The following is a 121896-nucleotide window of genomic DNA, read 5'->3' on the forward strand; positions in this document are numbered from 1 at the left end:
TGGTGTGTGGTGTGATGTGTGTTGTGGTGTGTGGTGTGGTGTGTGTTGTGGTGTGGTGTGTGTGGAGTGTGGAGTGTGATTGTGTTGCAGCTGTGTGGTGTGTGATGTGTGATGTGTGATGTGTGATGTGTGGTGTGTGGTGTGTGGTGTGTGGTGTGGTGTGTGGTGTGTGGTGTGTGGTGTGGTGTGGTGTGTGGTGTGTGGTGTGTGATGTGTGGTGTGTGGTGTGGTGTGTGGTGTGTGGAGTGTGGAGTGTGATTGTGTTGCTGCTGTGTGGTGTGTGGTCCTGTGGACTGAGCTGGACCCTGGGCCACATGGGCGCCTGGCTGGCTGGGTGACCTTGGGCACTTGGCCTGGCCTCTCAACCCGGTGGCCATCGGGTCCCCGAGGGCCTCAGCCTGCTGGACCCCGGGGGAGGCCACCGTCCTCTGCCCCGCCGGCCCCTGCAGCCGCTGCGAGCCTGATGCCTGGTGGGTGCTTATCCGTCCCCGTCCCCGTCGCCTGGTGACCAACCTGCCGTCCTGAGAGGTCTAGCCGTGCCTGGGTGACAAGTCCCTGGAGGCTTCCAGGGCAGAGCTGCTGAGGCCCAGGCTCCACTTGTCCCCTTTGCAGGTTCGCTCGGGGCCCTCCCCCTCGGCTGTCCCCTGTCCCCCTGGCCGTCAGTCATGGGTCATGGCTGCTCCCACTCAGCCGTGTCCCTCGCTGTCCCCCCGGTTCCTCCTGGTGCCTTTCTCTCGGCTCTTGCCTTCTGTCTGCGGCTTCTCTCTTCCTCTGTCCTCTCCGTCCCTCGTCCCTCGCCTCTGTCCACCGTTGCAGGTGACCTCACCCTTGCCTCTGGCACCCTCAGAGCCTTTAATCCTGTTGACCTTCAGCTGTCCTGCCGCACCCACTGGACAGGCCAGGGTCAGAGTTCAGCGTTGTCGCTGGGCCACTTGGAGCAGGGGAAAGCCACCAAGGTGAGGTCTCGCAGTCTCACAGAGCCACCTGGGGGGCGAGAGTGGGGATAGCCCCTCCCGGCAGCTGCGGCCTTCTCGGCCTTCCTTGGGGCAGAGGCTGGCTCTGAAGAAGAGCCCGCAGGTCTGGGAGCACCTCAGTCTGCAGGAGGCCACGGGGACAGTGAGGGCCAAGGGAGGGAAGGGACTTGCCCAGGGCCACATGGCCAGGAGCCTGAGGACGGCTGGCTCCTGCCCTCCTCCCTCTATCCCTGGGGAGCCAGGGAGGCCACAAACACTCCCCAGGTGGCTCCTGGTTGTGCCAGAGAGCGGAGGGGGCTGCGCCCAGGGACCCGTGCTGGGAGGGCAGGAAGGCTCCGGAAAGGGAGAGGCCGCGAGCAGATGGTGGAAGCGGCTGCCGGGAAGTGCACCCGTGAGTGCCGTGAGTGCCGAGGGAGGTGGCGTGGGCTCTGCCTTCAGGGGGTGCCAACCTGCCTGCCTCCCACGGAGCCGAGCTCTGGCTGAGGCAAGTCTGTGGGGGGCCCAGCCTCCGGCACGTCCCCGGGCCTCAGGAGCAATACTCCGGTTGTCTCAAACCCAGGTGGGGCTGGGCAGGGCAGGTGGAGGTGCACCTCAGGGCTGGGGCACTGAGAGGGAGCCTGGAGTAGAGAGGAGCTCGCGTCAGATGGTTTGGGTTCAAATCCCCACTCTGCTCACCAAGGCTGTGGGGCCTCAGCAAAGGTGCCTTGACCTCTCTGGGCCTCCGTTTTCTTCTGGAGAAAACGGAGCAACTTTTATCTGCATTCAGCGGTCCTTTGGGAGAAATGAGCATCGTGTCACATGTTGCATGTGCCTGGCCTGGTGTCCTCCTGCTAAATAGATGGCCACCAACACCATTGCCCTTCTAAAGTTTCTAAACACCATGACACACCATTGTCGAAATATCAGATTGGCAAAGCTCGTGCAGTTTGGAACACACTGGTCGGCAAGGCCGTGGGGAAGAGGCCGGTGGAGCAGAGCCCGAGGCCACGTCTGGGGAGGGCAGTCATCCTCGGGGTCCCTTCCCGATGTGGCCCCATCTCCCCTAGCCGCTGTGCCAGCTCCAGGTTCCCCGGCCCACACGAAGGTCATTTATCACAACATTTAATGTAGCTGCCCAAGACTGGACACAAGCTGAATGGGCATCACTAAGGGATCAGCCAAATAATGTGTGGTCCCTCCATATAAGGAAGGAATGTCCAGCCATAAAATCAAGACGAGGAAGCTGTTTTCAAATGACATTGAACAGTAACTAAGACAAATCTTTAGGCGAGGGAAGCCAGGTAGGCAGAAGGGTGTGCACGCACTTTAAATAAAGAACAAATGACCAGGGTGTGGTGGCCCACGCCTGTAATCCCAGCAACTTGGGAGGCTGAGAGAGGAGGACCACAAGTTGGAGGCTAGCCTCAGCCACTTAGTGGGGACCAGGTGAGCGCTCGCTGACGGAGCCAGGTCCCGGGCTGAGGTCAGCGGCGCCTCCCTTGTGGAGAAGGGCTGAACGTCCCCCTCCTCCCAGTGGCCACGGCAGAAGCGTCCTGCCCCATCACCGACACATGCCACTCCCCTGTGCCCCGTGCTTTCCCCCTCACTGTGGAACAGGAGCTTGGGGCGGCCGGGACTGCCCTCTCCTGCCCACAGTCCAGGGGCGGGGACACCAAACCAGCAGTGCCCCCTGGCGAGTGGGCACCTCCGCTGCAGCCTCGCAGGCCAGGTCCCCCTTCCCACTGCAGGGTCTCCTCAGGCCTGCTGCCAGCCAGCCTGCGGCCCCGGGTGGGCACGGCAGCGTCACGGACTCCCGCGCTGGGCGGCGGAGCTCGGCTGCCAGGAGACGGTCTCCCTGGATTCTGACTCTCAGAGGCAGCAGCGACAAGGAGGAGGCGGGTGCCAGCCACCCACTCCCAGCCCGGGGACGGGTGGGGACGCGCTCCTGGAGGTGGGTGAGGGCCGTCCGCCTGGACCGGTCACTAGGGGCCGCCTGGTGTAGAGACCCTTTCTCAGCCTGCGGTCAGTGGTGACACACCAGAGCACAGAGGCACTGGGGGTAGGTGGCTCCGTAGGGACAGCAGTGCCAGCACCCGAGGCGATGACTTGGTGGCCTGAGTGGAGGTGTGTCTCCTGCTCGCCCCCGACGGTTACAGGTCCACTGCCACTGGGCGCCGGCCCTTAGGACACGTCCTCGTTACCCCCAGCGGAGGCTGGGGCCAGTGTCCCCATTGCAGATTCTGACTGTGGCTCGTGGGTTCCCGCACCTCCCGGGCCAGCTCAGGCGGACAGGCAGGGACAAGGGAAGAGCTCTTCAGGCAGAGGGCACGATGAGGCGGGACGAGAACGTGGGGACTGAGGCAAGGGGCAGCGGAGGGGGCCTGGGGGGTGGCCAGGCTGGATGGCACCAAATGCCAGGAGGAAACCTCTCAGGGAGCGCTGGGCACCGTGGGCGGTTTCCCATTGGAAATGAACTTGATGGAAGGTGGGGACAACACAGGGGACCAACTCAGGCAGAGAGACCCTGGTGGTGGCCGAAAGAGAGGCTTCTGGGAGGAAGGATGCTTGGCTGGAAGCCCAGCCATGCTGCTTACCTGCTGGGTGGCCTGGAGCAAGTTACTTCACCCCTCTGGGCCTAAGTTGTCTATAGAATGGGGATGATGACATCGCAGCCACCTATAGATCTGCTATGAAGACAAGAGTTGGAACATGCCCAGCATTCAGGCCGGCGCCTTAGGAGGCAGCAGCACTAAGCCAGTCTTGGATGCTTGTCACTTGTTATTGTCCCCACTGCCCTGGTCCTCAGCCCCGTGTCCCCGCCCTGGGGCCACTTGGACACATGGTTCTGTTCCTGCTCTGAGAGGGAACACAGGCAGGCCTGCTGGCCACTGGGGAGGGAGGTGTCCCTAGCCCAGATCTAGATGTCCCCCCACCCTGTTTTCACTCCCCTGGGAGATGACCAGAGAGACAAAGCCTGGTCTGGTGGCCCTGTCCTTGGCCCACTTCCAGGTGGGCAGAGGGACTTTACACCTGTCACCCTGACCAGAGATCACTAACCCTGCTTATCAAGGCCCCAAGTCAGGCTCCGAGTCCCCCCCCCCCCCCCCGCCAAGCCCTGGAAGGGGAGCAGGGGGCCTGGGCCGTGTGCCTGCGCCCCCCCCCTCCCCCGCCACCCAGGCAGCTCTAATGAGGCGTGTGGCGGTCAATGGGGAGGCAGGGCCCGCGGGCCTGGTGAGATCAGCCCTGCCGGCGGTTGCTCGGGTGAGCGAGTGCACTCCCAGTCATCAGAGTCACAGCCCTAATCCCCTCATTACCACTCCTGCAGCTGACGGTGACTCAGGCCTGAGTGGCCAAGGGTCCCTGCCTCCAGCACCCCGTCCACCCTTCCCCCTGCACATCTGTGCAACAGCTGGACTCCAGGGTAGCCAGTTCCTGGGTGGCTCTGGCACCATCTGCCTGCCCCGGGGGAGTCGGGCTCTGCAGAGGGTGTCTCAGGCAGCCTGACCCCCGGGAAGGACAGCGGTGGGGCTCGGGTACACTTGACCTTGGATTGGGGCACTAAGCCTTATTCTGTTCCCTAAAAATAGGGCAGGGGGCCAGGCTGAGGGCTCAGGAGGTCTGGGGTCTCTCTTTTGGCTGGTTTCCTTGACACCCGGGCCCCGGTTTCTCCATCTGTGATGGGAGGACTGTCCACTGTCCTTCCTCCTTCTCTGGCCAACCCGACTCAGTGCAGGAAGGAGACTTGCCGGCACAAGGCCTGGGGCTTCTGCGTGCGCAGGTTGAGGTGAGAGGGTGTCCTCGAAGGACAGTTGTGGGGCTGGGCACGTAGCTCCGTGGCACGGCGCTTGCTGAGTGCCACCAATTTACAAAACAGACGACTGCACTGCTGGTTTGGTGGGCGTGGGTGGGGGGATGGAAAGGGGGACTTGCAGACGCACTGCCTCCCACCACCTTGGGCTCTGCTCAGCCCCAGGCTGCCCACAAATTTTGGAGTCCTCGATCCCCTTTCTCTCTCTCCTAGGGGATTTTTTCCTCCATGGTCACCCCTTTCTGGAACTTAGCGGGGGGTTCCTTGGCAATGATAATAAGTAAAGCTAATCACGCACCCATCTTGCCCCCTTGGAAGCCCTGAGCTCAGATTGGTGATGGCTTCCCTCAAGAAGGAGAAGCTCACTGAGACTGGAGAAGCTGGCTGCTCCCTGGCGTCACCCCCACCTGGCACGCAGCAGGCACGCAGCCATCGCTCAGTGCGGGAAGGAGCAGCAGACGGGCCGCGCAGGCGGAACTGCCCCGGAGGAAGCAAAGACGGGGTCCCATCGTTGGCAAATGGCTAACGTAGTCCCTCCCGACTTCTCGTTTCAGAGAGTAAACTGAAGAGGACAGAGGGAAGGGATGGGTCCAGGGCCATCCGTCAAGTTGGGGCAGAGCCAAGACAGAACCTGTGTGGAGCTTCCGCAGGAGGGTGAAGCAGGAGGCCCCTGGAGCTGTCTCCCCCCACCCCGGGAGCCACACCCCTGTCCCCTTCTTCAAGCTGAGGCTAAGGATGAGGGCTGGGGACACAGCCTAATGGGTGCATTGGCTCCAGGGGTCCTGCCTGCCAGCGCCCTGCATGGCTTGCTCGGGGACAGCCATGTGTGCAGTGCCGGGCCACCTCATTCCCCACTGTTGACACACCCGACTCCCTAATTCCATCAGCAAACACTGGGCCTGGAGAGAGAGCCTCATTGGCTGGCAGTGTCCTGCTCCTGGCTCCCTCCTTGCCTAAATAGACAGCCCTGTTTGTCCTGCCTGCCCTGCCACAAGGAGCCACCTCACCGTCACCCAGGTCCCTGCCTGCCAGCACCTGGCCCTTTCTCATTCCCCCAGAATCCCCCTGTGAGAGCTGGGGAGACCACGAAAACTTTGAGGACAACCTGTTACCCGCTGCCAAGTACCCACCTCGGCTGTGTCAAACCAGAGGGGGAAACAGTTCCCAGGTGGGGGAGGGGGCAAGACCACAGGGAACAGAGGACAGGGCCGGCGGCGGCGGTCACTTGCTGGCCGCAGATCTCTGAAGCTTGGCATGGTCCAGAAGAGCCCCTCCTTGGTGGAACCTGAGCCCACCAAATGAATGGCCCCCTCGACTGTCCCCCCACCTCACCCCCTAACCCACTACCTTCTCCATCTCCCCGAGAGCTCCAGAGGCCAAGACCTGGGCTGAGTCATCTCAGGGTCCCCTGCTCCCAGGTCACGGTGCCCAAGAGGCTGGGGGTGAATGAAGCTGTGGACCCGAGACAGCACCGAGCCTGTCCATCCTGCCCCTGTTTTGGCCTCACCAATCCCCATCCTGCCTCCCTAGGCCCAGGCTGGGCGGCCTCTGGGGCCTCCATTCCAGAAGCCCGGTGGGTTCTGAAGACGACCCCCTCGCTCTCCCGGGTCGGGGCCCAGGCCGGGCAGTCTCCCCGGGCTGTGGTGGTGAGTCAGTCACTGGCAGGCTGTGAACACTCCCAGGAGCACCGGCTGTACCACCAGGGCCCTGGCACCCGTCCTAGCCGTGCCGGGGGGATCTAAAAGAAGACAGGCACCCACGCACCCACCATGGAAAGGAGAAGGTGGAATAGAAACAGGGGGGAGGCTTCTAGAATTGCCTACCGGCACGTGCACAGGAGTCTGTGCGGCCGAGCCCGGAGGGGCCCAGCCGAGCCTGGGGGGTGGGAGGGGGCTGAACTGGGAAGTTGACCAAGAGGAGGGGACCTGCAGGGAAGAGAGGGGGCGGCCACTGCAAGTGTCACAACCACCGATATTTTCTGAACACCTACTGTGCAATAGGCACTGCTTCAAGTCTGGGGCACTGAAGTGGCAGAACAAAGACCCTGGGCCTCAGAGAACAGAAAAGCACTCCCAGGTCACAGGGTGTGGGGTGACGGCCTCATCGGTCATGTGTAAGATACTCTACAAGGACAGGACATCCAGCCACTTGACAGGTGGGGGACATTGGGGCCCAGAGAAGTCCAAGGGTTTGCCTGAAGTCACCTGGGGACACAGGGCAGAGGTGGGTCCCAAAGCCCTGCATGGGGCCAGGTGACCCCTCTGGCTTTCAGAAAGGTAGGGCTTTGACATTCAGAAAGCCCTGAGCTGGGGCCTCCCTCAGCACGGCCCTAGCAGGGGCTCATTCCACGGTCCTGGGTGGGAAGGCACAGGCCAAGGGCAGGATCCGCCCTGTGCCTCTTAGGGGCCAACTCTCAGGGCCCTCAAAAAAGCCGCAGAGGCTCATGGGTAAAGCCAGGCTCTATAGCCACGCAGCAGAGGGTTCCCACGGCTGAGCCGCCCCTGTCCCTGTCTGCGCAAGGGCCACTGTGACTGTGCTCCCCAATGACCTTGCCAAGACTGAACATGAGGGTTGCTCCCCGGGGGTGGTCCAGCCTCTGAAGGCTCCCGCTTCCTCCAGCGCAGCGCCCCCACCCACACGGGGCTCCAGGCTGGCGACCGGAGGGACTCCGTTTCCCTGGGTTCCGCAGCTCCGCGGCCGCGGGCGCTGACATTTCAGAAGCTCGCACTCTGCTAAGTGAACGGTACTTAGACACAGAGTACTTGGCCGCTGAAATTTGCGGCTGCCTCCTACATGCCATTTGATAGGCTTTTATCGTCACCTCCCCCTGATGCTGCATCCCCAGAGCCCGTGGCAGGAGGCTGCCAGGGCGGAGGAGCAGGTCTGGGGCAACTGCCCAGCTGTGCTACCTTGAGCATGAGGCGTGGCTCTCTGGTCCCACTGGAGAAGGTCTCCATGTGTGTCTCAGCGTCCCTCTCCAGAACCCGTCACCACACTCCACTGGTCCACTCCTGGGCGCAGTCCTGTGCTCAGGACAAAGAAGCCTATTCTTAGGTCACTCAGTAGCCCCACCACGCCCAGCCCTGCTCCTGCTCCAAAGGCTCAGTCATTCGAGGCCTCTGCACCTCTCCAGAGCTTCCCAACATCCCCACGGCAATGCCATCCCTCCCTCCTCTGAGCTCCCGCCCTGCCTTCCCCCGGCTCACCCTGGCTATTGTCCTGGGCCACCAGGCATGTGGGTGTTCCCTGGGGCTGGGCCGGGTCTCATTTGTCACTGGGCCCCCCTGCTTGGGCCTGGTATGTTATTGAGCTATAGAGATGTCTGTTCCATCATTCATCCGCTCAGTGAACAGCTCTTGGGGCAAACTATGTACCCAGCTCCGTGCTGGGCCATCCTGGGGTGAGGGGAGACCAGGTGGCAGCAGGAACACACAAAAAAGCTGGGCTCCGCAGTTCTGGCTGAAGAGGCCAGAGAACTCCCAGGAGGCTCCTTATTTGGCCCATGCTCCATAATCAGCCAGTCACTCCTCTGCCCTGAGCCTCAGTTGCCTCATCTGTGAAGTGGGGTGAGGCACCCCCACCCCCACCCCCACATGTTAGGGTGAGGAGAGACCTGGAGGAAGCAGAGAAGGCCCCATCCGTCCTCTACCCAGTGAGGGGGTGACCTTGGTGGGGCCTGGGTCTGCCAGGGGATGGGACAGGGGAAGACCCTGAATGCTTGTGCCCACCCACCTGAGCCTAGGCCATGAATCCCTGGCTCATCCCCTTCTCCGGAGTCCTTCTCCCCGGGCCCCCTCACTCCCATCCACGCTGGATAGTGATAAAAAAAGAAAAGAAAGAAATGGTCCTCCCACCACCTGGCAGGCGAGCCCACGATGAGAAAGGCCTCTCCAGCGGAGCGTGGTCTCGCGGAGCCTCGTCACCACCAGCCCTCCGGACCCCGATGCTCCAGCTGCCCACCCCCGGTCCTCTCCATGCCCCCGGCTCCTCCTGACCCCTTCCCATGGGGCTGAGGACTCAGAGCCTAGGCACAGGGCAGGGGACAAGACAGATGGGAGGGGAACCCCAGGACCCCGGGGGACAGGTCCTTGTTCCCTCCCTGATCTGCAGGGGGGCGGAGATCAAGGCAGGGGAGGAGCCTCAGGGCCAGCAGACACGCCCAGCCTGACTCAGTTCCCCGAAGAGCTCGCCGCCGTGCTTTTGCAAACTGATGCGCAGAGCCAGGGGACCTCGGGGATGATCTCATGGTGTAAATTCAAAAACCGAGGCCCAGAGAGGGGCCAGGGCTTCCCCAGTCGCATGGCAGGTTAGCCGAGACAGAGTCCGCACTAGAATCGGGGCCTCTGAGCCCAGCCCAGGGCCAGGACCGGTGGTGAAAATGAAATGCAGAGTCACCTAGAGGACAGTGGCCAGGCCAGGCCAGGCCAGGCTGCTCCGGGAGCCCAAGCGTGACCACAGCTCTGTTCCCTGCTACGCCGCCAAGGCCAGGTTCCTGTCCCACCAAGTTAGGTGCAGCCACAGGCAGAGGAGAGGTTTTCGCCTGGAACTTCCTGGAAGCCGGACCTCCAGGTCTGTAGACCTTCCAGAATTGCTGGATGAAGAGGCAGCTGAGGGCCACAGGGAGGAAAGCTGTCCCCAACCCCAGCCCCCAGTGAGTGGCCAATGCATGTTTTCTGATTCCTGTTGCATCCCCGTGGCTCAAGGCCAGGCTGGGATGAAGCCTGACACGGCTGGGTAGGAACCCCTGCTCTGCCACTCACTGGCTGTGGGACCTGACTGTGTTCTCTAGTCATTTACATTCTCTGAACTTCCGTTTCCCCATCTGTAACCTGGGGACAGCAGCGTTAACCATGTGGGGTGTTGTAAGATTTTTTTTTTTACTGGGGAGAACCCAAGGGTGCTTTACGGAGCTACATCCCCCTCCTCCTTTTGAAAAATTGCTTGAATTTTTATTTTGAGACAGGGTCTCGCTAAGTTGCTTAGGGCCTCACTGAGTTGCAGTGGCTGGTTTTGAAGTTGTGATCTTCCTGCTTCAGCCTCCCGAGTGGCTAGGATTACAGGTGTGTACCACCACACCAGCGTGTTACAGGAATTTAATTCAACAAGGTGAGCCCCATGGGGCAGACTTTGTCTGCCACAGTGCTCCTGGTACCTAGAATACCCCTGACACATAGTGGGTCCTCAGGAAAAGGGAATAGGGATTATCACTCGGTCCTTTGCTACTTCTGGCTTGACCTCACTAATGGGGGCAGAGAGAGGTAACTTCTTTTACCCCGTTGCTCCCCAAGAGGAGGGAGCTGCTCTTGCAGAGGGAGACAGCAGCCTAGCCTAAAAACAAGAGCCGCACGTTCCCAGGAAGTCCCTTGCCCTTTCTGTTTGGTTTCCCCATGGGACAGGTAGAGCACTGCTAAGTCATGACTGAAGTCCCCCAGCTTGAGTATTGCTCCTGGACCCTGTACCATGGCCCTGCCAGAGGGCATTGACCCTTCCCCTCTGAGGGGCCAGAGGACAGGACTGGACACACAAAGGACAGAGCCTGCACTCTGTCGGGCTGGCTGCTTGCAGGACATGGTGAGAGGGGCACCAGCCTCCACCAGGCCCTGGGGAGGAAGCTTCTGGTGGAGGCTGGCTTTTCCTTAGGAGGCTGAGAAGCAGGGCTGAGCCTTTGCCGAGCACTCTGCCGGCCCCCACCTCCACCCAGCCTCAGCACCACCTGGCACTTAGCAGCTCCCTCCCCAGCCCGCCCCGCAGGCATTTGGGAATGGGCAGGAACACTGTGGCTCTCATAATAGACGGTGGAGCCCATTCTGGCCCATTAGCCCTTGCTCCTGGCCGTCCCCTGTGAGGGAGTTTTCGGGGTAGAGACTGAAGTTCCAGGAGCCGGCCCCCCCCAGGCTGCTAGCTCTGCTCCTGTGGTCTCCATGGTCTGTTGCCAGCCAGGCCCCTCCTCCCTCTCTCTCTCTCTCTCTCTCTCTCTCTCTCTCTCTCTCTCACACACACACACACACACACACCAGACACGCCCTCAGCAGGTCCACCCCCTCACATCGCAGCCCCTAGAGCTCACTTGTAGAGCTTCATGAGTCCAGAAAGTTCTGGGCTCTGGAGAGAGACAGCAATACCTGCCATGACCCCAGGGAGGAAGTGGCTTCCATGGGCCAGGGAAGAAAAACAGGAAGGGCCAGGCTGGGAGGAAGTCCTGAGGGTGGGCCCAGGGAGAGAGGCCTGTCCCTGTCCGGGGTATGCTGCTGAGAGTGACCAGTGTAGCCAAGAGAGTGGCCATAGTCCTGGGCTGTGCCAAGGACTATCCTGGGCTCTCTGGTCGCTCTGTCCCCAGGTGGTCGCTGCCCACCTGAGAGCCCTTACGTGGGACTCAGTTCACAGAGTGGAGGTGAGCACTGGGGATGGGGGGCCTCCCTCTGTCAGGGCAGAGATGTGACATCGCCCTCTTCACCCTGCTCTTTGGTAGGCAGGGGCCAGAGCAAAGTCCCCTCCTCTCCCTCACCCTTCCCCTTCATTTACTGAGCCCCTCTGGAAGCCTGGCCAAGTACAAAACAGCAACTGGCACAGGCATACCCCTGCCCTCGCTCCTGTTTCACAGAGGAGATCACAGGCACGGGGACACTTGGAAAACAAACAACAGAAAAACGTGTCCCACATTACACAGCAAGTAAATAGTGCAGGAGAATCAGAGGCTGGTTGCCTGGCTGCACGGGCTTCGCCGGTCACTGGAATACTAACCAAAGAAAGGACCCTGTCCTGGAGGAGCCAAACCTTAAAATTCAGTGCATTCAGGGGGTCCTAGGAGCACAGAGGTGAGCAGCTGACTCGTGCTGGGGGAGCGGGGGCAGGAAGGCTCTGGGCTGCAGATCCCTGCTCCCAGTCCCCGACCCCACACCCTGAAGCCTCCTCCCCTCCCCACTCTCAGCTGTTGACCTTCTTTCCCACTCCCCGAAGACAATCCCTCTCTCAGAAGCACTTCCAGACGCACACGGGCACATCCACCCCCAGCAGCCTGTGTACCCACACTCTGCCTCCCGAGCCCTGGGAGAGATGACTACCCACGCTCCTCCCCATTCACACACGGGAGCTCAGCCCTCTGATCTGCTCAAGGACATCATTCCAGAAACTTCTCACCCCACCCCCACCTCTCTGGCGTCATCAGTTCCTACTGGGTCTCTCAGGCAGGCTGAGTTTCCTCCCATCTCATGCAAATCCTTCTGGATCCTGGCTCGTCCCAGGCCAGCTATTGCCCATTTCCTTGGCCCCCTCTGCAGCAAAACTCTTCCCAGATCCTCTCCTCCTGTTCGCTCTTAAACCCACTCCAATCTGCCTTCTGTCCCCACCACTCCATCAAATATGTTCCTGGAGCCAGGCAAAGTGGTGCATGCTTATAACCCCAGCTATTCAGGAGGCTGAGGCAGGAGGATCACAAGTTTGAGGCCAGCCTGGGCAAGACTCCATCTTAAAAATCAATCATCAATCAATCAATCAAAAAAGGGGGATGGGGGTTTTATTGAGTGGTAGAGCACTTGCCTAGCATGCATGAGCTCTGGGTTCAATCCCCGATGCCAGAAATAAAAAGATGTTCCTTCCAGAATTTCCAGTGGCCTCCTGCTGATTCCTCTCCTGTCAGTTCCCAGACTTGCTGCTTCTTTTGGGGGCAGGGTTGGGTCTGGGGATTGAACTCAGGAGCACTCAACCACTGGGCCCCATCCCCAGCCCTATTTTGTATTTTATTGAGAGACAGGGTCTCCCTGAGTGGCTTAGCACCTCGCATTTTCTGAGGCTGGCTTTGAACTCGCCATCTTCCTGTCTCAACCTCCCCAGCCCCTGGGATCACAGGTGTGAGCAACCAAGCCCCACTGTTCTTGCTCTCCCTGAAGCAAGTGTGGCCTTCCTTCTCCCTGAAACATTGTTCCCTCTGGGCTTTCAGGTCCTTTGCAGTGCTTAGGGTGGTTTTTTTTTTTTTTTCCTACCTCTATGACACCTCTGGCTTATTTTCTGGTCTTTTTCTCTTCTTCTAAACCTCTTGAGAACATGGAGTACCCCAAGCTCCGTCTTTGCTCTTGGTGCCTCTCTACACACTCCCCTGGCACGCTCACCCAGTCTCATGTCTTTAAACAGCACCCGCGTGCCTGCTGACGACTCCCGAATCCACACCTCCAGCGGGGACCTCAAAGGCCCACCTGTCTACACCTTGCCTCCTGCATCGGAGGGCTCAGCTCCAACTCTGGCAAAGCCGACTCTGCTCTCCGTTTACAACTTGCACTAACACACACAACTCCACGGGATGCTAGCTCCCCAAAGAGGCAAAAATTGAATCTTGGGGGACAAAAAAACATCATAGATATTACGGTGGTTTGTGACTCTCCAAAGAGCCCAAGTGCATCAACATGTGCCCATGAAAACTGCTGCATGAAAATTCCATGAGGAGGGGGTGACTGGAGGGAAAGGTCTGAAAAGGCGCCTGGGGTGGGTGGTAATGTAAAGTGATCGGGGAACTGCGTGGCGCTGACAGAGACTCCCCGCTGCAGCCATCGCAAGCCCACCTGGCCACTGCGCAGGCCAAAACCTTGGCGGCGATGTCACCTCCTCCTTTTTTCGTCACAACCCACATCTAATCCATCAGGAAATCCTGTCGGTTCTGCCTTTAAAATAGATCCCGAATCCAGTCCCTCCCCACCACCCCCACGGCATCCGACCACCATGTTGCTTCTCGCCTGGATTATTACGACAGACAGCCTCCGTTTGGTCTCTCCGCACCCAGCACCCAGCAGAGTAAGTCAGCTCTCCTCCTCCCTCTTCAAAACCACGCCAGGAGCTTTCCAGCCCCTGAAGCCCTTACACTGGCTGGCCCTCCCGCTCCCTGTCCTGATCCCTGTCCTCCTCCATCAGGGCACCCCAGCCCCACACGCCCCCAACACACAAGGCACAGCCTCACCTCGGAGCCTTCCCACGGCTGCTCCTCGTCTCTGGCACGATGCTACCCACAGGTCTGCAGGCCAATCCCTCCCGTCCCTCAAGTCCTTGCTCAGATGTCACTTTCTCAAGGAAGCCTGCCTGTCCACCCCGTCTCACTGCTGCCAACCACCCTCAGCATCCACGAAGCCCTCACACCTCCCCACTCGCCTCTCACTCCACAAACTCAGCATCTGAGATACAATACATGTGCTGCTGATGGCCTGTCTCCCCTGCTGGAACGCCGCCGGCTTCCAAGGGCAGGGGTCTTCGTTTTAGTCCCTGATGCATCCCCAGCAGGAGAACAGTATCTGACACACAGTAGGTGTGCCTGATCCACAGGGACACTCAGCCCAAGCTCCTGCCCTAGCAGATGTCCCCCCTTTTCCCACCATGGGTGCCATGACATCTCCCCAGCTTTGGACCTGCTGTTCCCTCTGTCGGACAGGTGCCCTCCAGAACCACCCTGTGGCAAGCTCTCTCTTGCCTTCACAACCCTCTCAAAGATCATTTCACTGTTCTGGAAGGTCAGGAAGGGACCTTCCTGCCAGACTGGGAGTCCCGGATTTTCCCAAAGAGCAGTGGAGATCCGTGGAAGGGCTTGGCGCTGAGGGGCAGCGTGGTCACCCTCGTGCTGTAAGGAGAGGGGGTGAGAGGGAAGCCGGGCTGGAGGATGAAAGGGGGCCTGGGAGAAAGCCCAAGAGAGACGGGAGGACTGGGCTAGGGCAGGGTGGGGCTGAGAAGAACTGCAGGACAGCCAGGAGTCGGGAAGGCCAGGACCTGCCCCAGTTAAATGTGCTGGGGAGGGAAAAGAGGGAGACAGGGACATGGCCGAGGTCTCTGCATTACAAAAGTGGGAGATGGTGACATTAGCCAAGGGAAGGGAACAGGGGCCCACAACAGAGGGTAAGGAAGGCCTATGGGGAAGCTTCTCCCTGACTGCCGCCCCACCCACTTTCACCAACAGCATCTAGTGCCCCCACACCCCTGGCCATAAAGGACAAGGCCTATGGAGATTTGGGTGCTCAGGGGAACCCAGATCTTGGGCCTGGGAGGTAGGGAAGGGGCCCACCCAAGGGGTGATTTTAGAAAATCAAGCCTGAAGCCTGTAGGGACACTCATCCCAAGCTCCTGCCCTAGCAGATGTCCCACTTTTCCCACCACAGGTGCCATGCATGACATGTCCCCAGCTTTGGACGCACTGTTCTGAGATTTATATGGGAACTTCCAACAGAAAAGTCTACACTTCCTCCCTTTCTGCATGACCTTGTTTGAACAGAAAGACAAACATGACAGTGAGTGGCCTCTGTGACTCCATGAAGACTCTCCAGCTCAGCCCAGGGTGTGGCAGGAGGACAGATGGCTGTCCCATGGGGCATCTCACTGGTGAAGCCAGAAATTCTCAGGACCATCTCCTCCCACATCTTCACATTGTGGATGGGAACTAAGACCCAAAGAGGCCTGGTTTTTCCAGAGAAGAAATGAAGGTTTCATGGGTAAAGACTGACCTGGTCTGCCGGGGACAGACGAATAATATCATCTTTGTGTGTGTGTGTGTGTTTACTATCCTTCTCCCCAAGAGTTCATTGCATACCCACGATCTCATTTGTCCATAAGACATCTCTCTGGGGTAGGTGACAGGGCCACTCTGTGCAGCTGTTGTGAAAATTACTCCCCTCATAACCTTCTTTTCCCTCTCCAGTCTCCATTATGTCCCCTTTCTTCCTCCAAACAATTTAATTCGGCAAAGATTTATGAGACTCATGCTTGATGCACAGCTCTGGGCACTTGGAAGGCTTGTGCATTTCCCCAGGGGTAAGACCACTGTTGCATCTTCTATGATCCCAGAGCATGTGATTCACACCTGATTTGTGCATCCCTCATTGTTCGGTCCTGGAGGGCAAGGCTCCGTCTTACTTTAGCTTGCATTCCCCCCTCTGCCCAGACCCGGGCTTGGCATTCAGAGGCCTGGGGGAATGGAAATCCTTGCCCAGGGCAGCGTTTCCCCTGAATGCACCCCGAGCATCCCTCATTAGCGCTCTGTTTCTGGCACATGTCTATCACCCAGAAGTAACCCACAGTACCCAGTAGGATTCTGTATATTTGGTGCCCAGAACATAGTAACTACTCAATGTTTGCTGAACAGATCAATAAAAATGTGGGGGAAGGAAGATGAGGATGGATAGTAATTGAGTGACTCTTGCCTTTAAAGAGCTCCCAGTCCATTGCAGGGTTAGAGAGGAGCATAAACACCATTAGACAATTCCAAAGTGCTGAGGAAGCATGATGAGGCTACCAAAGAGGACAGGGCACTGGGTCTCAGGGACTGAAGGAGGCAGACAACGGGTCAGGAGCCACTGCTGAGGCAGAGAATGTGCATGTGTCTTAGGGAAGTGCCTTAGGGACACCTAAGGTATGAGAAGCTCTGCAGGGGAAAGGGTCTGATGAGCTGGAGGAAGAGCATCAGGACTACGGGGAACTGATCTGGGGCTGGGGACAGTAATGAGGCTGGTGTGATCCAGGGAGGCACTGTTTCCCTAGGAAGGTAATGAGTTCACTCCACTTGGGTGACACCTATGTCTTCATTAAGACATAGATGCTGGGCCTGGGAGAGAGGTCAGGCCCCAGAGGCAGGGCTGGGAGTTGGGCTGAAGCAAAATCCTAGGCTGCGGGAGTGGATGAGATTGAGGGGATGCAATTGCAAATAGTGTGGGGAGGGAAGGAAGCTAAAGATAGGACAGAGCCTTGGGGAGGGGTGGGAGCAGGAACCGAAGGACCCAGGAGGAATGGAGCGGCCCCCAGAGGTGGTGGGTGATCCTTCTTCTGTTCCATCCTTTCTAAGCTACCCGGGCCTCTGTTCCCCCTCACTTCCATGAGCAGGGCCACATCCCACTGAGGAGCTGACCCTGCTGCCTGCTCAAACCTTCCAAGTGCATTTGGTCAGGTCCAGGAGTGGTTCCTGGCTGACCCATGCCCGCGCCCTCCTGCTGGCTGTGACTTCAGACAGGCCACATCGACACTGATCCTCCGCTTCGTCGCCTTCCTAAGGGGATCACAACGGGACTTCTTCATCGAGTTGCTGTGACTATTAAGTGGGATAATGCGTGTTATGCATTTGGCACTCGGGTCTGGCAAGCCCTCAGAGCTCAATAAATGGTGGCTGCTGCTATTATGATCATTACAGAGCGGGGATTGAATTCTGGCGCTGGGTCTGGCAGGGCCAAGCAACCCAGAGCCCCCAGAGGCCTCGGTGAGGGAGGGGGCCTGGCGATCTGAACACTTCCCCGCGTGCTGGGGCCCCCTCGAAGAGCCCAGAGGCAGGGATCGGGGATCAGAGAACTGGGACAGTGGTAGTAGCTGTCCCTGTGCTCCTAGGGCTTCCACCTGCGGAGGGTTAGGACCCCACCCCCACTGCGGTCCTCAACTCCAGCTGGGAAGGGGCGAAGGCTGGACCTCCTTCCCGGGGTCGGGGATCCTTCGGGGGTGCCGCGTCCCTCTACTCTGTGTCCTGGCCCCCTCCTCTTCCTGCGCGCGACCGTGTCCTCTCCGGTCTGCGGGAATTTGCCTGCTCACGCGGACTCCGCGGCGCCCCCTCCGCGCACGCGCATCCCTGTCCCGGGCCCCCGCCTGGGCCGGGACAGTACGGAGTCGCAGGGTGGGTTGATCCAAGTTGGGTAGAAGGACGTCAGTGCGGAGGTCGCCCGTCGCGGGAGGTGGCCATCCCGGGCAGGAACGGTTGCCAACTCCACTATTAAAAACCAAGGCGCCTCCCCCCCCCCCAATTCTGCAGCTGGAGCCCACCCCAGGAGCGCCTTCCGCGGGCACTAGAGATCCCAAGCCCAGGCTGCTGGAGCACACCAGGACTTGGGTCCGTGTGTTCAGGTTCCTGTCCCCTCACACATACCGAGCTCCGAACCCGGGACTTCTGAGAGCCTCAGTTTCCCCATCCCAGCCCGAGGCTAAGATCTAATTTACTGGAAACAGGTCAAGGGATCCGCGGCCCGCCTGCCCATCTATGCATCCTCTCGTGGGTGGGAAACAGAGGCGTAGTCCAGTCCCCTGAGGTCTGCGGACACTGAACTCTACCCGATCCTACTACCCCGACCTGGCTGGGGCTCCCTGGGAGGAGCAGCACTTGACCCTCTCTACCAGCTAGAATGGGTCTGAGGTCCCAACCAGTTGAGGAGGAGTGGACAGGCACTGGGAGGCCCCCATTAACTAGGCCATAGCTGGGGATGGGCCTGGAGGCTGGAGCTGACCGGCTTGGGTCTCCTGGGGTGGGGGGTGGCAAGGATAGGGCTTTGAACAAACCACAGAAGGTTTCTGCAATATCAAAAGAGCTCTTAGAGACTAATCATGTGGGGGGAAGGGGAGCAGTTGGTGAAAGAGCCTCTGCTTGGTTCCCATCAGTGGAGATCAAAAAGCATTTGGTCAAAGAACCTTTAAATACCTTGAAAGGCAGGTGAAGCCGGTTCAATGGGTTCTGAGAGGGATTAAAACAACAGTCTGAGCTGCAGACAGGCTGGCTCCAGCCACAGCAAGTGCTGGGGGAGAGAGAAATGAGAGAGGCAGCCCACCAGCCCACCTCCCCTAAACCCAGAGCCACTGTGGGGGAGGCTGGGGAGGGCAGGGAACCGGGCTTCCACTGTCAAGCGCTAGAAGCCACCTGAGGCCTCCGGGTTAGGGATTTTTATCTGGAACCTGTAGAAACACACACCCAAGGACAGGCACAATGTTGTGTCTGTGTTTGTGCGTGCATTTTTCCAGGGAGGAAAGATCTGTTGGGTTTATGAGATTCTGAAAGGAGTCTGAGACATAATCAAGATGCAAAAGCAATGTCCTCATGGTACACACTACAGGTACATTGACAAGGATTGAGTGACTTACCCCAGGTCACTTAGCTTGGAATGGGCAAGAAGAGGTGCTCCCACAGGATCTTTAGTCTCAGGGGTCCCAGAGGTGCCCCTGAGCAAGAGCAGAGGCTAAGGACAACATTCTGGCAGAGAATCTCGTTAGCAGGGGTTGGTTAGATGAAGGGACGCTGGATTTCATCTTTCAGGAGTGGTGAGGTGTGACGGGGCTGATCCCAGCCCAGGGGTGTCAAGGTGGTCATGGAGAAAAGAAAGTCTCAGAGAAGGAATCTAGATGGGGAGGAGGTTGTAGGAAGAAATGAAAGGGAGGACTTATACGGTGGGGGTGGGGTTTCTGGCAAAAGATTGTTTCTGGCCCTGCAACATGGCCTGAGAGACCCTTGAGGGCCTGTAACTATAGAAGGTCAGCCTGGGTCAGGATCCTTGGTGCCTGGAGTTAACCCCCGGATGCCAGGACAGACACCCAGTCCTTGCCATATCCTCAGTATAATTTTACATCTCTCTGTAGGGCAATTATTTCTATTATATGGATGAGAATACTGAGGCCCCTAGTTGTCAAGTAAGCAATGAAAACCAAACAACTAGAAGAACAGTCAGAGGCAGGAGCAGGGCTCAAGTCTAGGATTCTTCTTCTTCCTCCTCCTCTTCCTCTTCTTCCCCGTCTCCCTCTTTTTGCTGTAGTGGAGATTGAACCCAGGACTTCACACGTACTATGCAAGCACTGAGCTACATCCCCAACCCTTTTTAAAAATTTATTTTGAGACAGGGTCTCACTAAGTTGCCCAGGCTGGCCTCAAATTAAAGATCCTCCTATCTCAGCCTCCCAAGTGGCTTATAGGCATGTGCCACAGTGCCTAGCTTCGTGTTCTTATTCTGATGCTGTGGGGACAGACCCTGACTCTTCAGGACCAGACCTCCAAAGCAAAGCCCGGCAGAAGTATGACAAGCCTGGGCCCTGGGTAGGCCACGAGATTTGGTGGTTACTGGGTCTGGAGACAGGAGGTAATTAATCAGCAAGTATTGATCCAGTCTCTATTATGCTGAGGTGGGCAAGGGGACGGCTGGAGCTGCCGTCTAGGGGTTTGCCATCATGTCCTTGCTGGGAGGATGACATCTGTTAAATCTATGCTTTTGCCCTCTGCAGACTCTTGGCCTCTGCAGAGGAGGAAGGGGGAGCCCGGGGGCTAGCTGCAGGGACAGGGTTGCAGAACAAGTGTTTGCTCCTGGCCAGGCACAATCGGCAGGCACCCGGGTTGCCTTTCTGGCTGGTCTCAGGCCATCCTTCCTGGATCAGGCCAATGCTCGGCCTGAGTCTCTCGCCACACGGATGGTGGCAAGGAGAGAGGTGTGTTTGTTCTGTCACGTGAGCTGCACAAACAGCTTCCTCAGCATTTTTATTAATAATTCATCCTGTAGCCAGGGGGTGGGGGGTGAGGGGACAGGAGCTGTGGGTAGACAGCAGCAGCGGAGACCATGCCAGGTAGAGGCCAGAGGGGAACCCAGGAGCCGTGCCTCCCAGCCGTGACCTAGCAACACAGCCAGGTGGCCTCAGGGGCCCTGTTTGGGAAAGTGGAGGCCTGGCATCTGCTCCGGAGGGACAGAATGTCCCTCCCTGCTTCCAGTCACTCCCTGAAGCCGACCCAGGACACCTGGCCCTGATGACGAAGCCAGATCGGAAACAGGCCTGAGGGGTCCACTGCATGCAGCAAGCCAGTCCCTGGGGAACCAGGTGCTGCCAGCATTTCCTGCCACGTCATGGAACCCAGGACACAGGGGCCAGCAGCATCAGGGAGTGAGAAGGGCTCTCTGGGCCTCCTCCAAGGGGCCAGAGAGAAACAGCAGAACAGCAGAGGCCCAGCCTCCCTGACAAGAGGCAGGACCTGAAGGCAAGGCAGGAGTGATGCCCAGCCTCCCATCTCCTTTCTCTGAGGACCTGCTCGCCTAGGCAGACTCCATTTCCTCCTCTCTCCAGTCTTCTGTGAGTGCTCAGAAGGCAGGAACTCACAATTGGCTTGGATCTCATGATACTCCAGGAGCAGAGAGTAGCCTTGATATGCTACTATGATTCTAGGTTAGACATCTGAAAGGACTTCCTTGACAGGCAAAAACATGGGAATGGGGAGTATGTGGTATCTCTGTTAAGGATAAACAAATAACAATAATAATGGTGCTCGGTATCTATCTAGAATAAAGTATGTGGGCTAAGCATTATTTTAAGTGCTTTAATCACATCATTACATTTAATCTTACAAAAGTCAAAGGAAATAGGTATTGTTGTTCCCATTATATGGAATGAGGAAACTAAGGCTCAGAGATGTCTGCCCAGGGTAAAAACAGCTATGAATGGCAAAGCCACAGAAATCTGTATTCTTTTCTCTTTCTGATAACTCTGTACCCTTAACAAAGTGACTAAGGCCCAGAAAAAGGGTGTGTCCAAAGTTTTTCATGAAGCAGGCAAGAAATAAAATAGTGCCAAGATTCCGAATGCCTGGGAGGCTCAGTTTGCACAATATTTTACAGGGTTCATCTAGTATGCTTGAGGACTACCCAGCTCCTACATTCCGGAACAATCGTTGTCTAATGCCTCCTGGGAGTGAATGAGACCTTTTTATATTTTGTTAATGAACAGGCTGAATGCTATGAGGTAGGAGCAGGCACTGGGTCTTCTCGCCAATCCCACAATGGTTGGTAAAGAGTTCCTCCTCCAGGTTCTCTCACCAGCTCCCTGGGCTGTTAGCTCTCTGAATCAGTTCTTTCTCCTCTAAAGGCCTTGGCTTCACCCTCTGTCACCTGAGGAGGAGTGCCAGGATCATCTCTCAGATGTCTTCTCCATTAACTCTGAGAAAGCAGGTGTTTCCAGATGTCCAGCAAAGACCTGTTGCATTGCAATGATGAGGGGTTCTGTTGTCCCTCTCCAGGCTTGAAGGCTGGTGACAGGGAGGGCTCTGGGGTGGGGAGAGTCCTGAATGGGGACCTCTGTGTGTGCAGTGATGGCCTGGTAGAGTGGGTGTGTATCATGGTGCATTATTGCTCTTAATAAGAGCGATGAGAGACGCAGTTGGGGGTGGGAGCAGGAAGCTGAGGCAAGGGACCTTGGAATCCCTGCCTGTGGCTTGGTTTTCTGGAGCTTTCTAGGCCCAAAAGAGAGTTGTGGACAGCTCCTGGATTCTCGGCTGCCTGCGGATGAGGACGGCTACAGAGTATATGGAAAAGAGGGAGGGACGGAGATAACACTCGATCAGAAGGAAAGGGCTGAAATTTCTGGCTATTGGGGAATCGCAGGCCTTAACCTACTGATGCCTTTTTTTCCTTCCATTTTTAATTAGAACATTCAATCCCAGGAAATCTGTTCTTCACCGGAACAGTCTTTGAGAAGGTTTTCTGGGGGAATTTCCTTATCTGTTTCTCAACCGGAAAAGCTGTGGGTGGAGGTGAATGTATGTGTGTGTGTTGGTGGGGGGGGGGGGTGAGGTTCCCTGTGAGTTCTAGGGGATGGTGTGTGTGTGTGTGTGTGTGTGTGTGTGTGTTAAGGGAAACTTGGGACAGAGATTTGTCCCTTGGGTCCTAGCTACCTACTGGCTGTGGGAAGGTGGGGTGCGGCTGGGCATGAGCTGCCTGGGATTAAGGCAGTTAGGTGGATTTCTGGGATGGAAATAGGAATCTTGAACTTGGGAAAGCCTGGCTCACCTGTGAACTGCATTCTCAGAAGAGGGGAAGGCAGGATTCTGCCAGAAACCTGGGATTTTGCCCACTTAAGTGCAAGGTAGGGGCAAGACCTGTACTATGGAAGTGTCTGTGTCTCTGTGTGCTAGGCCTGTCTGTGTGCTTGTGTGTAGCAGCCCATTAGTTCTGTAGGTGTGTGCAAGGAGGTGTCCATACCTGCTACCACCAGTGGTTCAGTTACAGGCCTTTAAAATTCTTGGGAGATGGGTTTCTCTTCCCTCTCCCCAAATCAAATCATTCCCATTCTGTGAGGAAGGAGAAGTAAGAGAAATAGGGTTTACCCGAACTTGGACTGTGTTGAGAAGGCACAGAGGCAGAGAGGATCAAGAGAGCCCGAGTGTTGTCAGTGAAAGGGGGTGTTTCTTTCCTACCAAGGAGGTGCTGGGTCAAGGAAAAGAGGGAAGGGACAGAGGAAGAACAGCCAGGAGAAGGATGGGCAGAAGCTGAAAGATACGCTTTCTTCTTATGTGGGTTTGGGTCGGTAGACCCAGTGCCCCATAGAGGGCAGAGATCCTAGCCCTTTGGGCTCCCGCTGCGTGCAAGCTCTGGGAACCATCAGAGTGAGCGGGCGCGGGCGCAGGCCCTGTGCTGGCAAAACTCCATTCCTGGTTTTTGCACACACCATCTCGTCTTCCCGGTACGGCTGCGGTGTCGAGTCCGGAGCTGACGCCCTCGAGCGGCCACCCAGCGGAAAACCCGGAGTGGAGCTCCACGCCTTTCGGGACGGAGCCAAAGGGCACCTCGGAGGAGGTGGCCGGCTCCGCCGCCCTGCCCCGTGCGAGGCGCGATCATCTGGGGTGCACGGACGGAGTTGGTCGCGCAGTGCGGAGGGACCCACATGCTCAAAGAGTCCCGCCGTGGGGCTCTGCAACCCTCCCCGCGGGGGCCACGGGCGGGCGGGGCGCGCGGGGCGGCGGCCGTGCCCTCGGGGCGGCTCCGGGCGGCGGCGGGCGAGGGCTGCAGTGCGGCGCGCGGCCGGCAGCGGGCGGCAGCGGGCACAGGCGGTGGCGGTGGTAGCGGCGCTCGGCGTTAGGCGGGCGGCGCCGGCGGTGCCCCGGGCGCGCTCACACACGCGCTAACACACACACACACACACATACACACGGCCTCGTACACACTTACATACGCTCCGGCGCGCACACGCGGCGCGCAGCCCGGAGGGAGGAGGCTCGGTGCGGTTCGGCAGCGGCGGCAGCGTGCTCCGCGGGCGGGCGGGAGGGCTGGCGGGCGGCCCCCGCTCCCCGGCTCCGCGGCTCTGTGCAGCCCGCGCGGCCCCCGCCCTCGGACCCGCCCCCGGGGGTCGCCCGGCCCCATGCCCTGCAGCGGCGGCGGAGCAGCGCGCGGCCGCGGGCGGCTCTGAGGAGCCCGGAGGGAGCCGGCGACGAGGGGACCATGTACCGGGACCCGGAGGCGGCCAGCCCAGGTAAGCGCGGCCCCGCGCGGGCTGGGGCGCCCCGCACCGGCGGGCAGGACGGCGGCAGAGCCGGGCGCCGTCTCGGAGCCTCAGCCTGGGGCTGCTGTCGGCTGGAGCCAAGCCGCCTGTCCCCCAGGGTCATCCCAACCCTGGGGGCTCGGGTTCGAGTGGCAGCGGCTCGGACCCTGAACCCGCAGTCTTGGACACTGCCAGGCTTGATGCCTGGGGCCGGCTTCGCAGTGTCCCCACAAGGACCTCCTCCCCCCGCCCCCCAGCAGCCCAAGGACAACGTGTGTGGCGGAGCGAGGAGCCACTGCCCCCGCGGGAGCAGGGCAGTGCCCTCAGAGGTACCCCCGCTCCCCAGCACCAGTGCCCAGGGAGGCTAGCGCGGAGGGACCCCAGGGCGAGGATCCTGCCGCTTTGGGCCAAGATCGTGGGCACAGGGGAGCGGAGTGGCATTGGCCGTGCCAACTGTGAATTGAGAGGGTGCCAGGGGGCAAGTGGGAATCTGGTGCAGCAGCAAGGCTGGGAGGCTTCTGGGGGGTGGGGAACCGCAGGAGCGTGAGAGGGGAGGTAGGGGTACCTGAGGGGAAAGAGCGCAGTGGCCGATGACAATGGGGGTGCTGGGGGGATGTTCTCCTAGGCTTGAGGAGGGGGAAGCAAAGAACCCAAACTCACTCCAGTGTTGTCGGGGAGGGAGGGGGAGGGGCGGCACCCCTTTGCATTTCTCCTCAAAGGGAGTGGCCGGGAGCCCACTGTCTGCTTAGCATCTTCCAAGTCCAAGCCAGCAATCCCTTCTCCTTCCTCGGGAAATTGCTCTGCCATTTCCTCCTTGGTTCCTGACGCCTCCTCACGCAGTGCCCACCTGTAGGCAGGTCCCCTGCAGCTTCTGCCCAGGCTCAGTCCCAGCTGCTATCTGGGGTGCTCCCCCTGACTCAGGACACCCCCCCATCTACCAATTCTGCCATCGGGGTCTCTTTCTGGGTTGCGGTCCGATGCTGAAAGCACCGCTCGGATCTAGGACCTACTCCCGGATGAAGAGTCTGTGGGCTGTCTGCTGCACCTGGGGTGCAGGTGCTGGAGGGAGGAAAGGCTTAAGACCCTCTGCAGAAAGCTCCTCCTGAGACTCTCCAGGGCAGGCTGATGGGAGGACAGGCTGGTGGGCACTGGCTTTGCCTGTTCTGGCCCCAGCCCGCACTTGCTCTTTCCTGGAGGGACAGAATCAACCCATCCCTGCCTCCTGAAGAACCAGCTGTCACCCTGGTCAGTTCATTTCAGCCCAGGTGGACTGGGGACCACCTACTGGGCTCCTGGTATCATGCTCACTTAGCACTTGGGTATAAGGGGAAAAGAGACTCAGTCTTCCCTCTGGAACCTCGTGCCCTTCTATGATTGTCCTCTAGGTGAGGGCTACAGGGGCATTGCCTTTGGAGAGTCCTCCCTTCATCTGTCTGGACCCAGGTCACAACCCTGGCATCTTCCGCCAAGAGGAGCCAGCTTCCAGCACCAGGGCTGAGGGCAGGGGCATCTCTTGCTTGGCTCACCTTCTCAGAAGGCAATAGTTTTGTTGAGAGACCAGTTCAGGGTAGTAGGCTGGAAGGGGGTGCAGTGAGGAGCCTCCCTTCCCCCTGCCCTGCCAGGCTGGCAGCCTCCCCCTTCCTTTTCAGTTAGGCCACTGGCCTGGGGCCCTGCCTTCATCCCTCTCCCCCACTCCTCAGCACTCCCACGCCTGGGCACTATGACATCACCATTTCTCCAAGCACCTCTGCCCTCTCCACGGAGGCCAACTTTGATGGGCTTGGCATCTTCTGGGCAAAGGGCCTAGACTCCAACACTGGCATCCCCTTGACCTTTCCTTCCCCCTCCCTGGTTGGATCTCCCTGTCTGGGATTGGGACCTGTCCTGTCTCCCTGCAGCTATAGGGCCCACTAGGGCCCCTGGCAGGGGCACTCTGTGTAGGAAGGGGGCTGACCTGAAGCACTCAATGGGTGGGGTCAGAAATAGTCTGGAGAGGATAGGGACAGTTTGGATCCTAGTCATCCAGAGATCTCCAAGGGGTCAGAGACTTCCATTTGGCCTCTGTGTCCCCCTGGATCTGTGCCCACCTCCTATAATCCCTAGAGCTCCAAGTCAGACTTCCTCTCTCAGCTCACTCAAGGCCGCCTGAGATGCTGTTCCTCCAGTCAGAGCTCTGTCCCTCATTGCTGCCCACCTCAGTCCCCCTTTGCCTTGCCAGGTGGGAGTGAGAAATGCAAATTGATTCCTGTGTGACTCAGACCAGTCCTGCTCTTCCCCTCTGGTCCCCCAGGAACCAGAACCTCTTCTATCCTGGTCTTATCCCCTTCTCAGGAACACCTGCGGCCCAATCCTGCTTTTAAAAACATTTCTTGTTCTCTCCCGCTGCCCCAGGCCCCTGGCTGGAGCCAGAGGGTCTCTGTGGTGCTCTCTCCCTACTCACTCTGCAGGTCCCCACAGGGCTCAGCATAGGGTTAAGACCTTACCTGGCAGGTGCTATTCCCTCCCCCCCCCCCCACTTGGGCTCCTGTCCCCCAGGCACTACACTCTCTTCCATGCATTATGAAGAAAGAGACTGTGGGAAAAAATGAGATCCCGATGGAGAACAAGAATGCAGACCTGTCCCCTCCCATGCACACCCATGGGCCCCTGCTCCACACTCTGCCCAGTCTCTCCAGCCATAACTGCAACCCCCCTCTGCCCTCGGGCTCTATCTTTTTGCATCCCGAAACTGGCCTGGCTGGGCTTCCCTCTGTCTCTCCAATTGCCTGTCCCCAAGCCGGGCAGGGCCTCAACAGGCCTGCAGGGGTCAGCGTTGCAGTGGGCAGGCAGGATGGCAGCAGGGAGGAGGAGGGAGGGAGAGGTGACCTTGCAGTGAGCTAGTGAGCAAGGCCAGAGAGCGAACTGCTGGGAGAGAGGTCAGGTCCTGGGGGCTGCCTCCCCAGTCCCCAGCCCTCTGTGAGCTTGTTCCCTCAAGGGTAACTGTGCACAAAACCTGCGTCTGTCCCACCTGTTAGTGGGATCTATCCCCTACAGACATTCTGTCAGGCAGCCCATTTCTTGGGGGTGTGGGTACCAGGCTCTTTCATATTGCCTGGGGCAGGGTCCCTTGGCATGGTGGATCTCCTTTCTAAGGCAGAAGGATCCACAGAGTTGGTCCCGGCAATCCTCCACTCACTGGGCACAAGTTAGGGACCGAGGCTGATGAGGCTATGTGTATGAATCAGGAGTTAGGGGCACGGGCTACAGGGCAGATTAAGGTGCCCTATGAGGATCACCAGGGTTAGGGGCTGGGGCTATGGTGTGGGATGGTCCGAGGAGGCCTGACTCTGTCCCATCGTTTCACTGACAACCTTCTGACCTCCCAAGCTGCCCCATGTACCCAGTCACAGGTCATCCTGTAGTCTGGTATCCCAAAAGTTATGGCAGGGAGAGGGATCTTGGGCTGAGCAGGTCTAACACCAGGGTGGGAGAGGATGCCCTCTAGGGGTGTGGGCCAGAGTCCCCACCTCCCAGCTGTAGAGTTGCTGTGGAGACAGTCCCCTCCTTTGGCCTTGATTCATGCTGCTCTATGGCCTTGTGGGGACAGCTCCACCAACAGGCTAGGTGCCCAAGGACTGGAGGATGGTGGGGACAGAGATGGCTCCAAAGCCCCTCCTTGCTGGGGGGAAGCCACTAGAGCAGGCTGAATTGGGATGAGAACATACAGGCTGGCTGGTGGCAGGTGAGGGGACAGCTGGAAGCCAGAAGAACAGGTGGGTATCAGTTGAGCAAAGACTGCCTTTGGCCAGCTGGGTCCTGACCCCCTAAGCTTGGGCCTCAGGGACACTGAAGGTGACATAGCATGCCAATGGGGGCTGCTCCTCTCAGCCCCCCCAGTGCTGCTGTGTGGGAAGGGCAGAGAAGGACATGGTCCCCTTCTCTCCCCCCGCTCCTTCTTACCCCCTTCCCCCTCCCTGACTCTGGTCCACTCACTGTTCTCTCAAGGACTCACCTCCCTCCCATGCTGGGGATGGAACCCCAGGCCTCTCACACACTAGGCAAGTGCTAACACTTAGCCACGTCCCAGCCCATCCTCTCAGGGACTGACTCCTTATTGAATCTGATGGACCATTTTCAATAACTGCTTCCCCCAAGGGAGTGAGTCTGAGAACAGCAGGGAGGAGCTGGTGAGGGGGGCCGCGTGGGGGAGAGGGGACCCAGTACTGAGCAGAGGACTCTCCGTTGGAGGAGGAGTCTCAGCGGCACTGAGGCATCTCAGGTGGGCAGAGCGGGCCCTGCTCCCTGGGCAGTGCCTGCCAGGTGGTACTCTTAGCCAGTGAGGTCTGCTTTCTCTCCCAGAGAGGTCACGGGTCTGGCCAGGTGCCGGAGCCAGCCTGTGCCAGCCCCATCCTGGGTGCCCTCCTGCCTTGCCAGGGAAGCCCAGCCAGTGGTGCCAAGCGAATTGTGCCAGTTCCATGGACATGAAAGTCACTGACCTTCCAGGCAACAGGGGCAGACCTCCTGGGCCCTGTCCAATGGGTGTCTGGAGGGCAGGGCTTTGGTCTCACCCAGCAGAATTCCCCCAGGGTTGGAACAGAGTTGGCAGACGGCGTGGGACCTGTGGAAGGGGCTGGATGGCGCCCAGAGCCTGCGCCTGGAATTCCAGACCAGTTGGTGTGAAGGTGGACTGGCGGTCACTGGCCGTGCTTTGGGGGGCTCAGCAGCCTCCACCTGGAAGGGCCCCTTGCAGGTGTGTGGCCTGTGGGGCCGGGCTGGGAGTCCACTTGCGTGGTGAGCTGGGACGTTGGGGAATTGATCTATTCCTGTGACTGTGCGTTCGGGGCTCCAGCGCGGGTGGCAGCAGAGGGCGGGGCGGCGTGCGCTGCCGGGTCTGTATGTACCTACGTGCGTTTGCGTGTGCGGGCGGCAGCTGGCCGGCCGTAATAGCTGCGCTCATCCGAGTGCTGTGCCCGCTGTAAACAGCAGCTAATGAGTGTATTTGTAGGGAGGTGTGTGGAGGTGCGCAGGGAGCTGCAGCGGAAGGCGTTGGGGAGGGCTCCTCCCCCTCCTGCCCTGTACTCTGTCAGGCAGAGCCAGTGACCTCCAGGGACCCTGCCTGCCCCCAGACACACCCTCCCACCTGCCTGCTTGGCTACCTTCAAGGCCTCCATCTGCACAGAGGGCCTCACCTGGCTGTTAACACACTTGGGTGTGGGTGTGGATGTTCGTGGAGCTTTCGATGTCGGACACAAGCATTGTGTGGCTGTGTGTGTGTGTGTGTGTGTGTGTGTGTGTCTGGCTGGGTTCTGCTGAGCTCATCTGGCTCTTCTGTGTGTGACTGTAGCCACTCCTGTGCATGTGTGTATGAACCCCTCCCCCAGAGTCCTAAGAGGGGACTGCCCCTAATAACGACAAAGCCAAAGATGCTGTCAGAACAGGCATGTGCCATGGCCCTGTTTCTTGAGTGTCCTTTCTGAAGACCAGGAGGCTGGGGACTTCTAGGGCTGTCCAAGGGGAAAAAGGGGGTGACCCCATTTTGTCCACTAGAAGAGACAGCGGGAGAGGTCTGAATCCCAGGCTCAGTGGATCCCATAGTTTCCTCTTGCACCAGAGAAAGGCGAGAACCTCTGGAGAGCCCTCTGGTCCTTGGGCCCCCAGGAGCTCCAGGAGAGAGTGGAGGGATGCTGATGGCCAGTCCCCGAGGGGGGGGTGTATGTGTCTGCACCCTGCCCCCAGCCAGGGTCTGGTGGCTTGAAGGGGTGCCCGCGTGAGGCCCTGCGTGAGGGGAGTGAAGGAGAGAGGCAGAGAGCCGTGTGGCTAATGTGTCCAATTAAATTACTTCAAACCCTGCTGCGGCAGCTGCTCCCGGCGGGGCTCTGGGTACAAATTGGATCCGTCTCATTACCACGGGGTGGTGTCAGCGGGACCAGAGAGCTATGGCCAGCATGGCCAGCACATGGTAGGCCTCCCCATGCTCTGTCCACCCCGGACGCACACAGCCCCTCACGTCGCTGCTCGCTCCAGCACCCCTCAGGTTCCCCCAAGCCCACCATGTCTTGGTATTGGGGCTACCTGTCTACCTCTTGCCATCCCTGACCCCATCCCTGACAGCCCAACGGCTCCTGAGAACCATTTCTCTCTTGAGGGGTTGACTCATGCTTTGTGGGCCTCAAGCTTAAGCAGTCCCCTTTCAGGTCACCCAGCATACCCTGCCCCCTCTCCTGATAACAGCGATGGTGCCCCAACAGCAAGCTCTTATTGTGGAGTGCTTGGTACATGCTAAGCACCTTATATGTGTGCTACCAGGAATGGCTTACTGAAACCAGGCTCCGGTCTCAAACAGCCATTGTGTGAACCTTGGCAGAAGAACCAGCTGTGTGTCCCTGCAGCACGTGACTCCACCTCCGTGGCCTCAGTTTTTCTCCTCTCTTAAATGCACGTGATGATGGTTCCTCCTAGGTGGCTTGAGGATGAGGTGAGATAAGGCGGGAAAAGTATTTCGCAGAGGGCCTAGCACATAGTAAACACTCAGCGAACCGCAGCTGTTATCAACATTATCCGGTATCAGGGATTGATGTGTGGGATGAGGTTTCTGGAAGCTTTGAGGAGGACATGCCTGCCACTTCCTTGGTGGAGAAGCTGGGGAGGGCTACACCAAGGCAATGCCAGTAAGTTACCATCAGAGTGGCGAAGATGTGCTGTTCGAAGCTGGTCCGTCCTCAGAATACCCTGAGAGGTAGGAACTTGGAAGTAGAAGTTGGTCTGGGAACCTGGCCCTTTGGTGCATGTTTGTGATCCCAGCGACTCGGGAGGCTGAAGCGGGAGGCTCACAAGTTCAGGGCCAGTCTCAGCAACTTAGCAAGACCCTGTTTCGAAATCAAGAAGAGCTGGGGATGTAGGTCAGTGGTAGAATGCCTCTGGGCCCAATCTCCAATACTACAAAAGAAAAAAGGAGTTGTCTGGGATCCCAGCCATGCCACTACCTAACAACATGAGCTGCGGGTGCAGGGCTTGAGTCCTGAAGGAAGAATAAGAGTTTGCAATGTGAGCAACACAGGTGAGGCATTTGGCAAGGTGGGGACAGCACAGGCAGTGGCCCAGAGTGCTGAGGGTCTTGGCCATTTGAGGCAGCAATGAGTGCTTCAATGTGATTGCAAGAGTGACCTTGGGGACTGTAGTAGGAGATGAGGTTTGAGAAGGTAGGTTGGGCCTGGAGGCTTTTGAGCAGATTCTAGTGTGGGGGGAAGGGGAGCCTGGAGGCAGGCAGGTAGATGCCACTGGAGTCTCGGTGGTGAACTACCTGTGCCTGTCTCTGCTTAGCCCCTCCTCTGCCTCTCACCTGGCTGAGTCCAGGGCATTCATGCCTAGAGATCTGCAGCACCCTGCTGGACTGGGGCCCTGCCTTTGTCAAGCTTGTGGCAGGTAATGGGTGGTCAGGATAGCCTGATGCAGATGGGCATCACTGAACACCCCAAGGAGCCTTGTCCTGGTGCCTGAGGCATCAGAGGAGGCCTCTCTGGGAGAGATGAGGAGCCAAGGAGAGCAGATTCAGGGCCCCAGAGACACGGTTAATGCTCCTAGGCATCAATTCTGCACACACCCCACCCAGCCATGGGCACCAGCACCACGCCTGGGGGAGCCACACAGCTCACACTCCATCCACCAGGCCTGAGCTCCAGAGCCCCACCAGAACCAACCTGTATCCACGGCAACTAGGCAGCTGCCTCCCTCTCCATGCCCACGGCCCCTGGCACAGGGGCCCATTCTCAGCAAGGCCTGGGTACATCTTCTCACTCCCATCGGGGGTCATCCACGCTGAGGTGCTGGAGTGTGCACACATGTTGACATTTGGGTCCGTGTGCACACTTGATTATGTGTGTGTTCCCTGCAGAGGGAAGCAGGAAGGTGGGCTAAGATGCTCACACTCTGCAGCCAAGGATTCATTCCGTTGGTATGGGGTGGGTGGCCAGACAGTCACCAAAGAGCCTGATGATAGTTATAAGCCTTTGCCTCAGGGATCACAGAAAGAAAGCCAGCCGAGAGAAGGGATGGTTGGGATGAATTAAAGGCCAGGGAAGCAGCCAGGGAGAATCCCCCCATCCGCCTTGTTCCTTATATACGTTATTTCATTTCATCCTCGCAGCTGTCCTCAAGGGAGCTATCATTATCGCTGTTATACATACGGGGAAACCGAGGCCCAGAGAGCTGGAGGGTCTTGCCAAGCCATTCAGCAGAGCAGGAATAAGGATTTGTGTCAGCCGCGCTAGAAAGGCTGGGACTTAACCACTGGGCTACACTGCCTGGTGCCTCCTGTATCCTACTAGGATCCAAGCCAGCCTGTCTCTCAGCCTGTCTCTCAGAAGAGAACACTCGGAGTTGGTATTGGCTGCAGAGCTGGACTCGGAGGGTGTCCCTAGCGCCTCTTTTAGTGCTTGGGCTGTCCCCCGAAGCCTTTGTTCTCAGGTCCCTGAGTGGAACAGTCTCCTTCCCACCCAGTCTCCGTTCACTTCTCCAGGCAAGGTGGAGGGATCCTCTCACCAGGGGAGGCTCTGGGAGAAGGGAGGAGCCCTTTACTCTCTGCTTGGCACCTGCCAGCCCTGGAGGAGCCTGGTGAATTGTCTGTGTGCCCCCCCCAACCTCATTCCTCCCTCTCCAGCCCCCGCCTGGTTGGGGAGGTGCGATTTCACAGCCTGTCAGCTGAGGCCTAAAAATACCCAGGACTCTGAGATGCTTGGGCAGGGGGAGGAGAGAGCAGGGACCAGGGATGGGGTGAGGGGTGCAATGGGAAGGAGCCCTAGTGGCACCATAGTCCTGCCCAGACCCTCTGTCCCCAGATCCCCCATCTGGCCCCGAATCTGGTAAAGACAGAGGAGGGCCAGTGTCCCTAGAATCTCAGGAGCTCATCTGGGCACTCAGAACCGAGAGAGGGCTTCTCCTCTGATGGGAACTGTGGACCCCGGGCCCCTCAGAGCCTCCGGTGGATGCCCGCCTCTCCCTCCCCACCCCCGAGCTGGCTGGCATCTGCGGGCCGTGGGAGCCGGGCTGTGCTTGAGCCTGCTTCCTTCCTGGAGAAGGTGCCCGCTTCTGTGAGGAGAGAGGCGTGAGGAAAGCAGCGGGGATGGGAGTGCGGCAGGTGTGTGATGTGACGTGTCAGCCACCCAGGCACTAGAGGGAAGCAGAGGAGAAGGGTGTGGTGGCTCACGTCACCGCCATGTGGCTGTGTGCTGCAGCGTGGAACATGGTCCCCACCAATCAAACAGTACCCAGAGAGGGGGACGTGTGTGTGTGTGTGTGTGTGTGTGTGTGTGTGTGTGTGTGTGTACCTGCTGCAGTGGGCCTGCTCCCGATGTGGGACTGCTTGTGGACATGTGTGACCCAGAAGGGCTGTGCCAGGTAGAAACAGGAGCAGGTGTGGAAGCCCGAGCAGACACGTCACTTCCTGCGGGCACGTGACAATATGTGTTTCCCATGTGAAAACACGATGGCACATGTGCCGGTGCAGAGGGCCACGGACAGACATCTCTGAGGCACCCCACAGGACTGAGAGGGTCCTTAAGGGAATAACGCGGAGTGGGAGCTGGAGCAGGGACTGCGGACCAGAGGTGATGGGGTTCAGGTCCCAGGTCTGCCATGTGTTGGTTGCTTTGTAAACCAGGCGTCGTAGCCTGGCAGAGCTCCATCTCCCATCTGTTGAATGGAGGTGACTGCCCCATCTTGGGGCCGTTGGGAGACTGGGTCTGTCACAGCACCACGCAGGTAGGGGCTGTCATTATTATCTGGTCCCACTGTTTGATGGCACAGGTGAGAATACCAGGGCCCAGAGAGGGCAAATGCACTCAGAATCACACAGTAAGTTGGAGGCAGAGCCAAGTCTGGGTATCAGACTACAGTGCCTTAACATAGGGCTGTTCAAGTCTAGGACCTCATGGTACCACCTCTGTTCCTGGGGGCCCCAAGAATTCCCCACAATACAAAGCTGCCTATATTCTGGGGCCTAGATCCTGCCAGAGCTGGGTTTGGGTCCTGGGAGCTCATGGACCTCAGCATCTTCGGATAATGCCATGTCAGAGGGGTCCTCAGGGCAGCGGCCTCAACGTGGCTAGTGACCAGAGTTACAATCATGCCACTGGCTGGCTCTGTGGACTTGGCCATCACTCAACCCTCCTGAGTCTCGCTTTCTTTCCTTTAATGGGATAATAGTGATGTGTACTTTATAGGGTTGTCATGGGGTCAATAGGATCCTGCAGGCCGTGTCTTAAGGAGCTGGCACACTGTCCCTAGTGAGTGCTCCCTAACGTTAGCTGCAGAACCTCCCTCAGGGCTCCATAAGGACTGACTTCCTTTGCTTCCCTTCCAGCCCCTGGCCATCCTTGTTCCTTCCATTTGCCACCCATACGCCACAGGGCTTTGATCAGGGACTGGCTGCTAGCAACCAAGATCCATCTTGTCTCCTGCTGTCCCCTGGAGAGAGCAGGACCCACCACTGGGACTCAGCCCTTGAGCCTTCTGCATCTGGCTTCATCGCCCACTTGCTATATGACCTTGGACAAGCACCATTTCTCTTTGGGCCTTGATCTTCCCTCTGAAATGTAAAGAGGCTGGACCACACGGACACGGGCAGCTGGTCACAGTGCTGTGTGACCCAGGGGGACCCTGGCTTGGCCCACTGGGTTGGCAGGGAGGGAGGTCAGCTGCCTGCCCCCAGTATGTGAAGCATCTGGGGCCTGAGCCGGCTGGTGGCCTGCCATCGTGCCTGCCTGTACCTGTGGCTGCATAGGAGGGTGTGCAGGCCCGGCTGGCTGGGCACTGACATTGGGGGAGGCTCAAGGACAATGACACAGAGAGAGCCCTTCTTGGGACTCTGGGAGCTGCCACTCCAAGCCGTCCTCCCCGTTCTCCTCCCCCTTCTCCCTGGGGTTTCCTCCGCAGTTCCTCCTTCCTTCCTGCCCTTCCTCTCTCCTTCCCTTTCCTGGAGTCTCCTGGTAGCTCCCTCTCTGACTTTTCCTCGCCTGTATCTTGACCATCTTCCAGGTCCCTTCTTCCTTCCTCTCCCTCTGCAGGGGGGCAGCCCCCGCTCTGTCTCTGATTCCTGAGATGCCTGCTTGCCTTCTTCCTTGGATCCCAGCGTCTTGGCTCTTCCTGGCACCTCTGCTACTCCACAGCCTCGGTCCCTCTCACTCTGCACGGGCATGTCTAGTTCCTTCTGGCTCCTGGTCCCCTGCTCCCTTCCACTTGAGAGCCCCCCTTCCCGAGGATCTCCACCTCCCTTCTTCCAGCTCCTTGGAACTCCTTAGCCCCTCACTGCCTGCTTGCCCTGGCAGGCCTTGACCCAGGCAGTGTCTGTGGCTGGTGCTGTTACCCAGTACCTCCACAACCCCCACTCCTGTGAGTTGAGAAAGGGGTCAACTCGGGGCCCAGGGACTGGCAGCCTTGCTTCCTAATTAGCAGGAAGTAATTGCCTGGAAAAAAATTTCATTTAGAATGAGACTCCAAGACTCCAAGTTAAAGCTGAGCCAGCTGATGGGCCCTGGGGAGCAGGAGGGCAAAGCAGCCCTGGTCATGGCCTCAGGAAGCCCCTTAGGAGATGAAGGTCTCTAGGACTCCCTGCCCAGCATACCCTTAGGACCCCTGCCTTGGACAAGTGGGAAGCAAGCCCTGGGCTGGCAGTCCTGCCATCTTCAGCTGAGGTTTGGCTGATTGCTCATGGCGACTTGGGAGAGCCACTTATTCCTTGGAGTCTTAAGTTTTCTCTCCTCTAAAATCAGAGCAGGGCCATCCCTACCTGCCTCGCCCCTCAATATCTTGAGGTTCAATTCAGATGGTGGATTTGCAAGCACGGAGAGGGCTGTAAGTGCTGCAGAGTGTCAGGTGTATTGTCTTCTTCCATGTGGCTCTCGACTGAGAGGTGAGGATGGCGGGGAGGTGAAATGGTCCTGGAGCTGCCTACAGGTAGTGAGGCTCCAGAGCCGGGAAAGATGGTAAGGTGGATCTAGCTGAGTTGCAAGATTAAGGGCAGACAGGTGCAGTTCCCCAGGCCAATCTTTTTTTTAATATTTATTTTTTTTAGATTGTAGTTGCACACAATACCTTTATTTTATTAATTTATATGTGGTGCTGAGGATCAAACCCAGGGCCCCACACCTGCAAGGCAAGCACTATACTGCTGAGCCACAACCCCAGCCCCCACCCCAGGCCAATCTTAATACTCACCAGCTGCACCGCCTGAGTGTCACCTCACCCCTCAGAAGCCCACCTTCTTCATCTTATGATGCTGCCTCCCATGGGGATTTTGTAAGAGCTCTAACTACAGTGCTTGGCACATAGTAAGTGCTCAATAAAGGATACCAGACACATCTTCCATAATTAAAAGCTATTATCTTTACTCTCTGCCTGGGATCCAGAGAAGCAATGATTTTGGGTGTTGTCTTCAGGTGGCTTTATTAATTGCCTGGAAAAAAATTTCATTTAGAATGAGGAGAGTTTTTGGAAAGAGGAGAATTTCTACACCAGTTAGGCTCATCTCAAGCCTAAAAATACCAAGAATAACTGCTTCTCAAAGAGCCCCCACCTGTAGGGCAGGGAAATAGGAGTGTCCTGCAGTTGTAGTCTTCTACCCCCTCCCCTCCCCCGCTTTTTCCTAGGGAGGGGCAGTGGGCAAGGTTCTCTGTGGATGATTGTGGAGTTGGGGGCCTCTGCCCTGGGGAGAGACAGTTAGAGGCCTTTGCATTCATCTTGGAGGACTGGCCCTGCAGAGGGAGTAAATGTTGGTATTTGTTTCCACGAGTCTACCCCACGCACCTGGGGGAGGAAGCAGGGATTTTGCCTGTCCCAGGTCTGGCCAGCTGGAGGGAGTCTGCTGTGTGACCTGGGCAGCATGGCGCCCAAAGAGGCCAGAACGCAGTGGGACAAGTTGGAGCGTGCGGGTGTTGGGCAACGCCGCGAGCTCCGAGTGCCAGATTGCCCCAGGAGCGGCGAGGGGGCGGCGGGGGCCGGGCCGTCTGCTGTTCCTTCCCTGCCCGCCCAGCGCCACCGCTGGGGACCTTCTGTGCTCCTGCTCTGGGTGCAGTGCCGCGCCGGGCACCAGGAGGCAGTGTGGCGGGCTCTCCGGGAGGGAAGAGGGTGTGGCCTTTACCTTAGCTGGGGGAGGCTCTTTTGGTCCCCGAGTTGGACATCTCACTCGGAGCCCTCGAGGTCGGGTAGCCTCTGCTGTGGTTCCAGCGAGGGGTCGACAAGGGAGAGTGTGGCCGAGGGAAGCGGAAGCACTAGGCTACGTGGTGCGAGGACCCCAGGCTCGCGGCTTCTGCTCTCCAGGAGCGGCGCAGAGGGCCGCCTGCAGGACGGGCGGCAGCAGGACCCAGGTCTGTTCAGCACCAAGGACAGGGACGGGGCGTCCGGCTTGGGTTTCGGCACCACGGACAGCTCTCAGGGTGGCGTGCTGCGCTGCTCCGTCCTAATAATTTGTGGTGTAAATGATAGTACCCCAGAATATACTAAAACAGCACCCGCGAGAGGGAACCTGACACCCTAAATTTTAGCGAGAAGGTCAAGGACCAGAAAGGTAAGTGAGTAGACCAAGGTCACACAGCCAGTGAGTAGCATAACTAGATTTAGATCCCACACTGGTCTCTCTCCATCCGTCTCTCCCACACCTGGATTCCCTTTAGTTCTCTCTCTCTCTTAAACACCCCTGCGAGCTCCTTCACGTTCTGTCGCATCCTTAAGAGCTCTTGAGCTGGCAAAGATTAAGAGCACTCCCCTCCCCCACCAAAAACCCCGGCTGAGGATTTGAATCCCAGAGTGAACCATTCCTTGCTCCGGGGGCCTTTCATGGATCCAGGCCTCAAGTGAGAGGGAGTCAGGGAAGGGCAGGTGCCCTGGCCTGTAAGGAAGCCTGGGGACATAGGGTTGAGTCATCCATCTGAGGAACTCTCCAGTGCTCTGAGATCCTCAAAGGAAATACAGCAAGCACACTGTTCCAACCCCAGCTTCTTTGCAGCCGTGTATTATTAATAACAATAAGATGCTGATTTAGGCCAAGGCACAACAATGCATTATTCATAGGAGTAACTAGTGGTCAAGGCCTGCACTTAATCATCACACGTCCCGGTCCTGCCTCTGCTCCGCACTCCTGGCGGAGAGGCCCTCCATCTGAGCTCCTCCTTTCTTGGGCTCCTGCTGCTCTGATAGACACGATCATTTTCATGGCTACCCAGGCATCTCATCAGCTTTGGGATCAAGGTGGGTGGGGAGGGCGACACGTTCCTGGCTAGCTCTTTGCTACATTCCCTTCAGCCTGAGCTCCCTGCTCAGAGCTGACACCTGGCCATGTCCATCCTGAATAGCTTTGACCCTGGTGACTTCCTGGCTCAGCAGCTCTCTCTGGGGTCTACAGATGGCCTGTCCCCATCCCTCCCCCTTCTTTGGAGGCTGAACTCAAGCTGGATTCATCAGACCTTCCTAAGCCAAGAATTGTGGATGGTGGGGGCGGCGGGCAGAGGATACCGCCCCCACCACCTCCATTAAATGTGACAGTGGATGTGAAGCCCTGTGTATAGTGTGCGGCACTTTGCAAACCGTTCAGCGTCGTGCAAATGGGAGACGTTCTTCCCAAGGCCATCCTCTCTGTTGGAGGAGAGAGTGGAGGTAGGGAAGGTGTGGACGAGGCCCTCGTGGTTGGCCAGGCCTGCCTCCCTGGTGAGAAGTCGGAATGCTTGTGGATCCTGACGTGTCCCCGTCCAATTTCTTGCTGGAAAGACTCCTGGCCCATCCAGATAATCCTTCATTCGCTGTTTACTCACTTGGCATCTCGTCTGAATTCTAAACCGTCTGCACCCAGCCGGCCTCTGCGGCCCCTGCCAGCAGGCTCTCCCTGGCTCGCTCTCGCATTATCTGTTTTTATTACAGTCAAGGTTGAGGAAGCTTGCTCGTGCTAAGCCCCTATTTTCAGCTACTTGTAACTTTCCAAAACAGTTCCCCTTGGGGTTCCTCTTCTGCCAGCCTTGCTCCCACCCTAGGTGAGGCCTGAGGGGTTGTGGGCATCTCTGCTGCTTTCTGAAGGACACTCACAGAGAAAGTCCTGCGGGCAGTGGGGGGAGGATCAAGGCCCATTTTCTTGGGAGGGAGTGCTGCCTTCTCCCCGCCTTCCTTTTCTCTCTTCCTTTCTCCCCGCCCATCTCATTGTCTTTTTCCTCTTGCAAGAAAAAGAGCTGCCCTGTTCCCGGGTGGGTGGCCTGGAGCGGGGAGTTTCAGAGTGGAGAGAGGACACCAAATTCTGCATGTGGCCAAGAAGCAGAGCTCGGCCTGGCTGCCTGGGCTTCAGGGTTTGGCTCCCTGGTTTCCGTTCTTTTCTCTCCCCACTCCTGCCTCTTTCTGGTTTTCTTGTGTGTGTGTTGGGTCGGGGGCCAGAAAGGAGGAAGTATAGGCAACAAAAATGTCCCCCTTCCCATGCCCACATTGCCCTGGGGCTCGTGGGCTTTGCCCACTTCCAGTGCCCTCCCATCTTCCCCCTTTCCCATCTGCTCAGCCTGCGTGTGGAGGGTGCTTCCTGAGAACCTGTGACTCCAGCTTTCACTGTTCTCCACCTTGAACGTCATCCCGGGGGGTGGGGAAGGAGCTGCAGAGTGGGAGGAGGCGGGCTCAGGCTGGGAAGGTGCTGGCAGATGAGCCCAGACCACCCCAAGGGCACTCTGCTCCATCTCCGAATAGTGGCTGGACCCCAGTCAGTACTAGAGACGGGCCCTGGGCACATCCTCCGGCAACACCCTCCGCCTTCACTCCTAACCTGCCCAGCTCCAGCACCTACTCCCTGGCTTGTTCTGGGGCCCTTAGGCAGCCTGAGCCTCCATCTACAGAGGGCGCTTTACCAAGGCCAGTGCCTGGGCTGGTGGAGGGGGACAGTTCTAGGAAACACATGTGACCTAGGGGCCTCTGAAGTGCCTGGGGAAACTCAGCCCTGACTCTCTTTGATAAACTTCTTGGGCGAGTGGGAGCCCCTCCCTGGCTGCTCTCTATTCAGTGCTCACTCTCCTTCTCCTCTCCTCTAGCCGCTGTCTTCCAAGTGATTGTTTCAAGCCATAGCTCCCCTGGGGTGGAACAAGAGGGACAGCTGCGGACTTTAAGTCCCACCTTCCTCAGGTCCAATCTTGGCTTTGCTTTCTTCTGCTGTAAGCTCCTGGGAAGCACTGAACCTTTTCTAGCCTCAGTTTCCTTCACTGTGAAATGGGAAGAACTTGGGATCTGGGGGTGCCAGCCTTCAAGAGAGGGGACAGTCTATATCAGGACAGTTTGGGGAGCCCCTGAAGGACTGGGCATAGGGAGTATGCATGTCTCCATCTAGGAGTGCAAGAGCAAGTAAATTCTGGGGAAGAGACATGTGTACAGATTCTCACTGTGTCCTCCTGTGGCTTCTCTGCACTGTGGTCTGGCCTGCAGGACAAGGAAGACTCTGAGAAATGGGAAGACAAGGTGTCACCCCATGGGCTCTATTCAGGGTGCAGTTCTAGCCTCAAGAAAAGGGGATCGATCAGAGGGTCAGATCATTCAAATTTGGGGAAGGAAGCATCTGCTGTGTCTGTCATGGAGGAGAGCTTCCTGGAGGAGGTGGGCTTCCCTGGAGTCTTGAAAAATCCCATGCATGTGCTTAGCAGTCATGCATCCAGCCTCTCCTATGTACCTTGGACTGCAGGGATGAAGGCTGAGCCTGGGGTCTCAGTCCCCTAGGGGCCCCCAGTGTGGGAAGGACATAGAAAGAGCCAATTATGAACCCGATATAGTTCCTGGGAAGGCAGAAAGAATTGTGGGGGGGGGAATGAAGACCATCTTTGGCTAGGTGCCTTGAGGACAGAGGATGTAAGGAAAGGCCGCGCAGACAGAGGGAACAGCTCACGCGAGACCCCGAGGTGCAGAGGAGAGGCCTGCTGCAGGAAGGAGGAGAGGCGGGTATGGGTGGATGGTGCCATGGAGCCGGTACAGATGTTGCCACATGGTTCTGCTTAGAGGGCGGCCATGATAGCATGGGAGGAGAGGACCGGCTCAAGTGCCTTATTTCTCCTTGCCTCTGTCTCTTCCCCTGTGAAATGGGGGTAAGAATGGCCAGAGGTGCATAGAAACGTCCTGACACAGTATGTGTCACACTGCATGTCCTCCATGAATGTTGGTGCTCCTTTGATCCCGGCAGCACCCCAGCAGAGGAAGTCAGGACTTATTATCAGACTTATTATCATCATTTGAAGGTAAGCACTGAGATCTACTGTGGGCCTCGCCTTGGGTCATGTAGCTGGTCAGGGACGGAGCCCGGGCTTGTACCTGGGTCATCTGCCACCATGTCTACGGCTCATGTTCTGCTCGGCCTCAGGAGGAAAGGCAGAATGTGAGCAGACACAGGATGGCAAATTCCTGGAGGAGAGAGTTCCAGGCCAGAGGAAGTGTGTGAGTGTCCAGATGCATGAATGGCAGCGTGCACCAGACATGGTCATGGTCATGGCCGTGCCCGTGGGTGTGTACATTGTATGTGTGAGTGTGCACGCGTGTACTGTGCCAGGGTGAGTCTCCATGACATGTGTGTGTGAGAGAGCCCTGGGTGTCTGTGGCTCTCCTCCCACGCCCCCCCCCCCCGGGCAGCTGCTGCGCTTGCTCTCAGAAGTCCCTTCCCTCCCCAGTAGCTCCCCGGGGCATCCCAGCAGCCAGCAGGGCCGTTTGATTCTGTTCATCCATAAATCATGACTTGCTGAGGAGATGAGAAGGGGTTGGGAGTGGGGGCAGAGCCCTGGCAAGGGACCAAGTTGGGTCTACAGTTCACACCTGAGTCCCAGCCTGACTTCCAGCTGCCGCCCCCACCCCCTGTCCCCATGCCTCCGCCCTCCCCCTTCCATGTCATGCATGTTCACAGATCCTTGCGATGGTCAAGTCCTGGGCCAGGGAGTGGGTGCACAGATTGAGTAACATGGGACCCCTGACCTCTGCTGCCCTGTGGGGAAAGCTAGAGTATTTCCAGTTTGGCGTTTCATTCAGCACTCACTGAGCTCCGTGTCCCAGATATCTCTAGTACAGGGCGTGACATGGTAATGCCATGATAATAACTAGCATTTATTGCCAACCTACTCCGTGCCAGGCCCCGTGCCAAGTGCTTTATATGTACTCGTTCCTGTTAACTTCCCAACAGACCTGTGAGAACTGTACTGTCATTAGCCCCCATTTACAGATGGGGAAAGCGAGGCATGCAAAGATAATGTCACATGGCTGGGAAGAATCTGAGCTAGAAATTGAGCCCGGGCAGTCTGACTCCAGCCCTGGCACTTGTCACTCTACTCCACGTTTTTGTGGGGGTTTTTTTCCCTTTCATTTGGTAGTAGGGGTGGAACTCAGGGGTGCACTACCACTGAGCTACATCCCCAGACCTTTTCATTTATTATTCTGACACTGGGTCTCGCCAAGTTGCTAAAGGTCTTGTTAACTTGCCCAGGCTGGCCTTGAACTTGCAGTCCTCCTGCATCAGCCTCCTGAGATCTGGAATTACAGGAGTGTGCCCTGGCCACCCAGCTTCACTGCTATCCAAGTTGGAGGCAGGCACAGTGTGAGGGGGGGACTCAGGCAGGAGAAATTAATCCCCACAGGGCAGATTAAGGAAGGCTTCATGGAGGTGGGATTTTCATTTGGGTCTAGGAAAAATCAGAAGTGTGTCAGGCAAAGTGGGACACGGGGGGACAACAGAAGGGTCCTGGGGTGTGTGTGTCTGTATAGAAGTGGCTCTGAAACTCTGTCCTTGATGGCTATCCCAATCTCTTCTTTCCATCTTGTTTGGGTGACAAATGAGATCACAGACAAGCATTGAACATTCAACAAATATTTGCTAAGCAACTCTGTGTGTCAGATACCATACTTCTCACAAAGGGTACTGCAGCAAGCAAAGCAGATATAGCTCCTATGTTCACAGGCCCCACTGTGTAGTATACCATAGGTGCTTAATAACTGGTAGCCTCCATTGTTATCTTTATTCCAAGAGGGCTGGCTTTCTTCCACATTCATTCTTACAACAAGCTTTTATCAAGCACCTACTATATGCCAGGCTTTGTCCTCAGTGCTGGGAATAAATATAGTGGTGAGCAAGAAAGCAAGCCCTACCCTCACGGAGCTGACTTGCTGGAGAGGGGGACTGTGCATGGACATGTTGTCCTCCCTCGGAGTGGGACTACCTCCCGTGGCTCACAGGCTTGATCTGAGATCTGCTTGGGAAGCGGCTCAGCCAGGAGCACCGGCTCTGCCCACAGGATTCAGAGCATTCGCCCAGAGCTCTGATCAGCTGCATGCCCACCACAGACCCGGGGTGGGGGGCGGCAGCAGGCTGAGCCCACGCAGCACTCCCAAGACACCCCCGGGATTGGTCTGGCAGGCTTGGTTCTGCCCAGCTCCCGGCTCACCCTACCTCCCAGGTCTCCCGATGTCATCTGTCTGCCCTTGTCTGCATCTCACCCTCAGGGACCCGGGATGTCTCCTCTGCCCAAGGATAGGTTGCAGAATTCAGCCCTGTCAAAGGCTGACTAGACCTGCAATATTTTCTTTCCCCAGATGTTAATATGCTGACAATAAGGGGACTTGAAACCATGTATGTCATCTGAGGAAGGGATGGAAGGGCCCGGGCGGCTTTGCCTGGAGAAGACTTGAAGGGGACATGAAAACTGTCGGCAAGGATTTGGAGGCCCGTCATGCGGCCGAGCAGCCCGCTTGCTCCCCGCAGCTCCGGAGGCAGGCTCAGGACCACAGGGGAGGGTTCGAGGGAGTCGGCTCAGTGCAAGGCACAGCGGGCCTCACCTCACGGTGCATCGGGGAGGGCCAGCCTCCTGCAGAGGCAGCTCCCTGTCAGTGCCCGGGCTGCCCAGGGGGCTGTGCGTCGGTGGGGCCTGACTCATGACTTTCAAGGTCCCTTCCAGCCAGAGACACCGTGACTCCCTGCTCTGGGAATGGTTCGCTCTGACTGGCAGGCGAGAACTCGCTTGCACCCCTTGACGGTAACATCACTTGAGGGCACGCCGGCCAAGGACGCCTTGTCACTTTTACTCCCAACATCAAGGCAATTTGCAGTGGCAAGCGTTTGTCTCACCCTGCCTTCAAGGACTGTCCAAGGGATGCTGAGGGGGGTCGGGGATCTTGGGGAGGGGAAGAGTCAGCTTCCTAAAAGATGATGGCGTTCTTTACGCTGCAGGGGACCCTAGAGTCACCGTTCCAGAGGGGTTTCAACTTCCCTTAGTAACACATCCCCTTCTTCAAATGGAATTTCCTGCAAAAGCTCAAGATGTGAAGCTGAGGGAAATGACGCTGCTCTGACTGGACAGGGCTTGAGAGGCCACAGCCGTATCTGCTCAGCCTCCGCCACCACAGCCCCTGAGAGATTCCAGGGAACCCTGGGGGTTCCAAAGAGCACACTTTGAGAACCACTAACCATCCACCTCTGGAGTGGATGATAGGATGTCAAGGCAAAGAGTATGAACTCTGAAGCAGATCACCAGGGTTTAAACCCTGGCTGTCCCACTCACTAGCCAAATGACCTTGAGCATGGTATTTGACCCCTCTGTGACTGAGTTGCCCCAGGAAACTCTCAAGGTTTACCTCAGTTGTTGCTGTGAGGATTAAGTTACTTTTGCAACGCGGAGCACCTGGAACTCCTGGGCTCATCCTCTGAGCAAGGAAGGGTCAGTTTTTCCACAGATGGCAGCACTGATGTCAGTGGCTTGCCCCTGGGGCAGGACTTGGTTGCTGCAGGTTGTCCAGGTCAGAGCTCATGGTTGCTGTGGCCCTGGAGTTGACAGTGAACTGGGCACAGGGACTTCCTGCAGCGTGAGGCTGCATACTTGTACAGGAGCAAGCTCTGTGGGCACGGCGGGTGGACACGGGGAACCCTTCTCTGAAGGGAGAGATGGGGCGCAAGAGGCATTCTGGAGAGAACAGGTAGTGAATGGGCTACAGGGTCCTGGAGTGGTGGGAGGGAGCCCCGGGAGCCCTCGGAACTGGGCATGACCGCCGGGCCTTCCTCATGGCAGGAGACGCCAGGAGAGGAAGAGAAGGCGGAAGCTAAAACCGCGGGAACCAGGACCAAACAGATATTGTCAACTCTTAATTACCACAACCACTGGCACTGAAGAGCCTACGCAGGCGCCTCTGTAAATAAACCACATCTCCTTGACTTCAGAACGCCTCGCAGGGCGCTCCGGTTTACTGTGCACGTGGGGCTCTGCCTTCTCTCCACTCACTCCCCCACACGGATCATTTTTGGTCAAGCGTTCGCCTTCCTTATGCTTGGTTTGGGCTGATGTTTACAACCACCTGTGAAGAAGGCAGGGGAGGTGGCTTAGTGCAAAGCCACCCAGCTAGGAAGAGGAGGGACTCCCTGAAGCAAATGGCCCTGAGCTCACAGAATGGAAGCCGCAGGGTAGCCCCCACCCTGAGCATTTGGGACTTTGTAAACGATGAGATGGGGTTGCAACCGTGGGTGGGAGGGCAGAGGTGAGCTCATAGGCACAGCTGGAGAAGGCAGGGGTGGGCAGAGGCCAGTGGGTGGGCTTCCAGCCCAAAGGAAACAGAGTTAAGGTGAGCAGAGGGGTCCAGGGATTTCCCCTCTCATTACACATGTGGCTGTTGAGTCTTGGCCAAACCCTTAAGAGGGACTGTAGGAACTAGTCCTTTAGGTCCATTTCACTGTAGTTGTCACTCAGTGTGTGTGTGTGGGGGGGCTGGGGACCTGGAAGGGCAGAGAGCCACGAGGACACGGCACCTACTTTAGAGGGATTGATGCACCTACTAAGGGCTGGCTGAGCTGAGGGGCACATATGGCCTCTCCCTTTCAGGGTGTCAAGTTTGGAGAATGGTATGGAGACATCAAAAAAAAAAAGATGCCAGCTGGCACAATTCTCCCAATTTATAGATGAGGAAACTGAGACACGGAGGGGTGAAGTATTTCCCGAGTTTACCCAGCAAAGCAGAAGTGGGAGTAGAACCAGGGCTCAGAGCTCCCAGCATTGAGGCCAGAAGATGGAAGGCGGGGTGCTCTGGGATGAAGGAGAGTGGCTGTCCCTGGCCAGTGAGGGTCTGACATGTGCCTGTCCTCCCCAGGGGCGCCCACCCGCGATGTCCTGCTGGTCTCTGCCATCATCACCGTCAGCCTTAGCGTCACTGTCGTCCTCTGCGGCCTCTGCCACTGGTGTCAGCGCAAACTGGTGAGGCTCCTGAGGGCCCCTGGGGCGTAGGCGGGGCCTGGCCCTGCACCCCCTCACTCTGCAGCAACGGGCTGCGCATTCTCGCGAGTGTGCGCCCGCCCGGATGGACCACTTGCCCATACAGATGCACTTCACGGAAATTCCCACTACACACACCCCCTGAGTTTGTCCGGGTCTTAATCCCATACTTCTTTTTACACTCAGAGCCACACATCTTGGGACACACATTCATGGACAGACCTCGGTCTCAGTCACCGCACTACACACATGCGTGCACGCGTGCGCACGCGCCCCACCTCCCGCATAAAGAACCGCAGACTCACACGCGCTGACTGAGAATTGAGGCCCCTTAAGCGCCAGCGCCGCGCCCCTCCCTTCGCTGTCCCGCTAGATGGGCGTGGCAGAGCCCAGTCTCCTGGCCAATGAGGAGGCACCGCCCGCCCCGCCCCACCCCACCCCCAGCCATGGCACATCCATCCTGATTCTCCGGGTTTGTACAAGCACAAACGGCTTCTTTTCATTTTTAACGAGGGCTGGGAAATTAAAGAGCAGGATTAGGCCATCAATAAGTAACGAGGTCGTCTAGAGGGACATTCATCACCCGAGGGCGCCGGGAGGGGAAGCGGGCTACTGCCACCTTACCCACTCACCCACCCGCAGCCTGCAGCCCGCAGCTCTGCAAGGGGCACTTCCCGCAGGCCCTCACTCCCTGCCACTCATCTGGTGTTTCGCTGCCCTGCCCAGAAGCGTGGTGGGCCCAGAGGTGTCTGTGAGGTGCAGGGCTTTGCAGGCATCCTCCAAACCGAGCCGAGAATGGTGTGAGTGGGGGCAGGGTGCCACATCTGGAACCCCGTTTTCCCCTGCCCACTCCCAGAGGTGCCATAAGGTGGATAGGGCTCCATGCCCCACTCCTATGGAGGAAGAGGAGGAGCAGATAGCCTTGGGAAAGGGTTGTGGGGTCTTGTAGGGGGCCTATGGGACCCAAGCAGCCCATAACCTAGCATCTCCTTCAAGAAAGGCAAACTCAGGAGCCGGGATCTACCTTGCCATCCACCCAGGGATTTTGAGCACCAGGCAGCTTTGACCCCTGGGAAAGAGCCACGGAGGCCAGCAGCTCCATATGTGCATGTGTGCAAGCATGTATGACCTGGCCTACTCCCTGTGTGCAAGTGTGTGGTCCTTGGTTGGCTGCTGTGCATTGTTCCCAGGTCCCCTGTGTCTACATCTGTCTCATAATTTCAGGGGAGGTGTCAGAGGGGAATTGGCCACGTGCCTTGGTGTGTGTGCAAGTGTCCTCTGAGGCCATGGAAATAACAGCTCACACTGCAGCCCTGTGTGTTGCAAGACTGTGTTTCGGTCTGTATTTGAAGGCAGGGGGAAAGGTTGTACAAACAGGTACTGCTGGTGACTTTGCGTGTGCATGGGGGTGGGGTGTGTGTGTGTGTGATTTGTGCAGCGTGTGTTGACTTTCAGGGCACTGGTGCAGCATGTGTGTGTATATGTATGTGCACGGGTGTGTGTGTGTCCATTCTGAGCAGTGAGATGTGGATTATATCATCAGATCTTTGTGTGACTGGCACTGAGGTATGCCCCCATCCCAGCGTCTCCTGCATGTGCCACAATGTGTGTGCACCACTCTGTGCGTATGCCCATGTGTGCATGCATGTGTGTTGAGACGTGCCTTCTAGGACCAGGTTACTCTGAGCCCCACTCACCTCCAATCAGCACAAAGCCTGCAGACAAGAGTTCAAAGATGACAGCTTTGGAAGCAGGAGGGGGCCAGCAGTCCAGGGAGCGCTGGGGAGATGCAGAGCCAGCCTCTTCCCTGGTCCCAGCATGCCCCCAGCCACCAGCCAGGAACTCTCCCAGGGCTCCAAACTACAGTCTGTCCCTCTTGACTCAATAGAACATTACTTTCTCAGTCCTTCAACCTACCGCCCCCAGCCCCTGGCCCCATGGGTTCCAGGCATCAGGGAGCTTTATGACTGGGCTGTTTCCTTGCTCCATGGAAGGAGCTTTAAAATGCTGTCCCTACGAACAGTTGCTGGGCTCTCCTTGCCTGCCTGTCCCCTCAGCAGCAGTGACGTGATGCCCTGACAGCCCAGATCCCATTTCCAAACATTAATAACTTCCTTAATCTCCAGCTGGCTTTTTCCGGATCAGCCTGGCTAGCCCCCTTCCTGATAAGCCTGCTGGGGGTATGGGCTCCTTTGGAGCCACCTAATGTCTCCTAACCCTTCCTGGATTTCCTATTAACTTGGGTTGCCCTATTAAAGTCCCCTGCCCCCTCTCAACCAAGCCGTGCCTTGGTCCTTCTCCACAGTACCTCCTGCTGCCAGGGACAGCTGCAGTCAGAAGGGACGGTTCTCTGAGCTGTAGGAAGAAGAGGGGCCGACAGAAGCCCCCAGAATGCCCTGGGTGAAGCGGAATCACCTACCTCAGCCCAGTCCTGCCTGGCCTTGGGGAAGGGGCAGCCAACTAGCCTGAGGAGAGGGTGCTGGCCAGGGCAAGTTCTCCAGTCAAGACCAGAAATATGAGAGAGGGTGAGGCACTGGGGGTGCCTGCAGGAGGGCCCACCCTGCCGGAGACCTAGAGAACAGTGGGTACTGGGCTCCTGCCAAGGGTCCTGCTAAATACAGCGTGGCCCCTAGATGTTCCCAGTCAGTACTGGAGTAGTTTGAAATTTGAACTTCCGGGTAATGAGGAGAGTGACAGGAGACGGAGCTGAGAACACTCTGTAGACCCAGAGGGTCCAGCAGCTCTGTGATTTAACTCTTGAGGTTCTGGCTCTGGCACCAGCTGGGCCCAGGCCCCCACTGTGGGTGGGTCCATAGAAGAGATGCTTCCACTACTGGTGAGTACCAGGTCCCCCTCTAGGGACCAGGGAAGGGACAGCCCTGCCTTTGTGCAGCTCCATTCCAGGGAGAAGGAGCTGAAGTAAGCCAACAGAGAAACAGTGGAGTCTAGAACAGGGCATATCATCCTGGGGGGGGGGGGTGCGCATCTAGTGACATCACACCATTTCAGACAAGAGGAAAGAGACCAGAGGGGAAGGACTTGGCCAGAGTGGCACAAGGAGCATTTGACATCACTGGGGTGCTGGAGGGGTGCTGGAGGTAGAGTGAGGGCTCTCCCCAGCCCCTGGCTGGGAGCTCCGTGCCTCTCCCTGGACAGGCGGCTCCCGTGGCCGGGCAGGGGCTGCCACTGGCAGGAGCTCAGGGAAATCCGCTCTGGTGACTCTCATTTTGCTTTCAGGAGAATGGAATAATTGACTGTTGTGGCTGTGGTGTTGGTGACAGGACAGAATGTCGAGGAAGCATGGGGTGCATGTGTGTCTGTCTGTCCCCACTGTCCCCACCTAGCCAGGCAGGGGCAGGCCAGTGCCAATGAGTAAATGGACCTGGTGGGGGAGACCACTTCAGCCCCCACGCAGCCTCCACCCTCCACTGCCTGTATCAGCCCAGAGCCTGGTCCAGGCCCGGGGCCCATGGGTGCATGTGAGGACGCTTGGTGGCAGCCAGGAATGTTAATGGGGCCGGGCTCTGCATGAGCTAAATTTAGAAACCCAAACTGAGAAGGTGACTGGCACTCACCTTCCTGGCCAGCAGGCCCACTCGCCACTGCAGAGTGGCCCTTCCTCTGGCTGGAGGGCCTGGGTGTCCACCCCCTTCCCTCCCCTGTCCCCTCCTCATGCTGCTATGAGGGACTCTGGGGGATGTCCAGGGGCAGGCTGCCCCCCACACCTATGCCAGCCTATAGCCTCTCTTCCCAAGGCTCCCTTCTTCAAATGGCCCTCACAGCCCCAGGGCACCAGGACCCCAGGGAGCCCCCAGGTAGTGAGGAACATAGCCATGGGCAGGACTGGCACGTGGCCCTCTCCCCGCCCCCACTGCTCACGTCACTGGCCACTGCCAACCTTGCCCTACAGGGTGCCGCCCCCACCATCTGGGGGTGGTGACGTGGCCAGTGTGACGTGGCCAGGCGCCTGAGAGCCGTCTGTCCGTGGCAGAGGGAACTGTTTCTGGGAGCCAGGCCAAGGCCCAGGAGATGGGCAGACAGGAGGAGCCTGGTACCTGGGGGTCAGGCCGAGGTGCATATGGTGAGTGGCAGGCAGATCCTAGAGCCCACTGGGGCCCAGAAGCCACCAACCAGGGAGCAGGTACTGATGGGGCTGGCACCCCCCAGTGGTGATACCCCCACACACGGCCCTGGACCTTGCTGCCGAGGCTGGACTCTGATCTCCTCCCTTAACCTTGGGGTTCCTGTCCTGGGGAGGTGGGGAGAGTCCGGCCCCGACCCCTAAGAGTGACCCTGGTGCTGTCTCCACAGGGCAAACGCTACAAGAACTCCCTGGAGACGGTGGGCACGCCAGACTCGGGGCGTGGGCGCAGTGAGAAGAAGGCCATAAAGTAGGTGCCAGGCTGCCAGCTTGGGGGGCACATAGGTGACCCAGGTGGGAGGAACCCCTTCCTCCTCCTCAGGCCTGGCCACACACACAGTCCACAGTGTCCCCTTGCCCCTGAGGCCATGCTCAGTATCTGCTCTGCATATTCCCAGCATCTCTGGGCCCTCAGGGCCCTCCTTCTCTACCTGTGCCCCCACTGGTCCCTCACAAGCTGTCAGAGCCCAGGTCCTTTCTCTGGCTGTCCCCACCCCAGCACCATCTCTCTCTGCCTCAAGCCTGGTTGCTGCTCCCTCCATCCAACCTTCATGTCCTGACCCCTGGCCGGTCCCTGGACCTCTAAGCTCCTCCCCGGGCCCTACTCCTGGGCTGGGAGCCTCCTCCTGTTGGGCTCAGGCTCTTTGCTCAGATTCTACCCGTGTTCTGAGGGCAACTTGGAAGGTGGGGCGGGCAAACCTTGGGGACCCAGCTGGTCCCAGTGCTGGACCTCTCTGGAAGCAGAACCGTGGGGAGAGTCGCCTCCCTTCCCTGTCCCCACCTCAGGTCCTGCTGCCTCTGACCTGCTCTGAGACCCGTGTGGCAGACAGGTCTGGCTTCCCCCGCAGACCGCCTTGGCCATCCCATTACCGAGGTCCCTGGAAGATCCCGGGAGAAGCCTGCTCACCTGGCGGGAGTGGGCCGGCCTCTGGGAGTGGAGGCTTCCCTGGAGCCGGTCCATCCCGGCCCTTTCTTCCTGTGGAACCCAAGCCTTTCCTGGAAACTCAGGGGGCATGGTCACCCTCTCTTAGCCTCAGACCAAACCTGCCGGCCGAGGGGCTCTGCCAGGAAGCCGAGCCCCCAGCCCCTCCCCTCCTTTCCCTCCAGGCCTGCTGCCCTCCCCCCACCAGCCCTTTCCCTGTTTTTCTTTCTCTTCTCTTCCCGCCCCTGTCCCGCTCTCCCCCTCCTTCCCACTTGGAGGGCCCCTCCCTGCCCCTCCCCTGTTTTCATCTCCTTCTCTGACCCTGGTTGGCCCCTTTACAGAAGCTGCGGGAGTGTGTCTGGGGTGGGGCTGCAGGAAGGGTGGGCCAGCTGAGGCCGGGGTGGGTGGAAGCCTCAGGAGGAGGCTGTGGGGAGTCTTTGAAGCCGGGTTTGGTTGTGTGCTCTCCAGTCTTCAAAGCCGAGAGCTGGCAGGTCTCGGGGGCTGGTGCAGAGCTCAGGCCCCCAGCTTTCGGAAGGTGGGAGGGACAGTGTGGGGGAGCCACTCCAAGCTGGGCTGTCTGCAGCCACTGGCCCCGGGGCTGCAGGGACTATCTGTGCCAGGTGATCAAACAGGGGTGCATGTAGCCGGGCCAGGAATCCTGGAAAGGGCCACCCGAGAAGACAGGATTCCCAGCAAGGGAAGGCAGGCCAGCAGGGCCAGCAGGGCCAGCAGCCATCTCTGCCAGGCTGGGACCAGTGCCCCTGAGGGTTCTCTAAGACAAGGTGAGGCAGCAGCACCGTCCAGCCCAACTCTACCCTGAGCCCACCATCCACACAACCTAAGACCACCCTCACCCTGCTGGGCGAGGGGAAGGGAGTCACTGCCTATGTCTGTGTGACCCATATTCCCAGGCTTGTGCCACTTATTTACTGCACAACTCCTGGTGGACTTAGGACCTCCCTAAGGGATTGTCTTGTCAAGGATTCTGGGAAGCTTCGTTCTTGATCAGCGTTTCCTTCACCGTGTTCCTTGGAGCACTTGTGCCCCATAAATGATTAATGGTTTGCCATGAATCAGGGGTTCCACCTGCAATCAAGTTTAGGGAACACTGTGTGTGTACTCTGTCTCCCTTTTGGTGATACTGATAGTCATGGGCGGGTTAAAGGCTCTGCCTTGTCTGCGTAAAGGAACCACACGCGCGCGCGCGCGCACACACACACACACACACACACACTTCCTGAATTAAAGATCCTCTTTTCTAGTGACACAGTGAGAACCTGAGGGACCCTGGAACTCCATGGGACACAGGGCAGGAAACTAGCCTGGCAGTGGCACTGGGTGGATCTTTCTCTCTAGGACCTAGTGTTGGGAGGCTCTCAATTTGGGAGATCTGAAAGGAGAAGGGGGAGGGAGGCCATCCACCTGCTCCCGCTCTGTGACACCTGATGTAGGGAGGCCCCATCCACACCTTCGTGTGATGCCCTGTTGCCAAGGGGCCCCAAGGACAGCTCTGATGGGGATGGGGTCATTTGTCAAGGGAGCGGCTTCCCCTGGCGCCCATCCTGCCTCTCCTACCCCCACCCCAGCCTCCTTGTCCCTGGAACTGGCTCGGGGCTGGGGCTTTGAACATTGTGCACACAGCCCCCACCACCATCATGAGACTTTTCCAAGATGAACTTCGTACAGTCAGACATTCTGAGCCCACTAACTCTTCTGAGCCTAATGGTGGCATCTCAGCTTCTGTCACCTTTTGGTCCTTTGTTCCCGAGTGTGAGGTGAAGAACCAAGGCCAAGGTCAAACTCTCAGTGGGGAAAGAAGCAGGTTCCCCCCCAACGTTTGCCTCATCATCAGGGGGTGTGCCCCCACAGTGCCTTTCCCCCAACCACCCCTGACAGGACCTGCAGGGTCTCAGGCTCAGTGACCTGCGCGCGCGCGCACACGCACACACGCACACAGCAGGCACCCTGCCAGCTCCTCCAGAGCCTCCCCCCCCCCTGCAGCATTCTTAGGGGCCAGAGGAGGCTTCCTTCCAGAACGGTCCTTTGGCCTGGGAGCTGCCTCTCCTTTCTCTGTCCCTTGGAACCCTAGGAGTCTGACAAAGTGGTGGAGACTCTTGTTCTTGGCTACCAGGGTCTTCAGGCCACCCGGACTTTGGCCACCTGCCCTCTTGAAAGTCCCCATACTTTGGATGTGTCTAGCATACTAGCTCCTCCAGCGTGACAAGTCAGAGCAGGAAGGTCGGGGACCCTGAGGTGAGAGTCCCTTAGGAGCCCAGCAGCTTCACCTTAGTAAAGGACAGGGGCACAGAGAGGGGCTGCCCTAGCTGGCCAGCCAGGTACACACCAGGGGCCTGAGCCTGAGACCCCACATCATCCCCCAGAACAGGCTCCCTGTGCTGTCCTCAACAAGGTCAACGCCTTCCTTTCCCAGGGGCTAACCCCGGCACCACATTTGTCCTGAGTGGAGGTGCTCTCCAGCTTGCAGAGACCCTGCCCCCCGTCTCATGGACACAGTGCATCCTGTTCTTGCCAGAGGAGGAGAGAGGGCACAGGGGCCAGGGGGCACCTCAGACCAGTGGCAGGATGGGAAGGATGGGCAGGAGTGGCTCAGTGGAGATGAGGGGGAGAGGAGAGCCACCAGCCTTCTCCTTTGACAGGCAGGGGGCCTGAGGCCAGGAGAGGTCATTGGCAGCAGGATCGGATCTACTTTCCAGCTCCTTCTAGCCAGAAACCATCGCCTCACCTTCTCCCACTGCACCCACCCCACCCAGGCTTGTCCCCTCCCCCTCCCCCTCTGTGCCCTGCTCTCGTCGTCTCTCTCTCTCCCACCAGCTTCCCAGGCGCCAGGCTCCCGTCTGCCCATCCGCAGCTTGCCTCCTTTCTGTGTGGCCTCCCCTGGCCAGCCCTCCAGTGTGTGTGCGTGTGCGTGTGTGGGCTTGCACATGTGTGCGCGTGAACAGGTGCCAGCTCAGGCTGTGGCGCCCGCCTGCCTTTCTTCCTCCCGCAGGAGCAGACCCTCGAAGCCCCGCCCTGTGGGTGCCCACCCCGGTCCCGTCCCTTCTGCCCCCGCAGGACTTGGAGTTCTTGTTTCTTCTTGTATCTCCCTGTTTTCTTCCCTCTCTCTCTGCCCCTCCAGCGATCTAGACAGAGACTTTTGGAATAACAATGAAAGCACAGTGCAGCAGAAATGGAGCTCCTACCCTCCCAAGGAGTTTATTCTAAACATTTCACCCTACGCCCCTTATGGCGACCCACGACTGTCCCTCAAGTGAGTGACTTTACCTGGTTTGATCATATGTACAAGTATCCGCGCACGCCCTCCTCTCCCCTGCCCTCTCCGGCCCCCATACTTCCCCCCTGCTCCTTGCCCCACCTCCCCACCCGTCCGCCCCATGGGCAGGCTGGCCATGGAGACGAGCAACCCCTCCTGCCCCGCGCCTGCCTGCCCCCGTCCCACCCCTGCCCCAGGGCCAGCCACGCAGGAGAGCCCCCTCCAGCCACCTGGCCCCACTGCCCCACCCTCTGTGCAGTCAGGATGGGGTTGCCCGTTCGGTCCCTCCCTCTTGGTTGTGGCTCGCTTTTTCCTCCCTGCTGTGCGCTGCTGCCGTGGCTGCTGGTGGTCGGTGGTCGGTGGTCGGTGGTCCGTGGTGGTGGTGGCGGTGATGGTGGTGGTGGTGGTGATGACTTCTGACTAACATGGCTTTCTCTCTCTCCCTGCCTGGGGGCCTCCTGGCCTGGACAGCCCGCTCTTCCTCCGTCGTTAACCCTTCGTTGTCCTGTGGGATAGAGTTGGAGGTGGCTGCCCTCCCCTACCCCCGCCGCCCCTGCCCCAGGCGGTGGGGAGGGGCCCCCCTCCATTGTCGTGGTGCGTTGTTCTCCGACCCCAGCCCACCCGGTGCCCCTTTCTCCTCTGCAGGCTCCACTGTTAACCCATCTGCAGTGCTGATGTCTCTCTCTCTCTCTCTGTCTGTCTCTTGTCCGTCTGTCTCTCTCCTTCTCTCTCGCTGTCTCTTTCTTCCTTTTATCTGTCGTTGTCTCTCCTCCTCTTCCACCCCTCCACCCCCACGTGTGGCCTGTCCTCTCTCCCCCACCGCCACCCCCGGTGCCCCTCTGGCCGGGCTGCCTCGTGCATGCCTCAGTGGCACCCTCCTGTCGGGCGCCAAAGTGGCCGCCGTGGCGGGGCTGGCGGTGGAGCGGGAAGGCCGGCTGGGGGAGAAGCCGGCGCCGGTGCCACCACCCGGAGAGGACGCCTTGAGAAGCGGCGGGGCTGCCCCCAGCGAGCCGGGCAGCGGTGGCAAGGCGGGGAGAGGCCGCTGGCGGACGGTGCAGAGCCACCTGGCCGCAGGGAAGCTCAACTTGTCCAAGTGAGTGATGGCGCCCCGAGGCCGCGGGAGCCGCGAGCGCAGGCCCGCCCCTGCCAGGTGGACAGCGGGACCCCTGGCATGCCCGCTTCTGCCCCCAGAGGTGCCGTCCTCGGCCTCTGGCTCATTCCATTTCTTCACAAGATTCTCCCATCGTCCTTGCCATTGGGCACGACCAACTCCGCCATGCAGCGTCCCATTCCAGCCTCCGGTGGCTACCCGCCAGTCTGTCCCTTTGCCAGCACCCAGTCATTCCATTCTCCCCCGCAGAGCAGCTTCATTTCAGTCCTCCGGCCACCCCGTCCTCTTTGGCCGGCCACCTCATCTCAGCTGTCAGGTCACCCTCCACAGGCAGCAGGCCCGTGGTTGTCCCCAAGGGATCATCCCATCCTTGTGGAGCCAGTCCACCTTAGCCTGCCTCTGCCACCCATCAGCCCCTGGGCATTTCCTCCTTCAGCCAGCAGATGGCTCTAGACCCGACATTGAGCCACCCATCCTCGACCACCTGGTGACTCCATCAGCTTTCCCCAGTCTTGCTTGTCAACCATGACACCATCTGTTGCAGAATTTCATCCATGAGTGGCCGCCAGGCCGCCCCATTGGTTCATCTCATCTCAGCCATCCCCACTGGCTGTCCCAGTCTTGGTCAGTGAGCTGTCCCTCTGTCAGCTGCTGGGATTGGGTGTTCTTGGAGGTTGGGTTGTTGAGCCCCAGCTAGCTTCTCTCCAGATGCCAGAGGATCATCTGGATGTCAGGCAGAAGAGCTGTCCCTTTTTAATAGCTGAGGTTGTCAGTCAGTCCCAGTCTTGGGTGATGGACATAGGGTTGGTCCCTGTTTTCCAAAGATGATATGCACCCCCCTGAGGGGCAGGATTTTCTCATCTTGGCTTTTAGAAACTTCCAGTTCCCCACAGTGGAGCCCTTCCTGTCCTAGGACCCTCAACTGTGGCCATTCTCATGCATGGGATGTGGCTCCACTTTCAGCTACTGGAACAGCCTCATTCCCCATTAGTGGATCAGCCACCCCCTTGGCATGCCAACAGCCTTGACCCCTTCTTAGCTGTGGGCCTTCCTGTTGCTCAATATAGGGCCCACCTGGTTCTCTTTAGAAGTCCCACCAATGGGACCCCTGAGGGCCACCAGGCTGAGACCTCACTTGCTTGCTGGCTTAAAGGAACCATGTCTACTTCTCCCCTCATATCTAGCCTCAGGGAAGTCCCAGAGGAAGCCCCACACCCCTCCAGAGTCAGGTCCCATGCCCGCCTTCCCCAAGCTGCCCCCGCCAGTCTCCAGGCTGGCTAGGCCGCCATGCCATTTGCTGGCTCCAGGCCTGAAGGAACCAATTTTAGTTTCCTGTGACTGAGAGGTTGTAAATTGGACTAATTTTGGATGTGATAGGAAACCAAAATGAGGTCAGCAAGGAGGAGGGGGAGGAGGCCGCCAATGTGCTGCCCTCCCTTTGCCTCCGCCGGCCCCCAGGGAGCTGTGGGCCTACCTGGCCAGCCAGGCCTGGGCCTGCCCCTGTGATAGCCCTGACTCCAGGCCTGAGGCAGGCAGGTTGCTGCCCCTCCAAGACTGCAGCTGAAACCATGTTTGCTTTCTTCTTTCTCTTTCATTCTCTCTTTACTATTCTCTCTCTCTCTCTCTCTCTCTCTCTCTCTCTCTCTCTCCTCTCTCTCTCTTTCTCTCAGCCCACAGGGGCAGCCTAACTGTTGTCTTTTGGTTCCCAGGGTAGGTTCAGGGGGTAAGCAAGGCTGAGGTCTGGCTGCAGTGGTGAACGTGGCTCCCAAAGGCCCTGGGACCTCCTCTCAAGTACTCCCGTGGGCACTTGACCAGGGTGCTCAGCTTCCCCGTGGTCCTGGGCCAGGGCCTGCAAACTTCCTCAGTGAAGGGCCAACTAGGAAATACTGAGGCTCTGCCAGGCCAGCTGTCTCTCACACTGCTTGGCCCTGCTATGGCAGCAGAAAGGCAGTTACAGACAGTCTGTAAACTCATGCCAGTGGCTATGTTCCAATAAAACTTTATTTACAAAAGCAGTGTTGAGCCGGATGCAGCCCACAGGCTACACAGTTACCCACCCCTGCCCTAGTCGTTGGATTGGAAGAGGGAGGGAAGGGAGGTGGAAGAGGAGGTTTGCACTCTGAAGTTCGGGGAGGAGAAGCAGCTGACCTGGAGCTGTTCAGCCCAAGCTCTGGCCCCAGTCTCTGGTGCTCTAGTGACATCCTGCCTCTGGCCCTGCCTCTGGGATATACTGAAATCTCTGGCCAGGGCACAAAGCAGGCAGGTTATGTCAAGGGGAACCACAGACTCCTGACGTCAGACAGTGGCGTGAGAGTGTTTACAGATACAGCGCTTCCCCTGACCTCTGTGATGGAGGTGACTCAGGTTGTACCATTGTTTCAAACTCCCATCATACGGATGAAGAAACTGAGGCCCAGAGAGGAGACACCTTTCCCAGCATCTCTTGTGAGTAAGTGGCAGAGATGCTTTGATCCCAGGTCTCTCTGACCCTACACGGCCTCTCACCTGCCAGGTCCTATTTCCTGTCTTTACCTGTCCGGCTCCCCACTGCTCTTCAGAGAAGCTGGTGGTACTCTCAGGAATAAGACAAGATAGTCACCCGAGTCTCTGTCAGCACTGGGTCAAATGACCAGAGAGTCCTGGGAGGAGGGCAAAGATACATCCCTTGACCTCAGAGCAGTGGTCTGCGGGCCCAAGACCACCTCCTCCCTCCCCTCCATGGACAAATTCTAAGGACCACTGGCTGATCCCCCTCACCAGGCATTTCTAGGCCAGCTCAGGTGCTGGCCTGGATTTCCTCGTGTCTCCGAAGGACAGTAGTACTTAGAACACAGAGACAGCCTTTCCTGGTGTCCCCCATCCAGAGAGCAGAGGGAGCGGCGGCCACGCCACAGCAGCCTCAGGGCCCAGGGACCTGCCTTCACCACGCAGCCACCGCCCTCAGTTTGGCAGAGAGGTCGGCCCAGACAGGAGGCATCGGGGCTGTAGCCTAGCGGGGCCGAGGGCAGGGTGGTGGGGCCGACCTGGGGGCCTCCGGGTGGGCACACGGGCTTTATAGCCTCATGGGTGAGGCAGTAGCGGCGACGGCGGCCAGGACGACTCAGATGGCGGCTTGGTGAGGTCCAGCCGAGCGAGCGCAGCCTGCTCTGGGGCCTCGAGCCCTAGCCCTCGGCTCCTTTCTCCTCCACTGTGATCCCTTCACCTGCTTCTCCTTTCTCTCCTCTCCTCCACCCGCCCCAAGTTTCGAGGACTCCACCCTGTCCACGGCCACTACCCTTGAGTCTATCCCCAGCTCCACGGGAGAGCCGAAATGCCAGCGACCCCGCACCCTGATGCGGCAGCAGAGCCTGCAGCAGCCCCTGAGCCAGCACCAGCGGGCCCGGCAGCCCAGCCAGCCCACCACCAGCCAGAGCCTGGGCCAGCTGCAGGCCCACGCGGCCTCGGCACCGGGCTCCAACCCCCGGGCCTATGGCCGGGGCCAGGCTCGGCAGGCCACCTCGGCCGGCTCCAAGTACCGGGCGGCCGGGGGCCGCAGCCGCTCCAACCCGGGCAGCTGGGACCACGTGGTGGGGCAGATTCGAAACCGAGGCTTGGACATGAAATCCTTCCTGTAAGTCCTCCCCTTGAGCGGGCCAGCCCCCCACCTCCCCCTTCCAGCCTCCTTCCCCCCAAATCTCCTTGGGAGCAGCTGGTCACGTGTCATCCTGCGTCCTCCATATCCTTGGCAGTGTGCCAAGCAATCTCAGTGGTCCCCTCGGCAGCCTCTGTGGCTAGTGCCCGAGCATCCCTGTAACCTGAGCTACCTCTACTCTGAGGACCCCTGGACCCTCTTGGTGCTCAGAGAAAGGACCCACACCTCCAAAGTTAAATGGAGACATTAGACCGTGCTACAGAAGTCCCTGAGGTCCGTCTCCTCCCGGACAGGCCCAGGCTGCTCTGGGCCTCCCTGCCAGCCTCGCCTCTGCCCTACTCCCCTCCTAACCCTCTCTGCCACTCCCCCTCCAGGGTCCTGCCCTCCTCCACTCCAATTGACCTCCTCTCTGTAACCTGACTCTGCCAGCCTCCTGCCCCACACTTCCTCCCTCCCTCTCACTTCCCCTGTCCCTGCCATCAGCCTGTCCCCTGTCTCTTTGACCTTCTGTAGCCACCTGTCCTCCAGCTCCTGCCATGGCTTCCCAGGGCTCCTTCCTCCCCATAATGCCCCTTCCCCTGAGGACAAACCTGAGATGCTCCCAAAGCTTCCGAACTTGTAAACCACAGCCTTCTCTCAAGTGCACAGGCCCAGGAGGAACCCGCTGCCAGCATCCAACCTTAGTCACTTCCCCCAGCTGTTAGCGCCCCCTGCTGCCTGCCTTAAGGGACAGGCCCCTGCCCAGAAGCCCCCTCCCCAAGAGCCTTCTGGGCACCTATACTTGCTCTCGGCCCAAGACCGTATGGGCTGTAGTTCCCAGCATCACACCCTCCTCCAGCCTAACGTGGGCTTCCTTCCAGGCTCTGGGGACCATTCCCATCACCCGGGTCTTCCCTGGGAACACTTTTCAGGAGCTGGAGACCAGCAGAGTAAGCCTGGGAGAGGAGAAGGGGAGGAAGAAGGGTAAGCCCAAGACAGAGGCCCAGCTCACGACAAGATACAGGGAATTGGAAGGCATGCAGGCTCCTCAGAGCGTCTGTCTATCCAGCTGAGAGTCCAGCCTGAGCTTCCAGAGCAGTTGGGGGCAGTGCCCCCGGGAAAGGCCCTCCGACAGAAGAACCAGCTTTTCATGCCCATGCAAGAGACCTGTGGCCCCAGCCCAGCAGGGTGCTGCCTGGCTGTCTGTCAAGTCAGGGCAGCCTATCCACTGACCCTTCAGATCCACGGGATCCCTGCACCACACAAGATGCCCGGCAAAGCCCCCTGTCTGGGATGGACGCTGTGGCCCTGGAGTAGATCTAGAAGAGTCAAGGAATTGGTTCTACCATGGCCTGGAGAGAACGGCAGGCCAGCCGGACCCCACACCTCTCTGCTCCTTACTTCCTGTCCTTATGGCATCGGAATGTGTCCAGGATCTCCCCAGCTGCAGGAGGAGCCCTGGGTACTAAGTGCCCGCCACCTTCCTAGTCAACCGGGACCTGATGGGTGCCACTCACATGCTAGCATCCTGTGATGGGTGTCCCTCAATGTGCCAGCATCCTGTGCCTGCCCTTCTACCCACACAGGAGCTCTCACTCCCCCTACCTGCTGCTGCCCCCAAGTCACCGGCCTCTCAGCCCCCACCTCCTCTACTTGCCCCCAGCAGTGGTCAGCAAATTCTGCCTGTAAAGGCCTGATGATATTTTAGGCTTTACAGGACTCACGTCGTCTCCATCACATGTTCCTTTTTCCTTTCTTCTTTTTTTAATCTTAGCCCTTTAAAACTATATGAACCACCTGGGTGCGGTGGCACACGCCGTGATCCCCGTGGCTCGGGAGGCTGAGGCAGGAGGATTGCAAATTCAAAGCCAGCCTCAGCAATTTAGCGTGGCCCTAAACAATTCAATGAGAGCCTATCTCAAAATAAAAATATAAAAAAAGAGCTGGGGATGTGGCTCCATAGTTAAGCACCCCTGGGTTCAATCCCTAGTACCAAAAAAATAAATTAATTAATTAAATGTACAAAACATTCTCAGCCTATGGACTGTGCACAAACAGGCCACAGACCACCATTTGCTGACCCATGCCATGCAGTTTTAGGTGACCTGTTTTGGAGACTCTTCTCTTGCTCCCAATACCAAGGCCCCTTCAGAGGGTCAGGTTGGGAGGAGGCCGTCCAGGCCCTGCAAGACCCACCCTTTGGTCAATGGGCATCCCCTCCAACATGGCCAGCATCTTCCCCTACTCTCTGGCTCCTGCCCCTTATCCTGCCCTTGCGGCCTGCAAAGCTGCAGAGAGTGACAAGTTGGGTGTTTATGCAGAGGCCACTCTGTTTTTAAGAAGAGCAAAAGGAGTCTCTGAAAAATGCATTAACCAGGGAAAAACATGTTGTTTTCCCTTGGTTTGCCTTCCCCCAGCTCCACCAGCTCCCGAGCAGCCAAATGGAATTTTACCAACTCTGAGAGAGTACCGGTGGGCAGGAACAAAGGGAACAAGGACTCATCCTGAGGGAAGCGGCAGCGTTGCTCCCCAAAAGTTATATGCAAGAACAAGTGTCAGCCTGCAGTGGCTGTGCCCAGGACCAAGAGACAAAGACAAAGCAGGACCCTGCAGCTACCCAGCTTCTTCCCGGTGCTCAGTCCCCAGGGGCATCTTCCTCTCTCCAGAACCCCTGTGCTCTCAGCCCTCATCTCAGAGGCCATTTCTCACCTGTTTGAGGTCCTTTTTGATGATCTCTCTGGGGAATAATCACAGCCAGCTCTTGCCTTCCTTCAGTGGTTGAAGTGGTAGATTCCTGACCCAGGATCCTCTCCCTTCCAGAACATTCCATCCATCTTGTCACCTTTCCCTTGGCCCTTCTTGTGATTGGCTTTCAGGCCCGCCCCATCTGAGAATGCCTCCTTGTTTTCATGAAAGACATAACACCCGACGAGCTCCACAAAGCCACCAGAAAATGCTCACGGACTCTGATGGTTTCGAGAGGCAGCCGCCACCCACGCTTCCTTTTCTTCCCAGGAAAATGCAGGTGACCCCAGCAAAGATCCCTGGCATTGCCCAGTGGTTCTCAGAGAAGGCACTATGACCTCTGACCCCAGACTACTGTCCACTCCAAGACACTTGGCCTTCTCCGTGCCTGCCCACCCATTCTGCCCTGGCCATGCTGCCCTCAGAGCACCATCACCCTCTGCAGGCGCAGGCTCCCTGCAGTCCTGCCAAGGCTTCTCCACACCTTGCCAAGTTCCTGCACTCTCTCTCTGCCTTCACGTTTCCGTGCCTTCTGGACTGCTTCTCCAGTGAGAGGCCCCTGAACAGGACCCTCAGTCTTTGGCAGGCATTCCCTGGATCTCTAGAAAGGGGGACACAGGAGAGGGTCTGCTGTGCCCAGTACACCACATGCCAGAAGGGACTTTCATTCTCCTCTGATGGGCTGTACATCCTTGGGCCCCTTCTGGCTTCAAGGACATCTGGTTGACCATGACCCAAAGAGGTCTGTGATGGGCTTCCATGACCACAGGGTGCAGTGCCCATTGGATTTCAAATTTCTAAGATAGGGCTGGGGCTATCGCTCAGTTGCATGCACAAGGCCCTGGGTTCAATCCCCAGCACCATAAAACAAACAAAAAACCCCAAAGATGCTCCCCTCTGAGAACCTGAACCTGCGTGCACAATCCTAGAACCAGATGGTCACAGAGCCCCGCCCCCTTCTCCCAGGGGCCAAGATGACCCGAGCGACTTCAGCTGGGGATTCATTAGCCTTTAAAAATCTGCCATGTCCCAGGACCTGAGCTCCACTCCTGCCCCCACCGCCCCCAGCTGTCTCTATGTGTTCCCTTGGAACTGACCCACCACTGACAATCTCAGCCCTGTGTCATGTCACCCCCCCCGCAACAGTCTGCTCTTGATCCAAGGCAAGGGGGTCCCAGGCTGAGGACAGCTCCCCTCTGTGCCCTGCCCGCCTCCCTCCTCTGTCCCACCACTGTTGACAGTCCTGAAGTTGGCTTTTCTTTTCCTGCAGGGCCAGTTTCTTACGCTTTTTTCTTCTCTCTCTTTGTCTCTGTCTCTGTCTCTCCTTCCCCCACCCTGCCCCTGCCTGTGGGGCCTCCTGGTCTCGCCCCGGCTGGTGGGCTGCCCACCGGGCAGGGAAGGCCGGATGGTGGTGCTATCCTTGGTCTTAGGGCTTTCGGAACAGGATGACTTTGCCAATATCCCTGACCTGCAAAACCCAGGAACCCAGCAGAACCAGAACGCTCAGGGGGACAAGAGGTACGAGCACGGGCGAGGCCCACGGCGCCGCAGAGACGGAGGCATGGGAGGCCGACCGCCTTGACCGGCCCGGCTGCTGGACCAGGCGGTGGTGCCTTCAGCGGACGCTGGAGCAGGAGGACGAGCCCCCTCCCCAGCTGTTGCCCCCTCACAGCCACCTTGGTGGTGCCCCTGGGGCTATGAAGGGACCATTCTGGATCAAGCCTGCTCCCCAGCATGCTGGCCCGGGCGGGCAGCGGGAGCAAGCCCAGCCTTCTTGGCCCCATCTCCCTGCTTGGCCCACCTCTGCTGCCCCCTCCATCTTTCATCTCTGCCCCACCCCCGACCCGGAAATCCCTGTTTCCCTGGAGGTTGGTGGACTGTGGAGGGGATGTCAGGGGAGGGCGCCAGCCTCACCCCCTCATCCCCGCCCCCTCAACCCCCCTGCTGCCTGGAGGTCCTGTTGGGCTGCTCAGCCATGGAAGGGGAGCCCCTGGTGAGGAGGGGATGGGGCATGGGAGAGGCCTGGTGACCAGAACGAACCAGAAGGGCAGCCCTTAAGGCCAGGTTTCAGGAGGAGGGAGTGGGGTCCAGGGCCAAGAGCAGCTGAGGCAGCTACTGGCGCAAGGGGGGGCCTGGTTCCGTCAGCGCCCAGGGTCGCTGCTACCCTCGGGGCCCTGCAGAGACCCGGAATAGCCATGTGGCCGCAGCACGGGCCGAGCACGGGCCGAGCAGAGGCTGAGCACTCACACCTCCACAGCCCGGGCCTTTGGGAATTCAGGGAAGCAGCTCCCACTGCCCCCAGAGTCCAGGAGGGCACTGCTTCAGGGGAAGGGGAAAGGTGGGGGGCCTCAGTGAAGGAGGCATCCTGCACCTCACCCAGCCTCCTCCCGACCTGGCCTTAGGCTGGGATGATCACACACCTGTGGTCCCAGAGATGGGAGGAGGGCTCGTCACCTGTGTTAGGTCTGCTTCCCACAAGGTCAATGGGACGTGAGGCCCAGCAGCCAGGACACTGCCCATACCGCTGGTGTGGCCAGCGCCTCACTCTGCAGCCTTGGCAGGTCACGGCCCTGCCTAGGCCTCTGCTTCTGCAGCTGTCGAGTCAGGGACCAGCAGGGTGACCTCTAAGGAGCAGCCCTTCCGGCTCAGACATGCTAAGCTTCTAATGAAGAAATGGGCCTTGGGCTAGAGCACTTGTCAGACCCTGTGAGCTGGACAGGGACTGTTTGGACAGATGACCCTTTAGGGGCAGGAAAGGACTGGCCCGGGCTGCTGCCAGGGGCTTGTGGGTTAGGAAAGAGTGGATAGCCTGAGACCCCGAGGACTGGCTGTCCCTCCCGCGGCTTCTGGAGACCGGCCTTCTCATCTCCTTCCCGCCGAGTCCATGCTGCATGTCTGTGGTGGGCCGCGAGTCCCTGGAGAGTGGGCGGGGAGAGTGGGGCCCTGGCCTTTCACTCCTCGGCACAGATGGTGTCAGGCTCTGGGCCCGTGTCCGGGGTATGGGGAGAGGCGGGACCTGCCACTCCCAACCCACCTGGGCCCTTCTCAATGCTGGGCCACAGGCAGGCCAGAGGGCCATGGGGAGAGGGCCAGGGTCACGGACAAGAGGACGCAGGGGTGCTAGAGCCCCCCGAAAGCCTGCTAAGAACCTGAGCCTCTGGCTGGGGAGAGGTGTGGAGAGTGAGGGAGCAGACGCAGGCTGGAAACGAGATTTCACCCCACCCGTGTTGACCAGCCGGCTCATCGTCCCCACGGCCTATTTTTACCTCCTCACCACTTAGGTCTCACTTCATATTTTAACACACCCATCCCTTCTGATCATGACATCAGCTTGTCCTCTGCCTTCCTGGGAAAGGGGGAGGGGCGTGGAGGTGGCAGCTCTCGCCCCACCCAACCTGACTTTCCCAGTGGACACCTACCATTCCCACCTGGCCATGCCCACCCACCCGGGAACTCATTCCTCACGGCCCATGGAGCATTTCCCCAATGGTGGGCCACCCCAGGGGGGCTACAGAGTCAAGTGATTCCCCTAGCAGGCCCTCCCCACCCCAAAGCTTGGCGTGGCCATCCTTGCTAGGCCCAGGCATCTTTGGTCCCCACCCTCTGGGCTCCGGTAACTTCCAACCTTGCAGTACTGGCTGGACCACCTGTCCCTCTTCAGCTTTCCCCTCCAGACCCAGAGTCTGCCCTTCTGCACCCCGTTCCACCCCTCCCAGCCCAGGGACCCTGTGGCTCTTGTTTGGGAGAACATGCCTCCCTTGGCCCGTAGCAACAGGCTTGTGGTAGACAGGGCCCAACGGAGGAGGAAGAGCCACTCCAGGTCCCAGACAAGATGGCAGTGTGGCCAAGGGACCACGGGAAGGCGGGAGGGGCAGTCCCTACCATCCCTTCAATCCCAGAAGGCCCCGAAGCCCCCACTCCAGGACCCTCCAAACCCTGGGCCTCTAGGTAGGACCTCGGAGCGCTCTTGGACCTGGGGGGTAGCTGGCCGCTGGCCCCAGGAGGGCGACTGCCTCACTCATTCTGCACCACCCACCCACCCACCCACCCACCTCATGCTCGCAGCCATCCTCTCTCCATCGCTCCTGGGATCCAAATGGTTTCCACCGTGGCCCCACCCCCACCCCGGTGGGGGGCAGGGCGGGGCCAGGCCACCCCCATTGCTCGCCTCCTCCGAAGCCACCATGTTCCTCTGCCCCTGTGTGTCCCCTGCCTCCTCTCTGCCTCTCCTGTTGGCCGCCTCGCTCCTCCTTGTCCCTGTCCACCCAGCAGCCTTCTTCACATGTCTCTGACTAACTTTTCTTGGCCTCTCTCTCTCTCTCTCTCTCTCTCTCTCTCTCTCTCTCTCTCCCTCTTTTTCTCTCTCTGCCTCCTTCCTCCCATCTGCTCCTCACAGGGATGTCCCTGGGCCGGTGACGGGCCCCTTGGCCTCTCCCTCTGCCTCTCCCCATGCCTTTGTCTCTCCGTCTCTCTGTCCTGTGACCTCCGACAGCTTTGGTGGCGCTGACCATCTTCCCCAGGCTGCTCTGCAGCTGTGCCGAGCTGTGGCGTGGCCAAAATGACTCGACTTCTCATACCTCCAGCAGTCAATCTCCGCTCTCCTCCTCTCCTGCTCTATTTTTAACCTGACTTTACCTCTCCAGCTATTTCAGTCTCCTCTTCCTCCCCGCGCTGTCTGCGTGAGCACGTGTCCACGTGTGTGTGTGTGTGTGTGTGTGTGTGTGCGCGTGTGTCCCCGTGTGTGCGGGGCCGCACGTGTGCTGCCGTGTCCGTGCCTCTGGGAAGGGTGTCCAGCCTGTTGAGGGCGGGGCGGGTGGCCAGGTTCTCACAGCAGGTGTATCAGGCACCTGATAATTGGGGTGTCTGTCCCTCCTCCTCCTTTCTGTTTCAGTCTGTCCCGGTTCACGTGCGCACCTTGGTATGCCTGGGTGTCCCCGAGTGGGTTTCCTCTGGGGACCTAAGTGTGCCCATCACTGTGTGTGTCCTCACGGCTGCTCTGGTTGACCTGCCTGATGCCCATGCTATTCTCTCCCTGTGCCCCGGGTGTCTGCCTGCCTTGTGTGTTGGTGTGTGCGTGTCTGTGCGTGTCTGTGTGCACACCCTGCTCTTGGGTCCTGGCCTCCCCTCCAGGGCCTGGCATATCCGTGCATGTCTGTATGTGCCTGTCGTGGCCACCTGTGTGCTGGTGGCCAGTCTGTAGCAGAGGGCCGCGGCTTGTGTCCAGCCTGTGTGGCTCCCAGTCTGTGACTCTGCTCTGGAGGCTGTTCTATTTTAGCCCGTCCCAGGCCCCAGCTGCCGGTCCCCATCACCTCCTCGCTGCCTGCCCCCACCTCTTCCTTCTCATGGGACGTTCCAGCCTGGTCCCTGGGCAGGCTTTCAGGAGCCCCTTCCTGACTCCCAGCTGACCATAGCCCGGGCTTCCCACCCGGCCGCGGAGCCAGAGCTCCTAGCCTCCTGGGAACGGCATGGAGCTGGGTGCTGACTGGTTGCTCGGTGGGTCCCCCATCTTTCTTTGGTCCTGGGTGAGAGCCTCATCAAGTGTGCACACCTCCGAGTAGGAGCAGGGTGGGGACTGGGGAGCACACGGGTGACAACTTGCCCTACCCAGTAGGTGCTTTTAAATCTAAATTAGCTTCAATTAAATAAAATCTTCAGTTCTCAGTCACACTGGCCGCACTGCGAATGCCTGCTCACCTATGTGGCCAGTGGCTAGTGCTTCAGAGGATTCAGACAGAGAACACTTGGGCTGTGGTAGAAATTCTGCCTGAGCGAGCTGTGTGGACAGGGGTCCTGACCTCACCTGGTCCGGAGGGTGGAAGAGCACCTGTGCTCTGCATAGCCTGAGTAAATAGGTGGGACACCTGGAAACAGACACTGGCATGTTTGCAGAGGGTCATGACGTGTAGAGGCACCTGGTCTCCACCCAGAGCCTCCCCAGTAAGCCTCCCCCTCCCAGGCTGGGGGGCAGGGTGGAGCAGGGGGGTGCAGACTCAACCAGGGGTGCAGACTCAGACCAACCATGCCAGCCAGTGCTTGAGGGCTAGAAGGCTTCTGGGGAACCCGAAGAGGGGGAACCCCACTCCAAACAGCCCCCCATGGGGTTAGTTAAGCGAGAGGCACCTGGGGCAGAGGCTGCAAGGGGGATGGGCCCTGAGCTCAAGTCCTTGGGGAAAAACAGGCCTCCTGACAGACACGAGCTCTGCCTCTGCCCACCTGCAGAAGGTGGCAGGGGCTCAGGTCCTCCGAGAAGGTCCCGCTGCCACTCCAGGCCTGTGGCGCCCAGCCCAGCCCAGCTCCAGTCTGGACTCACTGGGACTCCCCCTCTCCCAGGTTGCCCGCAGGAGGTAAGGCGGTGAACACAGCCCCAGTGCCAGGCCAGACGCCCCACGATGAGTCTGACCGCCGGACCGAGCCCCGCTCCTCCGTCTCGGACCTCGTCAACTCCCTCACCAGCGAGATGCTCATGGTGAGAAAGGCGGGGGGCCTGGGCCCCACAGAGAGCTGGGCTGGGAGGCAAGGCGTGCGCACGCGCGCGTGTGTGTGTGTGTGTGTGTGTGTGTATTGGAAACTGGACGGCCTGGGACTGGCCTGCTTGGGCAGGGGACCCAGCCAGCGGTAGCCTGGAGAGCTAGGCACAGTGTGCTGACAGTGTGACTTGAGGGAGCAAGGCCTGGGGTCTCTTCTCAGCTCTTTTCACCAAAATGACCTCTCTGGGCCTCAGTTTCCTCATCAGTCGGGTGAAAGTAAGAACGCCTCTCCTGCTTTGATCCCCTTCCAGATTGAGAAGGGACCTCGTGAGAGAGAGAAAGGCTGGTAGATAAAAAGCCGGGTAGTAGACTTGGGGCAGTAGGATGACTTGGGGCGGGACCCCTGGGGTGGAACTCCCAGCTGAGGCCATCTCACCCCCACACCAGCACCCTCCCCACTTCCCATTGCTGGGAGGCTCAGAGAAGAGGAGAGCAGAACCACAGGTCCTGACTCTTATGAGGGGACAGCTTGCGGGATTCAGACCCTAGAGTGCTTCACCAAGGCCAAGGGTGTGGTTCATATGGCGCCCCCTGGTGGCAGCAATGAGGCCACTTGTCCTTCCTGTACTTCCAGAGTCCCTGAACTAGGCCAGAGGGGTTTCCAGGCAGCACCATTAAAGCTCTGGCAGCTCAGAAGTCCCAAGAAGGATCTAGAAGGGCCTAAGGGTGGGATCTGTTCCTACTGGACACGACCTGGGGCAAGTCCTTGCCTTGGTCACCCTCCCACCTATAGAGACAGGGAAGTGGGCTTGGGGACCCTCTGGCCCTTCCCAGTCCTGACATCAATTCAGAGTTCTCCCACCTGCCACCCTTCCTGAGCCCCACAAAACCTCCAGGCACCCCCCCCCTTTCTGCCATTTAGGGTTGCATCCAGCTCTAACCAGCCACCCCGGCTGCCCCTTGCTAGCCTGGCATTTCCCAAGTTCCCATGTGCACACAGACCGCAAGCCACCTTGGTAAGAGGCCGACTTCCAGTCAGTGGGCTCTAGAGGGCTGGAGGGTCCACGTTTCTGTTGGACCCAGGCTAGGGCATCAGAACTTTCCCATCCCAGATCCGGTGGCTTCTGGACCCCCCTCTCTCGCCAGCCACAGTCTCCCACAGGCCTGGCCCTGCACCGTCTCCCTCCTGTCTCCCCTACCTGTTCAGACAGCCCTGGTCATCCTCTGCTTTGGACACCCCTTGCCACAGCCCACCTGCCTCTACCACAGCCCGGTAATTGGTTACATTTTCCAGTAGCCAGGTTCCCAGAAGGGACAGCCCTTTCCCAGCCAGCTTGCCTGCCCTTTGCTGCCCTCAGGGAGGGGCCCACAGGCGTGGCAGCGGAAGGAAGTGCAGGCCCATCTCCCTCTTGTGCTCAGCAGATGCCCAGAGGTGGGAGGGCAGAGTCTAATTGCCCAGTCGTATGCCAGCGCCAGGTCATCGGCATTAACAGTGACTGTAAAGATAAGCAGGAGAATTAGTCCCTGTGACTTCAACCTGCAGAGGCTTGCACTCAGGAGACAGGAGTCAGGCACCCAGAGCCGACCAGCAGAGGGGCGCTGGGGGGTGGTGTCAAGACCACCCTGACATCTGAGGTGCCCATGCCCTGGCACAGGGCCTGGCTGGGTGACCTGGGGGGTTAACTACTGGGGAAGAGGCTCAGGCAGCACCTCCCAGGGGCTGGGATGGGGTGGCCAGCCTGGGTGCCAGGAAGATAGCTCTTTAGGGCTCAGGACTGTGGCTTAGGAAGCTGGGAGTGGGCACTTTCTGAAGTGAAAGCCACCTAGGACTCCTCTAGACCACCCTCTTGGGGAGCAAAGAGCCAGGTGACCAAAGGACCTCAGCTGGGGCTCTAGTCACCCACGACTGCACCCCAACTTTAGAAGGGAAGGGGAAGGTGAGTGGCCCTGCTGGCCCTGCCTACCCATGTGATGTCCCAGGCTCTTGCTGCCTGGGCCGGGGGGCAGGCTACAGAGGAGGACTGTGGAAGGAACATGGACCCATCTAGACCTCCCAGGAACCTCACAAGCTATGTCCCGTGGCATCCATTCTGCAGATGCAGAAGCGGAGGTTCAAGGTGAAGGGGACTCCATGAGCCGACCCTGGTCGGGTGGCCATGTCCTCAGAGGGCCTGGGCTGGAGCTCCAGGGCTATCTGGTCAACCAAGGGCCCAGGCTTCCACTGTGAGGAAGACCAGCAAAGGCCGCTTGGCACCCCTGCCCACAGGGGTAAAGCCCCAGGTCTGGGTGTGGGACCCAGAGCCAGGTGCCGGGTGCTCAGAATGCCTGGGCGCCACCTGCGTGCAGGTTCCGTTTCACCATTCGGGCAAGGTGACTTGAGACAAGTTACCCAACCTCTCTGTGCTCCAAACCCAAATTGGAAACCAGTTGTGCCTGCCTTGTTGGGAGTAAGGATTGAGGGTGGGACACCTGGCACAGGGCAGGGGTGGCAGGCAGCTGATCCATAGCTTCTCACCTGGCACAGGGAAGGCTTTGCTGGCTGGGGGGAGTCTCCTATCACCCTGGGGTGTGGGCCTGCTCTGGTGGAAGGAGCAGGCCTTCAAGTCAGAGAGGGCTCCTACTGCTGTGCCATCTTGGACATGTGACTTAACCTCTCTGAGCCAGTCTCCTCAGCTAGAGAGCGGTGACAACTGCCTGGCCCGGCAGTAAGAAGGTGACTAAGAGTCGTCTGCCATGGTAGGTGCACCCTATCTGCATTACTATTACCTGTATCATGGAGCACTTCAGAGCCCGTGGCCGCCACTCTAGGAGGCAGGAGGGGATGTGGAGGTTTCCGTGGGGGAGAATAGATAGCCACCTGCAGCTTTGTCTGAACGGTGGCACCCCGGGTCCAATTCCTGGCTCCCATCTAATCGGCAGAGGCAGGGAGGGGGGCCAGTGGACCTGATGGGTCTAGACCCCAGCAGCTGGAAGTGGCAGGGTTTCAAGCCTGCCCAGATGCCCCCTCTGTGTAGCCACACTTCAGACCCTGGACAGGGAGACCCCCCAGCTGCTGCCTACTTTCCCACGTCAGGTGGGAATCACCCTCCCCAGGACTTCCTATTGAGTCCCTGGCTGCCAAGCGCCCGCCCTGAGAGTGGGTACCGGGGGCAGGTGCAGTCCCCTCCAGTGGTCCTGAGCCCGGCGCGCAGTGCAGCCATCTGAGGCCCTTTGGAGACAGGGCCCACCCAGCCTGATCCAATCAGACTCCCTGGGGACAGGGAGGGGCAGATCTGTATTCTTCATTTCCCTGGTGACGCTGCCTCACACAAATAGACATCGCCCGCGGAACGCTTGCCTTTCTCATTTAGTAAATTGCATCACCCCCTGCACCCCAGAGAGTCGCCTTCATCAGAAACACCGTGCTAAACTCTTGAAGCTGCGAGCAGCCTCCCACCTGTTTTGCAGCCCAGGCTGGGGTCAGCATGTCCCCAGGGCCCACAGGGCTAGGGGAGGAGGGAGAGTGGAGGGGACCCAGGGACCCGCACGCCCCAAGGCAGAGGCATCCCGACCTGGGGAGATGAGGGCAGCTGTGGTGGCCAGCACTTGGAGGGGGTTGACCCAGGACTGTGACAGGAGGTGGGAGAGGGGGTCTCTACACACAGATCCGGGGCTCAGGAAGAGGGGGCCGTTCCTGGATCCGCCTCCCTCTCTCCCTAAGAGACCTTGGTCAAGGTACTTGCTCGCTGGCCTGAACCTCCTCCTCCGGCCATGAATGCGGGCTGGGCCACCACCTCCAGCCAGCCCCACGTGTGGCCAGCAGCAGAGAGCAGCTTGTGGCAGCGGGACCCGCCTCCAGCGCAGAAAGGCTTCTCAGCCATGCTGGGTTACAGGTGGCCCCGGGGGGCAGAGCCCTCCCCAACCTGCCGCCTCTCGCCCGCCCCCAGCTGTCCCCAGGCTCGGAGGAGGACGAGGCCCACGAGGGCTGCAGCCGAGAGAACCTGGGCAGGATCCAGTTCAGCGTCGGCTACAACTTCCAGGAGTCCACGCTCACCGTGAAGATCATGAAGGCCCAGGAGCTGCCAGCCAAGGACTTCAGCGGCACCAGCGACCCCTTCGTCAAGATCTACCTGCTGCCGGACAAGAAGCACAAGCTGGAGACCAAGGTGAAGCGGAAGAACCTGAACCCCCACTGGAACGAGACCTTCCTCTTTGAAGGTGAGACCGGCGCCCCCTCCCTACTGCCCCCTCCTCCCCACCCCACCGCCCACGTGGCCACGGGCACAGGCGCCTACGCACACGTGGGGGCACACAGGTGCACGAGCACGGGCAAGCCGGTATACGTGTGTGCACACGTGTGTGCACATGGACAGATACGTGTGTGCATGTAAGTGCTCACACACGCCCTAGAGGCACCTGTCTCGGCCCAGTCAACCTGATGCATTTTGTGTGTAGCTGGGTCAGGTCCCGGGAGCCAGAAGGAGCCAGCTTCACACCCAGAGGCCAAGGAGGGCCTCGTCCTGGGGAGGGCTGGACAGGCAGGAGGCACCCACGGCATTCAGAGATGGTGTGTCCCGGGGCACCCAGAGTGCAGTAGTTAAGAGCACAGGCCTGGCCCGGACTGTCTGGGTTTGGATCCCAGCTCTTCCACTTACTAGCTGTGTGCCCTGGGTAATTTCCTAAACATCTCTGTACCCTGGTCTCCTCATTTGTAAAAGAGATAATAAGGGCGATTATTAAACAAATTACTAAAGTGTGAAAAGCACTCAAAACTGGGCCCTCCACTCAGAAAATGCTGATAGCTGTTTGTTAAACACATTCTGTTGCTAGTCTCTGACCCCTTCCTTCCCCCTCCCCAACCTGGGACAAGAGTAAAGACTCTGAGCCTTGTCCTCTGGCTCCAGGAGGCCACTGAGGCAAAAGTCCTTCCTCTCTCCCGAAACCTGGTGGCATCAATGCCACCAGGCCGGCTGCGTGCCCAGGAGCAGTTTCTACCCCAGGCCCCACCCCGCTTAGAGAGGCCATAACTCTCCCAGGAGCCTGGTTCAACCCGTGAGAATAAACCCCTATGGCTCCCACTGTCCGGTCCCCTGATTTCCAGAACCTGCAGGGACTCTTTCCCAATTGGTGTCCAGGTCTTTCGGTCCCCTCCAGATCTGCAAGATGGCCCTCAGTTCACCCACGAAGTAAGTGAGGGTGGGCTCAGATGTTTCCAGGTCCCCTCCTCCCTGTTCAGCACGGGGTCCAATTGAGATGGTACAACTAGCCAGAGGTTTGGCCATCTGGAGGGATATGTGGCCGGCTGAAAGGGCGAGGATGATGGACAGAGCCACGGCCCCCCAATCCCTTCCGCAAACGTACCCAGCGTCAATTATGAACTGGGAACTGGGAGTTCAGAAAAGGTGGCCCTCGAGACGTTACTGATCTAATGGGGGACACAGAGGGGTTGAGACTTGGCCACACCCAGCATGTCAGCCGCTGCAGGAACTTGGGCTTCCCTTGGTGGTGCCGATTTCCCCAAAGAGGAGCCATTCAAGGTGGGTCCTGGGGAATGAGCAGGAGTGTGCCGGAGAAGAGCCCGCCTCCTCTGGTGTTGAAGAGAGCAGACCTGGGCGCTGCCAGCGACCCCAGAACACTCGTCCACATGCATTCACCTGAATAGATGCCGAGGGTCACCTGGGCAAGATGAGCAAGACCCAGTCCCCCTTAACAGGAGGACAGGGATCCTGTAGGATTTCAGAGGATTTCCTGTCCCTGCTCCTGCCAGTGCCTCTTTGGGCCTCTTCTGTTTCTGGGTGAAGGTGCTGGAACCCTCCAGAGCTCTTCCCTGCAGCTTCTTCACCAGTCAGGCTGGGGACTAGATGCCCTCTCCTTCCTGCTCACCCCTCATTCAGGATCTCAGCCCCCCAGGCGTCCAGGGTGGCCTGTGCCCTTCCACCCCCAAGGCCAGCCCCACCTCTGAGCCTCCCAGGGGACACTGACTCCTGGCTCCCATCTTCCTGTGGCTCCTTCTCCCCTTCCCCTCCCACCCACCTCCTGCACCTCAGCTCCTCTGCGCACCCCAGCACCTTCCTGCTGCTCCGGCAGACCATTTGTTCCCCTGGCACTTATTCATCTGTTCAATTATTTATCCTCTTAACAAGTGCCTACTATGTGCCAGAAATGGTGCTAGATGCCAGGGTCTGGTGGGCGATCACAGGGATGCCTTTCTGGAAATCCCAGCCTAGCGAGCGAGTCAGACGACTAAACCTCTCACAGCGGGCGAAAAGGAGAGCGCCCATGTACCGGGGCGTCCCACCCAGCTGCGAAGTCAGGACAGAGCTAAGGCCTGAAGGATGGGAGTAAGCCAGCGGGTGCCGTGGGGGCCAGGCAGGAAGAGGACCAGGAAGGAGGCTTCAGCCTGTCATTGTTGAGTGGTCAGGAGACGAGCAGGAGCTGCCAAATTGTGGCAGGACTGGAAGCCAAGGTAGGGTGCCCAGCTTTTATTCTAAGTGCACCGGCAACCATTGAAAGGCTCCGAGCAGGAGAGTGCTGTGATGTGCTGCTATTTTTAAAAGATCACTCCGGCCACTGCGTTGAGAATGGACCCGGAGGAAGCGTGGACGTGGGGGGAGCCATCTGGAGACTCTTGCGGCTGTCTAGGCAAGAGGTGGCTGGGCAGGGGAGGTGGCGCGGAGGAGGGGAGGGCTGCAGGATCTGCTCAGGAAGAACGGAAGGACAGGCCACCTTGGAAGGGGAAGGAGTGTCCCAGGGCACCAGTCCATTCCTGCTTCTCCACCCCCAACCTCAGTCCCCCAGGGGACTTGCTGGCAGCCTGGTCTGCCTCAGACAGAGCCACTTGCCCAGACTTGCCTCAGGATGATTGGCAGTGGCAGCTCAGAGACGCCCATCACTGGGATGGACACATGGTAACTGAATGGATGCCCCACTTCTGCTGTTTGTAAGCCACGGGACTTTGGACAGGTAATTTAAGCCATCTGAGCCCCAGTTTCCTCATCTGTAAAATGGACAAGACACTCCAACAAAGGGGAACCATCGAGGGGTTCACATGGCCGGTGGCAGTTCTTACTAGCACTTCGGAAAGCCCTGTCTGCGCCCAGGTGTGGCCTGCTGTCCTGGGGGTCGTGGCAGCAGGAGGACACAAGTCTCCCCTTCCTGGACTCTTCCCTCCTGCCTCCCTTCCTGGGCTCTGCGTGGCCTGCTGTCCCCCCTTCACCTCACGTCTGTCCCTCAGGTTTTCCCTACGAGAAGGTGGTACAGAGGGTCCTCTACCTCCAAGTCCTGGACTACGACCGTTTCAGCCGTAATGACCCCATCGGGGAGGTGTCCATCCCCCTCAACAAGGTGGACCTGACCCAGATGCAGACCTTCTGGAAGGATCTGAAGCCATGCAGCGATGGGAGTGTAAGGCCTCCCCTGTGGGCCTCTGGCTGGAGGGGGCTGCCTGGTCAGGGCTGGCAGGTCCACCCTAGTCCACCTCAGCCGTAGGAATGCCAGCCGGGCTTGGAGAGGGGTGCAGGCGGGCAGTCCCCAAGGAGGTGCCGTCCCATCAGTGGTCCGAGCACTGTCCCTCAGCCCTCGGTGACTCACTGAGCTGTGGGAAAGAACCTGGGGCTCTGTTCAGGAAGTGGGGAGTCTGGGGGCAGGCGTGTAGAGACCTGCCAGAGGAGGGGACACAGTGTGACAACAATGGCAGACAGAGGGGTGGCTGCCAGGTCAGGCCAGAGGGGCCCTGAGGTCGGGGGAGGGGAGCCCCGTGCCCCTCCCCGTGGCCCAGCCTCATCCCTCACCTGTCCCTCCCAGGGCAGCCGAGGGGAGCTGCTCCTGTCTCTCTGCTACAACCCCTCTGCCAACTCCATCATCGTGAACATCATCAAAGCCCGGAACCTCAAAGCCATGGACATCGGGGGCACATCAGGTGCTGGGGCTCCTGGAGGCAGGAGGCGGGCGGGCCAGGGGAGGCTCTGACTTGGGACGCCGCCGGCCCTCCTCCCTGACCCCCACACCTCCATTCCGGTCCCAGCTCCTCTACCCTAGAGACATCGGGGGCCCCCTTTGGATGATCCTAAGGGACAGCAACATCTCGGACCCTGTCCTTTATGGAATCGGGAAGAACGGGACTGTTGTTCTACTGGGGAGGCCTGGGTTCAAATCCTGATTCTCTTGTCTCTGAGCTCGGGCTGCACCTGGCCCCTCTGGGGCTTGGTTTCCTCGTGGATGTTAGCAGGTGGCTCTGGGTGGCTGACAGCCAAGCTCCCCTCTGACTCTCCCAACCGATCTGCTGATTCCCCCGGACCCTGTCTTGGGCCTGGCCTTGCCCTTTGGGGGGAAGCACACAGCCGCCCCCCGCCTTGGCTTCCACACATGGCAGGAGGAGAGGGTCCTAGGAGTCCCCCCACGCTGTCCCTCTAACCCTCCCCTCCCTTCCCCAGACCCCTACGTGAAGGTGTGGCTGATGTACAAAGACAAGCGGGTGGAGAAAAAGAAGACAGTGACCATGAAGAGGAACCTGAACCCCATCTTCAACGAGTCCTTCGCCTTCGACATCCCCACGGAGAAGCTGAGGGAGACGACCATCGTCATCACCGTCATGGACAAGGACAAGCTCAGCCGCAACGACGTCATAGGCAAGGTAGGCCCGGCAGTGGGGCGCACCCAGCCGGCCCCCAGCAGGCTGGACACCAGAGTGGGTCAGTCCTTCCCACCTCAGGGAAAACTGAGGGCATCAGACGGGACCTTCCTGAGGTCTCCCCCCAGGCATCTTCCTGGGGCTCGCTCAGCTCAGGACAGACCCCTGGGAGGGAGGGAAAGAAGGAAGTGGCAGGGAAATGAGGCTCCTCAGACAGGCCCCCGACTGCTCTGAGGGGCCATCTTCAGAGGACAGGCTGTGTGGGGCAATTTCGAGAGCTACCATCAGACTCCAAAGACCTAACCTCAGGTCCCACCTGATCTGCCCACTAACAGCTGGGTGACCTTGGGCAAACCACTTGCCCTCTCTGAGCTTCAGGGTTCTTATCTATAAGATGGGGCTACAGGACTTTCCAGGGTGAAAGAAGAATTGCCCAAGATATGTAGAGGTCCTCCCAATTGAAGATGACCTTCTCCTCCCGCCTGCTAATCCACAAATCCATTCCTGGCCTTGAGGTTTTCTTGGAGGAGATTCTGTGGCATAAACCCGTCCACTTTTCTACTTTGAAATGCCTGTCGTTGTGTTTGTATGTGGCTCAGTGTGGACAGGGTGGGCTCAGAAGTCAGCTCAGAAGGGGCAGGGAAGGGGGCTGAGCTGGAGGCAACCCTCAGCTAGGGATGGAGAACGCAGCTGTGCTCTTGGAGGCGAGGGAGGCAGTCTGGCCTCACAGAGGCGAGCTGGCCCTGCCTGCCATAAGTCTGGCCCAGGGAGCGTGACCAGCCACCTTGTCACAGGACAGTGCCACCCATATTCCAACATCTGGGCAGGGCCTGCTGAGCCTCCCAGGCCCAGCCCAGGCCAAGGGACGTGTAAACCATATCTGTTTCTCGGTTCTCCTGAAGCTTCACCTTTGGGAACTGGGTGTTCCTTAGATTCCAATGGCAGGTCCTTTTGCAAAAGACCTACTTTCTGTTACTGAACCCAGGCAGAGGCAGAGCTGTTCTTTTGTGTGTGTGTGGTGGTGCTGGGGACTGAACCCAGGGCCTGGTGCATGCCAGGCAAGTCCTCTACCAGCTGAGCTGTGTCCCCAGCCCCGGATCTGTTCTTGCTCTGGCCTGGGGAGTTTAGGCAACCCTCTGAGTTCCAGCCCCTGCTCAGCCCTCGGAAGCCAGGAACCTGCCCTCTTATCGGTACAGCATAGCTCAAGGCTGTGGGCACCATGCTGGACGGAGGTTGCAAATGAGGACCTTTGCCCGAGTGGCCCCCAAACTCTGTGACCCTCGGGAGTGAACAGCCAGCGGGCTACAGAGACAGAACCCACAACTGAGAGGGTTTACTATGCACCACGTGCCCACGGAGCCGTGACACTCACCATCTCAAACTGTGTACAAGCAGCCGCCATCGACACTCAGGGAGGCCTCGCCACCCGTACGTGGCAGAGCTGGGGTTCGCCCCCATCTTTTTTTTTAACCCTTTCTCCCTTCCCTCTTCTCTTTCCCTTTCTCTCGCTCTTTCATTCTCTCTCTCCCTCCCCACCCACCCCCCGCTCAGAACTTGAACCCAGTGCTCTACCACTGAGCTACATCCCCAGTCCTCTTTTATTTTATTGTGTAATAGGATCTTGCAGAGTTGCCCAGGTTGGCCTCAAACTTTTGATCCTCCTGCCTCAGCCTCCCAAGTCGCCGGCATTACAGGCATGCCTCACCATGCCCTGCTCTTCCCACCCCCAACACTTAAAATACTTTTTATTTGAATAGTTTTAGAGTTTTAGAAAAGTAGCAGAGGTGGTACTGATAGTTCCCGTGTCCCCCTCGCCCCTACTCCCCATTGTCAGTCTGTCACATGAAGATAGTACACTCCTCACAGCCTGAGGATCTTACGAGGAACTAAAATTCAGGTTTTGTATTTTACCAGTTTTTCCATCAATATCCTCTCTCTGTTCTAGGATCTAGTTCAGGGTGTCACATGGCACTGAGTCGTCATGTCCCTGGTCTCCTCTGACAGTTTCTCAGTCTTCCTTTCTTGTCTGGGATCTTGACACCCTTGAGGGGTGCTGATCAGGTGTCCTATAGCACCCATTCCTTTTCCCCCCGCACTCTGAACAGTGCACTCTCCAGGCTGTGGTCAGCTGGGTCTGCCCTGGGGGTTCTGAAGATCCCCACACACAGCCCCACAAGATGTGAAGGCCCTAACACAACGGCTGGACAGGATGGGGCTGGGAGTCTAGGCCCCAAGTCCTGCATTTAAACCCCTGTGACTGTGAAGCTGGGAATGTAATTGTGCCTGGCTCCCAGCTATAAGGACGCCGTGATCCACAGATACAGAGCCCCAGTTCAGTGCCTGGCATGTAGGTCCCCAGGAGGTGGGAGCGCCTGCAGTCATGGTGAGCTAGGCAGTGTCCCACAGGAGGGCAGGGAAGGCCGTGGACACAGACGGCCTCCACTGCCGCCTTCGCCCCCTCCACTGCAAAATAGGCCACAGGCTGATTTCAAAGGGCCAGGCAGGCCCGGGCTCCTGAGGTGGGGCCCAACCAAGGACATCTTCTGTGGGGTTGGTTGGCACTACGGCCTGGGGTGTCCCCGCTGGTGGGGGCAGGAGTTAGAGCCTGAGACGGGCCTAATGCATCTTCCTCCCTTTCTCCCCAGATCTACCTGTCCTGGAAGAGTGGGCCAGGGGAGGTGAAGCACTGGAAGGACATGATTGCCCGTCCCCGGCAGCCTGTGGCCCAATGGCACCAGCTCAAGGCCTGAGTGGGGCCACGGGAGGCCCAGGGGACAAAGGCCCAGGTCCCCATCATGCCCTCACCACTTTATGCACAATGCCTGGCCTGCCCCTGTGCCGCCACGGGTGAGGGGAGGACCCTGAGGGCTCAGCCAGGGAGGGGTCCCGGGACTCAATTGGGCCCCACTCTAGGAAGCACCAGCCCCACCCTGCACCGGTCCAGCTCAGGGCGGGGCTCTGGGAGCCATTTTCCTGCTTTGCCCCTTTCCTTCCTGACTTGCTGATACTAAAGAAGTGGGGGAGAGCTCGAAAGCCAGCCGGGCAGACGGGCAGATCCCTCCAGAGGCCCGCCAGGTGGGCATGGTCCCCCGTTTTCTTTAAGGCAGTGCCTGGAGTGGAGAGAAGCCGCCCCTCCTACAGCCGTGGTTGCGGGCCCCAGAGACTAGAGCTGGGGCGTTTGGCCCTGGCTCAGCCAAGCAGGCCCACCCCCAGGGCAGTTTCAGGTGCCGCCTGGGCCCTGAATGCCAAGGGTAGTATATAGCCCGCTCCTGGGTCCTGGAGCCCGGGCCCTGTGTACTTGTGTTGTGTCCACTGTGTGTGTGTGTCTGTGTGTGTGAGAGAGAGAGAAAGGTGGGGGCGCTTGCTCCCTTTCCCCCTGGGGCCAGCAGTGCTAAGACTGTGGGAGAGCAAGCTTTCGTGAAGGCAGGGTGGGGCTGGAGGTCTGGAGAGGTCTAGGCTGGGGGTCAGGGCCAGTGGAGGAGGGGAGAGGGGCAGACAGGCAGCTGTCTATTTGCCATCCCCCTCTCCTCACCCTGTCCCCTCAGGGACCTCCTCTGCTCAGAATGCTCCAGTGACTTCATCTCTTGGACATCCGTTCACAACTTTTAGGCACCTCTTGTGTGCACAGCGTTTCGCCAGGATGCACCTGCTCCCCTCTTGCTCAGGGGTCCCAATCCCCCACTAGCTCTTCCCCAACACCTTTACCCAGACTCCCCCCCTCCTTCCAGGTCTCGGATTCCAGCCAAATTGGAACCTCGCTCCATGCTCTCAGCTTCCCCGCCCTTCCTCCTCCCTCCCTGCCTGTGCAGCCCGGGCCCCCTCCTCACTCCCCGACCCCTCAACCCCCCTGGTGCGTGGACACCTTCCCTTTCCTTCCCCGTCCTCTGGGTCGTTTCTGATCTTCCTGTCTTCTCACCTTCCCCACCCCTCCCTGGGCCTCCAGAAGAGCTCCTTCTGGCCCTCCCACCCCCGCAGGCAAACAAGCAGGGACCATTCCAGGAATTCTGAGGCTTCCCCACACAAAGAAGCTGTGATTTCTCCTCCCCAGCTATTGCTGAGACTAGACCCGGCTTCTCCTTGGAGACAGCAGATTTCACAATGATCCCTGCTTAAGCCCTCTCATCCTTTCGCTGGCCGTGTATTGATACAAGACCCAGCTGGTGACAGTTTCAAATCCTGGGGTTCCACGTGCCTGGGCCGGACATTCGCAGGACGCACCGCCAGGTGGCGCCAGAACACCACGTCTGTGGTCACGGTCTTGCACGACAGTTCTACCCAGGATGGGCCTGGCACCCCAGGGAGACTTCGCACAGGGTCCCCACATCTAGAGCACAGTGAAAGCATAGACGTTCGGGAGCCACTTTCCTTCCGCGGGCTTCCCCTTGAGCGTTCCTTCTATGCCATAGTCAGGCCACCTTTTGCCCATATCAAAATGTTCCGCCCCCACCCCGTCCCTGCCCCTGGGATCCGGAGGACTATCATACTTAGTAGGTGAACCGTTTTATAGAGTGAAGAATGCTAATAATGTAAAGCAAATAGTCGCCCACATTCCTTGTAAATCCAAATGTTCCTCTAGTCTAGCTTTGCTTTAAATGGGGTCTGCCCCAACAGGTCGGTTTGGGGGAGCAGTCCCCAGCAGGGTCCCTGGAGGCTGTGTGGAAGTAGGAAGACAGAAGTTTTGAGAGGCCGAGGGACCTAGCAAATCTCCACCCCTCCCTCGGATCCGCCGGGTTTCCAATGCACCACTCCGAGTGGCGAGGCAACGAGCCCCACCCAGGGCCCCTGGCCGGCCTGAGCCCTCGGTACCCAGTTCACACCGAGGCGGTGAAGTAACAGCATCCCCTGCCGGAGCCCCGCCCACGGAACTCATAGCCAATCACATGCAGAGAGCTTCCCCTGCGGAGTCCGCTCTCAGTTGGACCCCATGCGGGCACGCAGATGGCCCCGCCTGGGTTCCCCAACACCCCACCGCCACCGCCACCCCCGGGCCGCTGGGGCTCGCTCCCGGAAGCCGGCGAGGGTCTGCAAGTGGTGGTTTGAGGGCCAGGTGGGCTGGCACGAGAGGCAGCAGGTGATCTGGGGTGGAGACAGGACAGCCTAGGGCGATCAGAGAGCAAGGAATGGGGGAACTTGAGGGCGGGGGAGGGCACCAGAGCCCTGCCGCCGTCCCAGGATCCTGGGCAAGTCACCCACACTCCCTGGGCCTCAGTTTCCCTATCTGTAAAATGATGGTAATAATACTTCACCTACCTCATGGGGAGGTTGTGAGGCCGTCACCTGATCTGGGGGTCAAAGCAGGAGGACTCTGAAGGTGCTACCCGGGAGCAAAGTATTATTACCGCAGGCTGAGAGCAAGGCCCACCTGCCCTTCCCCCACAGAGCCTCCAGGGACCGCGAGGCCTCCAGGGCCGACTGTCTCTTCACTGTGTTCCAGCCCCCCTCAGTGTCATCTATACCACCTTTGTGGGCACCCTAGACTTAGTTGTTACCTTGTTCCTTTCTTGTGACCATCTCTCCCACTGTAACTGCTGTACAAATTCTACCTGCCCCAGGACCCCAACACCTGCCTTCAGGCACCAGAGGCCAGGCAAGGGACAAAGGAATACAGCCACAAAAAAGCCAAGGGGGGATGCCCAGCCCAGCTGGGGCCCCAGGGGTGGAGATTGGTAGCCGCCGTTTGTATTGTGTTTGAGTCCTTGAGCGCAAGTGTTTTATAAAAAATAAAACAAAAACCCACTTCCACAAAAAAAAAAAAAATTTTGCAGCAAAGAGAAATGAAGAAAAAAAACTGGAGAAGAAAAAAAAAAAAAAAAACATACAAAATTTTTCCACCACACGCACCCTCTAAGCCAGCAAGATTTCCTCTTTGCAAAATCATATTTTTGTGGGAACCGGCCCTGCTTTTTGTGGCAAGGCCTGTTCTGATTAATAAAGGATCGTGAAAAAGCAGGGCCTTGGCTCTTTCCTCTGTGGGTCCCAGCCTGTTCCCTCCCCAGGGAGAAGCAGCTGGGTGAGGGGATGGGGAGCCTGGGGCTGAGTCTCTCCTCCTCAGCTTGTCACCTCTGGGACTTCACTGGTGACCTGGCCCTTCCTGAGCTGCCCGCCCATCTTCAGATCCAGACTATGACCCCACCAGCTGCCTCAGAAGCAAAGGCAGCTCCATCTCCCATATCAGGTGGGAGGCTTATTGGGAGAGGAGTCTCCTATAGGCCTCAGGGGTGCCCCTTGATTACCCACCCCACTGGACATCCCCTCCCTCAGTTCCCAAGGGAGGCTTGCTATCCTCCAAAGTAGGTCAGAAAACCAAAGCGGGACCCTTCACCTTCCACCACCACCTAAGAAGCTGCTGTGGTTTCCGGTCCAGTGTCCCCTTCCTGATTCCTGCAGGGTAAAGGACGGGAGAGCTCTGGGTCTGTTGGCTAGACCTGTGGCCTCTCTCCACCATTTTCTCTAGTTTAATTATTTAGGGTTAGAAAAATCTCTCCGACTCAAGAGAGCCCACGGCAAGTCCCATCCGAGGAGCCTGGGAAGGGCGGTCCTATCTCACGCCAGCCTGCGTGGCCTGCGCAACGATTTCCTCCCTCTGCTCTTGGAGTTCAGAAGCAATAATCCCAGCCTCCCTACACTGCCCAGGGGCAGCAGGCCTGCTAGTTCTCAGGGGACTTCAGAAGGGAGGCATTACATCTGTTTCAGACATAGGACAAAAGGAATACTGGCCCATTTCTGGTCACGTGTCCACCTGCTGGCCCCTGCCCCACGCTGGATTAAAGGGGGCCACACACTTCCCGCTCCCCAGCTCCTGGGGCTGGCAGCGGCCTTCCTGAGCTGCACTAAAGTTCCTCCACCAAAGCTGCCCACCTTCTCCCTTTCTGCCCCCTCCATTTCCTACAACCTGGTTTTAATGTTCCTTTTCCAAGCTGGTTGTGGGCTGGGGATGTAGCTCAGGTGTAGAGAGATTGCCTAGCTCGGGAGGCCCTGGGCTCCACCTCCAGCACCACAAAAGAAAGAAGAAAAAGAAAGTGTTTTTTTCTTTGGCTTCAGATCTCTGTTTCAGAGATTGGAGAGAGCCCTGGGGTCAGGTAAGTAGCCTCAGGGGCACTCCCTTGGCTGAAGGAGCTTCTATTGGGGCTCTCAGAGGACAGCCCCGTGGGGAGTCGGCTCAGGCCCAACCATGGCTCAGGGCCTCTTTCCTGGACTGTCTGTCCGGCCTTCCACTTCTTTGGTACATGTGCAAGTACCGCTTTCACTTCATTCCATCTGTCTTCATCCGCCTGCTCTGAGCGACCCGCCCACCCCTCCCTGTGCCTGGAACCGCTGCTCTCTAGTGTTTTCTTTCTCCTGCAAGACCCTCCTAGTCGACAGTGCTTCCTGGAAGACCGTGTCCTACTCCCCTCCCCCTCCCCCACAAAGGCAGCCAGAAGGACCTTTGGCTCGTGAAGACACTGCACTCCCCATGTCTCTTTCCCCGCATGTGTGTGCGTGCATGTATGTGCCTATGTGCGTGTGTGTTGTGTCTTGTTTAGATTGTGCGCCCCCTGGGCAGAGATCCCTGTCTGAACACATGTTCTATGTGGCACGCCTGGGTGTGCTAATAAATGTCCGTCTTCAGAACAACAGTGCCCGGATGTCTTGAGGAAGCTTTGGAACAAATGGTTGAAAAAGCCTGCTGGTAGTATTAGAGGCAGGACCCCTGGCTCCCAGGTACCTACCTGTTCGTCTTCCTATCCCAAGCCCCTGGGGGTGGGGGAAGCAGGGAAACGATCCTCCCTGTCCCTCATCTCCGCACTCTTCTGCTGGCCAGGAGGCCTGCTTGTCTGAAGGCTTGGGCACAGTGGCAGGGGTGGGGAGGGTAGCGACGGGCTGGAATTCTCATCCATTCCACTCAAGGACCTGATGCCAATCAAGGGCAGAGCAGCCCTTAGTGGTGTGGAGTGAGCACTGGGTTGGGAGTCCACACATCTGTTGATGGGCAAGTCACTTACCCTTCTGGCCCCGTGGCCACCACCTCCCCTGCTCTTTTCTCATCTCAGTTCCCACAGCCTTCCTTCCTGCTCTGACCACCAAGTGCCCTTGGCCTCTCCCCTACATCCCTTGCATAAACACAACTCTTTGGGGCTTCCATGCCCTGCTCCCCACCCATCTCTGACTGCCCCAGGACAATGTGGGGAACCACAGACACAGCTAGCCCTTCACCTCTCTATTTTCTCTGCTTCCCAGAGACCAATGTGGATGTCAAAGGAAGTTGTGGGGTGAGGGGTGCTGGACTCCTTCTACAGTGCTCTCTCCGTATCGGGGGAGGTGAGATGCCCAGATGCACCCTGCAATGGCTCCCTCAATTCCCTGGTCTCCCTCATTTTCTGTGGAAATGGAGACCCTCAATAGTTCTCTCAAGCCAGGCATCAGCACCTGCTTTAACCAGACTCACTTTCCAGAAGGAACTGGCTCCTGTTGTGGGGAACAAGTGAACAGCACACCAGGCCCTGACAACTCTCCTGGCTCTGGGGAGAAACAGCCGGGCAGCCCCCATTTGGCCAGCAAACAGCCATGGAGAAGGGTGCCATGCGAAAAGGGAGGGCTCTGTGTGCCTGTGATAGCCCCTGGGACACATCGCAGGGTCTTTGCTCTGACCTAGAGGGTGGGGACTTGGCAGGGAGGAAGTACAGGGAAACAGAGGAAGGAAACTTGGCTAATTCTGCATGAAAAGAAGGTAGATGGACACCAGAATGTTTGGGGTATTGTTCTGTAGCCTCATCTCTAAATAAACCCAGCTCCTTGTATACTGATGGAGAAACAGAGGCCCAGCCAGGCCACGACTTCAGTCAGGTCACTTAGTCATAGCAAAACTAGGACTGGAATTTCCCCTGTGTGACACAAGTTACAGGTCAAGAGGACAGTCCCTGGTCAGCTGCAGCTCCTACCCCACCTGAGTGATCCCCACCCTCCCAGACCCCAGAATGTTCTTGGTCTGCAGCCAAGCCCCAGACCCTCTTCCTCCGGTCTTGCCCACCTCTCCACCTCTTTCTGTCCCGGCACAGCTGTCACTCTCACTTGCAAGCTGACTGTTCCAGATCCAGGCCCAGACTCCTCCTTAACCAGGGCCCAGCTCAGTGTGCCAGCCCTGCTGACCTTTTAGCCCCATATGACATCAGCCCCTGTTGCCATGGTGATGGAGGCCTGCAGGATCTTCTCATGGGAGATGGGCCTCTAGGTTTGAGATTTTAATTTTCTTTCTTTATTTTCCCCCTGAACAATGAGGGGAGAGAGAAATGCCGAAACTGAGCAAAAAAAAAAAAAAAAGACTATGGAGGAGATAGAGGAAGAGGTAAATGGAGGATGCGATGGAGACGTGTAGTCTCAGCAGGAGGCGGGGGAGCACGGCTGAGAGAATACAGAAAGGTCAGCCCTGCTGGTGGGAAAACACCCAAGAACCAGGAAACTGAAAATTAAGCTTCAGAAAATCCAAGAGCCAAACTGAAAGAGGGGGCGAGCCAAGCCGAGCCGAGAAGGAAGTAAGTCACCCCAAGATGACGGGAAACCAGCCTTGATGGCTCAAGACATTTCTGAGCATTTGTTCCCCAGACAGGCAGGACACGACTTTTTGCCGGGGTCGGCCTGACACACAGCTGGGGCACGTGGATGGGGGCAGTGGGACCTGGTGCTCCCAGGGCTTATAAATAAACAGGCATGTGGGAAATGCACATTCTTTCTCCAAGAAATATAATTTATGTATACAGCCAGTTTTTTTTCTTCCTAAAGAAAACACTAACATGTGGGGCCACTGCCCCTGACAGTGTCCCTGAGTGTCCTTGGCCCTGGCCCCCTCCTCCTGTTATTGCTTGGATGGGAAAGAGCTGGCCCTGGGAATTGCAGAACAAGGCCCCTCTCCTCACCCCCTTGAGGCTGTCCCTGGTGACGGAGTGGAGGCACACAGTGCCCATCCCGTGCCCCATGCCGTGCCAGCCACACTGGCTGTGCCCATTTAAGGGAATGGAGAGTGCAGGCAGCAGGAGAGGCCTGGAGCAGCCTCCCAGGCACAGAGCCCCTCTCTTCAGTGCAGGAGGCCCTGGAGGCACAGTGGCTTCTTTTCAATCTTGACAGCTGAAGGCTCAAAGCTGTGGGAAAGGGAGGGAGAGCTCTCTCTGCCCAGCAAGAGTCCAGGTACATGCTGGGAGAAGAGACCAGAATGAAGGGTGGAGGAGGAGGCCCTGCCTTCTTGGCCCCATACAAATATTAGGGCGCCTGAGGAGGGAGCTAGGTATGAGGAGCCCTGGTGAGAGGTGGGGGCAGCTGTGGCCTTAGGCCTCAATCTGTCTCCTACTTCTATCTTGGGCACAGGCCAGGGCTCCCAGGCCCTGACCTGGGCAGCACCTCCCCCCAAGGGCAGTTCTACCCTACACAGTTCACCCCAGAGGTAGCAGCTCTGGCACCAGAAAAGGTGGGCCTAGGAGATCCAAACCCCAGGAGGGTGGTGGGTACCCTGGGCATCCAGATTCAGTGACTGATATGATTCGTGCGTGGACAGTGGTGACCCTGGTTCCAGGAGGAAACGGGCACCTGTTTTGTTGTCAATGGCTCTATCAGGGAGGAGACAGAGCCCAAACTTCTTGGTCTGAAGACTGCCCAGATCCACGAGGGGGCAGTCTTCTTATTCCCAGGAGTGTCTGAAGATGGCCCCCAGGCCTGCCTGTACCCAACAGCCAGCCCAAAGAGGCTTCTTCACTGCCCCAAGTAGGTTCCCACCCGTCCTACAGACCCAGGAAGCCATAGTCTTCCGAAGGCCGTCCTTCCAGAGTGACCGAAGCCCACCACCCAGCGCAGGGGTTCAGGTGCCCAGTCCTGGAGGGCCTTCCAGAGCACGGAGGTTGCCCCCCGGGTGAGCCAGGACCCGGGAGCCAGCGCCGCCTATGAGCAGGTCTTCTTCCTCCTCATCCTCAAAGGCCCGGGCCGGGCGCCTGGGGAGCGGCCGCGGCGTAGGCTCATCGCGCTCCGCCATGCGCTCCACGGCGCCTTCGCCCACAAGGAAGACCGTGTCCGCGACGCGCGGGGGTCCGGTGACCGGGTTGTGGTCGTAAGAGAAGACGCGCAGCGCGCGCAACGGGTGTAAGTCGGGGAAGCCTCCCAGGCGGTTGCGGTCGAGGTCGAGGATATGCAGGCGGCCCATGCGCAGCAGCGCTGGCGGGAACTCCTCGAAGCGGTTACCGTAGAGCCAGAGGCCACGCAAGCCCGTCATGCGCGGCAGCTCCGCGGGCAGCGCGCGCAGCCGGTTGTCGCCCATCTGCAGCGATTGCAGCGCCACCAGGCGCAGCAGCGGTCGCGGAAAACGCCGCAGGAAGTTGCCCTCGATCCAGAGACAGCGAAGGCTCTGCAGCTGCGCGAAGTCGGCGGGCAGTGCCAGCAGCCGGTTGCTGCCCAGGTAGAGGCGCGTGAGGCGCGGCAGGCGACACAGGCCGTCGGGCAGGCGCTCGAGTTTGTTGAAGTCGAGCGCCAGAATGCGCAGCTCGCGCAGCTCCTCGATCTCCTCCGGCAGCTCGCGCAGCCCGGTGCCGCTCACGTACAGCTTCTGCAGGCGGCTCAGCGCGCACACTGCGCTGGGCAGCCGCCGCAGCCGCCGCCCGCTCAACTCCAGCTGTTGCTCGCCGCTGCGCAGCTGCTCCTCGGCGTCCGACGGCAGCTCATCCGGCGTAGACTCCGCGATGCCCATGGTCACGGGCCCCGGCCGGGGCCGCTGCCACCACCACTGCCCGGCATCGCCCCGCCCCGGCCGCCCCTCGGCCGCCCCGACGGGGCCGGGACGGCGCCGGCTTAGGGGCCCCCCGCCCCGGCCGGCCCCTGCGCCGGGAGGGGGGCCGTGCCGGGCCGGGAGGAGGCGCCCGCCTGGGGCCGAGCGCTGCGCTCAGCCGCCCGCCCTCCGGCCTCCCCCGCTGCCTCTGCCAGAGGCCGACTGGCTAGAGTTCGCACTGACTCGCAGCTTAGCGACCCGTCGCCCTGGCAACCCCCGACGCGCGCGTGGCTGCCAATGAAGCGGAGGGAGGGCGGGGAGGGGCGGGGCCAAGGCGCCGCCCGAGCGGGGTCCCGGCGCCCGAGCCCGCCCCCTGCCAGCCAATCCCGCCCACCCTGGAGCAGGGACCAGCCGAAGGATCCCTTCCAGCGAGCCCAGCGCTGGGCAGGCGCCGAGACCCGACGTCCGACACCACGGCGAGCTTTTCGGAGGTTTTGTGCTCTCCCGGGCCGCGGGTCCTGGAGAAGGAAACCCTGGACCAAGAAACGCCAGCGCGACTCCCAGGGCTCAGAACAAAGAGCTCTCCAGGAGGGACTGTGGAGCGCTGTCACTGCCGGCCACTCAAGTCCTGCGATGTACGACCAGCCTCCTTGGGGGGTCACTTCAGGATAGTAACTCGGAGGGCTGTTGCTTTCTGCCCCTTTTCACATCTGAGGATTTGCAGGGACTCACGGCTTGACTCCGATGCCCGCCCCATACAGTCCACTGCCCAATAGCTTCCTCCCTGGTGTACCCACACCCCGATTTCCTGCCTTGTTCGATGCCCAAGAACTGTGGGTATCTGCGATAATCAAAAGCATGGGACAGGTGAACGGCTCTGAGAACCCCCAATGAGGTCCAGCCTCAGTCTGAAACTTCTTGCGCATGTTCCCACCAACCGCCATTTACCGTGCTTCTCGCCTCCCAACCGGAGACCTCCTGCCAGAGGTCCTGGCCGACAGGCGCTGTCCGGTTTACTGAGAGGCTATCATGGAACCAGCGCTAAAAGCTTTGCGCTGAATCCTTGCCACAGCTATTACCCCAATATCAAAGATAAAGAAACTTAGGCTCAGAGAGGTTTGACTTGAGCTAGTTGACTGTGAGCTGGGTGACCCGCCCAAGGTCACCCACCTGGTGAGCTGCAGGGATTTGAAGTGAGGTAGTGTGACTCAAGAGCCTGGGCTTTTAACCATATACTACCGGCCATAAATGGAATAATGTCACTCAAATGAATGTTTCCCCCAAACAGAACCTCTGATTCTCAATGCAAAACTACAAGGAAGGTGTTATTAATCCCAAGGGAGCAACCTTCTCAAGGTCACATAGTGAGGAGAGGTTGCTAGGTGGGAGCAAGTTCCATGCCTCCTCCATCGGGTCTTCTCTGGAACCCGTGGGCCGTGTCAACTGACTGAACTACAATCTCAGGGCAGCACCCTGCCCTCCAACCTACCCCACTTCCTTGCCCACTGCAATTAAAATGTTTAACATTTAAGAAAATGGAAGCTGGGTGGGGTGGCACGTGCCTAGATACCCAGTCAGTCAGAAGGCTGAGGCAGGAGAATGGCTTGATTCCAGGAGTTCAAGACCAGTCTGGGCAAGATAATTAGACCCCCATCTCAAAAATAAAAATGTGGGGGTGGGGGGAAGAAGAGGAAAAAAACAGAAAAGGGAGGCAACTTTACATCCAGGGAAATGTGTAGATTCTAAGGGTACCACTGGATGCATGTTAACAAATGTACATATTCCGAGTCACATTTCATCACCCAAGAGTTCCCAGGAACCTCTTCTACCTCCCACAGGCAACTATGATTATGACCTCTATTATCAGGGATCAGTGTTGCCTGTACTTGAACTTCACCTACATGAAGTTGTTCAGCACACACTTTTGTTCCTGTTGACTTCTTTTGCTCTGATCATTGATGTGTGGAGGAACCAACAAACGAACAGGCAGAGCAACAGAGGTGTAATGCGTGAGGAGGTGCAGAGGCAGGTATTGGTCTAAGCCAGGAACCTGCCCCCTCCACCCCGTAGACCCTCATCCTAGGAGAGGCTGCCAAGATGAAGTTGGGACCAGAGCCACAGTAGGGGACCCAGGCCAAGAACGAGCAGAGCCAGACCCCAGACCTGGGATGGACAAGGATTCTCAGCCCCAGTAGGAGCGGCCTCAAGCTCCTCTCAGATCTGCTTAAGCCGGGGTCCAACTCTCTCCCTTCTGCTCCGAGGTGGGCACCTCGGAGACCAGAAAGTTGGGGAAAACCCAGCCAGACTGACGAGATGAACACAAGTACTCCCCACCCCTGCCCCCCAAGCAGCTTCAGCAAGGGAACATTCGCTGTGGGGGAGGAAACACAGCCATCCCACCCTTGCCACCTGCTCGGGGCTGGCACTCCAGCACCAACCAGCCCTCTTGGGCACAGGCAGCAGCCCACATGAGCCCCTGCTTTCTGGTACCAGTCTGCCATAGCATCCCTGGGCCGGGAGCATGCGGGTCCAGCCCTCTTCTTTCCCAAGTCTTTGTCTTGCTCTCGGTAGATCCTGTACCTTCACCCCCCCACCGGGCCCTTCTCAGTGGGTAAAGGTAAAATGTGCTGGCGTTCCCGGCCCACGCAGGCTGGCAGCGGGGCAATCATCGTGATGAATCACACTGGCACCGCGGGCGCCCGGTCCTTGCCGAGGCGTCACTAATGAATTAGTTTCACCCTCAGTACGGGGCCTCTCAGCCTTCCCCTACTCCCCAGGAAGGCAGGAACCGAGCCCAGCAAAGAGAGTGCGAGGAGGAGCAGGTCTCTGACAGCTCCAGATACGGTCCCAGGCCATGCCCTCTGCCCACTCACCGCAAAAATACCCAGTGTGTAGGTCCTCCAGGTCCTGGGAACTGCCTCCCTGCTCCTAATCATGAGCGAGAACCATCATGCCCACCCCCAAATCTGTGTTTTTAAATGAATTTTTTTGAAATACAGAAAAGGTACAAAGCTCTCTGTGATAAACACCCCTGTGCTTGGTCTCCAGCGTTGACAATTGTTCACATTTTGTCATACTCGCTTTCAATCTCTTTCCTTTTAAATAAAAGAAAGAAAACAGCAACGTAACACAGAAGGTTCCTTTGATTTCCCCCTCCATGTCCCCACAGGCACCTCTGCCTCTTCCCCACTGACCCTGCCAAGGCCACTGGGATTCTTCCTTCCTGCTCTGGGGCCAGGACCACTGGCTGCTGAGACTTGAATAAGAATCAGGGAATATTAGCCTGGCCTCTTAGAAAGCTAGGGCTTGAGCCTGTTAGAGCCAATCACAAAATGTCAGAGCAGGGAGGGGGGCTTAGCTCTTCCCGCAGGCCACTGATTTAAATGTCTATAAGAAGCTTGTCCCAGAAAAATGCATGGAGGCAGGTTCTCACCCAACAATGTGCCCTTTCCCCAGGTTCCTGGTCTCCTGGAAGTCTAGTCCAGTTCCCTCATTTGGCAAAAAGAAAAGCGATGATGTCCCTTTATACCACGGCCCCCTCCCCTTCTCTGCATCAGTCCAAACTTGAGTACCTTAAATCTTTCAGGTTTGTTCAGCAAACATTGAGCACCTGCTTCTAAGGCTAGGCACTGGGGATATAGTGATTATATTAATTATAAAACTGAACACTGCAGACAAAAATCCCAGCCTTTGTGGATTTATATTCCCGCCAGTGGAGATAATCAACAAAACCCACCAGTCCAGGGCTAATCAGGCTGTGGGGGACATAAGGCAAGGAGGAGAAAGGAGGCTGGGAGAGCTGCCCTTCAAAACTGAGTGGCCAGGGGAGGCCCCTTTGGGAGGACAGCATTGAGCCAAGATGAGAGAGGGGAGGTAAAGAGCCACTGAAGAAGTCTTGAGAGGGTGTGTTCCTGGCACAGGGGACTGCGGCGGGCAGGAGGGACTCAGGGTGGCCCTTGAAGCAAGAGGTAGCAGATGAGGTCAGAGAGGGAAAGTGAGGAGAGGGTGAGGAGGGGGAGTGGCGCATGGAGGCCGGTGGCCTTCCTGAAGACTTCAGCATTGAGGGTGAGGGGACTTTGAGCACAGTGCACGTGTCCTAACAAGAGCCTTTGGGCTCAGCTTCAGGAACAAGGCATGCGCGCATGCTGGGGAGGCCTCTGTGCAACCCGGGCCCCTCTCGTCTTGTTCCCTCCCACACGATAATGATAGTTGTCATTTACTGAGCACCTCCAGGTTGTCTAATTTACCCTTCATCACGGCTCTGCCAGGCAAGTACTGTATTCCCCACACTCCCACTCCACAGATGAGGAAACAGATTCAGAAGTTAAGTCACTCGATCGTCACCCAGCTGGTAGGAGGCTAAGCTATGATTCAAACCCAGACCATCTTATTGCGAAACCAGGGCTTTTTCTATTAGGTCTCAATGATCTTCTCAGCTGGGAGAAATTAAAGATACCACCTAGAGTGCCCCTGCCCTGCAAACAGCACAAACATGTCCGAGAGTGCCCTACTTGGAGTTTTGGATGTTGCTGGAGAAGTCGAGGGTGGCTGAGAGCCGTACCCCTCCCCTGCTCCATCCCAAGTCCCAGGGCTCAGTGTTTGCCTACCTGGGGGAGTGGGGGGTCCTGGAATCTGCAGGGCAAGGCTAGGAACCCCCAAGTAGGTCCAAGAGGACAGAACAAAAAGGTTCCCAAGTCCAAGGTCACCCTATGCCTGTGATCTGGGCTCAGGGTTCATCTCTTTACAAATTCCAGGCACTCTCCGGCCCACTTAGCCCCGGGACCTTCAGTGGGATGTGAAACTCACTGGCTGGCTTAGCCACTACCAATCTGCTCCTCCTACGCCACCCCCTTCCAGAAACCCGAGCCTACGTGTGGCTTGGGATCACATTCCTCTGGAAACCTAGCTCTGGGAACATGAGAGCTGGAGTAACAGAGGCCAAGGGAGTGTATGGAAGGGGAGAGGCCGCGTTGGTGCCCAAGGCCAAACCTCCATGCTACCGACAGGAACCTGATCATCCTGAGGGATCTGGTGAGCCCCAGGTTACAAACTGGATTCCAGGTGACGTCCCTTTCTCCTAGGAAGAACTCGCAGCCGTCATTGCCAGCAGCTGCCCTTATGTTACTGTCTTCCGAATCAGTGGCCAAGTATGGAAGGGATTGTTTACTCAGAGAATACAGACCCAGGTTCCAACTATGATGGCCAAGGACCCCTGGACTAGTCCCCCGCCCTCTGGCAGGGGCTGCTGAGGGTCACTGACTTCTCTTTTCTATCTTCCCTTTCTGAACACTGAGCAAAACTACTTTTCCCAGACCTGGGGGGTGGTCCCTTGGGAGGAGCACTGAGTCAATCAGTGGACGTGGGCAGAACTGAGACCGAAGCGTCAGTGTGCAAAATTCCATGTTCTTTTACCTTCTGCTATTTTAACAATGGAAAGGAACCTGGGCCCCTGAGTCATCACTCCGATAAGAGCTACCTGACCCACTTCAACTGTGACAAGAATACAAACTAAATGTTTAATGTGTTTAGTTGTTTAGACTTGGGGGCTGTTTGTTATAGAATCCACCTGGACTATCTAACATAATTCCTCTCAGTTCATCGGTTTCTTTCCAACCCAGGGCCTTTGCATATGTTGGTCCCTCTGCTTGGCTCACACTATCCTCTTTAGTGTCTTCTGCTAAAACCTCCCTGTCTCTGAGAATCCTTCCAGGATCCTCCAGAGTATGTCAAATCCCCACGGTATAGAAATTTGAGTGCCTATTTATTTTTCAGTTATAATTAAATAATTAACTGTGGACTCTTTGATTGAAGGCTGTTTCCCCTATAGATGTGAATTAAAGAAGGATAGAAAGGGGCTGAGGTTGTGGCTCAGTGAAAGCGCTTGCCTTGCACCCAGTGTGAGGCACTGGGTTCCATTCTCAGCACCACATAAAAATAAATTTAAAAAATAAAGTTGTTTTTTTTTTTTTAAAGGATAGAGACTTTTCTCCTACATGTTCCTCTGGGGCCAACTAGCCACTGAGTAGCTCACCTTCTCTGCTAGTGTTTTATTGTTGTTGTTTGTTTGTTTTTGGTGGGGTGGTTATTGATGGTCTTTTTCTGTGTTTTGTTTTTTGGTGTTTTTTTTTTTTTTCAGTACTAAGAATTGAACCCAGGGTGGTCTACCAGCTACACACCAGGGATGTTCTGAGTTACATCCCCAGCCACATCCTCAGGGATGTTCTGAGTTACATCCCCAGCTTTTTCTTTTTTTGAGACAGGGTCTCACTAAGTTGCTCAGGCTGGCCCGGAACTTGTAACCCTCCTGCCTAGCCCCCCAGAGTGGCTGGAGGTTAAAGGCGTGTGTCACCAGGCCTGGTTTCACACAATATTTTTAAAAATTTGAAATTAATATTTAAAAAATCATGATAAACAAAATATTGAAGTTTGAAATAAAGACCAGATCCATACGGTATGAAGCCCTTACTCAACGAGCGTGGGGTTAAGAAGAAACAGCAGTAATACTAATCCTGTTTTTGTTTAAAATGTTGAAGTTTTGTTCATCCTGAAGTCTTGGCATTCATTTTTATTTTTAAAAAATGATTGAATCAGGTGGTGGGGTTGTAGCTCAGTGGTAGAGGAGCCCCAGAATCAAATCCAAGACACACACACACACACACACACACAGATTACATCAAACTATTACTTGATTATGAAGTTGTTGTTGTTTGCACTTTAAATATCATCCCTGAGGGGCAAGTGCCCTGCTCCCTTCACCCTAGTGCCAGGTCTTCCATGGGCACATCGCCCCTGCCCCTGAGGGATTAGCATGAAACAACAGGGAGATAAGGTTTTGATCATTTGAGATCATTTGCGGGTATTAACCATTGTTCTTCTAGACAATTTCCTTATATCCATTCTTCTCCATTCAGATGCTAAGTTGGCTCCCTCTGATTCCTGCTCTCCATGGGAAAACCAGAACAAAGAGTCAAACCCTTGGCTCTGAGTTGCAAAAGAGGCTTTGAAACCCAGAGCTGAGACTATAGCCCTACAAGAGCCGGGTTTTGAAAGAGAAATCTTTTTTGTCAGTCCAGAAGCCTTGCTTTGAACTTGAAGAGCAGACAGCTGATGCCCTAAGCCCTGGTGAAGGGAAGCCTGCGTCACCACAGAAGCAAAGATCCCACCCAAATCAGAGAGAGGCTTGACCTGCAGGTGGGAGAGAAGGGACAGTGTCACAACCCTCACACAGATGTGGGCCAAAGGGGGTCTAGGTGGCATGAGAGAAGCCCCTGGGTACACTTGAAGGATGCTGGGGTCAACGTGCACCTCCCTTAGCAGGTGTGTGGCCTGGGGACGGAGAGGCCTCAGTAGATGGAAGGTGAGCTAGCCACCTGCCCCCCGACACCCCCGACTCCTTCCACACCAGTGTCACAAGGAGGAGAACCCAGAATTTCTTTTTTTTTTTTTGTACTGGGGATTAAACCCAGGAGTGCTCAACCACTGAGCCCCATCTCAGTCCTTTTTCTTTTTTCTTTTGAGACAGGGTCTCTCGAAGTTGTTTAGGGGCTTGCTAAGTTGCTGAGGCTGGATTTGAACTTGGAATCCTCTTGCCTCTGCCACCTGAGTCGCTGGGATGACAGGATGCACCACAGCACCTGGCGAGAACCCAGAAATTTCTACTCCTCCAAAGTGGATGCAGGTATGGCCAGGAGCAGACTGGTGGACCGAAGGGGTGCACAGTTCTGGTTAGGCAGCTGCAGAGTTGATTGCATAACCCTGGCAAACAGAGGCCAAAGGTCATAGTGGCTTCTGGGCAGGTACAAGGAGGACAGGCGTGGATGACCAAAGGCCACAAAGATCACACAGGGAGGGATGCAAGCTCCATGGAAGTTGTGCAGCTTCCCAGAAAGAAGGGGCAGAACTCCTGAACGGACTGGATTTGAGTCCTTAACGGCAGAACTTTCATTCAAAGGAGACTGTGTTGGGCTAGAAGTGTCTAGATTGATGAATCTGTGCTGTCAGTGACGGTCCCAGGTATCAGGAACTCGTAGCTGGGTCAGGCCTCTTAAGGACAGGTGTCTTTCCCATGTCTCATGAAGGGTCCTTCAGATCAGTAATCCCTGCCAGGTGTGTACAGCACTGGACTCACAGTCACACTCCAGGGCCATCTTAGTGATGGCCCCTATGTGGGAAGGACTTTTGAATGCTTTGGGCCTCCCAGCATCTGAAGCCCCTTCTTCTACTGGAGAGTCCCGCCTTCCAGCGCAGAAGCTGAAAACACTGGAAACTCACTTTCCCAGCATCCCTTGCAGGGTGGGTGCAGGCATGTGACCTGGGAGTCACTCCCCAACATACCCACCCTCAATTCTGAATTGGAAATCAGCACTGCCGAGAAGAAGAAGGACCATCTGGGATCCCTTCCGAGGACAAGTGACGGGGAAGCCTGGCATCTTCACCAGCCCAGGTCCATGGGGTGACTTTGGCCATGTTACTGGCTTGGGTACCCTCTAAGCTTTGTCCTTGGGTCCACCTGAAGACGATATAAGTGCCCAAAGTCCTTTTAATAAATTTCTCCTCTGCTTAAATTAGCCAAAGCTGTTTTCCGTGACTTGCAGGGAACTCTGATACCTAAGCAACTGTCACTCAGGCAGCCACATGTTCAGCCCCTCCCCCACCCCACCCCCGCCCTCCCTTCCTCCCCCATCCTCAGGAACAAGTTTGCGTTCAGCAGCACCAGTCTTCTGTCCCAGGTGCCAGGCCCATGAGGAGAACGTGGCTTCACAAAAAAGGCTGTCATCACCCCCCCCCCCCCCCCCCCCCCCCCCCCCGTCACTGGGCCCAAGGTGTCCTAGAGTTTGCCCCTAACACAGCTCCACCCCATCTGAGGTCAGGTAGGCCAGACAGGTGCCTGTCTTACCTGTTTACCTGGGGACCTCTGAAGGCACACTCACACAAACACACACATACACAGACACACACCAGCTCTCATACTCCTTCTTTAGCAAAAGGAAACAAAGTCCCCTTCTTACCATGGGCTACAGACGGGAAGCTTCCGGGCCCCACTGCTGCCCACCCCAGACTCCCAGGCAACCGAGGTGAGGGGCGGATCCTCATGTTCAGAACAGAGAATGACAACGTGTGCTCACTCAGTCGAGTGGCTTTGGCCAAGTGGCTTTATCTCTCTGGCCCAGGATGACCTGGTTGTCACAAACGTCCTCCTAGGGGAGAGTTTATGACTCAGAGAACTCTCTTGTCAGAGCCTGCCTGCAGCAGCCCCTGCCAGGCCCCAGGTCGGGGCTTCCTGGGTCGGATTCCTCCTGTCCTTGTTGTTCCAGGGAACGATTCCTCAGGAATGGAGGGCTCTCCAGATGGTCAGAGAGGAAATGGGAGAAGCAATTCAGAGTTTCACCCACTCCATCTGTCTGTGCCCCAGCCCCACCAGCCCCAGCCTCCCCATGAGGGCTTCCCACCACCCCAGCCGCCTCCGGTTCCCGCAGACAGATGCCTTTAAACACCCCCACTGTCCACCCCCGGCCCCTGGGAGCCTTGTTCTCCCAGCTGGACAGCTGTCAGGCCCATGAGCTGATGGTTCTGTGCCATCATGTGACCCAGGCCAGATGGTACCTGTCAACATCAGCTGCCACGGTACCATGACGAGCTGCAGCCTCACACATGTCCCCGTGCGTCAGAGGTGGGTGCACCAGTCCCCACCCCTGCTGCCCTACCATCCTTCTGGACCCCACACCCACATCCCTGCCGTCAGCACCCCTCCCACCTGTGTCCCCAGCCCTCCTCCCCCAGAGGGAGGCCCTCCTGTGTTCTCACTGCACGAGGTGAAGGCCCACAGAATATTCTCAGCACCTGGCAGGCGGTGGGAGCTGCAGAAAGGTTAATCATCATCTCTGCATACCTAGAAAGCTCCCTGAAATATCTGTGGGAGGGGGAGGGAGCGCTCAGCAGCAGCTACGAGAGTCACCAGCCGGAAGGGGTGACTCTGATGAACACTCCAAGCTGGTTACTGGGTAAAGGGACAGGCAGGCAGCTGCCAGCAGGGCCTGGCAGAGGGTGGCCTTAGGGACGGGGTGGCCAGGGCCGCCCGGTCAGGCTGTGCAGATTGATCACCCACCAGTGATCAGGGAGGTCTGCTCCCGGAGACAGAGGGGCCCATCCAGGGCCTCACAGGAGACAGAGGACAGACCTTATGACATCAGCAGTGTGGCTTGGTCAAGCTCCCATCCCATTTAGGCCTGTTCCCTCTGCTCCTGCAATAAAATAACTGTCCTGCTCAGTACTCTGAGTGTAGCATCTCGTGTCACCCTCAAGGCAGGGGCTGCTCTGAGCCCAGAAGCTCAGAATGGTTAAGTGACCAACTAGAGGTTGCATTGCTGGCTGTAGAACCTACCCGCAGGTTGTGGAGCACTGGGGTTTGAACCCTGGCTGACTCCAGAGCCCAGGCCTGGGACACCAGACGCTGCCACCCGCCTTGTCCTGGAGAGGAGAGCTCCCCGGTGGGGGGCCAGGCTGCAGGCTCAAACCTCGGAGGTCCAAAGGGACGAGGCCACTGAAGAAGGAAGCCACAATGCACACCCCTCACCCGGCTCCTTTCTCAGAGCTGTCCCCAAGGGGCTGGCGGCTCCACTTCTTTCCGGACTGCTTGTCACTCATCTCTGAGCCATCACACCGCCCCCTCTAGGGCCTGCTGAGAAGCAGGAGCTCTCCTACACTCCCCTGAGGGCTCAGGGCAGGAGGGTGACAGGGCCAAACCCACGCAGCCAGCCAGTCCCTGTCTGGGGCTCAGTAGCCTGAAGAGCTTGGGGAGGCAGAGGACGCCTCAGCACCGCCTTGGGGCCTGTAGGGACCCAGGTTGGAATGTGAAGTCCCTCAGGCCACCACAGGGAGCTGGCTGGAGTTGGTCAGAGGTGGGCAGGTGCCATGTGAGGGAGACCAGGAGGGCACGGTGCAGAGAAGAGGCACACCTGGGCACAGTAGGGGTCCTGCGGGGCCACAGCAGAGGCAGCTGGGCAAGGGGACACTCAGCAGGGTTCCACTGCCAGCTGCAGAGGTGCAGGGAGCCCGGCTGACTGACACCTTGGTCAGGGCGGGTGATGGTCAGAAGCCCACACCGGACACCTCCTCTGGCAGGCAGGGCTGTCCTTCCTCTGTGGAACGTTCACTAATTCCAAAGGTGCCAGGCGCTGTCCTGGGCTATGGAGTCTCAGCTGTGAACAGGACGGTCACTGTATGTCCCCTTGTTGAGCTTCCTCATCGGAAGCGGGGTACGGAGAGGATCCCTAACATGGTCTTCAAGGCTTCCTGGAATTGGAGCCACCTGCCTTCTTTGTGGGAGCACCCACTTCTAGGCTCACTGTCCCCTGTCCCTGCCGTGCCTGGGGCTCATCCCCCTCCACTGTCCTCACCTGCACACCCCACCTCCAGGGACAGCCCCACCCTCCCCTGGAGCCCTCCCCTCCTCCATGAGGATCTGCCCTAGTAACTCCATGCACCGTGGTCCCAGCAGAGGCCAGGGCAACTTGGAGGTCACCGATGCCCTACCAGATGCTGCCACTGTGGCCAACCGGCCCCACGCCACCTCCTCATGTCTGCCTCTGAGATGGGGAGGTCCACACCCGCACCAGGCAGGGGCTCCAGGACTGCAGTCTCGGCCCCTCCTGGACCCTCTTCCTGGCACCCCATGTCCTGGGCCACCCGTCCTCACACAGCCCCCTGCTCTGGGTGGGCTCAGGCCTCATCGTGAGGTGGCCCAGCTCTCGTGACCTGGAAACCGGGCGCAGGACCATAGAACAGGGTGGGGCTGGGGACGTGTAACCAGGCTCCGGTGTCCCCGACACCATATCCCCTGTTGGCCAGGTAGAAGTAGGATGAGCAGGAAACTCGATCTGAGAGAGGACCTCTCCGGAAAGGAGAATCGGAAAGTGCGTGGGGTGGGGTGGGGTGGGAGGGGTGGTGTGTGTGTTGTGTCTCCTCTGCATACACTTCTGGTTTTTGTGTGCCCCTGTCTGTGCATGCCTTTAGGTCTCTGTGCACACACACGCATATGTGAGCGAGCATCTTGGCTCTTCATGTGAATCTTATGTCCACATATGTTCGTCCTGGGTGTCTGTGTGTGGTGGCCGAGTCTATATATTTGTCTGTTGACACATACGTGCCTGTGCATTTGCGGGAGCTGTCTCCGAGGGTCTGTGCCATTTTTATTTGCATTTGTGTGTTTGCAGTGGCAGTGTGGACTTGTGTCTTTGGGCAGGGAGGGGCTGTGGGATCCCCTCACTCCCACTGTCACTCTGCCATGGCCAAGTCATGGCTGGAGCCCAGCTCAGTCCCAGGGCTGGTGACTCACCCTCAGTGTTGGGGGTATGGGCCAGCAGGTCCCCACCCACAGTCTAAGGGGCTGTCGCTGGGTCCTGAGTCTGGCTGGGTTTGTAGCCCAGAGACTCTATGTCCTCGAATCCCCTCCTCCAATGCTGGAACCATCTGGGGCCACCCACAGCCCACATGGAGCCCCAGCTAGGTTGCGGACAGCCCCAGGCCTGCCACTCAGGACTGCACTGGGTATAGCTAGTATCCAGGGCCAGCAGAGCTGCTCCACAGACACCCACTCAGGAGCCGGCTGGGTGCAGGGACCCTGAGGGCCCCTCTGCACACCAGGCTGAGCAGCAGGGCACAGGGGCAGCCCTGGCCCTGGGCTGGTGTCATATGACCTCAGCAGCTCATGTACCCTCTCTGGATCCAGGCTCTTCATGTACAAAATAAGGGACTGGCAGGACCACAGCATTCAACTGTATAGTTGCGCACTGCTCAAAGGCCCCTGGTTGAGGGGACAAAAGTGCTGAGAGCCGGCCCAGATCATGCCTTCGGGTCTGGAGGCCCCGGTGCCAGGCCGCAGCCTGTGGAGGAAGACATGTAAATATTTCCCACAGACGCTGGCTCAGAAGGGCCTCTGCTCAGGTGAGGCGCACCTCTGGTGAACGCCTTGTTCTCTTTCTCACAAAGGGGCTGCCTTGCTCCGGTCACTTGGTTGAAGGGAAAGAAGCCCCAACCCTTGGGATCAGCACCCCCATCCCGGGCCGGTGTCCAGTGCCCTTTCTTTTCAGACTTGCCTCCGTCTCAGAGACACATCCTGCCACTCTCCCTTCCCTGCTACACCCTCTTCAGAAGCCATCCCTTGTGGGACCCAGGAGGGACGCGGAAGCTCTGTCCTAATCTTCACCCCTATTTTGTAGACCAGGTAGCCAAAACCTAGAGAAAGACAGCCACCTGCCTCTCGACTACCCCGCCCTCCTCCACCTCCCTCTCCCCGTCCCCTGGGGTCCTGCCATCCACACTTAACCACAGGCAGCACAGAACGAAGCACCCCATCTGTTGAATCATGTGACTCACAAGTTCCAACTTGTGGAGCCCCTGACTCCAAATCCAGCGCTAGCCCCACCCCCACCCCCTGCACCCACTGCTCCCGGCTCCCCCTCCCCTTCCAGCCACCCTGACAGTGACCATGACACTTGTCTCCTTCAGTGTTCTTTATTTCATCAGGAAAGTAGCTAGGGAGGCACTGTGGGGGAGGGGGTGGGGACGGGACAGAGGCTTGACTTCTGTCCTGCGGGGGTCCGTGAACCTGGGAGGAAAGAGCAGAGGCGAGGCCCTGACCCCTGGGAGGCCCCCCGATCACCCACCCCCACTCAGGGCTCAGGTTCCCAAAAGGTTGCTTGACCCGGGCTTGGGCACGGGCGGGCCCACACTGCCCCCTCACGCAGGGAGAGGTGCAGGTGGCTCGGGCCTTACCAGAGCCTCTGGCTCAGCTGGACGCCGGGTAGTGGCTGCTGTGAGGTGTGTCTCGGTAGAAGGGGTCAACTGAGGTCAGGGTTCTGCAGGGAGACAGGAGGACAGTGGGAGACAGGGGCCCTGGGATCTGGGCCTTCTCTTCTGCGGGCCCCTCCCAGGGAGCCTGAGAGGACGCCAAGCCTGTCAGGGCGGCCAAGCCACAGACACTCGCTGCCTGCCAAGTCGGCCTTCTGTTGCGAAAGCGCAGGTTTTGAGGAATTGAGCAGCAAGGAGTGACCGGAGAGGCAGAGCCTCCGTCCATTCATCTTTGGATGCATCTTCCACTGCCCCTGCCACCAAGGGCCACGCAGGGGCCAGGGCAGCAGCCGTGCAGAGGAGAGAGTCACTGGACAGAGGAGGGAAGGAGCCCAGGAGGGCAGGAGGACAGAGGCCAGGGGCCAGGATCAAGAGGAAATGGCCTCTCAGAGGGACGGACAGACAGACAGAGGCAGGTGTCCAGTGCCCTGGAGCTGGCCTGTAGCTGGCCGGGACGTGAGGAGGGGAGACAACTGGGATGGGGGTGCTACCTTCCCACATGGGGGTGCAGGCGCCTCAGGCTCTCTGTGGGATTGGGAGTGGCCTCCATGCGAGTGACCGGCTGGTTGAGTGCATAGCCTCCCATCTTCTGAGGCTGGATGCTACCTCGAGTCCAGCCTTCCCGGTCCAGACCCTTGGGGATGTTCTCAAAGTACCTAGAGAGGAGGGGGCTCTTGTTGGCCTCCCACGGGCCTCTACTCACCTCCATGGCCTCTGCAGGAATCTCAGCCCTCGGATCCCTCAGGCCTCCTTGCCTCTGCCTGTGTCCCCTGCGCCTGGTCACTCGAAGCCCTTGTCCACGTGGAGAACTCTCCCTCAGGAAGCCTGCCCTCCCACCTCTGGGGGTGGGGGCGTCCTGCCTCACCTCTTCTCCCTGGGGTCCTGCTCTCCTCCCATCGAATCCCATGCTCACCGAGCCCTGAGCCAGGCTCTGAGGGTGTCAAGCCCTGCCCTTGAGCTCAGAAGAGGGGGTACAGATAGGTCAGTGTGGAAGTCAATATTTAATGCCTTGGGGGGTCCAGGTGCACAGGGTGGACCAGCGTGTGCCTGACACCTGGCAGGAGCCCAGGAGCAGGCAGGCGGGTGGACCAGCCCAAACTGCTGGATCCTTAGGAAGGGGACATCCACCTCCCCAAGGGCAGGCACATAGTGGCCCCTGACACCCTGAGTGAGCCTCTGCCCCTCCCCCTGGACTCCTTGGGAATTAGAGCAGCCATTTGCTCCAAATCTGAGCTGGCGTCTTGTCCCAAGGGGAGGGATTTAGCCCAGGGCTTCCAGCTCCATCTCTGGTCTCTGGGCAGGGCTTCCCCTCAGCTCCTGCTGAAGCTGTCCCTGTCCTCACCTCTAGGTCCTCCCCCTGCCCCGGCCCGGCCCTCCTGACCCTCCTCCTCTCTCCCCTGCTCACACCCGTAACGAGGACCCTGCCTGGCACTCAGGGCTCGGTGAGAACCTGACATGAACGGATCTGCGAGGTGTCTGGAGGCAGGAGAGGTGGCTTGAGGAGCAGGGCTGAGGGACACGTGTGACTGGATCAGGGGTCTGGAGAGGGGGAGCCTGAGAAGAGAGGGCATGGTGGGGCACTTGGAATACCGAGGTGTTGGGGGGACAGTATGAATATGGATGCCACTTGGGTTTCCCGGCTCAGAGATTTTGTCCCCCAAATTACTCTTCCTTTATTCCACTCCTGTCAATGCCCTCTGTATGCAGTGCTGGCCCCGGGAGGCTCCCCCAGGGCGCAAGGGCCACTTCCTCCTGGAAGCCCTCCCTCATGCCTCTCTCCTGCCCAGGGAGCCCTGAGCCCATCCGCCAGGCACTGGAGGTAGTGTCTTAGTAGCTGCTCTTCCTGCTGACCCCTGTCCCGTGCCCACCAGCCACCAGCCAGCCTTCCACTGTCTTGCTCTGCATCTCTCAGAGAACTACCCTCAGGTTGCTGGAAGCTGCTTCACCTGAACAGAGAGACATCTAGCCTCTACTATTCCCTGTGACAGCCTGTAGCAGTGACTGCTAGACGTGGGGTATAAATACCCCCACTCTCTTGCCTTTGGGCTGGGAAAATTCCGAGCTGTGTGCTTTGTGCTGTTTTCCAGAGTTTCCCCATGGGGCAGCTGGCTTTCTAACATCCCCATTACTGGAAGCCTGCCCTCCCCTTCCACGTCCCCTTCCCCACCCACCCAGTAAAGTGCCTTGCTCTGGAATGCTTGGCTGAGCGTGTCTAGCAGAGCCTGCACTGATTCAGGGTTGCTCTTCTCCCCCAGGCTGTGAGCTCATTGCCAGTCCCAGCCCCAGTCTTCCGGTCCGTCAAATGGGTTTCAGCTTTGGGCTGGGAGGGGGGCCTCACCCTTGATTGTAGGTGGTCAGGTACCGGCTATCCCTGTCGGGGTCATAGGAGCTCCGGACATAGGTGGGGTTGTTAAGGCTGAATCCTGTGGGCTCCTGAACAAGAGGGGTAGACAGGGAGCTGTGGGGTCTGGAGGGCTGGGGAGGGGGACGGGGAGGGCGGGCTGGGCGCAGCAGGCCTCACCTTGTTCCCCACGGCCTCGCGGCCCAGCAGGGCAACATTGGTCTGTTGCATCCGCTGTGGGGGCTGGAATGGACGGTGGCTCATGCTGCTGGGTTCCGGGCTGGGAGGGGGCACCTGCAGGGGGCAGGGCCACAAGAAGGCAGGCTGGGGTGGCCAGGCTGTGGCAGCGGGGTGGGAGGGGTGGTGGCGGAGGCACTTCCCCCTCCGGCCAATCTCATTTGCCTTGCCGGAACACACCTCTCTGTCCCAGCCCCAGGTCGCCACCCTCCCTCCTCCCCAAGGCCTGTGCTTCCCAGGCCTCTGAGCCTGGCCCCAACCCCAGCTCCTCCAGGAAAGCTCCCTGTCACTCACTCTGGGGTTCAAGGTCCTTTCATTTGCTCTGCTGTAGCCTGACTCCCGCTCAGAGCCTCTGGCCAGCACAGGCAGAAACTCATTCCCCTGGAGAGAGCAGAGCAGCTGTGGGCACTAGAGTGTGGCTGTCCCTCCCGCAACTCCCCAGAGCCACACTAACTGTCCCCACAGGTGTCCCTGACCTCCCTCGGTGCAGCTTACATGAGGGTGAGTCATGGGGAGGAAGTCCGACTTGGTGACACTCCGGTTTGAGAGGACCACCTGGAGGGACCCACAGGAGGAGGGTCAGCCCAGCGCAGGAAGCCAGCCCCGTCCGTCCCCCCCACTCAGCCTCCTCGTCCCCACGTCCCCACTGGCTGAACACGCAGCAAGACTCGGCACCCAGGGGGACTGCTGGGATGACTGAGGAAAGGCAAAAGTTGGGGGAGGAGGGGGAGGACATGTCCCTGAATGGGACCCAGCAGGAAGGCTCTTGTCTGAACCTGGCGCTGCCCTTGTGCCTCCCTGGACCTCAGTCTTTCCATCTATGAGACGGGACCAGAGACGATTTCACCCAGGCTCCTTCACCTTGTGTTGGAACCCAGGGCTGCAGCTCACGGTTTTTTGGAAAACTGGAAACGCCCCGGGGGCAGGGGAGGGCCTCCACCCCCCTGAGACGCCAGCAGAGAACTCACAGGGTCCCCGGGCCTGGCCTGGGAAGGCGGAGGAAAGACCATCGGGCTTTTGGCCGCGTCCTCGGTGAAGCCGGTCTCCTCCTGGGCACCGATTGATTTCTTCTGCAGGAGATCTGGAGAGACAAGTCCCCGTGGGGCCTGGGTGACCTCCCCACTATGGCCTCTGAGGCTCAAATCCCGGCAGGAGGAAGTTGAGAAGGGAGGACACGGGGGTCCATGAGCTCCAGGGTCCATCCAGAGAACAAGAGAGGAAGGCCGAAGGGAGGGGCAGTGCTGAGGGCAGCAGGCAGCTCTGGTCAGGCCCAGGACACTGAGGTCAGCCCGGGTCGGGGGACAGTTCCCTCAAGCCACCTACCTAGTTGTTCTTCTTTCTTCTGCTGGTGGCTTCTGAGACCTAGGCCAGCACCAGATCGCCCTCGGTGGTCTCTCTCGGAGGTGGGGGATGGAGGTGGGGGGTGGAGGTGGGGGATGGTGGTGGGGGATGGAGGTGGGCTACGGGGCAGACTGGCTCAGACTCGGGCATACCTGGCTGCATGGACGGCTCCTTGAGGTACTTGGAATTGTACTCAGAAGTCATGAAGCGTGGGCCCTGGAACACAGGGTGGAGCATTGGGGGACACAAGGCAGACCAGGGCACAGTGGCTATGGGTGGCAGTGGCACTAGCTTTTGGGTTGTGTGTGCTCCCGTGGGCCTGGGAGGGGAGCGCGTGAATAGCTCATGGGCCATCAATCTTTCCCTGACAGTGCACCAAGGTGTCTGAGATCTTCCCTGTTCCAACCATCACTAAGTCCCATACCACCCTCAACTTCCGGAAATGAGCCTCCAGGGACCCCGAGGGCAGGAAGGCTGCGAAGGGAGGAGAGAGGCTGAGGGTTCCGGGCACAGGTGGGGCCAGGGAGAGGAGGGGACCGGGATCATCATTGTGATGCTGTGTTGGAAATGTCGAGTCACAAATCCTTTGTCTCTTGGTGCCTGAGCCCATAGGTGACCAACTTGGGGCCAACTCCATGGTGACCAGAGCAGCACTCCCCCGCAGGGGGAAGGAGGGGTGGGGCCTCCTCTCCCAGCCCCGCAGCCCAGGCAGGGCCCGTCCACTCAGTCCACTCACATATCGCGAGTTCTCCCAATCCGGGGAGCCCCTGCCCTGCTGCTGGTGGAGCAAGGGGACGTCCTTGGGCTCCAGCCCTGTGATAGACTGGGCTCCATGATCCTGGGTGTCAAAATGGACCTTCCTGACCTGGAGGAGGGAACACCAATGAACTTCCCGGGCAGGTGAGGGGCTGGCCATCACTTCCTGACCCTGATTCTGCCCGACACCTGCAGAGTTCCTGCTGGCAGCCAGAAAGACCCCTTATAACGAGCCAGGTGTCCGTCCTCCCCAGCAGCATTGCTATCACACTCACTGAGCCCCACGTCCTGACAGCAGCCCACAGGGCCTTTGCACCTGCTGTTGTCACTGCCTGGAACATTTCCCTCGGATGGCTGCAACTGGAGAAGCACCAGCCTCCCTCAAGTCTTTCCAGTGTCTAGTACCAAGCTGTCCCAAGTCCTTCCCTCCTGCTTTCTCCCTTCTCCCCTGCTGGATGCCCCCTGCTCTCATCACCTTCCAATAGAAAAGAGATGCTCAGGGCTGGGGGTGGGGCTCAGGGTTAGAGCCTGGCCTAGCACAATGGAGGCCCTGCGCTCCATCCCCAGCAGCACGCACACGCACACACATGCACACGCACACGCACACGTGCAATAGTGATGATCAGGATAGATTGGTTGGTAGACAAATGGATAAGTGCTCAGGTGCTAGGTGGTCATGGTGGTGACATGAGCGATGATAAAGTGACTTTAGACACAAACAATATGGGGTGATAAGGACAATGGACCATGGTGGACCCTGAGGGTGGTGGCAGGGGCTTGGACGGGTGGAGGGGATGCTGGTGATGATCAGGACAGAGGTGGGGATGGTGACAGCATCCCCACAGGATGGAAGGAGGGAAGTGGAGGGATGAGGTCTTGTCGGTGCTGTCCCTGCCTTCTGGAAGGACCCCCCACCCAGCCTCCCGAGCCTGTGGGCCTCTCCGCTCGGAGCTCTGCCACCTCCTGGCCTTGGCCGGGCACTGACCTCCTTAGTGAGGAGGCCTGCGTTGGGCTTCTCACGCCCATAGGCAGAGGTCGTCTGGTACATGTTCCAGGGTAGTGGTTGAGTGCCATCAGGCACCTCCAGGGGACAGTAACTCTGACTGGTCACGGACTGGAAGTTGCTCCGGGCTTGTTCCCTGGCAGGGGACACAAGCGGAAGCTAGGCCCCCCACGGCCCCCTGCTCTGGTTCTTTGGAGGCTGGGTTGCTGAGGCCCAGAAGCTTCTCCCTCCCTCAGCCCTCTCCCAGGCACCCTACAAACATGCTGGGACCCACGCTGGGCACCAGGCCTCGGCCTGGCAAGGCTGAGTTCCCGTCCTGGGAGCCCGGAGCGGTTCGATTTGCTCTGACATTCCCAAGAGCTAAGTCCAGCCGGGCAGGAGTGGGAGAGGGAGTCGAGCCGACGTACCCCATGGCGGGGCTGTCCAGGGTATCCAGGTGGGGCTGGTAGGAGACCACAGGCTGGTAGTTTGATTTGTAGCCAGTGCCTACATGGCTGCCCATCCGGGGCTTAAATTCCTCCCGACCTGCCGGGGTGGATGAGAGAGACAGGTCAGCAGAGTGGGGGAGGAGGGGGCAGGGCTTCTAGGCAGGACCAGTATAGCATCCCCCAGGAGCCCAGGGTCACTGTGACAGGGGAAGCCTCAGTGTGACCGAAGCTGGCCCTTCAGGTCTGCGAGAACAGCAAATGGGGTGGGGCCAGGTCAGCGCGGCAGAATCACACTGTCAGAACGACCAGGAAGGGTCCTCGGAGGGTTCAGGGGATGGATCGATTCAGGGTAGACGGTGGCTCTGCAGTGTGACTCTCCCACGGGCCGTTCCTCTCTTTGAGGACCCCTGCCTTCCTCCCCACTGTCCCGGAGGGGCTCCTGCACTCACCATAGGCTGTGCAGTAACTGGTGGCGTAGAATTTCAGGGGGTCCGTGCAGCCCCCTGAGCTCATCTTCACATAAGGAGACACAACACCCAAAGGGAGTTTTCCCATCATGATGCTGTAGGGCAGGGCCCCTGAGGGCCTAGGAAGGGACACAGGAGCCCCTCGTCAGTCCCCAGTCCAGACCGGGAAGACAGGCCCCCAGAGCTGACCCCTTCTCCCGGGCCTCAACCTCCCTCTGACACCCACACCCCAAATGGAGAAAAAGCAGAGCTCATCGGCTCTTGTTCCCTGTTCCATCTTCCCAACACCTAATGGTCAACTCTTCCCATTCCCATCTTACAAGCCGGGAAACCTGTTCTAAGGAACGAGGGATCTGGCCATAATCGGTGGCCGAGCCAGGATTCAGACCTGGGCTTGTGACTCCAGGCCCCTGAAGTCATCCCTCATCTGCGGGAATCCTGGGCCACCCCAGCTCCGACACTCACCGCCAGGCCCACCTACCTCCTTGGCTCCCCTTCAGCTCCCTGGCCTTGCCCACCATCCACTGGAAGTTGGCCCTGCTCTCCTGGGGTGAGCAGTAGTGGGCCCCACCCTCACCTGCCCTTCACAGCGGTTCTGAGGTTCACAGAGGCCACAGGAGGCAGGAGCCGCTGCAGAGAGGCTGGGCCCTCCTGGAGTTGGCCAAGCCAGGAGTAACAGAGGGTTTCCTAGCAACCGGTGCCTGGCAACAGTGTTCCCACACCTCTGAAGCCCTTCTAGGGCCAGGGCCCACTGAGGGGCTGACTTGGCCAGGAGGAGAAGGCCAGGAGCTGAGCAGAGCTCAGGGCCCCACCTCCAGCCTCCTGCACAAGGCCGGGAAGAGTTGCTGTCTGAGTGACAAGAAATAAAAGATAATCCCGAACAATCACTGCCATTATTGAGTGCCCACTTGTGGCCAGACACTTTACATCCTTTATCTCCATCCTCCATGCTCTTCTAGGGCTATTATTACCCTATTTTCACAGGGGGAACACAAGGCTTAGACGCGCAGAGTGAGAGTGGCTTGACGGGCCGGAGATCCCACAATCAGAAAATAATGCGGTTGAGAATCAGGTGTAGGTGGATCTGGATCCCACTCCTTACGCTTCTCAGTAAATTAATGTTTACTATGTTCTGCTGGAAGCCAAGTCTGGGCTAAGCCCTTTTATACACATTACCCCGTGCAGTCCCCAAAACCACCCTGTGAACTGGGTACTTACCGTAAGGCCCACAAACCACAGCAGCCGTTTTAAAAGTGTGGTTCAAACCCGATCTGTCAACTTTGATGAGGCGCTTATTATCCTCCTGACGCCCCCACTTCCCCATCTTAACCAAGAATGTGACTGTACCCACTTCCCCCGAGCTGTTGGCAGATTAATGAGCACATGGATTCAGCACCTGGCTGAGGTGAATGGAGGTAATAACAACCTTCCTGCCCACCGGGGTTCAAACAGAGCATTTCACCAGCTCCATGGCTCCATGGCTCGTGACGGCCCTCGCCTCAAGTTGGCATGCAGGCTTACAAATGTTGTCACAATTAGATCTCTGGGAGGGGAGGAGAAGGCGCTGATTTATAACATTTGCTGATAACTTCTGGGGTGCAAATACTTCCACTGTGGCTACTTTCAAACCACTAATGTGATGTCATTGAACCAGGGCTTGCGAAGCAGTCTCAACACCGTACAGTATTTCTGCCTTACAGATCCAACAGACGTGAGCAACCTTGAAGGCACAAATACTAAAAAATGTACTGACATAATTAGGAAGCCAGGAGTCTTAAGTATGTCTTACCTGTATTTTTAGTATAATTCATTATATTGTAACTTTAATCTCTATCAATGGAGTATTGGTGCAGGTTGTGCCTCAGTTTCCCATTCTGGAGAATGAGAGTAATAATGGTATCTACCTTCAGTTTGTAGCACTAATGAAGCACCTAGCCGGGCGCAGTGGCACACACCTGTAATCCCAGGGCTCAGGGGCTGAGGCAGGAGGATCAAGAGTTCAAAGCCAGCCTCAGCAACAGCGAAGCCCTAAGCAACTCAGTGAGACCTGGTCTCTAAATAAGATATAAAATAGGGCTGGGGATGTGGCTCTGTGGTCGAGTGCCTCTGAGTTCAATCCCCTGTACGCCCTCCTCAGCCCCAAGATGAAGTATCTGGCCTAGCACCTGCACGTAGTGAGTGCCATCTAAGAGTTAGGGACAGGCCCTAGGAGGAAGCAGTCCCAGGGCTCCCTGCCTGTTAGGCAGAGTTGGGCCCATGGGTTATAGACAGGGACCTGCCATCAGGGAACTCACAGGCTAAGGGGATCCCAGACACAGTGTAATGTGGGGAAGGAGTCCGACTCCAAAGCCTGAGCTCAAAACCTGCTTGTGCTGCAGGGGTTTTTTGTCTCTGGGCACATGTAGACGGAGCTTAACAAGCCTACTTGGCAGGGTCACTGGCGGATTTGAAATGCCCTAGGCATCGAGTCCGGCAGTAGGAGACATGCACAGGTGGAGAGCAGGGAAAGCCAGCAAGGTGCACAGAGGGGCACCCTGTGCTGGGAGGTGACTGGTCCTATGAGGCTGGAGGATGGAGAGGCTGGCTCCGCAGGGAGAAGCAGCCCCACGGAGGCCGTGGCCATGTCTCCTTTGAGCAGGGCCGAAGGAGCAGACAATAAATTTTCCTTAGGGCGTTTTGGGCTGCTGGAGCTGACGAAGGACTTGGGCAGGGGTCCAAGGAGGGGGCTGCCCGCTGGGTCTGCGCTCTGCTGCGGTCCGGCAGCGGCCGGTAGTCCCCGCGGCCTGTGGTTTTCAGCTGTGTGGCGACACCTAGTGACCATAATTCGGAACTGCAGGCTATGCCGCAGGTGTAGCCCTGATAAGGCGGGGGTGGGGCTCGGGGCGGGGCTCCAGGAGGGGGCGGGGCGGCTGGTGGCCCAGGTCGCAGCGCTCAGCCCCTCTCAACTCACCAAGCAGAAGGGGCAGGGCTGGAGCCCCCGGGGAGCAGGAGCCTCGGGGCTGCCCACCTGGACGCAGGTCCTAGCTGGGTGATTTGGGGGCTTCTCACCTGTGGGCCTCGGTTCTGTCTGTACCGTGAAGGTACAGACTACCAACAATCCTTCCAGATCTGAGTGTAAGTTGGAAAATCGGGGCCCACCGCACGCCACTGCCTTCCCATGACTGTCCCCATTTATGAAACTCTTCCTCTGTGTCAAATGTGCGCCTTGTTATGACGACCTCCTTACCTGTGGGGAAACAGCCTGAGGCCTCGCAGGTGGGAAGGAGTGGAGCTGGGTCCACACCCACCTTCCACGCGGGGAATTTGTGCCGGGCCTGCAGGGACAGGCTGGCAAGCTCTCTGCCAAGTGCAGGGACAGCCGCAGAGAGCTCTAAGGCCACTTGGTCCAGCTCAGTGATTTTACAAAGAGATGGACTGCGCTGGCCAGACAGACCAGCTCCTTCCCTTTTCCCAGGTAAGAAGATGGGCTAACACACCAGCCTCTGCCTCCCCTCTGAAGCCTGGGGTCAAAGCTTAGGGACCCAGTGAGGGGGCATCTTGGGCACTCAGGCTCATAGACCTCCTTAGCTGGGACAAACGGGGTCAGACCCTCCAAGGCCAGAATGTACCACCCCGAGTCCTGAACTGACACAGATGTCTATGCTCTGGACTCTGGGCAGTGTGGGCTGCGGGCCCCTAAGGACGAGGAACTGGAGCAGATGAGAGAGCACCCCCCAAGCGCATGTTGTTTTGCTTTGGCTGATGTTTATCTTTATGGCCGTCTCAGAGGGCAGAACTGGGGCTCTCGTCCAAAAGAGATAGGTCAGCTTAATGGAGGGAAAAGCTTCCTAACACACCAAACCCAGAATAGGCTGCCCTTGGGGAAGTGAGTTCCCTGTCCCAAGAGGCGTTCAGTGAAGCATCACAGGATGTCGGTAACAGCAGGCTCTCTCAGGCTTACTGGGTGCCAGGCACTGTCCAAGCACTTCCCACACTTAAATCTCTACACTCCCATGTGGTGGGGAGGACCAGCATCTCCATCTTATGGATGAAGGAACTAAGACACAGAGAGACTGTGTGCTTTGTCCAGGGTGGCACAGCTAGTAAGAGGAGGGGCTGCTATTTGAACCAGGCATCCTGGCTCCAAAGGCCATGTTGCTGACCACTTTGATGTGGCTTCACAAGTTAAGCCGAAGGTTCTCCTAGCTGTTTTCAAAAATTGACCTTCAGTGACAAAAAAATCCTTAAAAAACTAAACCTCGTCCTTCCTGTGATCTCTCCCATTCCTAGCTCCTTGATCTGTACCAGTCACTGCTGGGCCAAAAATCCATAGAAGAAAAGATTTAAAATCCTCCACATCGGCTGAGATGACTGAGAATGGGAAGCGGGCCCTGGATGAAGCTGGAGAGTGGGGCCCAGGAGGCTGCTATGGTCAGCGAGGGGACTTCATTATACTCAGGCTTTTGAGATTGGAGCAAGCACAAAGAGAATTTTTTTACTGGCTTCAGATGCGCCCCCCGGAAAGGAGGGAATGGGGAGATGAGATGGGAGTTGGATAGGATCAGGTCTTGACCCAGAAACAGCCTAGATGCTCATGTGCTGGGCGAGCTGATGTCATCTTTCTGAGCCTCTTCTAGAACTTTGGTTTGAGGTCTAGCTGTGGCACAGATAGTGCTATATGACCTTTCTTTTCTTTTTCTTTCTTTTTTTAAGACTTTATTCTCTAGCATTTCTGTTTAATTTAAAGACTTAGGGTTTTTTTTTTTTTTTTAGTTGTTGATGGACCTTTACTTTTATTTATTTATATGTGGTGCTGAGAATCGAACTCAGTGGCTCACACATGCTATACTACCACTGAGCCACAACCCCAGCCCCTGTGTGACCTCTCTGGTCCTGCTGTTTTTGAAGAGATTCCGTTGAGCCAGAATAGGATTTGGCTTATTTTAGTTTGGGTTGTGTAGTTTGGCCTTGAAATGAGGGTTGGCTCCCCGTCTTGTCTCCCTACCCCTCACAATCTGTGAGATAGCGGGACCCAGCCTATCCCCTTCCAAGGTCCTTCTCTCGCCTGTTACAGAGGAGTGTGGAGGGGGATCTCCTAACCCAGCCCACAGCCCACACTCAGCCTGGCCTTCTGGGACAGGAGGGACCTGCCCTGGCAGTTCCTCCCAGCCCAGCCGCCAGCAGTATTCACGGAGAACACGAGTGTCCTTGGAACAGAGTACATCATACCCTTCAACTGCCGGGAACATTGTTTCCAATCCCAGATTCTTCTGAGGTCACCTGACAACCCTAGCCCAGGCCAGGGACCTCTTCTCTGTGACCACCCAGCTCTTGGCTGCTCAGCTGCCCCTCCCCGGGGAGCACTTTGAAGCTGTGCATATTCTAAGGGGCTCATATGGGAAGCACCGACTGGGGCCCTGTTTCCTGGTACCTCGATTCCTCGTGATAATGGGGACGGCTGCTCCCTGGGCCGGTGTGAGGGAAATGAGGACGCCAAGAAGATGCTCAGGGTCACGGCCGCATGGTGGGGCCCTGGGAGCAGTGGGTGATATGATAATGGGTGTGCAGATCAGGTCCAGGGAGTGGTCAGGGCCAGGTGATGTCTGGGCGCCCTGTTGTTCCCCACTGGGACTAGCGAGCCTTGGTGAGGTGGGAGCTACAAGGCCTGGGACCTCTAAAAAGTGCTTGGGGGCTCTATTCACTGTGACATCACCACCAGGAACTGAAATCGCCCGGGGCTAATGGCCTAAGTCCATTCTCTTTCCCTGTCCCTCTCCTCTGTCTCCCTGTCTCTGTCCCCCCTCCCACCATCCTGGCCCAACTTCCTGTAGCTCATCTCCCTTCCGTGGACATGGCCACCTTATTGGGCTGGCTTGATGGCTGTTCTGTCTCTGCCTGTTACTTTCACCGTCTCCTCTGGGTGAACTTGTTGATCTTGCGTAAGATTTGAAAATGTCATGACTTCTGTAGAAGATGGAGTGAGGTGGGCAGAAAACCAGAGCTAATCCCGATCCTCAGGTGACACGGAGACATTCTTAGCAGCCAGAAACCCAGGGCAAGGGTCAGAGGAGGGGTCCGGATGCACAGAGTTCCCACCCCTGCCTTTGTGAGGCGTGTGTCCTCTGGACACTTCCTCAGCTGCTCTAAGCCTGTTTCCTTGGCTGGGTGATGGGCTCCGGGACAGCTAGTTGTAGTTGGGAGGAGGATGCGGAGGAGACAGAAACGAGTAGCCTGCCGCTCAGAAAGCACTCAAGAAATGTTGAAGGTTATTATTACGAGGTCTCCCAGCCTTCCTAATGACCAGAGGGCCACCTGGCTAGTTCTGGCCCATGTGCTGCGAGGTAGTCAGGGGTGGGCGTGAGGTTCCCACTCTGTGGACAGAGACCCCATGAGGGACGGAAGAAAAGATGGAGCAGCCTGGCCACCCAGCCACCGCATGGAGTCGGGGCCCTGGAAAGCTCTTTTTCCTGCCTTGCTTGGCCTGCGAGACAGAAGCCTGCTGCTGTGCCCCTGAGGTGTGTTTGGAGTTTTGATTGTTGCTGTGGAATAAGCAAAGCAATGAGGATTTTAGAACCTCTTGGGAAAGAAATTAGGATGTGGTTTTTTTATATTAGCATTCTGGAGAGAAATCACCAATACCGTACACACACACACACACACACACACACACACACACACATGCTGACTTATTGGTTTATTGTAAGGAATTGACTTGTACAATTCTGGAGGCTGGCAAGTCCCAAGAGCTTCATGATCTTCAGAGTGAATCGGTTGGTCAGCTGAAAACCAGGGGATCTGATGGCTTACTTCTAGTCTAAGTCCAAAGGTCTGAGAATTGGTCGAGCTGATAGCGTAGCCCATCTGAAAGCCAGCAGGCTTGAGGTCCAGAAGAGCTAATGTGTCCGTTTGCATCTGAAGGCAGGAAAAGGGCCGATGTGCTACCTCAAAGGCAGACAGATGAGCCGGGCGCAGTGGTGCTTGCCTGTAATCCCAGCAGCTCCGGAGGCTGAGACAGGAGGATAGCAAGTTCAAAGCCAGCCTCTGCAACTTAGTGAGGCCCTAAGAAACTTAGCAAGAACTGTCTCAAATTAAAAAAGGGCTGGGGACGTGGCTCAGTGGTTAGGGACCCCTGAGTTCAATCCCTGGTATTAAAAAAAAAAAAAAAGCTAATAAGAGAAATTCCCTCTACTGAGAGCAAGGTCAGACTTTCTGCTTTATTCAGGTCTTCAACCGATTGAATGAGCCCCACCCACATTAGGGAAGGCTTTATTCGTTTGCCAATTTAAATGTTAATCTCATCTCAACATACCCCCACGGAAATACCTGAATGACAGTTGATCAAATATCTGAGCACCCCCTGGCCCAGTCGAGTTGACACAGAAAATCAACCAGCACGCTCGGGCCTAGGGAACTTACTAGAAGCAGACAGATGAGAAGCCTCCTGAAGTTTTGAGAATAGTCATGGAAAGAAAATGATGAGCCAGGTCTTTTAAAGTCTGTGACTGAGACTTACAACTTGCAGGAAGAGGACTGAGGCACCCACCTAGCTCTCCTGGAGGCAGAGCACACAATGCACACTTCAGGTGTGGGCAGGGATGGTCATGGGAAAGGAAGCACCTCTGGGTGATGGGGCACACCCCGAGCTGACAGGACCTCCCTCCCCACCAAGTGTGGCCGGCAGAATCCAGACCAGAGCCTGCTGGCGGCCTCCTGGGGGTGTGGTTACCCAGGTTACCCAGTCTCTGCCTTGGTGTGCTGAGTGTGGGCAGAGTTGGCCACTTGCCTTTTAAGTGGATACGTCTCTGGATCTAGAGGGCACACATCTGGCTGGGCGCGTTGGCACATGCCTGTGATCCCAGTGCTCAGGAGGCTGAGACAGGAGGATCGCGAGTTCAAAAACGGCCTCAGCAAAAGCGAGGTGCTAAGCAACTCAGTGAGACCCTGTCTCTAAATAAAATACAAAATAGGGCTGGGGATGTGGCTCAGTGGTCGAGTGCCCCTGAGTTCAATCCCCAGTGTCTCCCCCCGTCAAAAAAAAAGAGGGGACACATCTGGACCCGCTAGAGAGAGCTCCACGCACTCACAAATATGAGCGATCAGCCTGCTGCTTAAGCGCCCGAGACCCAGGAGACCCTGGGCTGGAGGAGACCCTGGGCTGGAGGAGACCCTGGGCTGGAGGAGACCCTGGGCTGGAGACTGGAGCTGCCCATCCCCTTGGCTCTTCTTGGGAAGGGCCCCTATGCATTATGGGTAGAAAGCAGAGTGAGTCAAAGGCAGGCTTGGAGACAGGAGAGCAGCGGGCTGTGGAGCGAATTCCAGGGTTCAGCCGGACCAGCGTCCCTCTTCCTGGACAAGCGAGAACCCTGCTTCCCAGGCTCCTTGCAGTTCAGCAAGGTCACGAGACCAGCTCTGGCTGGTCAAGTGACATGTGTCACTTGTCTCACCCTTTTTTGGTGGCAGCTGCCAAGCCCCCCACATTGAACCCTGAGTCACCATGTGCAGGACCGGTCCTCAAGAGCTGCCCAGGGAGAGGGAAACCTGGTTTTGTTGCCACTGAGACTTGGGGTGTCACTATTATCATCGTCTGGCCTAGGTGACGGGTTCAGCTCCCTAGTAGAAAGACAGGAGCTGGGTCACACACAGCAGGAGAGGAAACATCTAGAGAGCTTGGGGTAATAGAGGACATCCCACATTAAAATGTCCCTTTACTTATTGGGCCACATGAACAACCTCCATTAGGGACAGACTGACACGGTCCCCGATACCAGCAGAGGCAGCTCTGGGAAGAGTCTCTACCCACATTCATCCCACTAGTCCATTAAATTAGCATTCAGTGAGCACCAACTATCTTCCAGGAACTGTGCTAAAGCAGGGGACAGCGTGGAACACGACACAGTCCTTTCCCAAGTGGAACTTGCCATAGGAGCATGTTAGACATAAATGATCTCGCTGTGCTGGCCCAGAGGCCATGCAGGTGACATGCTGTACAAGCTGGTTGATGAGAGGCAGACTTGCCTGGGCGCCAGTCCCCGTCGATTCCACATAACGTATACTTGGCACACGTGGTAAGTGCTTCACTCCCAACCGCCCACCTGCTCAGACCACAGAAGTAAAAAGCAGCAGCGTGGGAGTCAAACCCAGGCCTGGCTGACTCCAAAGCCTGCAAGCCTGGCTCCCATACGATGCCAGGTCAGTTGGACGTGCTCTCTAGATTAGGTGTGCTGAGAGAATTGTCTTCATTTTGTAAATGGAGACACCGGAGCTCAGAGATGGAAAGAGGCTTGCTTAGGGCCACACAGCACGTTAGTCGGGGGGACAAAGCTTAGTGCTGGTGGCCTTCGTCTTCCCATCATTGAGCTTCACTTCTGGTCACTCAGATCTGATGATGCCATTTCCTCATTGGTTGGTCCTCAGGGCCCGGCCCACGGGTGGTGCCTGCATATAGGAAAGGTTCAGAAATATTTGTCATTACGGTGGTGGAAATCAGCACAGTTACCCGTGTTTCTGAGTCTCTACCACGGGGTGTGGGGGTGACCTGTGCTTCCTGGATTCCTTGGGCTGTGTCACTAGCTCTGGCAGTGAGCTGTGTGTGGTAATGAAAGGTGTCACTTGTAAGATGAGCATGTAACTGCCATGGTGTGACCCTCCAGGACACGTTTTCCTCTTGCTATGGCCTGAACTGTAGCCCCCACACCCAGTGGATAGGTTGAAGCCGCGCAGTGTGACTGTCCAGGAGGGTCGGTCTTTAAGGAGCTGATTTTGGTCAAATGAATTCATAAGGGTGAGGACAGTGTCCTTATAAAAGAGAAAGAGACAGCAGACACCCCCCTCTTTCTCCCTCTCCATCATGGGAAGGCGGCAACAAGGTGGCCCTGGCAAGCCAGAAACCAAGCCCGGCAGTGGCCTTGCCCTTGGACTTGCTGTGGGAAAAGTGACCGCTGTTGTTTAAGCCACAGTCTGTGGTACTATGGCAGCCCCCTATGGATAGAGCGCATCCCCAAAGATCCTTGTGTTGAACACTTAGTCCCCAGTGCATGTTGGTGGCACTTGGAGGAGGGAGCAATTAGGGCTGGATGGGGGATGAGGGCGGGGCACTAGTGGCTTTCTAGCTGACCACTCCCTCCCTGGCTCCAGTGCTCACCTGCCCTCTGCCATGGCAGGACCCAGCCCTAAGGGCCTGGCCAGGGGCTGGCACTGTGCTCTTGGACTCAGTCTCCAGAGCCGTGAGCCAGGGGACTTCCAATATCTATGACTTACCCAGACTGTAGTGTTCTGACGCAGCTTCAGAAGAGAAAAGGGACCAAGACACAGGCTGGACAGACTGACACCTGCTACTGGGACCTGGGGCAGTCCAGATGTAGCTGCTCTGCCAAAGTGCTCTACCACTGAGCTATACCTCAGCCCAAGGCACCATAATTTTAAATATCATTATTACTACAGTTTGCATGTTGAATGCGCCCCACCCACAAATGTCCATGTGTTAAAACCCTGGTCCCCGCGGTGATGCTATTGAAGGTGCTGTGGACCTCTACGAAGAGGGCCTTTGTGGGAGGTCCTGAGGTCATTGAGGGTGTCCTTGTAGGGGACTGTGGAACAATGAACCCTTCTTCATTCTTTTTTGCTTCCTGGTCATGAGAAGGTGAGCAGTGTGCTCTGCCACACGTTCCTGCGGTTGTCACCCAACTCCCCCATTGGGCAATAGGTCTGTCCGATCTTGGGCTAGAACCTCCGAAACTGTGAGTCAATATAATTTTTCTCTTTGAAGGTTACTTGTCACTGTTGTTTTGTTCTAGTGATGGAAAACCGACTAGCAGGATTATTTTACTTTAACATGAAGTGTAAAAGTCAGCGCAACCCATGAAATCTGCCATCCCCCCTTCCAAGCCTCAGCTTAAGCCGTTGCCACCAGATGCCCGCGCTCTGACCTCATGGGTCAGACATTTCAACACTCTCCAGGCGCCTTGAACTTCCCCCTCCTTGCCTTTGCCTAGACAACTCCCTCCACCTGGAATGCCTTACCCAGAGGCCTGCGGGACTCGCGTTCTGAAGCCCAGGTCTGAAAGAGTCCCTTCCTGCTCTGTCTCTGACAGTTCTTGGAGGAAATGCCCGGGGAGTGCCCCGTTTTGTTTTGATAGCTGAAGGCCATATTTAATAAGTGGAAGTGTTGCTACCACCACGAGGGACAGGAGGGGTCCAGCAGGAGCTCAGAGCTTAGAGGACTGTGGCTGCTGAGGCCTGGGTTGGTGGCCTTGAGGGAAAGCTGATGGGCAGGATGCAGGCAGCAGGCCCAAGAGAGCAGTGCAGTGTTCCCAAAGAGGGCATGTGCCCTGCTGCTCAAGAGGGTTAGAGGCAAACAGCTTTTGAAAAATTTGAAGTTATGTGCCTTATTTGCTGAGTAAGGGACACACGTGTCTCATCTGACCAGCACACCAAAGGCCTTTGCTTATGAGAAGGCAACACAGACAGGGGCCTGAGGGACATGGAACCGCCCGGCTTCGTCCCACACTCCCACTAGCCGCCTTGGGCAAGCCGGGCCACTTCTCCACTTCCTGGCACCTCTGTTTCTTTTCATTATGAGAAGTAAACGAGATAAATTAGAAGCACCCTTCACACGTGGTAAGCACTTCACACTGTTATCGGTGTTGGGAAAGGAGGCCTCGTTGGGCAGAGGCAGGATAAGGAGGCCTTGTCTTGGCCGCCTTCCTGACACTGACCAGAGCACCATGCGACCCAGGATCCCAGCCCTGAGCCTCCTGCCGCGTTGTCAGTGAGTGGTGTGAATGGCAGGATCTCTGGTGTGGATTTCTGATCAATGAATTTACATATTTATCACTGAAACATTACTTTTAGACCTTGACAACCACTTTTTTTTTTTTTTTTTTTTTGTGCTAGGGATGGACCACTGATCTGTCCCCCCAGCCCTTTTTATTTTTATTTTGAGATGATGTCTCCCTAAATTGTCCAGGCAAGCCTCAAATTAACAATCCTCCTGCTTCGGTCTCCCAAGTAGCTGGGATTATAAGTGTGCACGGCTGCTCCTGGCTTTGATGACAATTTTTTTTAAAAATGGTGGACACAATATCTTTATTTTTTTTTCTATATTTATGGGATACTGAAGATCAAACTCAGTTCTAGGCGAGTACTCTACTTCTGAGCCACCATCCCAGCCCCTTGACAACAATTTTCTATGTGACAAATGGATTAATACTTGTATTAGAGGAGGCAATTAAAATCTTGCTTTTTCCACCTACATGCATATGGCTTTGGCGTTGCCAATGCTGGCTAAGATCAAGGCTTAAAGAGAGAATTGCATTTTGATGGAGAATCTATCTTCATTTTAGGTGTAAACAATATTAAATGGAGTCTCTCCTTTTATTTTTATCCCATATATTTATTATTATTTTATATCATAATAAGGGTAATCATTCACGCATTTGGTAATAAGTGCAATCACACCCTAAAGGGGGTTTGCCTTCTGTGGCAAGCCTTCAATACCAGATGTACGTCACTACAGGGTTTTCTTTGTTCAGTTACTTTTTGATCCACAGCAAACCACCTCAAAGCCTAGTGGCTGAGAACAGTAAACGTTTCATATTTTTCCCATTTCTGTGTGTTGGCTGGTTTGTTCTTACAGTTTGAGCATGTTCCTAGGGCTCTATGAGGTCCTCATTCATGTCTGAGCCCTTACCTGGTCGGGCACAGATGGCTCGGGTACGTGGGTGGCTGATGTCTCTGGTACTTCAAAGTGTGGCCTCACCTCGATGAGAAGCAGCACTCCCACTGCTTTTTAAGCATGGAGTGACCAGGAACACAGCCTTCCTCTAGTCCACCATCTTGAATGTCCCAGAGTCTCCTTTAATATACTCTAGCCACGGTCAGGCCCATTTTCCTCAGTGAGGAATTGTTTTTCTGAGATGGGGGTCTTACTCTGTTGTCCAGGCTGACCTTGGAC

General features: G+C 57.8%; 3 protein-coding genes and 1 long non-coding RNA gene across 5 annotated transcripts; 1 reads left to right on the top strand and 3 right to left on the bottom strand.

The window, feature by feature from the left end:
* Window positions 1–23670: 23670 nt before the first annotated feature.
* Syt7 (synaptotagmin 7) lies at window positions 23671–82771 on the top strand. Of its 2 annotated transcripts, XM_071616117.1 has the most exons (13): window positions 23671–23739; window positions 45829–45932; window positions 50262–50341; window positions 54150–54281; window positions 55153–55377; window positions 58637–59005; window positions 63146–63268; window positions 68081–68216; window positions 72144–72414; window positions 75431–75600; window positions 76000–76114; window positions 76629–76828; window positions 79471–82771. In XM_071616117.1, exons 1-13 carry the CDS (start codon window positions 23709–23711, stop codon window positions 79573–79575), a joined length of 2061 nt encoding a protein of 686 aa, XP_071472218.1. In that variant the 5' UTR covers window positions 23671–23708; the 3' UTR covers window positions 79576–82771. The 2 variants fall into 2 exon arrangements, with proteins under 2 accessions (XP_071472218.1, XP_027800466.1); XM_027944665.2 differs by lacking the exons at window positions 54150–54281; window positions 55153–55377; window positions 58637–59005; window positions 63146–63268.
* Window positions 82772–86562: 3791 nt separating this feature from the next.
* On the bottom strand, window positions 86563–88526 carry Lrrc10b (leucine rich repeat containing 10B). The gene has a single exon (XM_027944661.2). The coding sequence runs from the start codon at window positions 88524–88526 to the stop codon at window positions 87648–87650; it is 879 nt and encodes a 292-aa protein (XP_027800462.1). The 3' UTR covers window positions 86563–87647.
* Window positions 88527–95094: 6568 nt separating this feature from the next.
* Window positions 95095–97636, bottom strand: LOC139707054 (uncharacterized). The gene is made up of 2 exons (XR_011708661.1): window positions 97553–97636; window positions 95095–97053 (listed from the first exon to the last, which is right to left on the bottom strand). It is a non-coding gene; the product is annotated as an uncharacterized lncRNA (long non-coding RNA).
* Window positions 97637–102047: 4411 nt separating this feature from the next.
* Saxo4 (stabilizer of axonemal microtubules 4) lies at window positions 102048–109056 on the bottom strand. Its single transcript, XM_071617038.1, has 13 exons — window positions 108948–109056; window positions 108478–108595; window positions 108053–108206; window positions 107048–107176; window positions 106464–106527; window positions 105939–106051; window positions 105466–105525; window positions 105265–105351; window positions 104914–105027; window positions 104731–104825; window positions 102884–103048; window positions 102318–102400; window positions 102048–102150 (listed from the first exon to the last, which is right to left on the bottom strand). Exons 1-12 carry the CDS (start codon window positions 109054–109056, stop codon window positions 102331–102333), a joined length of 1278 nt encoding a protein of 425 aa, XP_071473139.1. The 3' UTR covers window positions 102048–102150; window positions 102318–102330.
* Window positions 109057–121896: the final 12840 nt, after the last annotated feature.

This window comes from Marmota flaviventris, chromosome 9 (assembly GCF_047511675.1).
Source record: "Marmota flaviventris isolate mMarFla1 chromosome 9, mMarFla1.hap1, whole genome shotgun sequence".
NCBI classification, from domain to species: domain Eukaryota; kingdom Metazoa; phylum Chordata; class Mammalia; order Rodentia; family Sciuridae; genus Marmota; species Marmota flaviventris.

Excerpts from the sequence above, each read along its gene's own strand:
- Lrrc10b (XM_027944661.2), bottom strand. The coding sequence starts at position 88,526 with ATGGGCATCGCGGAGTCTACGCCGGATGAGCTGCCGTCGGACGCCGAG.
- Syt7 (XM_071616117.1), top strand. The coding sequence starts at position 23,709 with ATGTACCGGGACCCGGAGGCGGCCAGCCCAG. Across the intron at positions 68,217-72,143 it reads TCACCAGCGAGATGCTCATG|CTGTCCCCAGGCTCGGAGGA; the intron begins GTGAGAAAGGCG and ends GCCCGCCCCCAG. Across the intron at positions 72,415-75,430 it reads CGAGACCTTCCTCTTTGAAG|GTTTTCCCTACGAGAAGGTG; the intron begins GTGAGACCGGCG and ends TCTGTCCCTCAG.
- Saxo4 (XM_071617038.1), bottom strand. The coding sequence starts at position 109,056 with ATGATGGGAAAACTCCCTTTGGGTGTTGTGTCTCCTTATGTGAAGATG. Across the intron at positions 104,826-104,913 it reads GCGAGGCCGTGGGGAACAAG|GAGCCCACAGGATTCAGCCT; the intron begins GTGAGGCCTGCT and ends CCTCTTGTTCAG. Across the intron at positions 102,401-102,883 it reads CTGCACCCCCATGTGGGAAG|AACCCTGACCTCAGTTGACC; the intron begins GTAGCACCCCCA and ends GTCTCCCTGCAG.